This window comes from Osmerus mordax, chromosome 8 (genome assembly GCF_038355195.1).
Source record: "Osmerus mordax isolate fOsmMor3 chromosome 8, fOsmMor3.pri, whole genome shotgun sequence".
Classification (NCBI taxonomy): domain Eukaryota; kingdom Metazoa; phylum Chordata; class Actinopteri; order Osmeriformes; family Osmeridae; genus Osmerus; species Osmerus mordax.
Genome location: NC_090057.1, coordinates 20,095,293 through 20,236,247, shown reverse-complemented (window position 1 = coordinate 20,236,247; position 140,955 = coordinate 20,095,293). Strand labels below are relative to the sequence as shown.

At 41.7% G+C, this 140,955-nt stretch overlaps 7 protein-coding genes and 1 pseudogene across 9 annotated transcripts; 4 read left to right on the top strand and 4 right to left on the bottom strand.

The window, feature by feature from the left end:
• The first annotated feature begins 18,811 nt into the window (after positions 1–18,811).
• Positions 18,812–19,829, top strand: LOC136947806 (NADH dehydrogenase [ubiquinone] 1 beta subcomplex subunit 1-like). The gene is made up of 3 exons (XM_067242005.1): positions 18,812–18,903; positions 19,418–19,562; positions 19,657–19,829. Exons 2-3 carry the CDS (start codon positions 19,423–19,425, stop codon positions 19,691–19,693), a joined length of 177 nt encoding a protein of 58 aa, XP_067098106.1. The 5' UTR covers positions 18,812–18,903; positions 19,418–19,422; the 3' UTR covers positions 19,694–19,829.
• Positions 19,830–32,043: 12,214 nt separating this feature from the next.
• Positions 32,044–70,648, bottom strand: riox1 (ribosomal oxygenase 1). The gene is made up of 15 exons (XM_067241348.1): positions 70,500–70,648; positions 69,938–70,063; positions 69,693–69,832; positions 47,516–47,615; positions 47,319–47,432; positions 47,121–47,227; positions 46,895–47,002; positions 40,522–40,556; positions 33,420–33,598; positions 33,218–33,322; positions 32,966–33,107; positions 32,753–32,873; positions 32,544–32,643; positions 32,359–32,445; positions 32,044–32,231 (listed from the first exon to the last, which is right to left on the bottom strand). The coding sequence occupies exons 1-15, from the start codon at positions 70,599–70,601 to the stop codon at positions 32,172–32,174; spliced, it is 1,626 nt and encodes a 541-aa protein (XP_067097449.1). The 5' UTR covers positions 70,602–70,648; the 3' UTR covers positions 32,044–32,171.
• On the top strand, positions 34,047–34,784 carry LOC136947501 (uncharacterized; the record flags this gene model as incomplete). Its single annotated transcript, XM_067241599.1, has 1 exon — positions 34,047–34,784. A coding segment is annotated over exon 1 (738 nt), but the record flags the coding sequence as incomplete, so codon positions are not given.
• On the top strand, positions 48,286–56,217 carry LOC136947499 (uncharacterized; annotated as a pseudogene).
• Positions 70,649–71,190: 542 nt separating the features above from the next.
• extl3 (exostosin-like glycosyltransferase 3) lies at positions 71,191–129,507 on the top strand. Of its 2 annotated transcripts, none has more exons than XM_067241346.1 (6): positions 71,191–71,366; positions 99,547–102,149; positions 102,751–102,878; positions 117,331–117,475; positions 117,627–117,755; positions 127,756–129,507. In XM_067241346.1, the coding sequence occupies exons 2-6, from the start codon at positions 100,011–100,013 to the stop codon at positions 127,963–127,965; spliced, it is 2,751 nt and encodes a 916-aa protein (XP_067097447.1). In that variant the 5' UTR covers positions 71,191–71,366; positions 99,547–100,010; the 3' UTR covers positions 127,966–129,507. The 2 variants fall into 2 exon arrangements, with proteins under 2 accessions (XP_067097447.1, XP_067097448.1); XM_067241347.1 differs by lacking the exon at positions 71,191–71,366 and adding an exon at positions 89,967–90,102.
• LOC136948162 (E3 SUMO-protein ligase ZBED1-like) lies at positions 75,265–76,866 on the bottom strand. The gene is made up of 2 exons (XM_067242477.1): positions 75,608–76,866; positions 75,265–75,499 (listed from the first exon to the last, which is right to left on the bottom strand). Exons 1-2 carry the CDS (start codon positions 76,864–76,866, stop codon positions 75,265–75,267), a joined length of 1,494 nt encoding a protein of 497 aa, XP_067098578.1.
• Positions 104,608–105,696, bottom strand: LOC136947334 (uncharacterized; the record flags this gene model as incomplete). Its single annotated transcript, XM_067241351.1, has 2 exons — positions 104,608–105,377; positions 105,573–105,696. Coding segments are annotated over 2 exons (894 nt in total), but the record flags the coding sequence as incomplete, so codon positions are not given.
• A 3,072-nt stretch (positions 129,508–132,579) lies between the features above and the next one.
• LOC136948014 (synaptotagmin-14-like) lies at positions 132,580–138,677 on the bottom strand. 2 transcript variants are annotated; one of them, XM_067242271.1, is made up of 8 exons: positions 138,599–138,677; positions 137,490–138,378; positions 137,058–137,210; positions 136,362–136,600; positions 135,740–136,177; positions 135,367–135,547; positions 134,953–135,009; positions 132,580–134,798 (listed from the first exon to the last, which is right to left on the bottom strand). In XM_067242271.1, exons 2-8 carry the CDS (start codon positions 138,322–138,324, stop codon positions 134,482–134,484), a joined length of 2,220 nt encoding a protein of 739 aa, XP_067098372.1. In that variant the 5' UTR covers positions 138,325–138,378; positions 138,599–138,677; the 3' UTR covers positions 132,580–134,481. The 2 variants fall into 2 exon arrangements, with proteins under 2 accessions (XP_067098372.1, XP_067098373.1); XM_067242272.1 differs by lacking the exon at positions 134,953–135,009.
• Between the last annotated feature and the right edge of the window lie 2,278 nt (positions 138,678–140,955).

Sequence of the window (140,955 nt, the reverse complement as noted above, 5' to 3'; positions counted from 1 at the left end):
TAATTAGTATGTGGATACAAGAAAGTATGTATGTGGTACGTAATAAGATGGCTCAACAAAATAAGTCAAGTTGTGACCATCCTTGTCTGGCTCATAGAAACGACAAGAAGACAGCGGACAGTTTCATGGTTTGCAGATGAGCAGTACTAAGTCTACAAATGTTGTTCAGATGTATGAGGATGTAGTTGATCGGTTTGCCTCGAAGAACGACAACTCAACAGTGACTGTGACTAGTTTTCTTTTTAAAAGGCTTCTCAGAACAATGGCAACAAAAATAGAGACTGGAAGGTTGGATGCTTTTCAAGCAGGACCAGTCTTGGTATGGCCATCAGAACTAGACACTGACTGGAAAGCACAAGTATGCTACTATAACTAGAGCTTGTTTTTGGGAGCAGAGATCATTTTGTCATTCTCCTTTTTTAATTCAACCTAATCAACACAATAAAGTAGGCTTGTTTTGTCCTTGGCATGGACCAGGGGGCGTTGTTAGACCCTTTTTACTGGGGCACAGCGCACCGCACTTCAGGAGTAGCTGTGTACAGGATCGTGAAAGCGACATTATCAGCGGTGGAGCCTACATGTGAAGATGTGTTATGCCAAAGCAGTATCCCAATTAAAGCAGTTAAACCGAAAACTCAAACCGATGCCCGCAGAACTCCATGTCAGTGTGCTCTTCTGAGCTTGCCAAATAGCCACTGCAGCACGCACACAGAAGTCCAGGTGTCGGACTCGGCACACAAGGCAGAATTGAGGTAGGCTAAGAAAACATTACAAAACTAAAGAAAGTTTCTAAATGATAGGCCTACCCATCATCTTATTTTGACTAAACCATAAAAACAATATTACATGAAGCTCCAAAAAAAGTATTTGCGCTCAAATGAATGCGAAAAAATGTATGCGCTCGCATTAACTATTGATGTCCCTGCTAAAGCTGATGTCAAACTTGCGTATCTGAACTGTTGTATAGTGGGTTAAGCAAGGGGAGTTTCTATAGCCGAGTAGTGTATTGTGCGCAGCAAGCTTGGAAGAAAAAAAGGGATATGAATAGGGGCCTGTGCCCCAGTAGAGTTTTATGTCTAACAACACCCCTGGCAGGTACCATCACTACAGTTACACTGGTGTCTGTCTAGTGTGTGATTTAAAGTGTAAATGAGAGTCATTTCCTAAGCAAACTAATACACAGATGTACTGTGTCAGTATTTAAGCAAATCCACCAAAAAACTCAAACGTAGAATTCCATGGTTGTTTAGGAAGCTATAGCACGGACAAGCTAGCACCCCCACTACTTGAGTCAAAAGTCCCAGATCAATTTTTCAATTGATGTAACTTATTAGAGCCAATGCCCGTGTGAATACCGTCCCGTATGTGGTACTGGGGTTTTAACAGTTTAAGACGTCTGTAATTAGCCAAGTGGTCTTTACACCCTTGGCTACTAACCTGAACTTCAATGCCACATCCTTAACATGATTTCAATCTGTTCAGGAAAATGTCCTCTACAGGACTGTAAAACCGCTAACATTTTCCAGTTGGGACTTCTGAGATATTTGAGTTTATGCCCGATGAGTGCCCGCACCCATTCACTGCAATGAAAAGCTTAATGGAACTCCGACTCGGAATTTGAGCTTCAGGGACGCTTGACAAAAAATGACAACATTTGGCGTGTCGGACGTTTTAGAATTGTTTAAGTGATGTGTTCCCATCGTATTTAAGACTACGTATTTTACAAACAAGAGGTTTGTTAATGTAACTGTATACATATGTCACTCGTAACGGCTAATCAGCTAACATGTTAAAGTAGGCTACATCCAAAGTCAGTGTCGTAAAACTAGCCTTTTTTTTCACAAACAGCTGATTAACGGAAGTAGCTTCGAGGTAAAATTAAAAACCTTTAAAAACGTCTAAATTGAGCAAATATTGTTGATATTATTGTGCACACGTATTTCAGTATAGTTAATATGTAATGTAGCGACCCACGGATTGGTCGCTGTTAACTCGCGCTGTTGGCGCAAAGGATTGTGGGTGGCGCAATTCACATACTTGTTTCATGTTTAATTAATGTTGCATGCATGTTTGAATTGAGTGTTGTTGTTCTGTCGATTAGGTTTGTCAGTGGATGATGTATCGATGTTAGTAACTATAAGTTGTCGTTGTTGCCATAACTGGGAATTGTATGTGAGTTAATGACTTGTTGTTGGCATCCACATGCAATTGGAGGTGTAGTAATAAAACCTGTAGTCGTGCGGTGTATGGGACACAGGATAAAAAGGTCTTCTTCTCGGTGTCACATCATTGAGCATCCACTCCATTATAGCCCTCTAGCGCCATCGTTACATTGGTGTCAGAAGTGGGATGGCGCGACCACGCAGGATGGAGGAAGAACTCGCAGATCTGGAAGAGACCATTGAGAAGACTCGGCTACACCTGGAAAAACGGAGGCTGAAGATGGAGCGTTCCAGTGCAAGAACGTCATCCCACGCTGATGGGTCCAGTGTGCCACGGCCTCGTCGCCCCCTAGAGGCCGGGAGTGGAATCACAGAACACACAGCCACAGCTGTGAACATCCAACCTGACCTACCTGGGGCGTCTCCACAGGTGGATGTTGGAGCCAACCTGCCCCGTTCCACTGCCATTCCCAGAACACCAGCGAAGGTGCCCAAGTTCAATGGAGAGACTCTCCTGGAGCCATATCTTGCCCAGTTTCAGTTGGCAGTGTGGCACGGTGGTTGGAGCAGCGAAGAAGCCGCCACTCATCTGGCCCTGGCGCTGGAGGGAAATGCGCTGCAGGTGCTCCTGGATCTGACCCCTGGGGAACAGCGGAATCTGGAGACCTTGACCAGGGCCTTGGAGAGGCGGTTTGGGCAGCAACCATTCCCTGACCAGAGTAGGGACAGGCTAGCCAGCTGTCGCCGCCAGGAGGGAGGGAGTTTGGGCGCTTTCGCCGCGGATATCCTGCTCTACGCCCGCCATGGCTATCCAACGTTCGACGCCGCTGCACGAGGGGAGCTGGCTCTCCATGCATTCCTCAAGGGGCTTACGCCAGAGCAGCTACGCCAGCATGTGCGTCTCACCATGCCCAGAACCCTGGAGGGGGCTCTTCAAGAAGCGGTACGGGCGGAGGCGGTGCTCTGCACTCAGGCTGCCCCACGGCTGACCCTTCCACACGTCCGGGCCATCGACTGTGAGGGTGAGGAGGCCGAGCCAGTTTGTCAGGTGCAGTTTCAGCGGCGGCCAACCTCAGCTGGGAACCGTCGACCTCGATCCACTCTTCGGTGCTATCGTTGTGACGAACCTGGTCACATTGCGCGTGACTGCCCAGCACCAGTCGCCAGAGCACCACAGCAGACGGGAAACGACGGGGGGGTGGCGCAGTGAGGGGCCCGCCACTCCAGTTGTTGACCCCTCCCTTGAGCCAAGAACTGTTGATTGGTCGTGTAGGCCACACTAGGGGACTGTATTTGGACTGCTGGCTTGATGGCCAACCCTGCAAAGCTCTAGTAGACACGGGGTCTACCGTCTCACTGGTGCGTCCTGGCGTCCTTCCAGGAACGTTGGGGACGCTCTCCGGAGCATGGGCAAAGTCGGACACGAACCTGGTGACGGTGACAGGGGAGAAGGCTGCTACAAAGGGGAAGAAGCATCTGCGGATCCAGGCTGGGAACCAGGAGGCGGAGCACGAGTTTTGGCTCGCCAATATCCAGGACTCATGCATTATCGGCCTGGACCTGCTGTCCCATTGGGGTGCCTGTGTTTATGTCCCGGGGGCAGCCATCACCCTTGGTGGGGAGACGGTGGCGCTCCAGGCCGGCCAGGACAAGAACACGAAGGCCAGAGACCGGCAAGCCAGCCGCCAAACAGCCGCCACCAGCGACTCCATGCCGGGTCAGCCCACCAACCATACATCGGCGGAGACGTCTGAGGCGGTGAGGGAACTCTGCCGACGCAGCAGTGATGGACTTGACCAACAGCAGTGCGGCCAGTTGAGGCACCTCTTAGAGGACTATGCAGATGTCTTTGCAGCAAACGATGAGGACTGTAGGCGGACGGGTTTGGTTCAGCATGCCATCGACACCGGTACCGCTCAACCCATCCGCCTGCGGCCTCACCGCCTGGCCCTCGGCAAGCGACAGGTGGCAGAAGAGATGGCTGCTGCTGGGGTAATTGAGCCCTCTGACAGTCCATGGGCCGCACCAGCTGTCCTGGTCCGAAAAAAAACGACAGCTGGCGGTTCTGCGTAGACTATCGACGTCTCAACGCGGTGACCAAGAAGGACTCTTACCCACTCCCTCGCATAGATGACGCCCTCGACCATATCACAGGCTCCAGCTGGTTCAGTTCCCTTGATCTGCGTAGTGGCTACTGGCAGGTGGAGTTGGCCCCCGACGCACGACCAAAGACCGCCTTTACCATTGGACAGGGACTGTGGCAGTTTCGGGTTATGCCGTTTGGACTTTGTAACGCACCAGCGACGTTCGAACGTCTGATGGAGAGGGTGCTGGCTGAAATACCACGGAGTCGTTGTGTGGTGTACCTGGATGACCTGCTGGTGCATGCCAGCGACTTTGACCGAGCCCTGGGTAACCTGCAGGAGGTCTTTGGAGCCATTCGTCAGGCTGGGTTGCGGTTGAACCCTGCCAAGTGTCGCCTGCTGGCAAGAGAAACACAGTTCTTGGGCCATGTGGTCAGTGCGCACGGGGTAGCTACCGACCCCGCCAAGGTGGCCGCCGTCCAGAACTGGCCCCCCCCGCCAACGTCAACGAACTGCGGAGCTTCTTGGGCCTGGCGTCCTATTACCGGCGTTTCGTCCGGGGCTTCGCCACAATCGCCAAACCCCTCCATCGGTTGACTGACAAGGGACAGCCTTTTGACTGGGACGACGTGTGTGCCGGAGCCTTCACCCAGCTCAAAACTGACCTTACCGAGGCTCCCACTTTGGCCTACCCGGATGCGGAACAGCCCTTCATCGTGGACACTGATGCCAGCAACGTAGGGGTTGGCGCCGTACTGTCCCAGAGTGTGTGGAGCGCGCAGTAGCCTTCTTTAGCCGCACTCTGAACCGAGCTGAAAGGAACTACTGTGTGACCCGGCGTGAGCTGTTGGCAGTGGTCCTGGCACTGCGACAGTTCCGGCCGTACCTGCATGGCAGCCATTTTCTTGTGCGCACCGATCATGCTTCCCTTACCTGGCTGTTGAACTTTAAGAACCCTGAGGGCCAGGTGGCTCGCTGGCTGGAGGCCCTACAGGAGTATGACTTCGAGATCCAGCATCGAGCAGGGCGGTTGCATGCAAATGCTGACGCCCTCTCCCGCCGGCCGTGTGCAGTATTGGAATGTCGATATTGCCAACGACAGGAGGAGCGGGACCAACCATGAGTTCCCCATGGACCTCCGCTCAGCTGCAACAATGCCAGGAGGCCGACGCAACCTTGGCGGTGGTAATCAACTGGCTAGCAAGGGGGCGGCGTCCCGAATGGACAGAAGTATCTGCCCACGGACCGGAGGTTAAGGCTTACCAATCACAGTGGGGCAACTTGGAGCTCCACGACGGGCTGGTGCACCGGAGGTGGCAAGCTCCTGGCCGGGGAAGCGACCTCCTACAGCTGCTGGTACCCCGTGAACTCCGCCAACAGGTCCTTCAGACCGTCCATGGCTCGGTGGGGGCGGGGCACTACGGCATCGCCAAGACCCTCCGCCGCCTCAGGGGCCGATTCTATTGGCCAGGGTGTCGACGGGACGTGGAGCTGTACGTGCACTGCTGTGACCTTTGCACTGCTAAAAAAGGGCCAACGCAGCGCTCCCATGCCCCATTGCAGCAGTACCTGGTGGGGGCTCCGATGGAGCGAGTAGCGGTGGACATACTTGGGCCCTTTCCAGTGACTGATTCCGGCAACCGCTACGTCCTTGTGGCCATGGATTATTTCACCAAATGGCCGGAGGCATACGCGGTGCCGGATCAGAGTGCCATCACAACTGAGGAAAGGCTGGTGGAGGAAATGTTTGCCCGCTTCGGGGTCCCTGCGGAACTCCTTAGTGACCAGGGGCGGAACTTCGAGTCCCAGGTCTTTAGCGAGGTCTGCCGACGGCTAGGAGTATCCAAGACGAGGACGACGCCTCTCCACACCCAGAGCGACGGGCTGGTGGAGCGGTTCAACCGCACCTTGGCTACCCAGCTCGCCATCCTGACCAGCCAACATCAGCGGGACTGGGATCGCCACCTGCCCCTGGTCCTGTGGTCGTACCGGACGGCCGTCCAAGAGTCCAGCCAGTGCACACCAGCTGCCCTCATGTTTGGGCGGGAATTACGGACACCGGTGGACTTGGTTTTCGGGACCCCGCCCGAGCCGGAGATAGCTGGAGGAAAGGAGATGGATTACTACCGGAGGTTGATAGATCACCTCCAAGTAGTCCATGAGTACGCTCGTCAGGCCCAGGTTAACTCTGGGGTGCGGCAGAAAAGAGCCTACGACACCCGGTGTCGGAAGCTGACCTTCAAGCCTAGGGACAAGGTCTGGGTGTATTGCCCTACCCGTAAGAAGGGGGTGTCACCCAAGCTATGCAGTCACTGGCAGCGGCCCGGTGAGGTTATGGAGCGGGTTTCTGAGGTGGTGTATCGGGTGCGCATGCCTGGTCGGGGGCGTGTGGTGGTGCTGCACCAGGACAGACTATCACCATATCGCCCACTTGCTCCAGAGACGGGTGGAGCAGAGAACGACACCAGCGGCACCACTCACACTGGACAATGTGACCCCCCCCCTATCGCGCCTTCTACCAGTCCCAGGAGGCCAACTCAGCGGCGGCTACGGCCAGGACACTTGAGAGACTTACCTGTTGGGTGATGGGGTTGTCGGGGACGACTGACCCCTCAGGTGGGGGCTATGTAGCGACCCACGGATTGGTCGCTGTTAACTCGCGCTGTTGGCGCAAAGGATCGTGGGTGGCGCAATTCACATACTTGTTTCATGTTTAATTAATGTTGCATGCATGTTTGAATTGAGTGTTGTTGTTATGTCGATTAGGTTTGTCAGTGGATGATGTATCGATGTTAGTAACTATAAGTTGTCGTTGTTGCCATAACTGGGAATTGTATGTGAGTTAATGACTTGTTGTTGGCATTCACATGCGATTGGAGGTGTAGTAATAAAACCTGTAGTTGTGCGGTGTATGGGACACAGGATAAAAAGGTCTTCTTCTCTGTGTCACATCATTGAGCATCCACTCCATTATAGCCCTCTAGCGCCATCGTTACAGTAATTTAATTCCATAATTTCCCCAGGAATAACTATTAAAACGTATTTCAGGAAAAACGCTCAAACGGGTTTGTCCTCCCTAGTAAGACTGTTGAGCACAGTAGGCTAATGGCAGCATCATATATTTAAGTAATTCAAGACTTGCATGTACAGTAAGTAATTTCACATTAAATAATGTATTTAAACTCAAGCTTGTGAGGTGTGTCGCTGTTAAAGAATATATTGTGCTTATTAAAGTTATGCATTGTGCTTATTAAAGTTATGAACTTAGAAGTGTGCTCAGGCTTAAACATTGGGTCTCACACTGGGTGTGGGAAGCAGGCTGTTCTTTGTGTCTCTATCTTTTCATTTTCAGAAACAACCTTGAATCTGGGTGGAGATGGCACCCGAGCAGGTGGGACGCGGAGGCAAGAACAACTCCCTGATGCACGAGAGAACAAGCTCAACCCTCTTTTCATCTTTCTGTTTTAATTGCACTGTATATTATATGCTGGGGCAGGGAAAGATAGCCAGTTGGACTTCGTGAACCAGCCCAAACTCTGTTGCGGGTAGGGAAACGTAGACAGCCCCAGAGCTCTGTACTTGTTGATTTCCAACTGCTGCATTAAAGCTGATATTGTCGGACCTCTGCGACTCCAGACCACTCTTTCTAGAACACAGATTTGTGTCATAGAATACCATCATTACATATTGGAATAGACACATAGATTTTGAATCCTTCACTGTCTTCAATGCCACAGCCTAAACTTGATGTCAAAAGAAACGTTTTTTATTTCCGGCGCATTCAAACAATCCCCTTAAGTTTGGCTAGCAACAGCAACTAGGCTAGCTTAGCACAATTTACCGACGTCAGCTTCTCCACCGTGCAGGGCTCTAGTCTAAGATTAAATGGTCGTATTTGGCATTGTTACTGACAATGATCGCTTACAGCAAATCTCTTTTGAATTAGCCATTTCCCCCTAAATAAATGTCAAGCTTATTAAGTTTTTTGGGGGCATATTTTCAGTTAGCAGATGGTACTGTACTGTTTCAATCGCTATTCTATCTCATCTTGCCGGTGACAACGTTGTTACTTACAATAGCTTGTTTCAAGGGGGGTTCAGCTTGTTTCAAAGGTGGTTCTTAATGAATGAATGCAATATGAGTGGGCTAAATGCCTGAAAATATCACTACTGTAGAAGGGAAAAACTTAAGGTGACGTTTAAGTCATATAGGTTAGGTTCATTCTACATAACATTTAGTCATTTAGCAGACGCCCGTATCCAGAGCGACTTACAGTGAGTACAGGGACATGCTACACTTCACTTTTTGTATTTTGAATTGTACATGAGCAGCAACAAATGTAGGCTATGCTTTTAAATCTATGCAATCTTCATAAATAATAAGTAGGCATTTCTATATAAAATATACAGAAATATCAGTTGTAAAAATTACAGTTAATAAACGGACCCATCTGCAACCATTGCAAGCAAGCACACCCTACAATTTCCCCAGACATTGTACCCTCTCTAGTTGTGACTGTAATCCGTTACGTTACAGAAGAAAAAAAAAAACGATCAGATTACAGATAGTTTTGAAAAATATTGAGGATTACTTTGTGCTACTTTTACATTTGGGGAATAGTCGATTTTCTTTTGAAAAATGTATCCTTTTAAATTGCAAATTTGGCTGTTTTATCATTGGCCATTTTGTCCGTGACGTTTCTTGTTAAAACTTTTATTTAAAAAAACGCAATCGCAATGTCGCAGCAACAAACTGCATTTTTCACCTGGCGTTTCAACAACCAATTTGTTTTCAAGGAAGAAAAAGGCACAAATATATTGGTACAATGCAAGTTATGTTTGCTAGGGTGACCAGACGTCCTCTTTTGCCCGGACATGTCCTATTTTTGAGACCTAAAAAATGCATCTGGCAGGGTATCCAAAATTGTCCGGGATTTTGCCTCGTCAGATATATTTGTGTTTCTCTGGGTCTTTCACAAATTATTAGGCCCTTACAAGTTTTGGAAAGGGAATTTTCCTTACGTTCCACCTTCTTGTGCGAGCTCTGACTGTAGACAGAACTGTCAATTTGATCAGATAGTGCGGCATGCATTACACGACCACCCCGATTTATTGACATAAATTGGGGTGACCTTTCTATTTATTTTGGAGTGCTACAGTATGTCCTGCTGCAACAGTTTCTGGGGTGCAACATCATTTGTTCTTTGATTTAGGCATATTCCAGGTTATGTAAACAAACTTCAACTGGTTATAAACTAGGTTTTGAAAGTAATCCAAAAGTAATGGAAAGTAATCAGATTACGTGACTGAGTCTGGGTAATCCAAAAGTTACGTTACTGATTACAATTGTGGATGGGTAACTAGTAACTGTAACGGATTACATTTAAAAAGTAACCCACCCAACCCTGTTCAACATAAGTCTATGGCTCATTCAGCTCCAAGTAAATCAGCAATCGGCCAATGTGCCCTTTTGTGGGGTGCTAGTTTACCCATTTCGGATTGGTTTCAAATTTAGCAAAAATCTGGAAAAATTATTCTATGAAAAAGCTAGTAGTATGAGCCAGGTTCGAGAATCGAACACAAATTATTGGGGGAGATAGATTTGTAAATGTTGACTGGATTTAATAGAATAAAAACGACCGGATGAGCCGGGTGCCTGACCGGAAATGCAATACCACCTACATCCACCGGGGCCATTGCTTCAAGCCGAGGGGTGGGGGTCTGCCTTGAGGGTAGTGTTGGGAAGTTCGGATCATTTTACTGATTCGGTTCTTTGAATCTCGTTCAGTAAAATGAACAAATCTTTTTTCGAGTCATTCGTTCATTTCAACAGGGGGGGGGGGGGGGGGGGGGGGTGTTATCCGTCCACTGCAAACACGTATCATATTCTCATGTAGGTTAGTGCATGACATGTGCACCAGCAGATACTATTTTGAAAGAAATTCCTGCATTAAAATAATGTATCATGACAGTTTGCATGATTTGGTCATTTATTATCACACTAGCATTTAATTATCACGGAAAACAATTACACTGCACTAAACTGTAAGTGTAAATGTAAAGTGAAAATAACAAAACCAGTCAGCATGATGACTTGAGCGAATATCATTCACGTCTTACTAAAACAGCGGCCACGCGAAAGGGAATGAAGTAACTGTTTCCTCTACAAAAAAATACAATGCAGGTCACGTGAAAAATGATCCAAAGACTCGTAGAAAGACCGAGTCGGGAAATGAACGAATCGTTTGTTTCCTCCAGTACAGAGCCTTTGCAGGTCACGTGAAAAATGATCCAAAGACTCGTAGAATGACCGAGTCGGGAAATGAACGAATCGTTCGTTTCCTCTAGCTACCACTACAGAGCCTATGCAGGTCACGTGAAAAATGATCCAAAGACTCGTACCCGAAGCCCGAGTCGGGAAATGAACGAATCATTTCTGTTTACTTGGAAGAGCCTATGCAACAGTCCCGATGCGCGGCCACGAGAAAATGAACGAATCACTCTTTGAGAGGACTCGTTACTCCCGAGTCCTTGTAAGGATTCGTTCAAAATGAACGAATCGTTCACGAACGACACATCACTACTTGAGGGCAGAAAGCTGCTGGCGATGGCGTCTCACACCGTTGAGACGCAGCAAAAGCCGGCAAATTTACCTTCCCATGTTTCTTTGGATCACCTCTTAGCTAAAGAAAAGGAAAGGTATGGACACAAACTGCAATTGTTTGGCACTTGCGAACCATATACAGCACCCGCAGCCCAGGCTGTGATGACTATGTGATATCATTAGGTGAGTTCGACTTCATGCCAATGGGATTCTCAGCTTCAAGTCAGCCGGCTGTCGGCGCCACCGCTGCATGAAGTCGAATGCACCTAATAGCTACTGTAAACTATCTAACCCCTCTCTCTCTTAAACAACTGCTCACTATTCAAACGGAAAGTCCTTTAATTTTTACTTATTACAACCTCGATTCCAAAAAAGTTGGGATGCTGTGAAAAACGTAAATAAAAACAAAGGACCAAATGAGTATGAAAAAGCTTAACACAAGCTTGTCTTAACACAAGCCTCACACATTGTCTTTGTTTTACATTCAGTTGAATATCGGTGTAAAGGAATTTCCAAATAATTGAATTCCAAATGCATTGAGTTTAGTTGTGTCTAACACAACAACCCAACTATTTAGCTAACTAGCTAACTTTAACTCACTACGACAACTGCAGTTGGTCGCCTCGATACACAACAAACAATGTCAAACCGATTAGATAAAGATGTGTTTTATGGCAAAAAATTCCATAATTAATATACCTGTATATTCTTGTGTTTAACTTTACTTGAGCTTGATGAAGTGTTAGCTGCCAATACGTGTATATTTGGACGGCTGGCATTGTTTGCCCTCCCCGGAGACAGAGGTAACGTTAGGTTTAATAGCACAAATCCACAATCTCCTCTTCTCTGGGTTTTCTTTAACGGACGAAATTCTAAAGAAACACTGGCCAGGGGTGCATTTCCCGAAAGCATCGTAAGCCTAATTATACTACTCCGACTCCGTTTGTCTGTCTGTCCATAACGGAGTCGGAGTAGTATAATTAGGCTTACGATGCTTTCGGGAAACGCACCATGGAGCATCACGATGTCATCTGACATATCTTACACTCATAATGAGTATAATTGATCAACCATCAATTAAAGTACAGTTGATTATTCATGTCAGAAACAATGATTCCATGTTGAAGACATGGGGTATTCATTACTTACGTATGTGTTTGTCATTTGTCACAATGTCACTTGTAGCCAATATGTGAGAATCATGAGATTGCAAACATGGTCTTGGAAAGCTGTTGGCCTATTATTGCAAGATTGTAGATATAGTCAACACTAGAAAATAAGACAGTAAATATGTTGGATTGAGATGCTTGTATTTGTACATTGAATTATTTAGGCTGCAAGCTGGGACATGCCATGTGTGATACAATTTTTTAACCTTGTAGTTCAATCAAGTAGTAAATATAGGACTCGTATATATATTTGCCTATGGAAAGTGGAGTACCAAGAAGAGTTAAAAACCAAGGCACAAGTAATTTGAGAAATAGTTGTTTTATTGGAGTTTGTTCTCCCTGCTCCTGCTCCTCACATGGATCCAAGGTGAAAAAACAAAAACATGTAAGGATGGGCGACACAAGCAACACTGAATATATGATACAATACACAATTCAGCCTTTACTTAATTAAAATAAACATTATATGCTTAGGCTATAAGGTAACCTGAATTTGACACTACCTTGTTGGTTCAATTTGGAGACGAGCCCACTTAATTTCCAAGACCTCCTCTTGGTATTTAGCATCCTGTGTCGCTGATTGCAGGGTCCTGACACCGGTGTGAAACTCAGATGCAGCACAGTTTGCACGTTCACCTTATTGTCTTTTCCTTCATGTAGGATCATACAATGTACATTGAAAAGTACTCAAATAAGTAGCCTATAATAAATGTAAACGTTTTCTGTAGCGACAGAAAATATTTTTTGTATACCGTAATTCGTCAATTATTTTGGTTAACGTTTTAATTTAAAAGTCTTAAAGGGGTGATTGACTGTTTTTTTGGGGGTATTTCACACTGTTCCTTAAGGTCTCCGAATAGGGTATGTAACATTGGTTGGGCTGAAAATGGCCTGGGTGCTGTTCTATGCCCCCTGATACATCCTCTGAAATTTTCCCGGGAAAAAAACGCTAGGTTTTCTCCTTTTATGGTATGCTCATGAATATATAGATGAGCTGCGCGCTGATTGGTTGGTTTACAACAAGTGAAGCTGTGGAGCAAAGACGCAACACGGCCAACACTCACTGAAAAAATGAAGGTGGAGACTTGAAATAAAAACATACAAATACATCTATTGTGTCTACACAACACTGTTTTCAACAGATTGACTAGATATCATTTGAAACTAGAGGATACAATTTCTGGGGAAATTGTAGGGTGTGCTTGCTTGCGTCGGTTGCACAGGGGTCTGTATATTTTATATAAAAATGCATGGGGCCTACTTATTATTTATAAAGATTACATAGATTTGAAAGCATCTTTTTTTTGCTGCTCATTTACAACTCAAAATACGAGTGAAGTGTAGAATGAAATATGATGTCTTCTCATTTCCCCTGCAAGAGGCAGCTGACAGGCTGAATCAAAACGAATACATTTGGCAGACCGGTGTAAAAATGGACCTAATCTCTATGACTTAAACGTCCTTTTAAGTTTTCCCTTCTCGTGATATTTTCAGGAATTTTGCCTACTCATATTGCATTCATTCATTAATAAAGAACCCCCTTTGAAGATCATTCTACGACGTTACCGGCAGAAGATAGAATCGCGATTCAAACAGTACCATCTGCTAACTGAAAATATGCCCCCCAAAACGTAAATAAGCTTGACATTTATTTAGTGGAAAATCGCTCATTCATAAAAAGCTCACTGGTAGCGATCATTGTCAGTAACAACGCAAAATGCGATATAGCCCTGTGTGGAGAAGCTGCCCCGGTAAATTGTACTACTACGGTACAGTACTAGTAGACTACTGCTGTGTTCGTCTTGGTAGCGATTGCGTTGGTTGAATTGGATTTAACGTTCCGTTGTACGGTTTAGGCTGAAATTAATTATTTTCATGAACAGATTGACAACGTTTAGGCTGTGGCAATGAAGTTCAGGTTAGTAGTTAGATAGACTTTTGATTTAAGTAAGGGGAGTGCCGAACATGTTCTGTTGCCGTTTGACTTCGTAAACAGCTGTGTACTGTAGCTAGATGTTTTTGTAGTGTGTCTCGCGTAAGCTACAGCGTTGCAGTGAGCTACACTGGTTTGAAACCACAGGTAATGGTAATTTCACCAACAAATCGTTTACTAATGTCAGAATAAATCCTACAACGAAAATGTATGTGAGGAATGTTTATTTTAACGATTGAAAACAGATACATCATAGACCACTGTAGTATGTCTTCCCCGGGCAACACAGGCTAATGTCATGATGCTAATACTTCAGTGAAATAGTAGACTACTGTTTCCGAAAGTAGATGTACTTCCTTAATAATATCAGCTTATATTGTACATTACACATCACAATTGTGTGTCATATCACAAAGTAAAATGAGTAAATATTTATCACCCTGGCCTCTTTGCTTGCATTTTTTTTTTGCTGCTCATTTACAACTGAAAATACGAGTGAAGTGTAGAATGAAATAGATGTCTTCTAATTTCACCTGCAAGAGGCAGCCTCATCGTTGAATCAAAACGAATAAATTTGGCAGACCGGTGTAAAAATTGACCTAATCTCTATGACTTAAACGTCCTTTTAAGTTTTTCCCTTCTCGTGATATTTTAAGGAATTTAGCCTACTCATATTGCATTCATTCATGAATAAAGAACCCCCTTTGAAGATTATTGTACGACGTTACCGGCAGTAGAAGATGGAATCGCGATTCAAACAGTACCATCTGCTAACTGAAAATATGCCCCCAAAAACGTAAATAAGCTTGACATTTATTTAGTGGAAAATCGCTTTCATAAAAAGCTCACTGGTAGCGATCATTGTCAGTAACAACGCAAAATGCGATATAAGGGGAGTGCCGAACATGTTCTGTCGCCGTTTGACTTCCTACAGCTGTGTAGATGTTTTTGTAGTGTCTCGCGTAGGCTACAGCGTTGCAGTGTGCTACACTGGTTTGAAACCACAGGTAATGATAATTTCACCCACAAATCGTTTACTTGTAATGTAACGTCATAATAAATCCTACAACGAAAGTGTATTTGTGAGGAATGTTTATTTTAACGATTGAAAACAGATGCATCATAGACCACTGTAGTATGTGTTGCCCGGGCAACAGAAGCTAATGTCATGATGCTAATACTTCAGTGAAATAGTAGACTACTGTTTCCGAAAGTAGATGTACTTCCTTAATAATATCAGCTTATACTGTACATTACACACGACAATTGTGTGTCATATCACAAAGTAAAATTAGTAAATAGTTATCACCCTGGCCTCTTTGCTTGTGGCGTTTCTGCAGCTGCCTTGCAGTAAAGCTATAGTTAGCCTAGCTATCCCCCAAGTTAACAGATGCGAAACGAATGTTCTGCCAAAGGTAGTCACGCGTGTTTTCGTGACGTTAGTGACGTAGTGACGTTAGTAACGTCAGTGACTGTGGCTAGCAAATTAGCCACCGTTAGCTTCACTTTTCGCCACAAAAACTTAACTTCAGCCTAAACCATGCAACGGAACGTAAATTCCAATAGAAGCAACTCAATCTCTACCAAGACGAAACTTTTGACACCTACTTTGTCTATGTAGGCCAAATATTGACTGAGTTTTAGGGGGGCAAAAAGAATAATAATAATATATATGTGAGAGAACAAAGGTTGCGCCCTTGCCGAAGGCAAAGCACACCCAATTATTTTGTTAGTTGTTTCCACTTCTGTTGTCGAAGCAAACTGGATCGACTTAGGTGGGTAGAACGTTACAGCTTCGCAACCAAACTACAGTATATCGTGACACTGTAGGTGTTTTCGCTATCTAGCTGTTCTTGCATTCCTTGCAAATCAGCGTTAATAAAAAGCAGATGAGCTAGGGCATGGCAGATGTTTGTCTATAACGTAGCTCTAGCGTAGAAGATCCCTGTGCAAGCAAACAGGATCGACTTAGGTGGGTAACGTTAGCACTAGCTACAGCTTACCAAACAAACTATCGTGATTCAACTCAGCTTGTTAGCTCTAGCTATCTTGTTGAAAAATTGATCTGGACAAACATGCATCTTGAATTGTGATTTACATGACAACACTGGTTATTTATTTGAATGAAACACAGTCAGGAACAAGAAATAACGTTAACCCCATTGCCAATAAACTAAATAATCACACATTCTACCGATGCTAGCTAGATACAGGCAGGATACGTTAGCATTGCTAATAACTGTTAGCGACAACATCATACAGCTTGCGGTTGTGATGAACCTTAGGTCGGAACAGCACCTATTTTCAGCAACAGCTTCATAGCAAATCCTGCTTTACATTGTCCCAGGTTTTCAAAACTCTCCTCTGTGACATGGTCTGAGCAAATTAATACTTTAGCGTCGTACCTAATAGGGATATTCCCATAGATAAACATCAGCCATGCCTGTCTAGTGTCTTGTTCTTTGGGAAGATGGTGAAATGTGTCAGGATTCCCGGTACAGCCTGGAACACTGCATTTACGGCTCTCCATTTTCAATATCTTGAAAACGTATGAACTTTCTTATTTGTAATTCCTGTGGAAAAACCAAGCAGCGCGCAGTTATTTAAAAAAAGTGTCGGAGATCTACGCGACCTCCGTTTATGTTCCTGGACCAGAAAACCAGAGGGCGGGTAAATGTAAATTTTGGGGCGTGACAAAGTTGATGCTGCAAGTTGTGACGTCACAACTTGCACTGTTTCAAAAGCTAGCGTTTGCAAGTTGCAGTTTCAAAAAGTGAAATTTTGATAGGAAAGAGGTTTCAATGGACTTTGAAGTTCACTGTATGTCTATTTTACACACCAAACTGTCATTTTTCAACTATGACAAGGTAAAACCGGTTTTGCAATCCATCGCCCCTTTAAAGTTTTGTCAGAAGAATCACATTTCAGTACAATGGACAGGGTCTTGTTAAGTGGAACTTAAGAAACATGTACGATGGTTCTCCTTACGAGCATGTTCGGGAAACGCACATAAGAAGTAACGATGGATCGTTATTTTGATCGTAGAGAACCCTCGTAACAGCTACGATCCATCGTTATCGGGAACAGCAGCCCTGGCTTGTCTCCTCTTCGATTACTGCATCCAATAGAACAACAACTATCCAGCATTTTGGCAACACAAAAGCAACAGACTCAAAAAAGATGTATGACTTTATAATGCGTGGCGGGCAGCGGAAAGTCTTTTTTGCCCTCCAAGGGGGCGTGCCACTTGGAAAGTGACGTCACATGAATACTATGCATTGAAACACCATGCCACCCACACCAGCAACAAACCCAAAACACAACAGTTGCTCTGATGACTATCAGATTCTCTGATGATCGCAGGGCTGCCAACTCTCACCCATTGGCCGTGAGACACACGCATTTCAACCATTTCACACGCTCTCACGCCACACCTTGTATATCTCACGCTGAAAAGGCAACGCCAACCAACTAGCCCTGTTAACGTTGTAAACAGGGCCGGGGTGGGTAATCGGGAGAATCGGGAGAGTTCCCGGTGGGCCGCTTCACTTTTGGGCCGGTCGAGGATTTTTTGTTGTTGACATTTGTTACGTTAGTATTATCTTCTCTTGAAGTAGGCTACACACGTTCCGCATTCTGACACCTCAGCCTCTGCATGGGTTGTACCATGTGAGGGAGTTCTCCCCTCCCAAATAGAGTTGGTTGGGTCCATAGCCCGTCTTTTCCAAAAAGGTTTCTTAGATAGGCTACGGATAGTTGGGCCGGGGGGCCCTACCGTAACGATACGCGTCAGCAAGGATGGATGGGAGCAGGGCTGGAGTGATGGCATCACTAGACAAGGTTTTTTGATAAACGTCTATGTTTATTTTACATAAAGCTCAATTAAACTATTTTGCGCTCAAATAATGGCAATTTTTTTTTGCTTGTGCGGTATGCGCGCTCGCATTACGTGTGGAAGTCCCTATCTTGCATCACATCAGACCCATACGTCCTAGGTTTGGGCTAAGCCCATAATGTTTACAAAGTCTGGCTCCGTGCCTGATTAACACTCGGATCGTTAGCAGTCTCAAAAAATGTATCAATATAAAAAATAATACGATCCCTTTCTGTAATCATGATACCCCCCAGAAAAGTTTACTGGAGAGGCGTGGGGGACCAAATACCAAATCTCACTCCAAGGTTTTTGCAAAAGTTGGCAGCCCTGTAATCGCAGCAGCATAATGTAACAACTATGCTTGTTCAAGTGGAATGTTGCAATGCGTCTTTATAGAATACCTGAATTACCCATTTGTTTTACTTTTTTCCATGCATTTGACGCCCAGTCACCCACTGACAGTATACAGGCTCAGCAAAATGCACGTGAATGTTTACTTCCTACTTGACTCGCCTTGAATATCGGGGTACACGATTGGGCGATTTTATGAAGGTGTCATATAAGATCTGATTGGATGCGGACCACAGTTGTCCGGAAAACATGCCTGTGTCGATAAAGAAACAAAATGTTTGTTGTTTGAAAAATGTGCAAGAACTGGACATGCCAACTCATTTTAAAAGGGTTATAGAAAAGTTTTAAAGCGATACAGAAAAATCCAGCTCCTCTATCGCCAGGGATCGTTCAAATGCACGATTTTGAGCTTCGGCCCACCACGGTGCGTGCTCTGTTTGCCGCTGAATGTAAAAGGTCAATGGGTGATACCATGGTGATGTAGTGCCAATTTTGTGGACAACATGCACTCAAAATGTCCCCCACGTCTTTCACACCGCACTGTGTAATTATATTGTAAAATGTCTGTCTAGGTCACATCACGAAAATATTATTTACATTACGCTATTAATCCTTATTGATGTTGTTTAAATACACACGCACTGCATTTCAGAAGAGTTGGTAGAGTCCAATGCCCTCTGATGCCCAGTGATACCCAGCGATACAGGGGAAGAAAGGCCTTGACTTGGTAAAAGACAATAACTATTTCTCTAATGAATTTAGCGTGTTTGAAAAATGTTGATTGTTGAAATACTGTATTTTGTGTAATCAGTCAATGTATTGTTTAAACATTATAGGAATGGTATTACTCTGCAAGGTAGCCTACCGGGGTAAATATGTGCTAGCAATTACAGCTAGTAAGATAGCTACCTAGTCCAAGCTCGAAAAGCTTAACATTAAGCTTAAATAACTTGCTGATGTGAGTCGATGTGGTGTCACTATTGGAGCACTACGGTAACTTCAGCTAAAGCTTGTTAACCACAAGTACAGCTAGCTAGTTAACCACAAAGTTAGCATCGTGCTAACATCACTAAGTCGGTGACCAATATTTATATTAACCTCATTGATTCTGACCGATTATCTAAAAATGTCAAAAACGGCAGCGAAAAGGGCATCATATTGTACTACGACATTACGGTGTCGTTAGCGCAATCAAAACGATTGGCAAAGTTGCTTTGTTCAAAGCATGTCTTTTATTACAGGAAACATGATGAACTTTGCAGCCCTTGTTCGTGAGCATTGGGCTAACATACTTGTACCCATTGGCTTTGTGATCGGAATTTACATGGACCGAGCACAAGACATGAAGTTGACGGCATTCAGGAATAAAAGTGCCCTATACAGCAGGTATGATCTTACAAATCAATAGCGTTCACTTAACATGACATGTATCGTCTGTGCCTTACCCTTCAACCTTTAAGTATGTCTATCTTCTTCACAGGGAACTAAAGCCAGGCGAGGAGGTGACCTGGAAATAGACCCGTCTGTCTTGGAATATTTAGTGTCCCTATGTCTTGGTGTGCAATAATATGGTCGTCTCATCTGCTATCTAGAATTCTTTATCATTTATGGGATGTATCAACCAATTATAAACTTACCTTTTGTCATCAAAAACTGTTAGAAGTACTTTTCATTTTATTCGTATTGCTATGTAATAACTGAATTGGACTATTAGGATTCATGACCAAGGGTCCCATATCCTAGTCTCACAACTCAAGACCACTACTCCGGGGTGGCACCAGATAATTTTTAATGCAGGTGCTGAGGGGGTGCTAGATCAATGACAGGGCGAGCAGCACAATTATATATATATATTGAGGAGTTAAACAAAGTTTCCCCTGTTTGCTGAGTGCTCATCCTCTCTGTGGCCACACAGAGCAATGCCTTGACATGCCGTATAGCGCAAACTCTCCACCACAACCATCAAATAGTGCCGATTTTCTTCGACCACTTTAAAATGTCCCTTATCAATAATGTTCAGTATTTTTGAACCATCTTGTATCCTCTGTTTAAATTCACAGCATGCCTCCATAGAGAACTTGTGGCACTAACATTATGTGCTTTAAAACTCTGCTGTGCTTAACGCCAGTTCTGGAATCCAGAAATTGTGAACTATAGCTCTAGATCTGTAGTTCTTAACCCTGTCCTCAGGGAACCCCTGTCCTGCATGTTTTAGATGTTTCCCTGCTCCAACACACCTGATTCAAACAAATGGGTCGTTATCTAGCTCTGTAAAGCCTGGTAACAAGCATGCATTTGAATCAGGTGTGTTGGAGCTAAGAAATATCTAATACATGCAGGACAGGGGTTCCCTGAGGACAGGTCGAAGAACCACTGCTCTAGATGGAAACCATGGACAACCGCAGATGCAAAATGCTGTATTCTTATCAACAGAATACTCCAGCCAGTCAAATTGGTCAAACCATCCAGACTGGAAGCTTCTTTGCTGGTTTCCAAACATCTGGGCTGGGTATTTACGTATTTATAGGGCGTCTTGGTCCTTCATCTGGTTTCTGTCTTAAATCCATAGGCCTGTTAACACTTGTCCTTGTGATGCTAATTTCAATGGAACTTGCAGTTGTGCTAGCTGCCGTCTGCATCCGCGGCAAACGCATCAGCGGACTGCTCTGTGTCAGACTTCGTACAATTAACATCCAATTCTGAAACGTTGTCAACCTCAGGTTGAGGTAAATTTATGTTTTCATTTTCACGAACTAAATTAGAATTACGAGATCGCTTACTTGGCAGAAGGAACCGCTCCATCTTTTCTTAATAAAATTATATTACATTATGAATTGTAACTACGCTACGTGGCAGCGTAGTTACAATTCACGTGACATGCCATGTCAGATGTCGCATATAAGTTGATGACAATCAAAATCGAAATAACTTAATATCTAGACTCGAAATAACATGTTTTGTTTTTACAGCCTGAATATAATTTCTTCCAGAAATTATTTTTGGTGGTGCTATCGGGGTGCTTTGGCCTTTCTCGGGGGTGCTGAAGAATCAGAAATTGTTTTAATCGCCATGAAAGTTTGCACAGACAAGGAATTTAATTTGGCAGGAAGGTGCATACATTCAACATATGAGTAAATCTTAGATAAGTGGTCTAAGTTAGCACCTGCTAGCCCTTCCCTAGCGCCGCCCATGCCACTACTCATCATTCACATAGGCCTCCTCAAATAAATTATCCACCAACTCTGCTCACCCTGTGGGGTTCAGACAGGTAATAAACAAGCAAAGTGTCCAGTAAGATACTGATGACTCATCAGATGCTCTCTTGAAGTAATTTGGCGTTTGATGTTGTTGGTGGAGAGCACTGTCTAACAAGCTGGTAAAAAATCTCCCATCTGTGTTCAATTGGGTTAAGATCCAGTGACTGCAAATACCATAGCACATTAATTACATCATTTTTATACTCAAAATTTAGAGACCACTTGTGCCCTATGAATAGGGTCATTGTATTCCTGGAAGAAACCCTCCCATCAGAATATACATAGGAAAATAGAGGCAATCACTAGAATAACTATTTATTCCTATAGATCAGGAGTGTCAAACACATATTCACCGAGGGCCACATCAGCATGGTTGTCCTTCAAGGGCCAGGGTTGTAACTACGACGTAAAAGCAGTGTTAGCTTTTGTTAGGGCCTATTCTGCTGCAATTGCAGTCCGCCTTTTAATTCTTGGACAATCTGCTGTTTTCTTGGACGATAAATTTTGCATATTTATCTCCCTGTTAGATGTCAAAAATGCCGACGGAGATTGTACTCTTAAACGACCGACACCGCCTTATAACACAAAATACATTCCGTTTTTTTATCCTTGAAGCACAAACATTCGCTTTCCCATCTTTATTGAAACTGCCTTCCATCCAGGCAGGGATGCAGCTTACTTTGTCTGGGGTGCAGTGAACATTTTTGGGGGGTATGATTACGGAAGGGGATCGTCTTATTTTTTATATTGATAGGCCTACCATTTTGGAGACTGTTTATTCATCCGAGTGTTTATCAGGTGCGGAGCCAGGCGTTGTAAACATTCGGGGATTAGCCCAAACCTAGGATGTATTCTGGGTTTGTTGTGATGCTAGATAGAGACTTAATGCGAGCGCGCACAGCGCGAGAGCAAAATTTTTTTTTTATCCTTTATTTGAGCGCAGAATAGCTTTTTGAGCTTTACGTAAAATAAACATTGCCGTTTTCCAATTGGTAAAACCTTGTCTAGTGAAGATGATCTATCATTTCTGGCTCCAAATTGTCGACAGGGGAAGCAGAAAAACATGCTAGCTTGGCTGAGTACTCTAACCAAGTTCGAGAGCGATACCAACTTGGGTTGAATGCCCGAGGACATTAATTGGCTGAAAATGCGCATGAGGTACGTTTGCAGAACCGGCTGCATTGGAGTGCTGTAATTCAAACCATGCTCGCCTCACCCAGTTACACTTTGCGTTAAAGATCCTGTAAAGCAAATTCCATGATTTGCTTCTCAGTACATTATATACGTGTGAAATGAGTTCCTGAAAGCATGTGCAAAGCGCAAAAACTTTGTCGCACTGAAATGTGGAGTTAGGACATAGAAGAGTTTCTCTTCAGTTTTCAGATCAGGTTTTAATGGGCGGAGCCGAAAAATTACCTATCTAGTCATTTTGACCCATTTACGTCAGATCACTGAATGGCTCCTCCTGTACTGTTATTGGGTGTGCTTTGCCTTCGGCAAGGGCACAACCTTTGTTCTCTCACATATATATTATTGGGTGTGCTCAAGCCTTCGGCGAGAGCACAACCTTTGTTCTCTCACATATATATTTATTTATTATTATTATTTATTTTCGCCCCCCTAAGGATCAGTCAATATTTGGACTACATACACAACGGCGGTGTCAAAAGGTTCGTCTTGGTAGCGATTGCGTTGGTTGTATTTTTATTTACGTTCCGTTGCATGGTTTAAGTAGAAATTGCGTTTTTGTGGTGAAAAGTGAAGCTAACGGTGGCTAATTTGCTAGCCACAGTCACTGACGTTACTAACGTCACGAAAACACGCGTGACTACCTGTAGCAGAACATTCGTTTCGCATCTGTTAACTTGGGGGATAGCTAGGCTAACTATAGCTTTACTGCAAGGCAGCTGCAGGAACGCCACAAGCAAAGAGGCCAGGGTGATAACTATTTACTCATTTTACTTTGTGATGTGAAACACAATTATGAAATGTAATGTACAATATTAGCTGATATTATTAAGGAAGTAGGCCCACATCTACTTTCGGAAACGGTAGTCTACTATTTCACTGAAGCATTAGCATCATGACATTAGCCTCTGTTGCCCGGGCAACACATACTACAGTGGTCTTTGATGCATCTGTTTTCAATCTTTAAAATAAACATTCCTCACAAATACATTTTCGTTGTAGGATTTATTATAACATTACATTACAAGTAAACGATTTGTTGGTGAAATTATCATTACCTGTGGTTTCAAACCAGTGTTGCTCACTGCAACGCTGTAGCCTACGCGAGACACTACAAAAACATCTACACAGCTGTAGGAAGTCAAACGGCGACAGAACATGTTCGGCACTCCCCTTACTTAAATCAAAAGTCTATCTAACTACTAACCTGAACTTCATTGCCACAGCCTAAACGTTGTCAATCTGTTCATGAAAATAATTAATTTCAGCCTAAACCGTACAACGGAACGTTAAATCCAATTCAACCAACGCAATCGCTACCAAGACGAACACAGCAGTAGTCTACTAGTACTGTACCGTAGTAGTACAATTTACCGGGGCAGCTTCTCCACACAGGGCTATATCGCATTTTGCGTTGTTACTGACAATGATCGCTACCAGTGAGCTTTTTATGAATGAGCGATTTTCCACTAAATAAATGTCAAGCTTATTTACGTTTTGGGGGGCATATTTTCAGTTAGCAGATGGTACTGTTTGAATCGCGATTCCATCTTCTACTGCCGGGTAACGTCATAGAATAATCTTCAAAGGGGGTTCTTTATTAATGAATGAATGCAATGAGTAGGCTAAATGCCAGAAAATATCATGAGAAGGGAAAAACTTAAAATGACGTTTAAGTCATAGAGATTAGGTAAATTTTTACACCGGTCTGCCAAATTTATTCGTTTTGATTCAACGATGAGGCTGCCTCTTGCAGGGGAAATGAGAAGACATCTATTTCATTCTACACTTCACTCGTATTTTCAGTTGTAAATGAGCAGCAAAAAAAATGCTTTTAAATCTATGTAATCTTTATAAATAATAAGTATGCATTTTTATATAAAATATACAGAAATATCAGTTGTAAAAATGTCATTCAAAAACGGACCCCTGTGCAACCGACGCAAGCAAGCACACCCTACAATTTCCCCAGAAATTGTACCCTCTCTAGTTGGGTGTGCTTTGCCTTCGGCAAGGGCACAACCTTTGTTCTCTCACATATATATTATTATTATTATTCTTTTTGCCCCCCTAAACTCAGTCAATATTTGGCCTACATAGACAACGTAGGTGTCAAAAGTTTCGTCTTGGTAGCGATTGAGTTGCTTCTATTGGAATTTACGTTCCGTTGCATGGTTTGGGCTTAAGTTAAGTTTTTGTGGCGAAAAGTGAAGCTAACGGTGGCTAATTTGCTAGCCACAGTCACTGTCGTTACTAACGTCACTACGTCACTAACGTCACGAAAACACGCGTGACTACCTTTGGCAGAACATTCGTTTCGCATCTGTTAACTTGGGGGATAGCTAGGCTAACTATAGCTTTACTGCAAGGCAGCTGCAGAAACGCCACAAGCAAAGAGTCCAGGGTGATAAATATTTACTCATTTTACTTTGTGATATGACACACAATTGTGATGTGTAATGTACAATATAAGCTGATATTATTAAGGAAGTACATCTACTTTCGGAAACAGTAGTCTACTATTTCACTGAAATATTAGCATCATGACATTAGCCTGTGTTGCCCGGGCAACACATACTACAGTGGTCTATGATGTATCTGTTTTCAATCGTTAAAATAAACATTCCTCACAAATACACTTTCGTTGTAGGATTTATTATGACGTTACATTACAAGTAAACGATTTGTGGGTGAAATTATCATTACCTGTGGTTTCAAACCAGTGTAGCACACTGCAACGCTGTAGCTTACGCGAGATACACTACAAAAACATCTAGCTACAGTACACATCTGTTTAGGAAGTCAAACGGCGAAAGAAAATGTTCGGCACTCCCCTTACTTAAATCAAAAGTCTATCTAACTACTAACCTGAACTTCATTGCCACAGCCTAAACGTTGTCAATCTGTTCATGAAAATAATTAATTTCAGCCTAAACCGTACAACGGAACGTTAAATCCAATTCAACCAACGCAATCGCTACCAAGAGGAACACAGCAGTAGTCTACTACTGTACCGTAGTAGTACAATTTACCGGGGCAGCTTCTCCACACAGGGCTATATCGCATTTTGCGTTGTTACTGACAATGATCGCTACCAGTGAGCTTTTTATGAATGAGCGATTTTCCACTAAATAAATGTCAAGCTTATTTACGTTTTGGGGGGCATATTTTCAGTTAGCAGATGGTACTGTTTGAATCGCGATTCCATCTTCTGCTGCCGGGTAACGTCGTAGAATAATCTTCAAAGGGGTTGTTTATTCATGAATGAATGCAATATGAGTAGGCTAAATGCCAGAAAATATGAGAAGGGAAAAACTTAAAATGACGTTTAAGTCATAGAGATTAGGTCAATCTTTACACCGGTCTGCCAAATGTATTCGTTTTGATTCAACGATGAGGCTGCCTCTTGCAGGGGAAATGAGAAGACATCTATTTCATTCTACACTTCACTCGTATTTTCAGTTGTAAATGAGCAGCAAAAAAAAAATGCTTTTAAATCTATGTAATCTTTATAAATAATAAGTATGCATTTTTATATAACATATACAGAAATATCAGTTGTAAAAATGTCATTCAAAAACGGACCCCTGTGCAACCGACGCAAGCAAGCACACCCTACAATTTCCCCGGAAATGGTACCCTCTCTAGTTGTAGCTTACATCAGCTAGCTAGCTAGCTTCTGGATTTCTCCCTCCACCCGCAACTGAATCTTCCCTGGATGCAAGAACTTCAGCAGCGCTGCAACGCTATTTAATTTCCCTATTGATGAGGAAAAGAAAAATAGGTGGATTGATTTTGTGAAGAGCCACGCTGATGGAAAGCTTCGGATAAACTCCAACAGCCGCCTCTGCAGTGACCATTTCACGGCGGATAATTTTAACATGGACCAGAGACAGACGGGGTTCAGGGACACACGGCTTCTCTTGCAGCGCGGAGCCGTACCGAGCATCGCCCTTCCGGCCGTTCCTCCTCCGGTCACACCTGGACCATCCACCGCCGCCAGCAGTTCATCACTCAGTTCTGTGTGCTTGTTATAATTATACTAGATAACTTTTCCAGAGGTATCTCTGCTATGAGTTAGTGCAAACCGCTAACTTGATATTAGGCTACTCGGTGTAGAATGATATTAGCTATGTGCTAGAAGTAGTTGGAGAGCTCACTGCTGTCTCTGGTGTCTACTTTTACTCCTTTGTTACAGCTCAGGGGAACATTTCATTTATATGCATCTGTATTAGGGATGTGCATCTCCATCACTGAGGACGATGCGATACACACCTCGATGCACTGCCAACAATCCGATACATTAAAGATACATAAAAAGCAACTACTAATGCGATACTATTGCGATGCAGTGCGATATACACATATTAAACAGTCTCTGACAAAAGATAAAATAACATCAGGCCTGGATCTTGCCTTAAACCAGTCCTTCTTTCCTGTTGTGTTCTCTGAATGTAAAAAAGGGTAAACTATTACTGGCAGTCACAAGCTGCTGTAAACAGTCATAACACCACACACTAAATTGAACTCATACGTCCTACTTTAAGGTTTTTCGCAATGACTCAGCTATTTCTCGTCTTACTTTGTTGTTCACAACAGGGATCTGTTTCTCGGAGAATAGCTTCCTATTCTTGCTAGGGGTACCGGACGGTGGAGCTAGCCACTGACTGTAGCCATAGCTGAATCCGAAGGGGAGGCAGACGTCTCCACACAAATACCATGTAGCCTCTTCAAGTGACTACCTAAATTAGCCGTGCTCCCTGTGTACTTTATAGCAGCATGACATTTTGTCAATTGCATGGGTCTTGTCAAATTGCCCATCTTTCTTGTAAAATCCGAAGTGTTGCCAAACCTTGGATTTATTGCAATTCGTAGGAACGTGTAATTCGCCATGATAACACTCGCCCGAACGCGCCTCCAACTCGCACAAAACTTGGCCGAGAGACTTGACGAGAATCGGCCACTGACAGCAGTGGAGATGAGAGCGCGAGAGGAGGAATCTATCTAAATATAAAATTATTGGTCACAAATCATTGGTCACATTTCTAAATACTAAATGGTGTTCGCTTACACACGATTCTATAAAAATACATCGGATTATACCGATGCAAAAATGTTAGAAACGATGCATCGCGATTCATCCCACATTGTATCCGGTGAACACTTTTTTGATTCGGGCCACCGCATCGTGAGCTTTTATGCCGATGCATCAATGCGAACCGGTAAATCTTCCCATCCCTAATCTGTATGTTTCACTCATTGAACAAATAGCAACTACTAATGCGATACTATTGCGATGCAGTGCGATATACACATATTAAACAGTCTCTGACAAAAGATAAAATAACATCAGGCCTGGATCTTGCCTTAAACCAGTCCTTCTTTCCTGTTGTGTTCTCTGAATGTAAAAAAGGGTAAACTATTACTGGCAGTCACAAGCTGCTGTAAACAGTCATAACACCACACACTAAATTGAACTCATACGTCCTACTTTAAGGTTTTTCGCAATGACTCAGCTATTTCTCGTCTTACTTTGTTGTTCACAACAGGGATCTGTTTCTCGGAGAATAGCTTCCTATTCTTGCTAGGGGTACCGGACGGTGGAGCTAGCCACTGACTGTAGCCATAGCTGAATCCGAAGGGGAGGCAGACGTCTCCACACAAATACCATGTAGCCTCTTCAAGTGACTACCTAAATTAGCCGTGCTCCCTGTGTACTTTATAGCAGCATGACATTTTGTCAATTGCATGGGTCTTGTCAAATTGCCCATCTTTCTTGTAAAATCCGAAGTGTTGCCAAACCTTGGATTTATTGCAATTCGTAGGAACGTGTAATTCGCCATGATAACACTCGCCCGAACGCGCCTCCAACTCGCACAAAACTTGGCCGAGAGACTTGACGAGAATCGGCCACTGACAGCAGTGGAGATGAGAGCGCGAGAGGAGGAATCTATCTAAATATAAAATTATTGGTCACAAATCATTGGTCACATTTCTAAATACTAAATGGTGTTCGCTTACACACGATTCTATAAAAATATATCGGATTATACCGATGCAAAAATGTTAGAAACGATGCATCGCGATTCATCCCACATTGTATCCGGTGAACACTTTTTTGATTCGGGCCACCGCATCGTGAGCTTTTATGCCGATGCATCAATGCGAACCGGTAAATCTTCCCATCCCTAATCTGTATGTTTCACTCATTGAACAAATAGCAACTACTAATGCGATACTAATGCGATGCAGTGCGATATACACATATTAAACAGTCTCTGACAAAAGATAAAATAACATCAGGCCTGGATCTTGCCTTAAACCAGTCCTTCTTTCCTGTTGTGTTCTCTGAATGTAAAAAAGGGTAAACTATTACTGGCAGTCACAAGCTGCTGTAAACAGTCATAACACCACACACTAAATTGAACTCATACGTCCTACTTTAAGGTTTTTCGCAATGACTCAGCTATTTCTCGTCTTACTTTGTTGTTCACAACAGGGATCTGTTTCTCGGAGAATAGCTTCCTATTCTTGCTAGGGGTACCGGACGGTGGAGCTAGCCACTGACTGTAGCCATAGCTGAATCCGAAGGGGAGGCAGACGTCTCCACACAAATACCATGTAGTCTCTTCAAGTGACTACCTAAATTAGCCGTGCTCCCTGTGTACTTTATAGCAGCATGACATTTTGTCAATTGCATGGGTCTTGTCAAATTGCCCATCTTTCTTGTAAAATCCGAAGTGTTGCCAAACCTTGGATTTATTGCAATTCGTAGGAACGTGTAATTCGCCATGATAACACTCGCCCGAACGCGCCTCCAACTCGCACAAAACTTGGCCGAGAGACTTGACGAGAATCGGCCACTGACAGCAGTGGAGATGAGAGCGCGAGAGGAGGAATCTATCTAAATATAAAATTATTGGTCACAAATCATTGGTCACATTTCTAAATACTAAATGGTGTTCGCTTACACACGATTCTATAAAAATACATCGGATTATACCGATGCAAAAATGTTAGAAACGATGCATCGCGATTCATCCCACATTGTATCCGGTGAACACTTTTTTGATTCGGGCCACCGCATCGTGAGCTTTTATGCCGATGCATCAATGCGAACCGGTAAATCTTCCCATCCCTAATCTGTATGTTTCACTCATTGAACAAATAAATTCTAATTTTATACTGTTTTGTTCGGGCTTGACGTAGCGTCCATTATCTGGGTCGTAGGTAGGTAGCGAGGGGCAGAGCTTCAGGTCTTTCAGGCGACACGCCCCCCCAGTCTCAAGCAGAGAAGAGTGCTGATCACAATTTCAAAGCCTAATTTAACATACTTGTCGGTGTTTTTTTTTCATGCGAATTAGGATGGGTAATTAATAACACATTCTTCTGTGGTGTGGTGAATTCAAAACTAGTTTTCAATTCCATTTTACAGGATCTTTAAACACTGATTTGTATACAATTCTGTCTAGAAGCGGGATGTCGTCACTTGGCGTAACATAATCGGAATGCATTGTGAGAGATGTAGTTTATGGTCAATGCACGCTGTAAAGCAGCAGACTTATTTCTATACACCATTTAAGCTTCCGCGGGCCACATAAAATGATTTAGGACCGCCGGCCTTGAGTTTCACACGTGCTATAGATCTAAATGCAGATGACACTTCGGTCACTGTGTTAAGCAGTCTTCTTGATTTAAGGTCAAGCTGTCACTGTTTAAATTTGTCATGTAGCCTACATTAACAGAAGTTATTGGCAATATTTATTCTCATACTCTCTTAATGCAATGTAAACAAGAATGTACAGTATTTACTAATATAAACCTAACAAGGTAACAGTGTAAACCTAATGTAATGAACACAATATAAATCTAATAATAATGTAAAAACAGTATGTGCATTGACATGGTAAATTATGCTGCACACCTAATCTGCTCTAGAGTAGGTTATGTTATAGTGCAAACACTGCCCCTGTGAGCATGCTCATAACTAAATTTGGGGAATTACTTAAATTGATGACCACCGTCATGACACCACTTATGCATAATTGTGGTTGTGAAGACAGCTAACAAAAACATATCCAGGGAATGTTGAACTTGGTTTGTAGAATAGGCCCTTCTTTCTTATGTTGACCCACAGGAACCTAAAGTCACTGTCAATGTTGAGGGGGATGTGATCTGCCCAGTCTTTGTGTTCAACAATCCCCTATACTTGCAATATGATTTATTGCTGAACACAACATGATGATGGAAAACAGATATGCATGTCTCGAATGTTGTAAGTGTGGCGCTCCTACATTTGGTTTGGTCATAACTCAAAAGGTAATTAAAACAGGGGTTATGTCATCTAAATCCCTGCTTTGACAGTCTGTAAGAGAAAATGGTATGTATATAGGGTACGATGGGCTACTTAGCCCCCCCTTAGAACAATGTCTCACTGGTACTGACACAAAAAAGCAACGTTTGGGGAAACAAGGGTATGTACATGAAGAAAATGTTGAGTTGATGGTGATGTTGTTTTGAGTAAATGTTTTATTTATTTATTGTACTGGGATAACATGGCCCTCCAAAGAGGTAACTGGGTACAACTCACACGCATGTTCTCTTGAGTTCGTGTAGGCAGAAATGTCCCAATTTTTTGGTAGACAAAGAATAATTCAACTATTGTTTTTGGCAGTCTAAGTAAAACTTAGTTTTACTTTGAACGTGAGCCCAGGGGTGTTCCGTCTCCTCTGAATCACCCGTTGAGTAAAAGTATGTTGCATTAAAAGTACTTGTACAATTTATTCAAAAAGTTACTGAAATAAATGTAACAGATGAAATATACCCACCTCTATGCAAGGGTGATAACTGTCATTAGGCCATCTTATAGTTGTCAGCAATTCAGCCAATAACGTGGTCAGCTAACAACACTGGTGTCTACTGGGGCACAGGCCCCTCATTACTCAATTTCTTTTTCTTCCTAGTTTGCTGCGTACAAGAAGTGTGCTACGCAATGCACTATTGAAACTTACCTTGATTAACCCACTATACAGACAGTTCAGGGACGTAAGTTTAATATCAGCTTTGGCAGGGACATCAATTGTTAATGTGAGCGCACTGGACTGCATAATCTAAATTAATGCACTGACCAAAAGTAAATTGTAAAACTCAAACTTGAGATTTTACAGTGGCATAGCAGATTTATAAATGGGCACGTGCCACAGTAAAAAGGGTCTAGCCATGCCCCTGATATCGGAACTGTGTGTGCCTCAATAAATCACTTCAATGTTCTCTTCAATATCTTAATCCAACTCAGCATGCTCAGCATATTTTATACATGCCACAAACCATTTTAAGACTTGAATGCAGTAAAATTGTATGAAAACATCTGTATTACTCTGTACATACCCCAAATCCAAAATGTTGAAACAACTTTGACACAGTAACATATAAGGTTTATTTCAGAACATAATGAACAAGATAAAGTATATCATATTCTGAAAGTGACATGGCATTGGCAACTGTAGCAGCACAGATTCTGAAGACTAACCTTGAACACATTTGTCAATGGTTACAGAGGAGCTGCTGTGTGAATAATTGCTCTCTCAAACAGAACCTCAGCCAAGGAAATCTAGAAGATAAAATAAAGTTCATGTTATTTTCTAAAAAAGAAAATACATATAGGCTTACCCCTTAAAACTGTATGGCGCAAAATATTAGTGTTTCGCACTTAACTACACCACTTGCCAATAACACACCTTGACCTCAGATGATTCACATGGTAGGCTGCCCACTGTCACATATTCTGGATAAGAATTGATCAGATACTCCATGGCATCGGTATGCTATTAAGGGAAGATGTTTGAATACAATGCATCAGTCACACATACTATAGACAATGATAGTGTAAATAAAAAAAGTTATAAGATGTCCTCAATCATACCTCTGGTTTTATTTCAAAGCTCTTAGGCTCTTCTTTGTGATAAACCCTGGAGTTATCAGCAGTGTAGTAAAGATGGACTGCCTCACCATCACTACACAATCTGTGAATGTATAAAGATGTATTTCAATGTGTTGTCACAAACGGAACCGTTTGATTGATTGTTCAAATAGATGTCATCAATGGGATTCAATAGTCATGAGAAGTAATACCTGGCACACCCAGCACGAATTAGACGAACTCTGGTCTGGCTCCTGATGTGTCTGCCCACATCCTTGGCCTCCCCATCCTGCCACCTGGTAGGAGCACCATGCACACTGGTCTCATGTTCCTCTGTAAGACATAATTATACTGTTAAAGCTCTGGGGTGAAAATTATTCACAGAAGAACATGTTTGAAGAACAACATGATACTGTGTGAATTACCTGGAGTAAGCATGGGGGGCAGGCAATCATGGAAGAAGTGTATTGCCTTTTGATCCACAGCAGCATCCACAGGGGCATAAGTGGACAACTTCTTTATCAGTCTGTCTATATGAGATAGAAACTGGGTCCTGCGTGGATCATCCTAGATTAACAATCACGTTACATGGTTTCATAGGTTGTTTCATGGGATTGATAACTGACAATCATAATCAATACATATACATACACACACCAACACATTCACTGGGGTACCTTGTCTGAGTTTTGGACTCCCATGAATGTCAGGTAATCCAGAGGTAGTCCTCGTCTAAACTCAACATCCTCCTCCATGGCCATCTCCAGTGCTGCTGGGACCACCTAATAATTAGAGCGAATGTAGCAATATCACTAACACAACTCGGTAATAACACAATTACACTGATAATTCACATGCTTTGTATAGTATATTGCAAACCTTCATCAACACGTCTCCCCAGCTGTTTTTCTGGTAAGAGGAGATGGTGATGTGAAGGGAGTGTGTATCTGGGAGGCAGTTTCCCTGGTGAATGAACCCCCTTGGAAAATAAAGGAGGTCTCCAGCCTCCAGCACCACCTCCAAGATGGGCTTCCCAATCTCTGATTGGCTAAAGTTGGCTGCAGAATGAGGAATTTGATTAGTATAACCAAATAACCAATGAAATATTGCCTATTCAACGGCATGTAAAAAAAAAAAAAAACATTAATTTATGGTAGAGATAATCTCGATATTTAATTACAGAACAAGTTTTTTCCATTCATTTACAACAATAGCAATAAAATCACAAGCTGCAACACAACCCCAGATGCATAAGACAAAAACACGCAAAACGAAGCAAATCAACGACACTCAATACTAAACTTGATACAGCAGTCTAACCCGAGTTCAGTCATAATTCCTGCTGCCACTGTCTTCTAATGCATTCTGTGGATTGATCAAGTTCTATACAGGACATCTGGTATACATATGGAGGTAATTATTCTGGAGAGGTTGTGTGAGTATTTCCTGGTTTGGGAACTGGTTCGCCCTGCTCATATTCAGTCTTTGCTATTTCCTTCCCCCAAAATGTATTTAACTGGACTCGGGCATCTATACCACGCAATTACAGCAGAACTTCTCATCATCCCGGCTAAACCCTCCATCTCCCACGATCTCTCAATCACCCTGGGATCTGCGACGGTGACCCCTTCATCCTCTGCCAGGAACCTTGGGGTTACCATGGACGACGAGCTCTCCCTCACGGCCCACATTGCTGCGGTCTCCCGGTCGTGTAGATTCACCCTCTACAACATCCGGAAGATCAGGAGATACCTGTCTGAGCACTCCACCCAGCTGCTAGTCCAAGCACTCGTCCTCTCCAAGTTGGACTATTGCAACTCTCTGCTCGCTGGTCTCCCAGCATGTGCAACCCGCCCTCTTCAGAGGATTCAGAGCGCGGCGGCCCGCCTGGTCTACAATCTACCCAGACGCTCCCATGTTACCCCGCTCCTCATCTCTCTCCACTGGCTACCTATCATGGCCCGTATCAGATTCAAGACCCTGGTATTGACCTTCCGAGCAGTGAACGGGACTGCACCCGTCTACATCAAGTCTCTCCTGCAGCCTTACACCCCCACCCGCCACCTACGGTCTTCTTCAGACAACCGCCTGGTGGTCCCACCGCTCAAGACCGCCCGGTCCCAACACAAGCTCTTCTCCTGTCTGGCCCCCCAGTGGTGGAATCAACTCCCCACCTCCATCAGAGACACTGACTGTCTCTCCACCTTCAAGAAAAGGCTCAAGACGCACTTGTTCCGGGAGTACAACGGTACTTAGGAACGGTTCGCTTGACCCGATGTTAGTTTCCTCAAGGATCACAATGACTCTTGCTTAGAGACTTGTTGCTCTTGTGGTTAGTGGTAACTGATTAAAATTTTTGGTTCTCGCTGTGATATATTGTTTTATTACTGTTGCTTGCTTTTTCCCACAGGTACACTTGCACTTATAGCTGTTCATGTTGTTTGGTTGTGACTTGTTTAACTACATGCTCTTATGGTTCTTCCCTTTGGCACTTACTTTGGTTGTTCACAATGTGTGCTTCATGTTTTGGCTACTCGCGATGTTTTTTGGCTATCTTGTTGTTATGATCAGTGACCTATGCACTTTGTAAAGCTCTCTCTTGGAAGTCGCTTTGGATAAAAGCGTCTGCTAAATGAATAAATGTAAATGTAAATGTAAATGTAAATTATATACCACTCAAACCCAGTAACAGTTTCTTTCCACAGGCAGGTTGCCGAACAGTTAACGCTCACAGTGTTCACAGTGGTGTCGTCATGTAATGTTTTTGTGTATGTAGTGTATACGTATAAATATATAATGTATGCATTTTCTTTAACAATATATTTGAAGAGCATGTCTGCCTTCATTATTTTCGATGGGGATGGTGTGTGTGTGCGTGTGTGTGTGTGGTGGGGGGCTGGGCCGGATTTGGCCCGCCACTGGGGTGCCCCATTTTGTTGTATTTTTTAAGCACGACAATAAACTTGACTTTGAACTTGTATATCTCTAAGGATAAAATATATTAAAAGCAGAGTAGGCGCGTTTTGCAAACTTAGCAATATTGGCTTGAGTTTGAATCTGAATCTCAGTATCCAGAGTGCTTGAGACAAGTTATTGAGTTTCCAATTTAGCATATTTGCTAACTAACAAAGTAACCCACAACCCATGGATTCTGTGGCCATCCAATATTTTCTGGATCATGGTGTACCCACTCACAACTACCGTGACTAAAACTGTATAAACAGATATTTGGGACTCCTAGGCTGTCCTGTTCCTTCAGGCGCTGTAACCAGTTTTTTGGATGGAACTCATTCACTAATACATGTGGAGAAATTATTTTCTTTGCTCACAAAATAAGGCAATATACCGGTATTTTGTTTTCATATCACGGCGTGTATGTTAATGAATCAGAATTATTCTAAACTGACAGGCGTGTGTCCGTCTTTCGCAATCAGGATCCTGCCATGCCTTAATTTCTCCATATACATCTTGCTAATAGGAAACGTCTGAAAAGCCATTCGTCACACACGTTGTGTCAATCTCTGAAGATCCTGCAAGGCTTGATTTTAACACTTGCTTGGAGGTAAATCAGATATTTTAAATACCCTGCATGCCTTTTGATGGGCTATCAATTAACCAGTTGGCTACCAATTCATATATGCGCAATTTTATGGAACTAGTAATTGGAGTAGTCAATCATTACAGGCCAATAAAAAGTAAAGAAAAACGAACTTTAAGGAATGCTGTCTTAAAATGCTATGATAGAATTATTTATGTGTACACATGTTCTAAATTCAGTGCACAAACAAATTCAGGTAAGTAAACATTCATAAATCTTGTATTCTTTATATATACACAGACACAGATCAGCCACAACATTACAACTACTGACAGGTGAAGTGAATAAGACTGATCTTGTTATGATGACACCTGTCAGTGGGTGGGATATATTAGGCATGAAAGTGAACATTTTGTCCTCAAAGTTGATGTGTTGAAGCAGGAAAAATAAGCGTCTGGATTTGAGCGACTGTGACAAGGGCCAAATTGTGATGGCTAGTCGACTGGGTCAGAGGATCTCCAAAACTGCAACTCTTGCAGGGTGTTCCTGGTCTGCAGTGATCAGAGCCTATCAAAAGTGGTTGAAGGAAGGAAAAGCGGTAAACCGGTGACAGGGTCATGGCTCAATGATGCACTTTGGAAGCGAAGGCTCCAACAGACAAGCTACTGTAATTCAAATTGCTGAAAAAGGTCATGCTGGTTCTGATAGAATGTTGTCAGAACACACAGTGCATCCCAATTGGTTGCGTATGGGTCTGCGTAGCCACAGTCCACTGCCATAAGTGCCGACAATGGGCATCAGAACTGGACCACAAAGCAATAGAAGAAGGTGGCCTGGTCTGATGAATCACGATTTCACGTGGATAGCTGGGTGCGTGTGCATTGCTTACCTGGGGAACACATGGCACCAGGATGCACTATGGAAAGAAAGCAAGTCGGTAGAAGCAGTGTGATGCTTTGGGCAAAGTTCTGCTTGGGTCCTGCCATTTATGTGGATGTTACTTTTACATGTACCACCTACCTAAGCATTGTTGCAGAACATGTACACCCTTTCATGGAAACAGTAATCCCTGATGGCAGTGTGTTGGAAAAATTGAAGATGTAACATTTATCCTGTATAAGAATGATTCTGTGTTCAGCATTCCTTGGGTGCAAAGAGGCCAACCCCTAAATCTGAACTCTGGGTAAACATAAAAGACCCTTATCTTGGGGCTGAGGACTAGGAAGAAGGGGGTTGGTTTGGTTGTTTTAAGGAGATACTTTGTGACAAGGACTATAGGTGGAGACGCAAGGTCTGGTGACCATTTGTTGACACCTATGTGAAGGAGTTTACGACCCCAGGACCGGAGATCCTGTTGTTGTGTTTCAATCAGGGTTGATGTCGTAAACACGCACACATGTAAACACGCACGCACACGCACGCCAGGTCTATGCAAGAGAATGAAGAAGAGCCATGGGACATTTGCATGCCTTTGTCTTAACCAATGACTGTAAAGAGCGGGGCTGCTTAAATAGGTAGCTAGCGCAACATGCTAGAAGACAAACTTTGTAGCACAATGGCGTGTGATGTTTTTGTCTCCTTGTGGGCCGGCCGCAAGCAATAAAGCTTTCTTAATTAAACTTGTTCACCGACTGACTGTGCAATGCTTGATAGATTAATATTTCTGACACAGTGACATCTTTCAGCAAGATAAAGCACTCAGGAATGGTTAGAGGAACACAAGTTCAAGGGGTTGACTTAGCCTCCAAATTCCCCAGATCTCAAACCAATCGAGCATCTGTGAGATGTGCTGGACAAACAAGTCCGATCCATGGAGTCCCCACCTCGCAACTTACAGAACTCTCTAAAGGACCTGCTGCTAACGTCTTGGTGCCAGATACCACAGCACACCTTCAGAGGTCTACTGGAGTCCATGCCTCAACAGGTCAGGGTTTTGGCAGCATAAGGGGGACCTACACAATATTAGGCAGGTGGTCATAATGTTAAGGCTGATCGCTACACACAAACACACTGCCTTTTTATTGCTTTATTGAACAGTTACAGAAAGACAGGAAATGTATGGGAGAGAGAGGGGAAGACATGCAGAAATGGCCCGAGCCGGAATTGAGCCTGGGCCGCTGCGTTAAGGCCTCAGCCTGTATGGCCATGGTAGTGGTAAGCCATTGGGGTGCAAATCCGGGATTTGTGAGTACACACTTGTGAATGAGGCCCACTGTATTTATTGCCCAGCCATAAAAACTTAACTAAGGGTGGGGATAAAAAATCGATCACATTTGAATCGCGATTCAGTCTTCTAGCGATTCACAAATTTAAAAAAATCGTTTTTTGGAATTTAAAAAAAATAAATGTAATATGTTTGTTGTAATGTTTTTTTTTCTTTTTAATTACAAATCATGAAAGAATCCTCCTTTTTAACCTTTAGATGCATGAGTTCTAAATATTTCCAACGATCCCCACAGCGCAAGTTATTTTTCTGAAAAGGTAGCTAGTTAGCTTTAGTTAGCTTCCGGGACAAGTTACTTAGCATAATACTCGTAGCAATGCTACTACCATGCTAGTGTTACTTCTTAGCCTTCTCATTAGTACATTTTGAAGCCATATTAAAAGGGTTTACATTTACATTTTACATTTAGTCATTTAGCAGACGCTCTTATCCAGAGCGACTTACAGTAAGTACAGGGACATTCCCCCGAGGCAAGTAGGGTGAAGTGCCTTGCCCAAGGACACAACGTCATTTGGCACAGCAAGAAATCGAACGGGAACCTTCTGATTACTAGCCAATTCCCTAACCGCTCAGCCACTTGACCTGTTTTGTCACATAGTTTTTGTCTATCGGAAAATATTCAATTGGAATGTTCGAATCACATATGCAACGTTACGCTGTGGGACTCACATTCGAACAATCACATGTGTGATGCTACTCTTTAACGGGTTAATAGGCAAAGCCGAGAGACAGGCATGTTTCACCTTTGGCGAACCTTTAATGTTCACAATAATTTAATCTAGATTCCATTTCAACGACTTCCTGAGAGATTAGTTTTTGTAAATTTAGTTATTCCCTTTGGCGACCATAGAAAGTCGGGCTGGGCGATAAATATTATCGAAGTAATGACTTCCCTCAATAAAGATAAAATAACATTCATTAATTTTCAATAATGTCGATAATGTCGATAGAAAATAATTAGAAACAGCAGTCCATTTAATTTCTGAGATGCAGCCGGAAGTTGCGGAGAAATGGTATACGCCCCTCCAGTGGAGTAGCTAATGTTAACCGCGGAAAATGAGTCTTGTTGCTGAAAACAAGACTCAGAGGGGGTCAGATGGCTGAGCGGTTAGGGAATCGGGCTACCAATCAGAAGGTTGCCGGTTCGATTCCAGGCCGTGAAAAATTATGTGTCCTTGGGCAAGGCACTTCACCCTACTTGCCTCTGGGGAATGTCCCTGTACTCACTGTAAGTCGCTCAGTGAGTGTCTGCTAAATGACTGAATGTAAATGTAATGTAAATGAAAACAGTGGCAGCGATAGCCATGGCGGGGGAGCAACTACCAATGAATAAATGATATAAAGGATTTGATTTCTTCAGTTATTTGGAAGTGGTTTGGCTTTATGAAATCTGACAAAGAGCAGAGCAATGTTCGGTGCAAATTGTGTCGTAAACAGGTGGCTGCCAAGTCTGGTAATACGACAAACCTTTTTACCACCTGAACAGACTTGGTCTTTGTTGCCTTCTTTGTTATAAGTTATAATGCAAATTGATATGCACTTCAGTTTTTTGTTTATCTTGTTCATAACGTCTAAGGGTTAGGGTTTATAGCTTTCACATTGTTTTGTGAATGATAACATTGTGATAAATATATTTAAACCTAGAGACCAGACAGACTTGGTCTTTGTTGCCTGTAGACAGTAACTACCTCAACTTAAGCTGGCATTAGCTAGAAGTTATAATGGAAATTGATATGCACTTCAGTTTTTTTATTTTGTATATCTTGCTCATAACTTGTAAGCGCTTATAGACCTCTAAAAAAGAAATGTTGTGAGTTGACAGTAAAAAAGAAACATTGAAGTCTTTGGTTGTACAGGCGGTCTTGTCTGAAACAAATTGTATTAATATTGTCTTAATTATCGTTATCGAATGGAAATATAAATATCTACTGTGATAATTTTTACCTATATCGCCCAGCCCTAATAGAAAGGGAACATTTCAGGGTGGAGCAGAGTTTACAAGGTCCCCTACTGGCATGCTTTCTCATTTCAATGTCTTTACCTTAAAACCTGAGGTTTGTGAAATTGTCATAAGCATGCAAGAAGCTGTGGTATATATGAGTGAGTCAATCTCACCTAAGTAAAGCAGAACATCATCTAAAGTAAAATGTTGTGCTCCTCATCTTTAAAGACAAAGCCTCTTCTAGTCATTTTTCAATAAAAAATTAATGACAACTTACAACTTGACAAAACAGGCAGTACCTCTTCTTCTGACCTGAAATGCAAAACAAATTCATGTTTAAATGTATTTCTGCAATTTACCAATTTGGATTTTTTAATTAATGGGTAGTGCTGATGTTTGCAGAATTTGAACTTTGTCAAGGAAACCATATGGTCGATAAATGAACTGTCACATCCACTCCCTCCTTCTAAGGCATTCACACAGTGATGCAGCGGCCAATCAAATCAAATATTATAGTAAATTTGACCTCTTCAAAGGGTATTGGCATGTCCCTTTAACATCTCGGGCACAGGAAGTAGCTGTTTTTATTACTCATTCAGGGCTTTACTCGTACACTGTTATGCAATTTGGTCTGTGGAATGCACCTGCAACATTCCAGCATCTAATGAATATGGTAGTTTCTGGGTTGGACGGATGTGTAATTGGATGTGGTAATCTATAGCAACACCTGGCCGGCCCTGTTTCAGCGTTTAGCTAACATTTATTATGGCGTGAATGGCTGTAATGTAGTGCTCACTACATTTGTTCAGAATATACAATTATGAAATGAATTGATTCCAAAAGATATAGCGAAGAAACACTCAGCCATAGGATACACAAAATCGCATAGGAATTGAATGTTTCCATGTTGTGTTACGCGTATTTTGATCGTATTGTCTGGGTTAGCAGCGACGTTCTTAGTATGAATTTTTAATATGTGGTGTCAGAAGGAGCTGTGATGTCGTGGAAAATACGGCTATTGCCTCGAAAACAACCCCAAATACGTGCATAGTAGCCTACATTCGGGTAGTGTCTATGGGAACCATTTGATTCAGAAGAAGCCAAATCAAAGTGTTACCTGAAGGCCAACGTAGTTAACAAATACGTAACGATTTAGCTAAAATTTGTGAGCTAGTATAGCTCGCGGTGTAAATCAACGGACTATGGTGCGCACGTATTTTTGCTCTAGTGCAATCGAATCCCACTTCATGCGAGCCTGCAAATGTTTTATTTTGTCTCCATTTATTTTGTCACGAATGGTAGCCTAAGGTAGTGCGCACGTAGCCTATATGCCTACTTTCATATTTGCCGCAGCAAATATGAGATCCGACTTGAAAAAATTGCCAGTAATATGTTTGTGAATTTGTGACGAATCTGGTGATAGAGGCAGACTGATAGGTGCACGCACAGCTGGGGAACCAGTTAAATTGGGAACCAGTTGGGACGTAACACCGGCAGTAGAAGATGGAATCGCGATTCAAACAGTACCATCTGCTAACTGAAAATATGCCCCCCAAAACGTAAATAAGCTTGACATTTACTTAGTGGAAACTGCTCATTCATAAAAAGCTCACTGGTAGCGATCATTGTCAGTAACAACGCAAAGTGCGATATAGCGCTGTGTGGAGAAGCTGCCCCGGTAAATTGTACTACTACAGTACAGTACAGTAGACTACTGCTGTGTTCGTCTTGGTAGCGATTGCGTTGGTTGAATTGGATTTAACGTTCCGTTGTACGGTTTAGGCTGAAATTAATTATTTTCATGAACAGATTGACAAAGTTTAGGCTGTGGCAATGAAGTTAAGGTTAGTAGTTAGATAGACTTTTGATTTAATTAAGGGGAGTGCCAAACAAACGCTGTTTGACTTCCTACAGCTGTGTAGATGTTTTTATAGTGTCTCGCGTAGGCTACAGCATTGCAGTGAGCAACACTGGTTTGAAACCACAGGTAATGATCATTTCACCCACAAATCGTTTACCTGTAATGTAATGTCATAATAAATATTACAACTGTGGAAGAAATTGGGATTTCCTGTGTGCTTACATTAATCACTAATCAATAGCACTAGTCATTGGATACTAGTTAGTACGTTTATCATGTAAGCTTGCTATTAATAACAGTATATTGTGTCTATGTGTCAGGTTAATAGATGTTCGGGGTCAGGAGAAAGTACTGGCTAAACGGTCCTTGTCATGACTACAAGGAGAGCTCCAACTATGAACTCTCTAGTGTGAGAGTTGTCATGTGTTGGGAGCAGTGAATCTTTTTCTCTGAGACTGTAACGTCATTCCTGCCTGACTGTCACAATCTATGTTTACATTCTTGTGCCCTATAAAAGATGGTCCTCCGGCTTTCGGAGCGGAGAGAGACCTGGTTGAGACCTAAGCTTGGTGTTGTGTTGTCATTTATGGTCAGAAGACTGCTTTTCTCTCCCAATCTGCAGATTGATAAATACGTATTAAAATCCAGAACTTAACTGAACTTAGTCACTCCGTTTATGAAGAGACGGACAAAACACTTTCTTCATCACAACGAAAATGTATTTGTGAGGAATGTTTATTTCAACGATTGAAAACAGATGCATCATAGACCACTGTAGTATGTGTTGCCCAGGCAACAGAGGCTAATGTCATGATGCTAATGCTTTAGTGAAATAGTAGACTACCGTTTCCGAAAGTAGATGTGGGCCTACTTCCTTAAAAATGTCAGCTAATATTGTACATTACATTTCACAATTGTTTTTCACATCCCAAAGTAAAATGAGTAAATAGCCATCACCCTGGCCTCTTTGCTTATGGCATTTTTGCAGCTGCCTTGCAGTGAAGCTATAGTTAGCCTAGCTATCCCCCAAGTTAACAGATGCGAAACGAATGTTCTGCTACAGGTAGTCACGCGTGTTTTCGTGACGTTAGTGACGTCAGTGACTGTGGCTAGCAAGTTAGCCACCGTTAGCTTCACTTTTCGCCACAAAAACGCAATTTCTACTTAAACCATGCAACGGAACGTAAATAAAAATACAACCAACGCAATCGCTACCGATACTAAACTTTTGACACCTAGGTTGTTTATATATGTCTGTATGTCCAAATATTGACTGATCCTTAGGGGGGCGAAAAAAAATAATAAAAATATATATATATATATATATATATATATGTGTGAGAGAACAAAGGTTGTGCCCTCGCCGAAGGCTTTTGAGCACACCCAATAAGTGACAGATCGACGAGAAGGCACATTCATTTTCCGACCCGGCCTTTGCTCTGCGCAACAAGCGCCATCTAGCGATCATTACATGTCAGAAACAACGCCGCTGTCCGGAGACTGTAAGTAGGGGAAAAACAGCTTGGCGCTTCTTGTTAATTAACTTTTTTGTGCGTACAGAGTACGTTACATTCTTTCGGTCAGTTACAGGCCCAATATAGGCTATTTAAAGAGAAGGGCTCAAATAAATATATATTGTGCTTTGATGGTATATTGCTGGAATGTTAATTATTTAAGTTGTGTGAGATTTCTTCTTTGAAAAGCAAAACAAACTAAAAAGCACATTTAGCCCATTTGATTTATCCAATGACAAAAAATACTGCACTTTCACTGAAAAACCGTGTTCGGCCTTCGGCCAAGTGTTTAATTTAGTTTGCTTTCGGTTTCGGACGATCATTTTCTTTTCAGGGCATCCCTACCATAGGCTGAATACAGTCATGCATCAACAGTAGAGATTAAACAACATAAAATTGGCTACTGTAATGTTGGATCAGGTTTCTCAGATGATCGAAAAGGACGCTCAGACGTGGTGGAATTAAATACAAGTAGCTTTATTTACTTCAATACAGGATATACACACACTGGGTATTTCGCGCATGAAAAGCCCAACTGTTGCACAAGCACAAGGTTGCTTTATACTCATAAAAAGTCTGCCCCTTTTAAACATAAATGTGTTTCAAGATAACCAGTTGTTAACTGTTAATTTCCCTCTCTGCTCAATATTTTATATGCCAAGTGGGCCAGTCTGACATTCAACTCAGAGTTGCAGTGTTCTAATGTCCTAATTTGGTTATGGGATAGAGCCCATGAGTTCTTCATTACTTGCTTATCAGTTATAACAGGCCTCCAACGCCTGGAGCAGAGTTCAGGGTATGGACATTTGTTCCCTAACTTTCCATTTGGATGGATACTAAGTTTCCCTCACGTCAATCCTCCTCTCAAGGATCCTTCCCAGATCAGCCTGTTTCACATGAGGACAGACATTAAATATTTAAAAGGCAGTCTAAATTCAATAGGGACCGTCCTCCAGTTTTCTGCTCCGACAGTAACAAGAGCTAGGGTTACCTGGGCCTACATCTTAAGCAACGTTGTGCAAATTTTTGCTAAATGTCTGAACCGGTTGTCTCATGAACTAGTCTTACAGTCCAAAACAAGTCCAAAAGAAAATTGCTGAGCAAATTGTTAAATTAAGTTTTTGGTTATCACAGCATTTGCCTTGCTAATATTATAAAAATTATTCATTTACAGGAAGTGGAACCATTAAGGGCGAACGCTAACATGTATTTTTGGTGTAGGATTGATGTAAAGTTCGGTAGGGACATCTCATTAATTCAAGTGCTTGGGGCGTGCAATCATTTACATTTTTTTAAGTAATCTATCAAAATAAGGTTATTTTTGAGGTTGGCTAAAGGTATACCAGTCTTAACTTGTGTTACAGTAATATGATTTAGCCTACTTAAATTATTTCCAACTAAAGAAAAAGTCCACTCTGTCCCAATCCATTGAATCCAGTTTATTACACCCTCAAATAAAAACTTATTGGTTAGCTAACAAAGCTTTGATTGTGTCCAACGTCTTTAGAAGATTCTCTGAAAAATCTTTTCTAAAAATTAATCTGACCTGTCAGAGCCTTTTCCTGTCCGTTAACTGTTAGCTAGTCTGGCAGTCACACAACACACAGGTAGCCTAGCTAGCGTTCGCCTTAGCCAACTCCTTCACCACGGAGCTAGCTGTTGTAGCTGGAAAATCAAACTTTTCCCGAACCCCATGGGGAGGAGGGCCACAACATCATGACCACCAACAAAACTCAGCAAGGATTGTTCTTGCTCCGGCTTTAACTTATGGATATTCGGCAGCGTTGCCACAACCACAGAATAGCTTCGCTCGCATCTTTCTCAGCCGCCATTACTGAACTACAACTCAAAATAGTGCACAACATCAACGTCATCGTCCTCAGCCACTCCCTCTGTTCGCTGATTGGACCTACAAAAAATTTGTTTTTGAAAACCGACTGATGCACTGAAATCCCAGACCTAGTACAGAAGCAAAATCCAAATTGAGAGGAAGTACGTAGGAGGGCAGAGCCAGGCTAGCCCACTCCCCCCATCAAAAGGATGGGGGGAGTGGGTCTACATGAATCCTATAAGTGACTAGGGTTGCCACCTTCAATACAGAAAAATAAGGGACGCCTGCCTCAGCGGGGGGGGGGGGGCAGTCTATCACAACAACTCACGTGGTCATATCGTAATAGCTGAATACACAGCTGACAATAATAAACACAGGCCAACACAGTTTGACAGTGAGACCACAAAAAAGGCTTGTGAGATGTGAACCATATTTGATTAAATTATTACATTAACAGATCCATAACTTTTTAACTTTAAATTAAACAAATGCTTTGATACTCAAAAAAGTATATTGGGAAAAAATATATATAGTGCAGGAGACTTGCAAAGGATCTTCCATGAACATCATGAACATGATAACATCAGTGGACCAGAAATAGTAGTGTGCAGTATTGGAGCATGTCAAGCCTACTTCCTTTTATAAGTGTACTTCTTATTACGCGGGGGGGAGCTGGCAAGCAGCTCCAGATACTCTCCGCCAAGAGACCCGCCCTCCTCTGACTGATTGGCCGTGACCCTGAAACAAACCGATCAAACCAACAATGGCATAGACTATTACCCAATCAGGGGTAGAATAGGACGAGTCTTCACAGAATGCGGGTGGGATGATTTGCATGGGATGCTGCATTGAAGACAACTCTGAAAATACGGGACAAAACCCGTTCCGTATTGATTCAAAACGGGACGCGCTATTTTATTCTCAAATACGAGATGATTCCGTATTTTAAGGGACGGGTGGCAACCCTATAAGTGACCTATATTGGATTTGAAACAGCGATTTTAGCCGACAAGTTTGCTTCCCTGCTTTTCCCACAGGAATAAAGAAAATTTTTAAGATATTACCTTAACACCTGTTTTTTTCTGTCTATAATCGATTCATATATGTGTTCCTACTGTAACCTACTGTTTTCTGATGACAGACAGTTCTATAATGTAGTATCCGCCTGCCGATCATAAAAACACCTATTGGCTGTATGTTTTTCTCTATTCACTATAAAAAACATCCTCTGACCTTCATATATCAGAGACACTTTGGTAGTACCACTGTGTCTGAACTGATCATTTTTATCTTGAGGTGTTTGTTAAACTCTTTCCAATTTGCTGATTGCTAATACTTCATATTGCTAAACCTGCATCTATTGTTATTTAATCTTTACTGCCAGAGTAGTACTTTTCATTTAAAAAAAATCATAAATGCTTATGTTGATTGTAATTAAAATTACCTGGGGTTGTATACTCTCCAATGCTTTTTCCCTTCCAGCTGAACTACAAATGCCTCAATGTCATCATAATGAGGAGCAAAGCCCTGTGTTCCAGGAGGTGTCAGATACCTGAGGATATAAAAATGATGAACTCTTACTCATCTTTCAGATCATTTTACTATAATGTTCTGACTGCAATGCCACTAATCTGCTTCTGTGGATGCAGTTTTCTCTATTGGCTACTCACACATTGGCTCCTGCCATACTGCCAAAGTGCTCTTGAAGGATGGACAGCACATTCCACACAGTGGAGGAAAAAGCCTGTGGATTCACCATGCGCAAGGAGCAACCATTCTGGGGATAGGAGGGAACAGGCTGGAGTTCAGTACCATCAGTCATATCAGCTTTTTGAATGTGGAATGAGAAATCTGGTAATGTGGTTTACCTCATAAAAATCCCATACAGTGAAGGGCAAAGCCCTTCCTGGAGGGTTGTGTGTCTCTCTCTTGCCATTGGTGTAGCTGGTGATGTCCAAGTTGACTCCATATTGAACATCATCCTTATAATATTATCAGTAACATTAATTTTGGGGGTCAGGAAGATACAGTATGATGACATAAAAAACATGAAGAAAATACTTGCATGTCTCAAGATGCGATCAAACTCTGCTGTGGAGAACAGTCCCTTATAGTAATCTTCATTCTTGCGTGAAATGTGAATGGGCTTCTTTTCCCAAGTATCCCTGAGAATAATGAAGAATGTAGTCAAGAGAAAATCAATAAAGATCTATCTCCACTGCAATCTGAAAAAAAGAAATGGGTATGTACACTATGGGAAGAAAAATGTGTCAGTAGACAGTGAATATGAATAATTTCTATATATAATAATAAAAATAATAATCTGAACTGCTCAACTTAAATAATTGAAGAAAAACAATGCATTTGCTTCAGTTGTTGCCATTTACTTTCAGTTTACTGAGACATCTGGTCGCCGAGGAACAGCCATTGCGTGCAGATTCACTCCTTTTCACATTTTAGAACTAGATTCCCAGGTTTGTATAAATGCATCAGAAGAAGCTTTATCTCTGTGTTTATGTAAATGATAGCATAACTGTAACGGTTAGAACTGGTGGTGAATATACGGCACCGTTTATGTGCCTAAATCTAAGTAATCGGGCACAGCCAAGTTTCTGTACATATGATAATGGATGTTAACTAGGATATGAATGCTTTGCTCCATTCCTGCTATGAATCGAGCCTTTGGTTTTTCATGGACATGCTTAAAACAGAACATTAAGCTCTGAGTATCATGTCCACAGAACAGAATTTGACAATTTCTGAAGGGAAATGCGAATTTCTAAAACATAAAAAGGAGTTATTTGAATCTGCACTCGACTTCTCTCTCTCGACAGGATGGGTGTCTCAGTAAGCAAATGTAATTGCAAGTACTACATTTCTATTATAAGAACTAAGTAGTGTTTAATTTTCAGTAAGGTTTTAATACAGTTTCTGAGCAAATAAACGTAATTTCGTTTTACATCCAATTTCAAGTTCCTGTGCCAGAAGGAAACATATTGGTTTTGTTGGTATTATTATAATTCTCTTTCTCCAAAAACCTCAATAACTCCTTTGACCCTGCGTAACTTTTTCTTCTAATTCTGTACGCTGAAACGAGACCGAGTATAAACTTTGCAGAACCCCTGGGCCAATTTCACCCTTTGGCGGCACTACAGGGACTGTTCCAAATCTGCCCCATAAGCAGGGCACTACACTGCGACCAAAATGGTTGCATTTGCAACCTTTTGAAATGCCATTGCGATTATTTTTGTGCTTACCTTTGGTTTTAGGCAATATGCTATGATTTGTTATGCGCATTTATTAAAACAGTAATGTTTATTTTAAGAATACATTTTATAACGTGCTCTGAGCATTCAACACAAAAAAAGTTAGCTTCAGCCCAGCGACCCCACCGCCCCCTCCCGGAATGGTGTAGCCTAACGGTAAAAAAATTAATAATAATAAATCAACCTCTCGTCAAGACGCACGTAGCAATCGCATATATATACATCAAATGTTCACTCCTCGACAGGTCTGCAAACGCCTTTGTAAACTGAGATTTGTTAAAACGTTTGTTAACCGAGACCATAGGTTGAGACGTGTTCGTCAGGTTGCAAAAAAATTTAATGGGGTCATTTATTTTTTAATCGCGTTACATTTATTTGTGAATCGCGTTACATTTATTTGTGAATCATGAAATACATTTGTGAATCGTGTTACGTTTGTTTGTTTGAATTATGAAACTAATGTAACTCCATAAGGGACTGTAAAGTGGGTTGATATGTATGACTAATGTGTGTACTGTGTGTGCGTGTATTTGTTTGTATGAGAGTGTAAAGTGGGTTCGTAGTTCCTACCTGACTGACTGCATGTGTACTAAGCATCCCTTGTTGGCCAAATACTGTAGCTAGTTTTTTTCACATAGCAATCACACTGAACTGAATTTGGCATCAACAACATGACTTTGAATACCTTATTCTAGACCAATACATACATTTAAACAAATGGTTTTGGCATTAACATGCCTCCCGGGTCCGTATACTTTGCGGCCAACGGATTTTCGTTTTGAAATTAGAAAACAAAAATCGTGAAACGATCCGTTTCCCGACTACCATTTGGAAATAGGAAAACAAAAAACGGGAAACAATCCATTTTCCGTTTCGATAATAGAAAACGGAAAACAAAAAAACAACCCGTTATCTGATTTTCTTTGATGTGCTTAAACATGGAAATCGGGAATTAAAATAGTGTGTGGAAATCTTCTTTCTCAATTTTGCGTAGATTTTTGTGTTGTGACCCGGAAGTTTCTCCAACGAGCTTGACAGTCACTCTGTCAGGATGTCAGCAGAGGGCGCGCTGGGGGGGTGTTTTTAAATCCACTATCACAGGCTGTAACCCTAGAACCTAGTCCATCCTCACAAAAAACACACCACACACACCCCAGGAATTCATATTTTCGTTTTGAATCACAGTGTATCACTGGTCACCATGCAGAGGAGCTATTATAAAGAGACTAAGATACAATTTTCATTTACTTAAACTAGACTAAATGTCTTCAGTTTTCGTCAACTAAAACTAGACGAAAATAGTCATGGATAAGTCTGACTAAAATAAGACTAAAATGCTCAGACTTTTAATCGACTGAAACTTGACTAGACTAAAAAGAGTATGAACGTGACTAAAACTAGAGAGGGTACAATTTCTGGGGAAATTGTAGGGTGTGCTTGCTTGCGTTGGTTGCACAGGGTCCGTTTATGAAATTTTTACAACTGATATTTCTGTATATTTATATAAAAATGCATACTTATTATTTATAAAGATTACATAGATTTAAAAGCATCTTTTGTTTGCTGCTCATTTACAACTCAAAATACGAGTGAAGTGTAGAATGAAATAGATGTCTTCTCATTTCCCCTGCAAGAGGCCGCCTGAATCAAAACGAATACATTTGGCAGACCGGTGTAAAAATTGACCTAATCTCTATGACTTAAACGTCCTTTTAACCTTTTGCTGCCTAAGCCAACATTCCAAACATTCCATATGCTGTTGAAATATGATATTCATATTAATATGCAAATTTTATGAATTTTCATATTAAATCATACACCTTAACTGTTGACACCATATTGAAGAACAGAACTAGGGGATTTTTATGATGTGAATAAATATATGATTACTTAAGGCAAATCATATTTTATCAAGGTGATTTCAGGCAGCCATTTTTTACAAAAACTTCTCCATCCACCATACCTCATCAGACAACTTCATTTTTAACCACTTTAATTACAAGATGGAGGAAAACTTTGAGCAGGTGGAATATCCACACATCTGTGGGCAATGTGGAACAGAAGACAGATTAGAAATATCATATTTTGATTAAAAGTTATGACCATTCTAGTGACTACATGGAAACACGTGGAAACATGGGGGAAACCTACATTTCTCTGCCCCAAAAGTAGCTAGCGCTATGGCTGGATACTCCTCTCGATAACTAAAAAACGTTGGAGTTTCTTCCACAATCGACCGAATTGGCCAAACAAGGCATGTACATTTATCTTACAGTGTATATAATCTAGCTAGTTAATGTTGTTTTTCTAAGTTTTTTAGAAATCTGCTCAAATCGAGGCTAAACAGTGCTACTAACGTCATTACTGCCTGTCCTGCCGGACACGGCAGAACGCGAGTTTTTTTCTGGAAAAAACTCGCATCACTCCCACAAACAAATTCTTCGTATGTAAAAAGTTTAGACTTTTAATTGACAATATTGACAACACATATTAATAAACTTGTCTTTACTCAGAATATCGTCTCAGATTTCAATTCGAAGCTGTAAATCTAACACTGTAGGCAATCTCCCATGGTCTCCGCTCTGGCTCCGCCTCGAAAAACAATGGCTGCCGTTGCAGACGATACATTTATTTCCCCCTCCCAGTAACCCCTTAACCAATGATATGTACTTTGAGCTTAACTTGTCATGAGTATCTGGCAGTTTTCAGAAATAAAATCGGTGATTGGACGGCAAAGATATTAAGGCGGGTCTTATGGGTCTTTTTTGACCCATATTTGAATGGGCCGGCTAGATAGGGTTAAGTTTTTCCCTTCTCGTGATATTTTCAGGCATTTAGCCTACTCATATTGCATTCATTAATAAAGAACCCCCTTTGAAAATTATTCTACGACGTTACCGGCAGTAGAAGATGGAATTGTGATTCAAACAGTACCATCTGCTAAATGAAAATATGCCCCCAAAAACCTAAGTAAGCTTTACATGTATTTAGTGAAAAATTGCTCATTCATAAAAAGCTCACTGGTAGCGATCATTGTCAGTAACAACGCAAAATGCGATATAGCCCTGTGTGGAGAAGCTGCCCCGGTAAATTGTACTACTATAGTACAGTACTAGACTACTGGCAATGTTCGTCTTGGTAGCGATTGCGTTGGTTGAATTGGATTTAACGTTCCGTTGTACGGTTTAGGCTGAAATTAATTATTTTCATGAACAGATTGACAAAGTTTAGGCTGTGGCAATGAAGTTTAGGTTAGTAGTTAGATAGACGTTTGACTTCCTAAACAGCTGTGTAGTGCTAGATGTTTTTGTAGTGTCTCGCGTAGGCTACAGCGTTGCAGTGAGCAACACTGGTTTGTAACCACAGGTAATGATAATTTCACCAACAAATCGTTTACTTGTAATGTAATGTCATAATAAATCCTACAACGAAAATTTATTTGTGAGGAATGTTTATTTTAACAATTGAAAACAGATGCATCATAGACCAATGTAGTATGTGTTGCCCGGGCAACAGAGGCTAATGTCATTATGCTAATGCTTCAGTGAAATAGTAGACTACCGTTTCCGAAAGTAGATGTGGGCCTACTTCCTTAAGATTATCAGCTAATATTGTACATTACATTTCACAATTGTGTTTCACATCACAAAGTAAAATGAGTAAATAGTTATCACCCTGGCCTCTTTGCTTGTGGCGTTTCTGCAGCTGCCTTGCAGTAAAGCTATAGTTAGCCTAGCTATCCCCCAAGTTAATAGATGCGAAACGAATGTTCTGCTACAGGTAGTCACGCGTGTTTTCGTGACGTTAGTGACGTAGTGACGTTAGTAACGTCAGTGACTGTGGCTAGCAAATTAGCCACCATTAGCTTCACTTTTCGCCACAAAAACTTAACTTGAGCCTAAACCATGCAACGGAACGTAAATCCCAATAGAAGCAACTCAATCGCTAAGAAGACGAAACTTTTGACACCTAGGTTGTCTATGTAGGCCAAATATTGACTGAGTTTTAGGGGGGCAAAAAGAATAATATATATGTGAGAGAACAAAGGTTGTGCCCTTGCCGAAGGCAAAGCACACCCAATGACAGCTTGACACAAAGACTAGACTAAAACTAAAATTAAAACAGTCCGCCAAAAACAACACTAGTTACAAGAAACCAATCCAATTGGCCAACGCTAGCGTTTAACGCTCCTGATTTACATTTATTCATTTAGCAGATTCTCAACTTCATGTAAATGAATTTGAGAATATTTCAGCTCACGCTGCCTGCGCCGCTGTAGTGGACACGCACCATTAGGCTCCGACTAACTGAAAGGTTGTTGGTTTGAATCCCAATTCTTCCATGATTTGAAATGTTGTTTAAAAAAAAAAAAGCTACAGGACCACGAGTAACTCCCACACAAAGGTCTCGACCATGTCAGGTTTACAAGTTTGCAATTTTGAGAAGGAATCCACCATTGCTGCTTGCAGCTATATTTGGAATCCTAACTAATACAACATTTAAAACTAGAGAGGGTACAATTTCTGGGGAAATTGTAGGGTGTGCTTGCTTGCGTCGGTTGCACAGGGGTCCGTTTTTGAATGACATTTTTACAACAGATTTCTGTATATTTTATATGAAAATGCATACTTATTATTTATAAAGATTAAATAGATTTAAAAGCATTTTTTTTTGCTGCTCATTTACAACTGAAAATACGAGTGAAGTGTAGAATGAAATAGATGTCTTCTCATTTCCCCTGCAAGAGGCAGCCTCATCGTTGAATCAAAACGAATACATTTGGCAGACCGGTGTAAAAATTTACCTAATCTCTATGACTTAAACGTCCTTTTAAGTTTTTCCCTTCTCGTGATATTTTCAGGCATGTAGCCTACTCATTGCATTCATTCATTAATAAAGAACCCCCTTTGAAGATTATTCTACGACGTTACCCGGCAGTAGAAGATGGAATCGCGATTCAGACAGTCCCATCTGCTAACTGAAAATATGCCCCCCAAAACGTAAATAAGCTTGACATTTATTTAGTGGAAAATCGCTCATTCATAAAAAGCTCACTGGTAGCGATCATTGTCAGTAACAACGCAAAATGCGATATAGCCCTGTGTGGAGAAGCTGCCCCGGTAAATTGTACTACTACGGTACAGTACTAGACTACTGCTGTGTTCGTCTTGGTAGCGATTGCGTTGGTTGAATTGGATTTAACGTTCCGTTGTACGGTTTAAGCTGAAATTAATTATTTTCATGAACAGATTGACAACGTTTAGGCTGTGGCAATGAAGTTCAGGTTAGTAGTTAGATAGACTTTTGATTTAAGTAAGGGGAGTGCCGAACATGTTCTGTCGCCGTTTGACTTCCTAAACAGCTGTGTAGTGTAGATGTTTTTGTAGTGTGTCTCGCGTAGGCTACAGCGTTGCAGTGAGCAACACTGGTTTGAAACCACAGGTAATGATAATTTCACCCACAAATCGTTTACTTGTAATGTAATGTCATAATAAATCCTACAACGAAAATGTATTTGTGAGGAATGTTTATTTTAAAGATTGAAAACAGATGCATCAAAGACCACTGTAGTATGTGTTTCCCGGGCAACAGAGGCTAATGTCATGATGCTTATGCTTCAGTGATATAGTAGACTACCGTTTCCGAAAGTAGATGTGGGCCTACTTCCTTAATAATATCAGCTAATATTGTACATTACATTTCATAATTGTGTTTCACATCACAAAGTAAAATGAGTAAACAGTTATCACCCTGGCCTCTTTGCTTGTGGCGTTCCTGCAGCTGCCTTGCAGTAAAGCTATAGTTAGCCTAGCTATCCCCCAAGTTAACAGATGCGAAACGAATGTTCTGCTACAGGTAGTCACGCGTGTTTTCGTGACGTTAGTAACGTCAGTGACTGTGGCTAGCAAATTAGCCACCGTTAGCTTCACTTTTCAACACAAAAACGCAATTTCTACTTAAACCATGCAACGGAACGTAAATAAAAATACAACCAACGCAATCGCTACCAAGACGAACCTTTTGACACCGCCGTTGTGTATGTAGTCCAAATATTGACTGATCCTTAGGGGGGCGAAAATAAATAATAATAATAAATATATATGTGAGAGAACAAAGGTTGTGCTCTCGCCGAAGGCTTGAGCACACCCAATTATGCTATTCAGATTCACTTGTTCTATGCAATTATTCAAGAGAAACAACACAAATTCAAATTGTGTGATTCAAAATAAGTTTATGCAATTATGCAAGTTCCATCCACCTTCTGCTTATCTGGGATTGGGTCGTGAAGTAGGGTATTACCAGAGGCAGAAATCCCAGGGGGGATGGGGGACACCCCAACCCACCCCCCCAATCACAGGGAAATTACAATTTGTCCCCTCCAATATATCATTATAAATATAACTGTAATTTGAAATGAAAAAGCACTTTTCAGACTACTTATTATAGACACGTAAGTGCTCGTTTTTAAATTTCAAAAGATAACAAACCCCTGCCCTTTGTCATATTGTACCATCAGATCCTGCTCGCCAGACTTTCTGAGATGGGCATCACTGGCACTGCACTTCAGTGGATCACATCCTACCAGGTCTCCTGGGGAGGCAAAGTGTCAGGCCCCCGCTAGCTCTCCACTGGTGTCCCACAGGGCTCCTTCCTTGGACCCCTCCTCTTCTCCCTGTACACCACCTCACTTGGACCAATCATCACCTCCCATGGCTTCTACTACCACTGCTACGCTGACGACACGCAGCTGTACCTGTCGTTCCCGCCGTCTGATCCGGGGAGCTCAGCTAGGATCGAGGCCTGCCTCACAGACATCTCCGCCTGGATGACCAAGCACCACCTCCAGCTGAACCTCGCCTAAACAGAACTTATCATACCTGCCAAACCCTCCATCTCCCACGATCTCTCAATCACCCTGGGATCTGCGACGGTGACCCCTTCATACTCTGCCAGGAACCTCGGGGTTACCATGGATGATGAGCTCTCCCTCACAGCCCACATTGCTGCAGTCTCCCGGTCGTGTAGATTCACCCTCTACAACATCCGGAAGATCAGGAGATACCTGTCTGAGCATTCCACCCAGCTGCTAGTCCAAGCACTTGTCCTCTCGAAGTTGTACTACTGCAACTCCCTGCTCGCCGGTCTCCCAGCATGCGCAACCCTCCCTCTCCAGAGGATTCAGAATGCAGCAGCCCGTCTGGTCTTTAATCTACCCAGACGCTCCCATGTTACCCCGCTCCTCATCTCCCTCCACTGGCTTCCCATCACGGCCCATATCAGATTCAAGACCCTGGTACTGACCTTCAGACCGGTGAACGGGACTGCACCCGACTACATCAAGTCTCTCCTCCAGCCTTACACCCCCACCCGCCACCTACGGTCTTCTTCTGACAACCGTCTGGTGGTCCCACCGCTCAAGAGCGCCCGGTCCCAACACAAGCTCAAGTGCGTCTTGCTCAAGACGCACTTGTTCCGGGAGTACAACGGTACTTTGGAATGATTTGCTGGACCAAAGGCCTGGTCCAGCAAATGGTTCCTGGTTCCATAAAGGCCCCTCAAAAAAGTTGGACTTAAAGTCCCAAACCTGACTTGAATTAGTTTAATTAGTCAAGCGGGGCTAAAGCGGTTCCATAAAGGCCAATTTCAGCTCACGCACTCCTACTAATTCAAGTCAGATTTAAGTAGTCAAGCTAATCGCGCGTGCACCCTATTCTTATTCTTAAACAGCCCGAGAGGTAAAACATGGATCATACAATCCACCACGGCAAAAGCAATGCACACGGCCACGTGACTTCTTCCAGAAAGAACGTTCCCTTTAAGCCGTGTACTATGACAGCTCTCATCCACCGCTTCATCAAAATAAAATGACACGCCATGATTGACGTGAACTATAGGCTACGTAGGTGAAGGTCCTTTTTTAGACCTTTACTTCGTTGATTAAAAAACAGACACCCTTTTAACACATCGAAATTGACTTTTTTGACATTGTTTAATATAAATAGACTACTATTAGTCAATAGCCTACATTATCCAGTCGCCTAACTTTTTAACATGGTTTTTGTGTCGGGAAAATGGAGGATAGATGTCCTATAGAGTCCTTTAGATTGAGATATAGGCCTATGCCTGATGCCTAAACATTTGAAATCACAAACTACCATAGCCATACATTTAACGGCTATGGTGTGTATCAAATCATTGTTTAATGCATTAGGCTAAATGTTGTAGCCTATGTAGGCTATTTAAATAGATTTTCTATAAATGTAGCCTACATATTGAGCTGATGAGAATAAGAGAATGTCCGTGGTAAATCATCGTTTTCCCATTGGGTCAGTGTTACAGGAACGTCTGGTTAAGAAAGAACACGGTCTAAGCCTGACCCGGACCAGGCTAGTTTCGAAGCATAAGTTACCATAGTAACTGAGTTCGAACTACGTTGAGCTAGCTTTATGGAACCAAATGAACTAAAAATTAGTCCGACTAACTGTTATAAGTCTGGCTTATTCGGTAAACTCGCTTTATGGAACAGGCCTTTGATGTTAGTTTCCTCCAGGATCACAATGACTCTTGAGAGACTTGTTGCTCAGTTGTAATTGATTGAAAATGATAGTACTCTGTGAAAAATATTACTGTTATTTGCTTTCTACAGGTACACTCTTGCACTTTTGAGGTTCATGTTGTTTAGTTGTAACTTGTTTAACTACATGCTCTTATGGTTCTTCCCTTTGGCACTTAGTTTTTTCACAATGCATGCTTCGTGTTTTGGCTATCGCAATGTTTATTTTTATTTATTTATTCACAATACCACTTCAAATAATATAGCTGCAAGCAGCAATGGGGTGGCCAAGCAGGTCAGATGACCCAGAAGAAACTTTCGACATCCTCAGAAGAGTGTTCCAAGTACACGCAGCAAGTTTGGCGTGACATTTACATTTACATTTAGTCATTTAGCAGACGCTCTTATCCAGAGCGACTTACAGTAAGTACAGGGACATTCCCCCCGAGGCAAGTAGGGTGAAGTGCCTTGCCCAAGGACACAACGTCATTCGGCACAGCCAGGAATCGAACCGGTAACCTTCAGATTACTAGCCCGACTCCCTTACCGCTCAGCCACCTGACTCCAGTGAATCCATCAAAGATTTGCTGAGATACGACACAACTTTCTGTTTGTCGGCTCTGCTGCCGATTTCGATTGGCTGTACCGGACAAACAGTTTCGAAAATCTAAAATCATTTTGATAGTTTGTGTGAGGATTGCATTGACTATAGCTTGTAGCTTGACTACAGGTAACTAGCGACTGCGGTGTACCTGGCTTCCTTTGAAGTGGCTTACAGTCTCGCTAAACAGAGAATCAGAGACATGACAAGCTTGTCGGCTTTGGCTGGATTCGAACCTCTGACGTTGCCAGGACAACAACTTATCCTAGTGAGCGATTCTCAGTGCTGCAAAACACAGTTCAGTTACTGGGTAAAAATATAAGCAGTTTTTCCTGTGGCAAGCGGTTGTCCGATTTGGCCCAAGTTTAAACAGCTGTACTTCAGTCCTATTTTGACATATCAAGGTGATTGTGGTCTGAAGATAATCTGTCCCAAATTTGGTGAATATTTGATACATTTAGTAGTACAAAAACGTTTTATTAATTCATTCAAAATGGCGGCATCAATTTGGCTGGTATCACAAGTTAACATGTGTCAGACACGGGATCGCCCCCCTAGAGGTTAGAGGACAAATATCTACAAAGCACAATCAATCTGACTCTTCTTGAGTATAGATCTCCTGAGAATGAAACATTATCATTAACATTATACTGTTAGACAGCTACTGTGGCATACCTGGCTTCACTAAACAGATAAACCAGTATCATGACATGCTTGATGACTGTGGCTGGGTTCGAACCTATGACCTTGCACTTCAGAGGAACCCGTCTTATCCCAGTGAGCTATTCTCACTGCAGGGAAATGCTGTGTTCAGTTACTGTATAAAAAAAGTAAGCAGTTTCTCCTGTGGGAAGTGTCGTCAGATTTGACCCAAGTATAAAAAGCTGTAATTCAGTCCTATTTTGACATGTCAAGGTGATTGTGGTTTGAAAATGATTTGAGTACATGTCCATGAAAATAGGAGCAACGGCGAACAAGGAGTTTGTTTTTATGAAAATTCCAAATGGCCGACTCCTAAAATGGCAGATCCGGGACAGTGTGATATATTTGACTTACTATGCCACATAGAATCAAAAGAGACCAATCTTGTGATTTATGACAAATCTGTTCAGAAGTTATGATGCAAGAAATCCGAAACACTGGCTAGATGTAGCATCACTATATCTACAAAGCACAATAAATCTGACTTCATTAGTATAAATCCCCTGAGAATGAAACATTATCGTGACCATTATGATTATACTGCTCGACAGCTACTGTCGCATACCTGGCTTCACTAAACAGATAAACCAGTATCATGACATGCTTGAGACTTGGGCTGGATTCGAACCTACGACCTTGCACTTCAAAAGAGCCCGTCTTATCCCAGTGAGCCACTTTCAGCGCTGGGATTTTCTGTGTACAGTTACTGTACACAAAAAGTACGCCGTTTCTCCTGTGGCACGCGTGGTCAGATTTGGCCCAAGTTGTTGCCCCAACAGCTGTAATTCAGTCCTATTTTGACATGTCAAGATGACTGTGGTCTGAATATAATCTGTGCCAAATCTGGTGAATATTGGATATATTGTGTAGGAGTAGGGAATAAAGTTTAATTCATTCATTCAAAATGGCGGCCTCATCAATTTGTCTGCTATCATGCGTTAACATGCGTCAGACACAGGATCTCCTAAGATATCACGAGACATACGAATCACTTAAATACAACAAACAAATCAACAATTATTGGTCATAACACAGTTTTGCCTATTGTAGCACCCCCTACAGCTCAAATGACTACCTTTTTCGGACCTCTTAATAACAGGGTCATGAATCCATACACCAAGTTTGGAGTCAATGCATCAAAGATTCACTAAGACATGACCTCACTTCCCTTTTTCCGGATCAGTTGCTGAAGTTGATTGGCTGTAACTAACAAACGGTTGCGAAAATCAAAGCTCTAGGGGATAACTTTTGTGAGGCTTGGTCTGAAGATCATCTGTGGCAATTTTGAAGAAGATTCGACAAGAATTGTAGGAGGAGTAGCGAAAAAACGTTTCTCCTTAACATTCAAATTGGCGGAGAATCTATATGACTGGGTATGGCGTCAGAGTGCGTTGAACTTGTCTTGATCCAGGGAATCCAATGATACCTCATTTTGGAAAATGCGGCATATGGTTCAAAAGTAACGTATGTAAACACACCTTCAACTTTGACCCATTGGTGGTGCTAGAGGGTTTGAAATGGAGACATGAAACTTGGTGAAATTGATGAGGGGACTGGTCCCACAGAGTGTGCCAAATTTCACAACTTCTGACCATGTGGTTGGGGCTGCCATAGACTCCCATGACAGATGTGTAATAATAAATATAGCTGCAAGCAGCAATGGCGGATTCCTCCTAACATTGCGAACCATTGAAAAATGTATATTCTTCACAAATTGTCACTGTATAGAAAAATGCCTGCTGTAGACTTACCAATGGGATACCAAATCTGAAATGCAATACCATCAAGTTCCACAAGGGCTTTTATTTCAAGCCAAGGAGTGAAGGGAGGGGGCTTGGTGAGCCTACCCATTCCAGAAAGCCTTGTATCTTTGTGTATCAGGGCGTGGCCTGTAGCGTCACCTATGGGTGATATTGGGCCATTTGTGGTGTGGTTGTTACTCTTGGCCTATACTATCAATGTTTCAGGATTTTGAGAACTTTTTACCATTGCACACAAAATCGGAAATGCAATACCATCAAGATCCACATGGGCCTTTGCTTAAGACCAAGCAATGAGTGGGGGCTTGGTCAGCCCACACTCTCCTGAAATGTTGTGTGTGTGTCTCGCCAAGCTTGCGCGTGTGTCAAGGGAAAGGCTGAGTGTGTGAGAATGTGGAGCGCGCGCGCGCTGAAGAGCAGGTGAGACATTTCATTGGAAATTTCCCTAGCAATTAGCCAAGCATTCATGTTTCCAATATTCACCAACAATCTACTTTTCATCTTACAGTCAACTTTTTGTGTACTAAACATTCTCAAGAGTCTTCATATGAACTTGTGATTGAATCAGAGTGACAGTTTTTGACTGGCAGATGTGTAAAGCATTATTTTAGCGTTAGCGATTGCTTTTATATCAATCATTTTTGGAGATATGAAGTTGCCTTTGCACATGGTAACATGCTGTAGTGTCTTCCACCGATCTACCAAGTTTGGTGTTGATATCTCAAAGATTTGCTGAGATTTGACCCAACTTCCTGTTTGGTTGCTTTGTTGCCTATTTTGGCTGTACCGGACAAACGGTTTAGAAAGTCAAAACACCATGGCATAATTTTTGTGAGGCTTGGTCTTAAGATCATCTCTGGCAATTTTGAAGAAGATATGACAAATTGTAGGAGTAGTAGAGAAAAAACGTTTTTCAAGGAATTCAAAATGGCGGCCGCATCAATTCGGATATTATCACAAGTTATCATGTGTCACACACGGGATGTCCCAAGATATTATGAGACAAAGGAATCACTTAATAAAGGCAAACAAATCAATAGTTATTGGCCAAAACACATTTTTGCTTCCCGCGGCCACGGCCAGTGATCACATGACACCAAATTGTGCAGACATCCTCAGAAGAGGGTTCCGAGTCATCATACCAAGTTTGGTGTTGACATCTCAAAGATTTGCTGAGATATGACTTCACTTCCTGTTTGGCGGCTTTTCTGCTGAATTTCATTACCAAACAAACGGTTGTGAGGATAAAAATTATTTTCGATAACTTTTGTGAGTCTTGGTCTGAAATTCATCTTTGGTAATTTTAAAGAAGATTTGACAAAAATTGTAGGAGGAGTAGGCTTTCAAAAGTTTGATAAAACCGGAAATTGCGTAAAATCTATATAACCGGAAATCGACGCCATAGAACTAGTCTTGATCCAGGGAATCCAATGGTATCTAATTTCTCATTATCTCAGCCATACGGTTAAAAAATTCCGTGTGTAAACACAAGTCCAACTTTGACCCGTTGGTGGCGCTAAAGTGGTCTAATGAGAGACATGAAACTTGGTGTGAATAAAGAAAGGACTGTCCTTAATGATTGTGCCAAATTTCACAAAAAGTTACCACATGGTTCTAGGGGCTGCCATTGACTCCAATGGTAAAATAATTAAAACTAGAAAGGGTACAATTTGATATTTCTGTATATTTTATATAAAAATGCATAGGGCCTACTTATTATTTATAAAGATTACATAGATTTAAAAGCATCTTTTTTTGCTGCTCATTTACAACTCAAAATACGAGTGAAGTGTAGAATGAAATATGATGTCTTCTCATTTCCCCTGCAAGAGGCAGCCTCATAGTTGAATCAAAATGAATAAATTTGGCAGACCGGTGTAAAAATTGACCTAATCTCTATGACTTAAACGTCCTTTTAAGTTTTTCCCTTCTCGTGATATTTTAAGGCATTTAGCCTACTCATATTGCATTCATTCATTAATAAACAACCCCCTTTGAAGTTTATTCTACAACGTTACCGGCAGTAGAAGATGGAATCGCGATTCAAAAAGTACCATCTGCTAACTGAAAATATGCCCCCAAAAACGTAGTTTTTGTCAAGTAAGCTTGACATTTATTTAGTGGAAAATCGCTTTCATAAAGAGATCACTGGTAGCGATCATTGTCAGTAACAACGCAAAGTGCGATATAGCCCAGTGTGGAGAAGCTGCCCCGGTAAATTGTACTACTACAGTACAGTAGACTACTGCTGTGTTCGTCTTGGTAGCGATTGCGTTGGTTAAATTGGATTTAACGTTCCGTTGTACGGTTTAGGCTGAAGTTAATTATTTTCATGAACAGATTGACAAAGTTTAGGCTGTGGCAATGAAGTTAAGGTTAGTAGTTAGATATACTTTTGATTTAAGTAAGGGGAGTGCCGAACATGTTCTGTCGCCGTTTGACTTCCTACAGCTGTGTAGATGTTTTTGTAGTGTCTCGCGTAGGCTACAGCGTTGCAGTGAGCAACACTGGTTTGAAACCACAGGTAAATGATCATTTCACCCACAAATCGTTTACTTGTAATGTCATAATAAATCCTACAACGAAAATGTATGTGAGGAATGTTTATTTTAAAGATTGAAAACAGATGCATCATAGACCACTGTAGTATGTGTTGCCCGGGCAACAGAGGCTAATAATATCATGATGCTAATGCTTCAGTGAAATAGTAGACTACCGTTTCCGAAAGTAGATGTGGGCCTACTTCCTTAAGAATATCAGCTAATATTGTACATTACATTTCACAATTGTGTTTCACATCACAAAGTAAAATGAGTAAATAGTTATCACCCTGGCCTCTTTGCTTGTGGCGTTTCTGCAGCTGCCTTGCAGTAAAGCTATAGTTAGCCTAGGTATCCCCCAAGTTAACAGATGCGAAACGAATGTTCTGCTACAGGTAGTCACGCGTGTTTTCGTGACGTTAGTAACGTCAGTGACTGTGGCTAGCAAATTAGCCACCGTTAGTGTCACTTTTCAACACAAACGCAAGTTCTACTTAAACCATGCAAAGAAACGTAAATAAAAATACAACCAACGCAATCGCTACCAATACGAAACTTTTGACACCTAGGACACCTTGTCTATGTAGTCCAAATATTGACTGATCCTTAGGGGGGTGAAAATAAACAATAACTAGAAACGGCTGTTCCTGCGAAACAGCAGTGAGAATGCTGAAAACCTGAATGGGGATAGCTGACCATGCTAAATAAAGCGGAAAATAGTGAAAAATTTGCAGAAAGTTATAAGCTGAAGCGCCTGAAATGTATGTTAGAAAGGACCTGCAGCAAGATGAAGGCAGAAAAGTACAGAAAAGAGAAGAAAAATGAAAAAGTACTGGCAGTTGGAAGGTACTGCTGTGAAAGGTATTTTTGAAAGGACCTGGAGCAAGATGAAGGCAGAAAACAGAAGAAAAGAGAAGAAAAGAAAAATGCAAAACAATAAGGGCAAAAATTCAGAAAGATGAGCTGCAGGAAAATGTGACAATTTATCAGAAAACCAGTTGCTGAAGTCTGGGTTGAACGAATTTGAAGGTAAAAGGACAACACTGGAATGACTTGAACTTGCTGGAAAAACGTAGCAACCGTTGGTCATTGGCAACAGACTGGCAACATTTCTAACCTAGAATCTAGGTTTCAGGTTCAAGACGGAGGAGAAACTAATCATGTGTCCTGTTCAGACACTTAATTTAAGATTACATCAAAATAATAATTCATAGTGCTGGGTTGCCAATGTTGTCGTTGTCCCTGGTGAGTTTTTTATACTTAAATAATAAGATCATGCTACATCTAACCAGCGGATCATTTCTTGCAAGTGTGTCACAGTGGTATTTTTACAGACTGTATTAACACCGTAGGCTTGAATAATAACCGAAGGCGTGAAGCTAGAGAGACGATGCAATGGAAAATTTCCTACATAAGCTAGATCTACTGCTTCAAATTGAATACGGAGACCATCTTTTGATTAAAGACAAGTTCCTTAACCTCTGTTATCAATATCGCCAATAAAAAGTAAATACTCTTCAGTTACGAAGCATTTGTTTGTAGCTAGGTAATGAATGATAGTTATTAGACCGTATGTGACCTGGTTTCGCCATTCTATTAGCAGCCATGATGACAGTAGCATCACTAGAATGGCCATAACTAACAAAAGATCAAATATCGAATCTGTCCACTGTTCTACATTGCCCACATAATTACGTATATTTCATTCCAAGACTCTGCCGAAACCATAGATATCCTTTATGTGTCTGTGCGGTCAGAAATACAACTCCTTTGGCAGTTTCGAAATCGTCTTCCTTCTTGCTTTCTCTGACGGATTTTACCCACCTCTCCATTGAAGTTAGTGAGAGAATTTCAAAGGCTGCTCTCGCTTCAAGGCTCATAGCTGAAAATCTGTAAATGTGAGCTCTTTAGTAGTTACATTGGCTGAAAGAGGACAATTCCTCCTACATTTTAAGGTATAACTTGTTTCTGTAAGTTAAACTATATGAACGTTAGAGGACTTTGTTTGACAATTTAGTTGAATATCAGAAAAAGAGCAGGCAGCAGTGTGCCACTCAGCTTGCTGCTCATTCATAGAAATCAAGAAGGAGCAAACATTTTAATGTATTTCAAACTGTCATAATTCAAAATTGGCTGAATATTTGAAAAAGCTGAATCATTTGGGAATAGCTGAATGTCTTGTGAACATTTTAAAGTTGAATGGTGTCTCTAGCTGAAAGTATGCTGAAGTAGTTACGTTTACATTTAGTCATTTAGCAGACGCTCTTATCCAGAGCGACTTACAGTAAGTACAGGGACATTCTCCCCGAGGCAAGTAGGGTGAAGGGCCTTGCCCAAGGACACAACATCATTGGCACAGCCGGGAATTGAACCAACAACCTTCTGATTAATAGCCCGACTCCCTAACCACTCAGCCATCTGACCCCCCATCTGACCCCCCGCGATGGGACTGCGCTCGAATAGCTTTGGGGACTTTTTATAGTAAAAAAATCGCTGTCAATCAAAAGGAGATGCAGTCTTTCGACGGACCCTCCAATCATCACGCAGAAGCCCGGAGTCCAGGCCAGCCCACTCCTCCATTCACCCCCAGAGACGCTGAGTGTCCGTGGGCGGGACATAATCGCAGCCTTTATCCAATGACCGTATAGTTTTGAAGCACTGAAAAAACTGTTCAAAGCAGCCCCATTGAAGTCAATGGACGCCAGGCTTCAACAGGGAAATGCACTGTGACGCTACGGGAAAGTATAAGAAGGAAATTGAGTCAGTCGACCTGCTACATGTAGCTGATTCTGAACGAACTTGTCTTTGAGATGAACGTGTTATAACACATTTAAAATGTTAACACAATAGTAAATATTTGACCATTAATTTGACATTTTGGGGGAAGCCAAGCTTCCCTTGCAGTCTTATATAAATCGCCACTGCCCAACTCTCAACTTAAACTTGTGACTGAAATATACATTACAATGTAGGTAATGTGTTACAGCCCCAAAGTTATGAGATTTTTGCCCTTGGGTATTCCAGACGTCCTTCTCCCCAGCCACTTTCTAGCTCCTCTTAGGGGATCCTGAGGCGTTTCCAGACCAGATTAATACCTCCAGCGAGTTCTGGGTCTACCCCGGGGTCTCCTCACAGACACCCCCTGAAAACCTCCAAAAGGAAGGCACACAGGAGGCATCCTAGTCAGATACCTGAACCACTTCAACTGGCTCCTTTTGACGCGACGGAACAGCGGCTCTCACTCCTTTCTCCCTTCACTCGTGAACAAGATTCAGAGATACTTAAACTCCTTCACACGGAGCATGAACTCAATACCAAATAAGAGGGAGAAGTCCACCATTTTCCAGTAGAAAACCATGGCCTCAGACTAAAAGGTGATGACCCTCATCCAAGCCATTTCACACACGGCTGCAAACCACCCCAGTGCGTGCTGAAGATCATGGATGAAGCCAAAAGAACCACGTCATCTGTGAAAAGCTGAGAATTCTGAGGTTCCCAAACCAGACACCCTCCTCAGGATGGTGCGCCTCAAGATCCCGTCCATGAATATCACAAATATGATGGAGACAAGGGGCAATCCTGGCAGAGTCCAACAGTCTAGGGATGCACCAATAAAAAAATGTAAGGACCGAGTACGAGTACCGATATTTATTTTCTGGTACTCGCCGATACCTATACATTTAGATTTTTTGGGGGGGTGATGTGGCAGTTTTCCAACCACAAAACAGTGAGACAGCTTATTAATTATTACTCGAATGAAAATTCTTATTTTTATGTGCTTATCACAAACTTAAAGCACAAATTTCAGTGTGTCCAATAACCTTCAAAGCGCATAATTACCTGTAAGAAAGGCTGGGGGGGTCAGCCAATAGGAGACCGAATACGCTTGTCAGACTTTTATCAGAGTTATTAAATGACGGTTCGCCTTCTGCAGTAATACCGCACAAAGTTTTCTTTTATGCTCGAAGTGAGCAATCTTTAATTTAGTGAAATGCGGTGCGTTCATGATAAAAGTTGGTTGTTCTTAGCCCCCCTATTGTTTAACCTTATTTAAGTCTGTAAAGTTTATAAATAGTCTATGTAGCGGTCGGAGAATTGCGTAGGCCTTATACTCCGCTGTGGAATGTTTAGTTTTTGACACTGGTCGGATCTTACTAATATAATGGCATTGGTAATATATTACTTGTGGTACCTATATTCTGTAATATGCTGTGTCGGGAGTGTGATAATTGTCACCGTTCTGTGTTGTTTTAGCAACACCACACTTACTCATTTAAGAAACTGAAAATTCCGCTAATTTCCTAGCAATAAATCTACAAAAGAAAGCCGTGTCCAAGAGTTGTGTTCTAACAGACACCCCGGGAGCGAACACAACGCACCAACCAGCTATATATATTTAGTTATTTAATTTCTCACCTACATTACCATTGTTATATGTTTATATATTTTTTAAGCGAGGTATCGGTCTCTGGTATCGGGCCCGATACCAATACTGGTATCGGTGCATCCCTACAACACCCACAAGAAATATGCTTGACTTTGTACCAAGAATGTGAACACAGCTCTCACTTTAGTTATACAGGGACCGGATGGCTCGTAGTAACGGCCCAAGTGCCCCATACGCCCACAGTGCCCCCCTGAGGGTCCACAAAACACACGTAGACTAGATGGGCAAACTCCCATGACCCCCCAAACAACTCTGTGAGGATAAAGAGCTGATTCACTGTTCCACAGACAGGAATATCTATCATGGGGACTTTCTGGGGCCTTGAGGCTTTTTTTTTTCCCTATGAGAAATAAGGAATGTCAATTTTCAGACATTTTGGACTTATAGGTGGAGGAGGAAACCACAAACTCTGGGCGTGGCATGTAGTGCCACCTATGGCCGAATGTGGCCCATTTGCAGAGTGGGAGTTACTCGTGGCCTGTAGTATCATGTACACAAATATACAATAATTTTTTTCTTACCCAAGAGATCTTGACTTATTGGGCACTTTAGGGACATAAAAATAATAAGAATAGTAACAATAACAATTGTTAACATGAGCAAAAGTTGGAACAGGGTTTCAAGCTTAACCCTTGTGCTGCCTTCGGGTCACATGACCCAAAGGTTCATAACGAATCATCGTTGTGTTTACCCATTACAAACAAAAACTAGAGAGGGTACAATTTCTGTGGAAATTGTAGGGTGTGCTTGCTTGCGTCGGTTGCACAGGGGTCCGTTTTTGAATGACATTTTTACAACTGATTTCTGTATATTTTATATGAAAATGCATACTTATTATTTATAAAGATTAAATAGATTTAAAAGCATTTTTTTTTGCTGCTCATTTACAACTGAAAATACGAGTGAAGTGTAGAATGAAATAGATGTCTTCTCATTTCCCCTGCAAGAGGCAGCTTCATCGTTGAATCAAAACAAATAAATTTGGCAGACCGGTGTAAAAATGGACCCAATCTCTATGACTTAAACGTCATTTTAAGTTTTTCCCTTCTCGTGATATTTTCAGGCATGTAGCCTACTCATTGCATTCATAAAGAACCCCCTTTGAAGATTATTCTACGACGTTACCCGGCAGTAGAAGATGGAATCGCGATTCAGACAGTCCCATCTGCTAACTGAAAATATGCCCCCCAAAACGTAAATAAGCTTGACATTTATTTAGTGGAAAATCGCTCATTCATAAAAAGCTCACTGGTAGCGATCATTGTCAGTAACAACGCAAAATGCGATATAGCCCTGTGTGGAGAAGCTGCCCCGGTAAATTGTACTACTGCGGTACAGTACTACTAGACTACTGCTGTGTTCGTCTTGGTAGCGATTGCGTTGGTTGAATTGGATTTAACGTTCCGTTGTACGGTTTAGGCTGAAATTAATTATTTTCATGAACAGATTGACAAAGTTTAGGCTGTGGCAATGAAGTTCAGGTTAGTAGTTAGATAGACTTTTGATTTAAGTAAGGGGAGTGCCGAACATGTTCTGTCGCCGTTTGACTTCCTAAACAGCTGTGTAGATGTTTTTGTAGTGTCTCGCGTAGACTTCCTTAATAATATCAGCTAATATTGTACACTACATTTCATAATTGTGTTTCACATCACAAAGTAAAATGAGTAAATAGTTATCACCCTGGCCTCTTTGCTTGTGGCGTTCCTGCAGCTGCCTTGCAGTAAAGCTATAGTTAGCCTAGCTATCCCCCAGGTTAACAGATGTGAAACGAATGTTCTGCTACAGGTAGTCACGCGTGTTTTCGTGACGTTAGTGACGTTAGTAACGTCAGTGACTGTGGCTAGCAAATTAGCCACCGTTAGCTTCACTTTTCACCACAAAAACGCAATTTCTACTTAAACCATGCAACGGAACGTAAATAAAAATACAACCAACGCAATCGCTACCAAGACGAACCTTTTGACACCGCCGTTGTGTATGTAGTCCAAATATTGACTGATCCTTAGGGGGGCGAAAATAAATAATAAAAATAATAAATATATATGTGAGAGAACAAAGGTTGTGCTCTCGCCGAAGGCTTGAGCACACCCAATAAAAATAATTTTATTTTAACCTTCGCAATGTGGGGGGTCTGAGACAGCCCAACGGTTAAAAGAAAAGGCTTCACTTTGTTTTTGTATGCGGTAAAGTTGACGCAATACGACAGTGGGTAACAATGACTGATGTGTCAGAATGACCCGAAGATAACACAAGGGTTAAACAGTATAAGTAGATAAGTCGCAAAAAAAAGTGGTTACAAAAACACACTAATGAGTATGCTGAATTCAAATTCAGTTTCTAATGACATTTCAGCCCACAGTACACATTATTACCTGAGAAAACTCTTGGAGGGAATGGGGAAGATCAGCCACTGGAATAGTTTGCTGGCTCTTTCTCTGCTGTTGGTCACTTTGGATAGGTCTATCAGCAGAGCGTCTAGAGCCTCACCATTTCGTTCTAGACATGTTATTTCCTGCATTCAGAACAAGATCAAATTTAAAATACTCAAACTCTGAATGTGTTCACAAAACAAAGACAAACCCATGGTGGTCCAAAGAATAATATGAACCACACTAACCTCTGTAAGTCTCTCTTTTTGAGCCAATCTCTTCATCTTCATGCCCACATGACTTCTTTTGGCCTTTTTAATGGCTTTTGTGTGCTGGATACCATTTTCCTTCCTCTTTTTTTTCTTTAAAGTTAACTGGAAGAAGAGTTATAATTTATAGAAATAAACACGTGCATTGACATTTCCAATAATCAGAATCAGAATTCGGTTTATTCATATATAAGATGTCTCATTGCTAGCTCTCCTGGCCAGTGTCATTTCTGTCTAGCTTTCATACCATTAGCCCGTATACACCAGACCAGAAATTTCCAGACCATTCTAATTCCATGTAGTATTTATCTCTCCTCATCTCTGCACTAGCCAACGTTAGATAATTGAGCTATAGATTATATTGTTGATTAATAGATGTAATATGATTGATGACTAGCAGTGTCACTGTCGAAACTATAAATTAGTATGACAAAACTTCAGTGTAAGACGATCCATTCTCCTATAAGCATTGTTGTAGTGCCTGCAAAGACAAAGACAAAAATGCAATGAACAAAACACACTACTAATATTATCTACTAACCTGCAAGGATGATGGCTCAGCTGCAGGAGTCAATTCTTTAGGCACGTTTTGATACAACGCAAAGGCGGACACATGCTTACACTCCATTTTTCGCGTTTGCATCTGTGGGATAGACGCCTTCTTCGTTTGTAAAATGTACTCAGGGCCTCGCTGGTATCTCTGTCGCCATCTAAAGTGTCGGCTGCCCTAGGAAATTCACCAAACCCATAGTCAAATATAAGAGAATGTGTATATGCTACAAGAGGTCGAAATAAAATACATGTTACTTTTATTTATTTTTAAATAATTTTTGGATATATAGGCCTAGGTAAGCACACCACTAGATGGGGAGCTTCTCCAAAAATGTTAGCCAGAATTCTTCGGTGTATTTTGCTTATCATGTACCCTCGTTTTGACGACTGTGGTTTACGATGTGTCATATGGCCGTGCGGCCACTCTTTAGCGGATCGACCCATCTCAAATCAAAACGTTCAAATCGTCCTTTCCTCTCTGATAAATTGTTAAATGTATTAAGAAAATTTATAAGGTAACTGAAAAATGCAAACCTCTTTGAATTTGGAAGTGGCGTGAAGCAGTCAGCCGGCTTATTTGCACCGCCGGACGCTGAAAAATACAAAACGGTGACACTTTAGGGTTAGCTTCACCACCAGCAGCATTGGTCACAACGCAGCACAGTGCACACATTGGAGACTAAGCTCGCAATCTAGTCACTATAGGCAGTACTAATAGTTGCCCGCAGCGTGGTGCCTTTTAATTGGTACGTAGGTAGCTAACTAAAACAATACAGTGCTTGAGATTTAGCACGCTGGGATGCATGACTCTTCCTACTGGAATTTCGTTTTTAAATGATTTGGAGTTTCATACCTGGTGAGTAGGAAGCTATGTAGCATTAGCTAACTAGATAACCAACACCAGTCGTTTGCAAGGAGGCAAAAGCCTGCTCAAAAAGCTAACGTTAGCTGGGATATGTAGCTAATTGTCCGAATGACACACAGCTAGCTAGCTGGGATAGGTAGCTAATTGTCCGAATGAGACACAGCTAGCTAGCTATAGCGCACGTTTTCTTAGCCACCTCTATTTTTTCACGTAAAGCGTAAATGTAGGGGGTGTTCCTCAGCAGTATGGCTAACTGATTCGTTCGCTCTCTATAACGTGTAGTGGTTTGGCATTGGCAAGCATTGTAGCTAGCCTATGATGTTGTGTTCTTGCATTAACTGCCTCGAGCATTTTTGCTTTGATCTCCTATACTGCCACGCCACACACACGCGCGCGCGCTATCCCGTTCAGTCAATAATGTATTTCCTCAAGTAGTAAAATAAGAATAAAATGTTTGAGGGGTGCCAAGCTAGCTGTCCACTCATTTATGTGTAGGAATGATCCGCAGTTGACAGGGAATTTAGTGTTATGTAGAGGGTAGACTGCACATAGCTCGGTGTAGGCTTGACTACATTTGTAAAAATCTGGGACAGTAGCCTAGCATGGCTCTGCCCTCCTACGTACTTCCGCTCAATTTAGATTTTGCTTCTGTACTAGGTCTGGGAATTCGGCACATAAGTCGGTTTTCTGAAATAATTTTTTTGTAGGGCCAATCAGCGAACAGAGGGAGTGGCTGAGAACGATGACGTTGATGTTGTGTGCTAGTTTGAGTTGTAGTTCAGTAATGGCAGCGGAGAAAGATGCGAGCGAAGCCATTCATTTGGCCCGTTGTGGCAACGCTGCCAAATATCCAAAAGTTAAAGCCGGAGCAAGAACAATCTTTGCTAAGTTTTGCTACGGCAGCTAGCTCCATTACGGTAGTGGTGAAGGAGTTGGCTAAGGCGAACTCTAGCGATTGGTTATGGCAGATCCAATAGTTAACTTCAACAGAGTACCCGCCTTCAAGGAAGTTAATGCTTGTCAATGGAGCGAGCCCAGACTCTGTACATTTCATTTGTACAGAGAGTCTGGTTAGGACCAGGCTACATGTGACTTATGTCATGAACTAAATGTCTAGATGTTTGTGGTGGTAAGACAATTATATAACAGAGAACCAATATAATACATTTTGATCAACATAACACAAGCAATTGATAATGTAGGAAACAGCAGACAAATGATGGCTACGTAATCATTTGCATGAACGTAGGCTACCACAGCATTGGCAATTTGACTAGAATAGATTATGTGGATGAACAAGTACTTCAGAGATGAAAGAGAATTTAATTTGTGATCGGATAAATATAGGTACCAAAACCACTGAGAAGAACTTTAACCACCATCTGCATCACAGGCATGGCAATATCTACAGTTAGGTCCATAAGTATTTGGACATTGACACAATTTTCATCATTTTGGCTCTTTATACCACCACAATGGATTTGAAATGAAACAATCAAGATGTGCTTTAAGTGCAGACTTTCAGCTTTAATTTCAGGGTATTTACATCCAAATCAGGTGAACGGTGTAGGAATTACAACACATTTTATATGTGGCCCCCCCCTTTTTAAGGGACCAAAAATGATTGGACAATTGGCTGCCCAGCTGTTCCATGGCCAGGTGTATGTTATTCCCTCATAAAGGGAGTTCGTTATTTCATTGACAAGGAGCAGATAAAAGGTCTAGAGTTCATTTCAAGTATGGTATTTGTGTTTGGAATCTGTTGCTGTCAACTCTCAATATGAAGTCCAAAGAGCTGTCACTTGTTTCATTTCAAATCCATTGTGGTGGTATACAGAGCAAAAATGATGAAAATTGTGTCAATGTCCAAATACTTATGGACCTAACTGTATCTATAAATCTATAGGAATCTGTGTGTGATACCAATTGTATCACGGGCACCATGCACATAGTTCAAGGAATCTGTAGTTGTGTGTTTTACTGACATCTTAATCGCCGACTGCATCACGGCCACTGTTTAAGTTCAAGTCTTTTATTGTCAGATGCACAGATCAACACAGGGTCAGACTGGGCACTGAAATTCTTGGGACAACGCAAAGCAACCTGGCATAACATAACATATAAGTACACAGAACATAGATTACATCTATGATAAGCTAAAATAATATACAATATTCAATACAGTATACTAGGGGTGGGCGATATGGCCAAAATCTTAAATCACGGTATGAGTAATTTTATATCACGGTTACGGTATATATCACGGTATATTAATTGTTCTGTCAATTCAATTAAGGAATTGTACAAAATAACTACTATATAATACATCATCACACTCGATTATTTATTACAAACAAAAACAACTGCCTCACATGAGACAACACTTGAGTTAAAAACAAAAGACCCATGCCATCCGCGTGGTGACCTACTCACAGCTCAATACTGATCCGTAATGCCCTCCGACAAAAATGTCTAAATGAGCGAAAGCGATCAGTCAGAGTTTTACTAACCATATCTAACTTCGGTTTCAGCGTATCAACCTCGTTAAAGCTTGGTCGATATGTTAAAGCCTCAGTTTGATATTTCCCGGCATGACCTCACTCTCAGTTAGTAAGTAGTTAGCCTTCACTAGTCATCCTAGATCAAGAATGCTAGCAACGTCACCAGTGTAATTTTACAACAATAATTTTACAGCACGAGACATAAAACTTGAACAACAAATCGAATTGGTTACCTGCAGAATGGGTCATTAAATATATACTTAATTAGCATCGGCATGAATGTAGTCCGCTTAGACAAAATACACTCCACATCGAAAATTCTGTCAGACCAATGCAAATGTCAAACGAAAATAGCAAATCAAATAATAGTTAAACTACAATTCTATATATCGCAAGAATGCTATTTATATGATGGCTTATATACAATATAACAAACAGAAATTTAATTGACACGTGTATAGTATAAAAGTATACCGCGGTTGAAACGGCATAGCCAAATCTCTCCCGGTAGAAAACATTTCTACCGTCGCACGGTATATACCGTCATACCGCCCAGCCCTACAGTATACTAAAGCTGTAAATACACATAATACACATGTTAACCTATACTAACCTTATAAACCTATACTAACCTAAGACAAGTGAAGTACAATAGTGCGATATTGCTTATAGTGCAAACAGTAGCTGAACGTGACAGTGTGTAAGTGACTAGTGAGAAGTAGGGCTGAACGATTTTGGAAAAAATGATAATTGCGATTATTCTTTACCAATATTGCATTTGCGATTATTTCTAGGGATGGGAAAACGATGCCTTGTGAAGCTTTGGTGGTTTCTTCCGGATTGTGCCGAACAAAAGAGCCGAACAATTGGCGCATTGAAATTGGAGAGCACAGTGACATCTAGTGGTCAGCTAAAATCATAGCAGACATCTCAACTGAATGAGATGTACCAGTAGTTTCTGACGGTACTTCGCCTGTTAATTATTCAATGTCTTCATTTTCGTAAGGCTACGTGGTGGTCTAATATTCGTGTTCATTCATTAAAACCATACATGTGTATTTGAGAACTGTGTAATTTTCATATAATAAATATGTTTTACTGTGATGTTCAACTAGTCTACACCACACTTTGTAATGTTCAGCAAACAGTATAAGGGCGGTAGAATGCTTAAGTGTATGGAAGTATTAAATGACCGCTGATACAGAGTAGTAGCCTACACGACCACTCTGCTTATATAGCTGTCTCTTTCCTTACATTTGGGATATGTATTGTGAATCAGGGGAATACTTGTGGGGACAGTGGGGATGTGCTTGTGCAATATGAAAAGGCAGTGTACCATAACGGGGTTCGGGGGAATGTGTTTGTGCCACAGTCTGATTTGAGAACATTTATAAGTTCTTATTCAGGAACAGGATTTGTTCGACTGTACTGGGTTTCAGGCGGCTTCTCCTCTGGCTCACAATTTCTCCAGCCTTGGAGAAGATCCTCTCACAAGGCACTGAGGATGCTGGTGTGCACAGAAACTGCATGGCCACTTTAAATAACTGAGGGTAAAGGGCCTTGTGTGTGACCCAGTAGTCCAGAGGGTCCTCCGTCCTGGCCACATTTGGTTCTTTCAAATAACTGTATAGAAAGAAATGTACTTGTATTAATTCTACAGAGAAAAAACATTGTCATTTAATTCAACCAATTGTAATTCAGCAGAAAACAATAAAATGGGAAATACTATACCCTTGAACCTCCACAGTGGCACTGGCAGTTGGGTTGGTCACCTGCTGTGATCCTACTTCGCAGTCCAGCAGGGCCCAAAGGTTGTCCTCAGCTTCTTGAACCGAGGTACCCGGTGTCACTGCTGACTCCTGTGGAGCAGAACCGTCTGAGACATCGGCCTCAAAGAAGTGGGCACATTCCCTGGTCAGCCTCACAGTGGCACCCTGTGCACAAGTGGCACTGCAGAACCCCGCTGCTTTGAATCTGGGATCCAGCAGTGTTGCCACAGACAGTGTCGATATCTTCTCCAGGAGAGCGAACTTGTCCAGCAAATTGTTTTTCAAATTCGTAGCAAGTTTGGCACCAACGTTGTGCCTTATCTGGGCACACTGTCCCACTACAGTGTGCTTCAGCATTTTGATTAGTGGGATCACTTTGGATCCAGACACCCTTCTCTCTTCTGACAACTCCACAGTGGCTTGATGGAATGGTTTTAAAACGGCAAGGCACTGTCGGATTGTCTCATAGTCCTCAGCAGTGATGGGACTCAAGTCTGTGCTCAAAGTGGTGAGAGCTGCACCAAGTGGTTCTCTGATATTGTAGAGTCTGTCCAGCATGGCAAAAACACTGTTCCACCTGGTGTCCACCTCCTGGATCATTTTCAGTTCTTTTCTTCCCATATTGACCTGCATTTCCGACAGCTTCTCCTTGGCTTTGGTGCTGGATTTAAAGTGACCCACAATTCGGCGTGCCCGAGTGCGGATCTCTTCCAGTTCTGGGGTTTGAGAAAGGGATTTTTTCACCACAAGATTTAGGACATGGGGAAAACAAGTCACATGCCGCACACTGAGCAGGTTTGCACGGGCAACCATGTTGGCTGCACAATCTGTGACCAGGCTTCTCACCTTTCCTCTGATTCCCCACTCCACCATCAGGGTGTGTTTTACCTCAGCAAGGTGAGCTGCTGTGTGGCTTTGGGTAAACTTTCCTACCCCTAAAAGAACTGTGGACATCTTTGCCTGGTCTGTTATATAGTGACATGTCACAGCCAGGTAAGCGTCCATGTTCATGGAGGTCCACATGTCAGCCGTCAGGCTAACGGCAGAGGCCTTCCTCACCTCAGCCATGGCCTCCTCTTTAGTGGCCTTGTAGTTGGCCTCCACCATTTTCTTTAAGGCCTTTCTCCCAGGGATGTTGTAGGTGGGGTCCAAAAGGTGGACAAAGGCCTTGAACCCGTCGTCCTCTACCAGTGTAAAAGGCTGGGCATCCTTTACGATCATTTGGACCAATGCATCATCCAGCATTAGTTTTCTGGACACTGTAACAAAGATTATATTTATGATCATCATTTTCATGTTTATCAATAGAATGGACAGATAATAATTAGATTACATTAATTATACAATTACAATACTGATTTAATAATAGTCTAATTACCGTTGGAAGAAACTCCAGCGCAGCCTGGATTGGTCAGCGGTGTAGCTACAGTCTCATGTTTGGCTCGAAAGTGCCTCAACATGGAAGAGGTGTTATTGTTGTATGCCAACTCTTGAGGACACAGCAAACACCGAACCTTAAAATAATGAGAGTTGTTAAAGCATGACATTATATTGATTTGTTATGATTGGTATATGCAGTCACAGCCTATTTACCTTATTGGGGGATAACATATCAAAATGTTCCCATACTCTTGATCGCTTTCTTCCTCCGGTAGCATCCATATCGTCTTCTACTTTCTGCTCTTCTGCTAATATAACCTACTTCTCTTCTGCTGATGAACTATACTATTCTGCTAATGTAACTTACTTCTCGTCTGCTAATGATAATTCTCTAATCCTCTTCTAATAATAACTATGTACTCTACTAATGACTGTTTGCGCTTCTGCCAATGTAGTGTTCGCCTCCTATTAAGACGACAAGCACTGGTTTCTTTCCCTCTTTTAAGGTTTAGAAGTGCGCCACAACTTTGAACCAGTTCGTGACGTCTGAAGCATTGAACGTCATCAATCACGTGGCATCGTCATTTGACACAAGCTCCAAACCACTTTTTCGAAACTGTGCGTATTGGTTTTGCGACACAAGCATCGATGCGTCAGTGTCATATGTCCCATCCCTAATTATTTCTGCTATTATTTTATTTTTTTTATGTTCTGTAATATTCAACAGAGACGGGCAATTAACTGTATAGTATGACCTTTCACAATATTAGATTGATTCAAAATAAACTTATGATGAAATTAGGTGATGCGTGACTTAATATGAATACACATTTTATTTACCTACTTGAATCACAGTAGTATATTGACAGATTTTTCCAGCCTTGTAAACATGTAATAATAACATAAAGCATTGTCAAATAAGCCTTTGGCTTACGACACTCAGTATTTAAAGTCACTGTCATTAACATATGACATATAAACATGTGACATGTGGATTGCACTTTTTAAATATGCGATTATTATCTGATTTAATATGAATAAATATCGATATATACTACTAATCTCCAGTCAGCAACATAACACACAAAGTTCAGAAAAATTAAGGAAAACATACCCGCCTACCTCGAAAATATTTTGGTGAATCAAATGTGCGTTGCACTTTCTTAACTAAAGCTAGCTAGCTACCGTTTTGGGAAAAAACTTGCGCTGTGGGAGCCGTCGGAAATATTTAGAACTCACACATCTAAAGGTTAAATCTTAAAAGAAAGAAACACTGTTTGAACATTTCTGATCCAGTCAGTAGCCTAACAGAAACATAATGGCACTGACAGCCATAGCAATCGTACTGTAAGTGCATCACCGAGGGGCATCATATCGTTCGAGATGAACGCTGTTACTGTTTGAGTCATTTTGTGCATGAATAGGGAGTTAGGCTTTGAAACATTTCGATCAGTGATCCTGTCGGGTGTTATTTGACACACTGGTGTTCAGCATTTTAGCTATGCATCGTACATGGCTTTGTGGTGTTTTTTAAGGTCCGAATTAGGTTGGTGGTGTTGCCCCGTGAGGTAGCAACGTTAGCCAGGAAGGTTTTGCACCATACTTGACACTGCGCAGCATCTTTTTTAAAGGCAAAATTGGCAGTGACTGTAGTGTAAGGTTATGTTGAGCCTGAGGCCATCATTACATTTACATTTACATTTTAGTCATTTAGCAGACGCTCTTATCCAGAGCGACTTACAGTAAGTACAGGGACATTCCCCCGAGGCAAGTAGGGTGAAGTGCCTTGCCCAAGGACACAACGTCAGTTTGCATGACCGGGAATCGAACTGGCAACCTTCGGATTACTAGCCCGACTCCCTCACCGCTCAGCCACCTGACTCCCTTTACCTTGACCTCATACAGGTCAAGGTAAAGTTTAACGTGTACCAAAGTAAAATCGCAGCCTTTGCGATTACAAAATCTCGTTTTGTCACATCGCAATATAACCTCATAGCATTTAAAGCTACAGACACAGAAATGGCACGTCCTAAGGAAAGTTCATTGTGGGACTGCTCGTAGTGGCTGTAATTCTGCACCAAGGCTGAATTTCGGGAAAGAGACTTCAGATACAGTCTTAGGGGACCACTAAGGCCTATATAAAAGCATCCAAAAACAGCATGCCATGGGACCTTTAAATATAATTTAATCTTTGTTGCATTTTGCTGAGATTCTGCTAAATTTGGCAGGGGGTAGGCAGTGCAGGTATTGGAGGAGCTGACGGTAGGAAGAGCGGCACTGCTGCCTTTTCATTAGCTGTAGCAGTCAGTGTTTCCCCTACCATTATATTAGGGGGGCGACCCGCCCCCCCAACGGCACCCCCCGCGCCCCCTGGAAGGCCAAGTTACTCTTTTTTTTTTTAATATTAAAGATTACAAAATAAGTCATTTAAGGTTACCTTTCCTAGAAAACAGGTCTATAGCTTGCTCTTTTATTAAACAAACTAAATGGCCTTATGTTATTTATCTTATTTACACGATGGCATGTCATTTCTGTCTCTACATCAGTGGTTCCCAAAGTGGGGGTCGCGACCAACGAGGGGGGGGTCGCAAGATGATTTCCAGAAATCAAAGAACATTTTAAAACAATTAGAAATAGCATATTTTAGCCAAAATTTTAAGAAGTTAAAAATAGTAGTTAAATTAATGCATGCAAATACAAAAGCCATCAGCCTTTTGATTTTCCATTCACTGTAAGTACGGCAAACCATCTTACATCCAACCAGGAGGATTCATTAGTTGAATTGTCAAGCAACCGAACGTTAAAGGCAGCGTTCTCAGCCAAGACACTGGCTGAGTTTTGGATTTCAGTAGAGAGGGAATACCCATGGCCACGGGAACTAAGGGTGCTGAGGGTGCTGCAGCACCCCCTGACAGCGCGAGAATTTAAAATAATGAAATACTGAAAATTATTTTACACAAAGCTCAAAAACTATTTTGCGCTCAAATAAAGGCCAAAATATTTGACTTGCGCACTACACACGCTCGCATTAACTATCAAACTCCCGAATTAGCATCACATCAAACACAGAATGTGCATGCATTAGCAGGTTAGCTGTGGTGGCGTATACGGGCGCCGGTTCTGGTGGGCCGGGAGAGGCGGTTAGAACCGAAACTGTACTGTAGTGTAGCGAGTGGTACGTGCCAGTGGAGCGAGTGGTACGTGACAGTGCCTCCACTGGCACGTGACAGTGGCTAGCACTGGCACGTGACAGTGGCTAGTGGTACGTGCCATTGCCTCCACTGGTACTTGACAGTGGCTTGTGGTACGTGCCAGTGCCTCTACTGGCACATGACAGTTACTGTTCTGTTGATAGTGGTACGCAAGTGTCTCGTGGCAGTTGCATTTGGTGTCGTGCAGCTTTTGTTTACTGCCATGTAACTGCCCCGTGGCCATTTTAGAATAGGAGAACAGGCTATAAACTTTTATTTTTTAAATATATGTGGTGGCCTGCGAAAACCCGTTGATGTCGCGGCCGCTCATTGTTGGCTATAAGCCATAAAAGATTGAAAATCGTTTTCTGTCAAAATTCAGATTTTTGATGTTTTGTATAGTTAACACCCTAAATTTCATTGTAATGTACAAAAAGTATATGATTACTTATGAAAAACTGTCAATTTCAACGGTTTTTGGACATGTCAGCTAGCAAGATTTTGAAGCCATGTCAAATCAAATCAGTTTGCCTGCTCTTTTGAGTGCTGCAGCAGCCCCTAACAACTGATCAATGAAGTCAGGCTGTTAAACTTAAAAATAACTTGCTGAGAAGTTATTAATGTAGCCTATACTTAAACTGACATTTACATTCACAACGTCATTACAAACAGAAGGATTTTCTACCCTTTTCTCACTTTTTGACACAAATCAAATGTATTTGTATAGCCCTTTTTACACGCAAGCATGTCACAGAGGGCTTCACATACGCCCATAGAACTGCCCCTCAACCAACCTAAACCCTGAAGGACGACTTTAAAATGATGTAATTTCAGTTGTGATAAAGATTTCTGAGTGATTTAAACAGATTTGTATCCAGGAGAGTTTGTAGTTTCCAATATGTATAATACCCAGAAAGTACATTTGCAATCATAGGGTGTAATTTATTTACATGGTTCTTCATATGAAAATAATGAACTATTCTTCATAACTATATTTACTCAGAGTATCGAAATGCAAATGTAGGCTACCTATATGTTGATTTCAGTTATTACTATAAATGATGGGCCTATACGACACTAGGAGGCGCTGATAACAAGTCACCTATTAGAATACTACTTGAGTAAAAGTCTTAAAGTATCTGATATCTACTGTACTTAAGTATCAAAAGTAATTTTCTGATATTAAATGTACTTTAGTATTGAAAGTATAAGTACAAGTAAATGCTGTTAATAAAAAAGCAGTGTCAGAATTTTGAGAATTATGAAGTTTATTATTTTAAAGTGGTCATTCACTGCAAAACCGAGTTTACCTTGTCATAGTTGAATAACGACAGTTCGGTGGGTAAAAGGGACATACAGTGAACCTCAACGTCCATTAACACCTCTTTGGTATGCAAATCTCACAGTTTGAAATTGCTGCTGTAAAACGGTTGGTTCCAAAAAATCCACCTCTTTTGGCTCTGGTCTGTACCTTTTGTCACGCCCCAAAATTTGCTGCAAGCTGCTCTGTGTACTTCCACGGAATTACAAAGAAGAACGTTTTTCAAGGATATTGAAAACAGACTACGGTCATAAATGCAGTGTTCCAGGCTGCAGCAGGACCTGCAGGACCTGCTGCAGGACCTGCTGACCCAGAGCATGTAGCATAAGCTACGACAGTGACACCCAAAGTGCGTTTCTTATATCCAGTTTAGGCCTATTCCATAATTTTGTTTGATTGCTGTCACGGCAGAAAATCCCGCTTGATGTTGGAAATGGAAGCAGGGTTTTCAGTGCTTTAGTGGCAATCTCAGGATAGCCTTCATCCAAAACACCGATAGAGTTGTTGTCTCAAACAGGCTTCATTGAGTGGTAACTATCACTTGTCATGTGTCAAGAGGAAGAGACGCACATGATACCGCTCAATAAAGCCCACAAACTTGCTAAAAAATGAGTAAACACACGTCTTTGCAGAGCTTTTTTGCTCAGGGGAAAAGGCCCGTGGAGGAGAGAATCAGGTCATTTTTCTGAATAAAACGTCTTTCAGACTCTGATAATCAATTAAAAGGAAATAATGTTATTAATTATTTTTTGTGCGGCCCGGTACGAAATGACCCACGGACCGGTCCGCGGACCGGTGGGCACCGGTTGGGGAACGCTGCTCTTAAGACCCGGCAATTCAATCAATTTCCCGGCACATTTGCAATGTAATGCAATGCAGATGTGCACACCGCCCCCTACCGAACAAGATGGGTGGCTCGGTCAGCAGGGAGCTGAAGAAGAGCGGCTACTGACGTCACTCTGCTGCGCCGCTCAGAATGCTTTTTCGTTCATTTTGCATTTCTGCAAATGCATTTGAATTTGAATTGTCACGATTTTGCAGCCACGTTCTTAAAATGAAAATGCATTTCTGGAAATTAATTTTCAAATTTTACATTTCAAATTGAATTTTGGTATCTATTTGCTGGGGCATGTTTTGAAAATTAAATCTCAAATGTCTATTTCTTTTTCATTTTAATTAAGTGAAAGATTGAGCACTCTTGTGCAAATAGGATGATTGATTAATAATTTCATTTATGAGTCAAATAATGCAGCCACATTCATAAAATGCAAATGCATTTCTGGAAATGCATTTGCATTTGAATTTTGGTAACGATTTGCTTCCATAATTCGTTGCCAACGCTTTTAATAATCGATTTTAATCGATTTCATCGATTCGTTGTTGCAGCCCTATATATGTATTTTACATAAAATGTATTGGTATTTAATGAATTCATGATACATTTAAGAATACATTTATGTATTTAATTCCTATTTTAATTAATTAATGACACATTTAAGTAATTATTTAATGGTGTATTTATTTAATTCATTTTGGCACTTTTAGTCCTCCATAATTGCTAACGCCTGTCTAGATTATCTATTTGAAATAACTGAAGAAAGGCAGGTGCTAGATACAGGATACGTTAGCATTGCTAATAACTGTAACTGACAAAATCATACTACAGCTTGCGGTTGTGATGAACATAAGCTCGGAACCTACCTCCTTTCAGCAACAGCTTCATAGCAAATCCTGCTTTACATTGTCCCAGGTTTTCAAAACTGTCCTTGGTGAAATGGTTCACGCAAATGTGTCGAGGGGTTGAACTGCACATGGATCTTCTACTCTACGGTATAGACAAACATGCCCGTCTAGTCAATGTTAGCTAGACTCTAGCTCATCTGCTTTTTATTAACGCTGATTTGCGAAGAATGCAAGAACAGCTAGATAGAGGAAGCATTTAGGAGTGGGGATAGAGACCGATTCAAGGAGTTGAAGAACAGGTTTAGCAAGGCGGTGAGAAAGGCTAAACGACTGTACTCAGAGAGACTGAAGCGCCAGTTCTCTGCTAACAACTCTGCTTCTGTCTGGAGAAGGCTCAGGCAGATTACCAACTACAAGCACAGAGCCCCCCACTCCACTAACGACTCCCATCTGGCCAACGACCTGAACGAGTTCTACTGTAGATTTGAAAGACAATTGGACTGTCCTGATCTACCCCCTCCCACCCATGTGGCCTCCCCCCTCCCCCCCTCTACAGTAACGACTCTCTCCATTCAGGAGGGTGAAGTTAACAGACTTTTCAAGAGGCAGAACCCCCGCAAAGCAGCTGGGCCGGACTCTGTCTCTCCTGCCACCCTCAAGCACTGCGCTGACCAGCTGTCTCCAGTGTTTACCAACATCTTTAACACCTCCCTAGAGACATACCATGTGCCAGCCTGTCTGAAGTCCTCCACCATCATCCCTGTGCCCAAAAAGCCAAAGCCAATAGGACTAAATGACTACAGACCCTTCGCCCTGACCTCTGTGGTAATGAAGTCTTTTGAGCGCCTTGTGCTGGCACACCTCAAATCCATCACCGACCCTTTCCTGGACCCACTGCAGTTTGCCTACAGAGCCAACAGATCTGTGGATGACATGGCCCTCCACTTCACCCTACAGCACCTGGACTCCCCAGCATCCTACGCCAGGATCCTGTTTTTGGATTTCAGCTCTGCCTTCAACACCATCATCCCCGCCCTGCTTCAGGACAAGCTCTCCCAGCTGAACGTGCCAGACTCCACCTGCAGGTGGATCACAGACTTCCTGTCTGACAGGAAGCAGTGCGTTAACCTGGGAACACATGTCTCTGACTCCCGGTCCATCAGCAACGGATCTCTTCAGGGCTGCGTCCTTTCCCCTCTGCTCTTCTCCCTGTACACCAACAGCTGTCCAGTCACCGTCTGTCAAACTTCTGAAGTTTGTGGACGACACCACCCTCATTGGGCTCATCTCTGACGGGGACGAGTCTGATTATAGGTGGGAAGCTGACAACCTGGTGACCTGGTGCAGCCAGAACAACTTAGAGCTCAATGCTCTTAAGACAGTGGAGATGGTTGTGGACTTCAGGAAGAATACAGCCCCACTCACCCCCATCACCCTGTGCGACTCCCCAGTCAACACTGTGGAGTCCTGCCGCTTCCTGGGCACCATCCTCTCCCAGGACCTCAAGTGGGAACTGAACATCAGCTCCCTCACCAAGAAAGCACAACAGATGATGTACTTCCTACGGCAGCTGAAGAAATTCAACCTGCCAAAGACAATGATGGTGCACTTCTACACAGCCATCATTGAGTCCATCCTCACCTCTTCCATCACCATCTGGTACGCTGCTGCCACTGCCAAGGACAAGAGCAGACTGCAGCGTATCATCCGCACTGCTGAGAAGGTGATCGGCTGCAATCTGCCTACCCTCGAGGACCTGCACACCTCGAGGACCCTGAGGCGAGCTAGGAAGATTGTGGCCGACCCCTCCCTTCCTGGCCACTCCCTGTTCCAGCCACTCCCCTCCGGCAGAAGGCTGCGGTCCATCAGGACCAAAACCTCATGCCATAAGAACAGTTTCTTTCCATCTGCTACTGGCCTCTTCAACAAGGCCAAGGACTCCATTGACATTCATTCATTATTTAACCCAGTATCTGATGGCACTATTGCACTATGTTGACCACTCATGCTGCTCATTCTTATTCTTATTTTTATATATATATATATATGAGGGAGTCAGGTGGCTGAGCGGTGAGGGAATCGGGCTAGTAATCCGAAGGTTGCCAGTTCGATTCCCGGTCATGCCAACTGATGTTGTGTCCTTGGGCAAGGCACTTCACCCTACTTGCCTCGGGGGAATGTCCCTGTACTTACTGTAAGTCGCTCTGGATAAGAGCGTCTGCTAAATGACTAAATGTAAATGTATATATTTTATTTTATATTTAAATTGTTTTATTCTTGGATTGTTTAGTTCTTCGGAATAGTTAAACTTCTGTACCTTTTACTTAATTGGGTGTGCGTTGCCTTCGGCAAGGGCACAACCTTTGTTCTCTCACATATATATTTATTATTATTATTGTTTATTTTTGCGCCCCTAAAACTCAGTCAATATTTGGCCTACATAGACAAACTAGGTGTCTAGTAGAGACTAGTTTCGTCTTGGTAGCGATTGAGTTGCTTCTATTGGGATTTACGTTCCGTTGCACGGTTTAAGTAGAAATTAAGTTTTTGTGGCGAAAGGGGAAGCTAACGGTGGCTAACTTGCTAGCCACAGTCAATGACGCTACTTACGTCACTAACGTCACGAAAACTCGCGTGACTACCTCTAGCAGAACATTAGTTTAGCAGCTCGTTAACTTCTGGGAGATAGCTAAGCTAACTGCTTTACTGCAAGGCAGCTGCAGAAACGCCCCAAGCAAAGAGGCCTATTTACAAATTTTACTTTGTGATATGACACACAATTTTGATGTGTAATGTACAATATAAGCTGATATTATTAAGGAAGTACATCTACTTTCGGAAACAGTAGTCTTCTATTTCACGGAAGTATTAGCATCATGACTTTAGCCTCTGTTGCCCGGGCAACACATACTACAGTGGTCTATGATGCATCTGTTTTCAATCGTTAAAATAAACATTCCTCACAAATACATTTTCGTTGTAGGATTTATTATGACATTAGATTACAAGTAAACGATTTGTGGGTGAAATTATCATTACCTGTGGTTTCAAACCAGTGTAGCTCACTGCAACGCTGTAGCCTAGGCGAGACACTACAAAAACATCTACACAGCTGTTTAGGAAGTCAAACGGCGACAGAACATGTTCGGCACTCCCCTTACTTAAATCAAAAGTCTATCTAACTACTAACCTGAACTTCATTGCCACAGCCTAAACTTTGTCAATCTGTTCATGAAAATAATTAATTTCAGCCTAAACCGTACAACGGAACGTTAAATCCAATTCAACCAACGCAATCGCTACCAAGACGAACACAGCAGTAGTCTAGTACTGTACCGTAGTAGTACAATTTACCGGGGCAGCTTCTCCACACAGGGCTATATCGCATTTTGCATTGTTACTGACAATGATCGCTACCAGTGAGCTTTTTACGAATGAGTGATTTTCCACTAAATAAATGTCAAGCTTATTTACGTTTTGGGGGGCATATTTTCAGTTAGCAGATGGTACTGTTTGAATCGCGATTCCACCTTCTACTGCCGGTAACGTTGTAGAATAATCTTCAAAGGGGGTTCTTTATTAATGAATGAATGCAATGAGTAGGCTCAATGCCTGAAAATATCACGATAAGGGAAAAACTTAAAAGGACGTTTAAGTCATAGAGATTAGGTCAATTTTTACAACGGTCTGCCAAATGTATTCGTTTTGATTCAACGATGAGGCTCGTATTTTCAGTTGTAAATGAGCAGCAAAAAAAAAATGCTTTTAAATCTATGTAATCTTTATAAATAATAAGTATGCATTTTTATATAAATTATACAGAAATATCAGTTGTAAAAATTTAATTCAAAAACAGACCCCTGTGCAACCGACGCAAGCAAGCACACCCTACAATATCCCCAGAAATTGTACCCTCTCTAGTTTAAGATTCATATATGTTTACTGATTGCACCTCCCTGCCACTTTAAATTCCGTGTTTTTATAAGATACATGGCGAATAAACCGAATTCTGATTCTGATAGCGAAAACACCTAGACTGTAGGCATGTGAAGTAGTTTAGCTTGCTAACGCAAGAGCATAGGTAGAATGTGTGATGATTTAGCCTAGTTTATTGGCAATGGGGATAATGTTATTTCATGTTCCTGACTGTTTCATTCAAATAAATAACCCATGTTGTGATCTATTTTTCAGCAAGATAGCTAGAGCTAACTGAAGCTGAGTTGAATCACGATAGTTTGCTGTAGTGCTAACGTTACCCACCTAAGTCGATCCTGTTTGCTTCGACAACAGAAGTGGAAACAACTAACGTAATAATTTCAAATGATATCTAGTCAATATGTTGAAAACAGTGTTGTGTAGACACAATAGATTTATTTGTACGTTTTTATTTCAAGTCTCCACCTTCCTTGTTTCAGTGAGTGCTGTTGGCCGTGTTGCGTCTTTGCTCCACAGCTTCACTCGTTGTAAACCAACCAATCAGCGCGCAGCTCATCTACCGTAATTTTCGGACTATAAGCCGTGCCTTTTTTCCCATTTTTCGACCCTGCGGCTTGTATAACGGTGTGGCTAATCTATGGATTTTTACAGCTAACAGCCACTAAGATATCAGTACATTTTCGCTTTAAAAAAATATAAATATTTAAAGATGTGCACACTTTTTCAAGATAAAAAAAAAATAGCCAAAGTTTAGTGGTTAAATGATTGTGACGCTATTAACTATTTTTGCTGGGGAACCCTTAGCATTCCCTCAAGGACCACTGGTTGAAAACCACTGCTGTAGATCACTGCCGGTATGTGCGCTGGGAGCGCACCGTTTAAGTTTGAAAGTTGAAAAGTTTGTGTGTCTGAAACGCTATGTGATACAGTACAGTTTACACAGCACAGTATATGTTCTGTAGCTACTATTGCACTAAATGGTAACACTCAGTGTGCGAAATACCCGTCAATATTCGGGGGGGTCCCCATCTCTCGATTGTTGCGCAATACCGATCTAAATTGGCTCAATATGCAGTAGGCAGGGACGGACTGGGAGTAAAAATAGGCCTTGGACTTTGATCCAGACCGGCCCACCAGAACTGGCCCCGTATACGCCACCAAAGTGCCCTGCTAATGCATGCACATTCTGGGTTTGATGTGATGCTAGTAGGGAGTTCTACAGTTAATGCGAGCGCGCATGGCGCTCAGGCAAAACATTTTGGCTGATTTGAGTTTTTTTTTTTGCTTTATGTAAAATAAACATGCCGCTACCAATGGTCCGCTACTGGCAGTAGGTATAACATTACAGTAACTATTTTATGGATGCAAGCCAAGACAATCAGTCTATAGCCTATATGACAACACACACACGACGCACACACTTAACCATTTTTGATAATCCGATATGCTATTATTTTAGTATTCTACTATTATTCTATACGGTAGGCTAGTATTCGTAAAGCAACACTGACATAAGAGGTTGCATTGGCAATTTTTTTGGGATGCACGTTGTTTTATAACAAGGAGGCGAAGTTGTGCATTACAATGCAGACATGATAATGATTGGCACCAATCTGGCGCACTTACAAGAGCAATTAACTGAATAAATGCCAGGTATAGCCTATCGGAGACAGTTGCAGTCTTTCCCTGCTTCGTTGACCAACCAGCCGGCAAGTCACTTGTGCTAGCAGCAGTAACAGCTAACGTTACCTCAGCACCTGCTGCGTCTTCGGAGCACTCGGCCTTGTTTCTTCTGGGGAATCACTGGGTGGGAGATGATCCTCTGTTCTGGTAGTGAGTGGGCCCACTGTGCTAGCTGCAACAGCATTGTCATTCGGTGCCTCTTCATCTCTGAGTGCCACCTTTTTGGATGTGAACCCAAAGTGTGTGAATGATACACTCTGGTTAGCTTTCGCTTGCTAGCCATTAGGGCTGGGCGGTATGACGGTATATACCATGCGACGGTAGAAATGTGTAGACCGGGAGAGATTTGGCTATACCGTTTCAACCGCGGTATACTTTTATACTATATTTTTGTATTACACATGTCAATTAAATGTCTGGTTGTTGTATTGTGTATATAAGCCATCGTATATATCGCATTCTTGCGATATTTAGAATTGTAGTTTAACTTCTATTTGATTTGCTATTTTCGTTTGACCTTGAAGCACACTTGCGTTGGTCTGACGGAACGGAGTGTATTTTGTCTAAGCGGACCACATTCATGCCGATGCTAATTAATTATATATTTAATGACCCATTCTGCAGGTAACCAATTCGATTTGTTGTTCAAGTTTTATGTCTCGTGCTGTAAAATTATTGTTGTAAAATTACACTGGCGTTGCTAGCATTCTTGATCTAGGATGACTAGTGAAGGCTAACTACTTACTAACTGAGAGTGAGGTCATGCCGGGAAATATCAAACTGAGGCTTTAACATATCTACCGAGCTTTAACGAGGTTGATACTCTGAAACCGAAGTTAGATATGGATAGTAAAACTCAGACTTAATAGCTTTCACTCATTTTGAAATTTTCGTCGGAGGGCATTACGGATCCGTATTGAGCTGATGGCATGACTGCACATCAGCCAATCGGAATGCTCATACTCGTAACTTTTTGGAGTCTTTTGTTTTTAACTCAAGTGTTGTCTCATGTGAGGCGGTTGTTTTTGTTTGTAATAAATAATCGAGTGTGATGATGAAGTATTGTATGGTTATTTTGTACCATTTCTTAATTGAATTGACAGAACAATTACTATACCGTGATATATACCGTAACCGTGATATAAAATGACTCGTACCGTGATAGAAGATTTTGGCCATATCGCCCACCCCTACTAGCCATTGACTTCTCAACGTTTCTGTTTGGCGCACAGGACTGGCTGGCTCCGCTTGGCCAAAAAAATGGTGAATATATATATATTTTTTTTTTCTGAATACTGAACATGGTGAGCTTTATTATTTATTTATAAAAAATAAAAAAATTGAGACCGCCTTCAAATTTAGCTTTTGAGGCTTTCAGGGGGGCTCATGGGTTAATCGGGGGGTCGAGCCCCCCCGGCCCCCCCGTATTTCGCACACTGGTAACACTTGAATACGTTATGCAAATATGCAACTTGTTTGTTGAAATGTTAATAAATGGGAGCTTCCTCAAGCAGCCATATCTTTCCCAACAATCCCCTCTGTGCACGAATCCTTACATATGGTAATTAAACATTAAAACACCTGCGGCTTATAGTCCAGTGCGGCTTATATATGTACACATCATTCAATTTAGCTGCTGCGCCTTATATTCAGGTGCGCCATATAGTCCGAAAATTACGGTATATATTCATGAGCATACCTTAAAAGGAGAAAACCTAGCGTATTTCACTGGATGTATCAGGGGGCATAGAACAGCACCCGGGCCATTTTGAGCCCAACCAATGTTACATACCCTATTCGGAGACCTTAAGGAACAGTGTGAAATACTTCAAAAACCTAGTCAATCACCCCTTTAAAGACATTTTCTACAGAAATTGTAGATTTTATTTAAGACAAATAAAGTAACTCAAAAAATATAATATAGCTGCAAGCAGCAATGAGGTGGCCAAACCGGTAAAGCAGGTAAAATGAACAAAAAAACATTTTAGACATTCTCAGAACAGGGTTCTGAGTAAATGCAGCTTTTAATCCATCAAAGATTTGCTGAGATACGACCCAACTTTTCCTGTTTGCCAGCTTTGCTGCAGATTTTGATTGGCTGTACCGATCAAACCGTTTCGAAAATCTAAAATAATTTTGATAGTTTGTGTGAGGATTGCCATGACTATATACAGCTAGACTACAGGTAGCTAGCGACTGCGTTGTACCTAAGGATGAGTATTGATAAGATTTTAACAATTCTGATTCCATCAATTCCTGCTTATCGATTCAATTCTCTTATTGATTCTCTTATTGATTCTTATTGGGCAAGGGGGGGGAAAAAGAGCACAAACGGGTAAATTTACATAAATTTTCTTTAATATAATTTTCTATAATGCTACACACCATATACAGTATGTATACATACACATTTACATTTTGTTGTTGCTCTTCTTCTACACTTCTATTTGACCTTGGCTGAAAATGGAAGATTCTATAGCTAAGCGATGTCAGTTATAGCTACGCTAGCTTAGCTATAGAATCTTCAATTTTCAGCCAAGTCAAATCATATAATATGACAGTGTCGCTCAGTTTAGCTAATATTGGGTTAACACGACAACGCGAACGTTTGCTGATAACACACGCCCTCCGATAATTAACGTGAAGTGATCAATAATGGGAGACGAATGTCGGAGCAAAAATGTATGCTTCAAACGACGGGACAGAAAATAACTTGATCGATTACACACAATAAAGGCAAATTGCTTCACACAGTGACAAGTGGTTGTGATCACTTTTGAGGACTTAAGCTCACCTTTATGAAGCGCAAAAGTTAGCTGCGCTGCTGCGTGCATTGAACACATGACATTCCAGTGACTTCATTCCATGCTGTGTGTTCAAATGCTTTTTCATATTTGTGGCATTTCCTCCGTTCAACGAAATAGACTTTTTACACGTGTTACAAGTGGCGTTGTTGTCATTTTGTTGTGTGAAATACAACCAAACTTTAGAACGCTTCTGCCTATTTGCCATGTTTGCTGCAGTCTGAATAAACTATAAAAGTTTGCGCATGCGCAACGGCACAGAGAACCGTTAGCAGAATCGTTAGAATTTGGCTGATGATTCCAAAGAATCGGTTCACTGGGAACCGGTTCTAAACAAGAACCGGTTCTAAACAAGAACCGGTTCTCGATACCCATCCATAGTTGTACCTGGCTTCCTTTGGAGTGGCTTACAGTCTCGCTAAACAAAAAACCAGTGACATGGCAGGCTCGTTGGCTTTGGCTGGATTTGAACTTCTTACGTTGCCCTTGCCAGGACACCAATTTTTCCTAGTGAGCTATTCTCAGTGCTGCAAATTACTGTGTTCAGTTACTGTGTAAAAATATAAGCAGTTTTTCAACTAGCAAGTGGTTGTCAGATTTGGCCCAAGTTTAACCCGTTAAGGAGTAGCGTCACACGTGATCGTTCGAAAGCGGGCCCCACAGAGTACCGTCACACGTGTGATTCTGAACATTCCAACCGACTATTTTCCGATAGACAAAAACTATATGACAAACGCTATAGTATGGCTTCAAAATGTACAATTAGGAGGCTAACAAGTAACACTAGCAGGTAGTAGCATTGCTACAAGTATTATGCTAGGTTGCTAGGTAACGGAAGCTAACTAAAACTAGCTAGCTTCCGTTTTGGAAAAGTAACTCACTCTGGTGGAAGCGTCGGTAATATTTAGAACTCACTCCTTAAAAGGTTAAACAGCTGTAATTCAGTCCTATTTTGACATGTCAATGTGATTGTGGTCTGAAGATAATCTGTGCCAAATTTGGTGAATATTGGAACATTTTGTTGGAGGAATAGGGATAAAACTTTTTATAAAACGTAAAATGGCGGCCGCATCAATTCATCTGGTATCACAAGTTAACATGTGTCAGACAAGGGATCGCCCCCTAGCGGTTAGATGACACAACCGTTTGTGGTCCTCTTTGGAACAGGGTCCCGAGCACCTGTACCAAGTTTGATGTCAATTCAGCAAATATTTCCTGAGATATGATCTCACTTCCTGTTTTGGCGGCTTCATCGCCGACTTCGATCAGCTTTACCGGAAAAACAGTTTTGAAAATCAAAAACCATGTGAAAACGTTTGTGAGGCTTGATCTGAAGATAATTGGTGCCAGATTTTTGCTTATTGCAGCGCCACCTAGAGTTGAAATGGCATGACCTATTGGACCTCTTTAGAACAGGGTCCCTAGTCCTTATACCAAATTTGGTGTCAATGCAGTAAAGAGGTGCTGAGATATGACCTCACTTCTTTTATGGTGGCTTGGTTGACGAATATGATTGGCTGTTCCAGTCAAAAGGTTTAGAAAATCAAAAAAACGTGATGTCTTTTGTGAGGCTCGGTCTGAAGAGGATCTGTGCCAAATTCGGTGAAGATTGGACAACTTTATAGGAGGGGTAGCGAAAAAACTTTATATTCATTCGAAATGGCGGCCACATCAATTTGGTTGGTATCACAAGTTAACGTGTCAGACACGGGATCTACTAAGATATCACGAGACAAAGGAATCACTTAAATAAGACAAACAAATCAACAGTTATTGTTCAACACACAATCCTGCCTATTGTAGTGCCCCCTAGAGGTCAAATGTCACTACCTGTCTCAGACCTCTTCATAAGAGGGTCCTGAGTCCATACACCAAGTTTGGAGTCAATGCATCAAAGATTGACTAAGATATGACCTCACTTCCCTTTTTCCAGATCAGTTGCTCAATTTGATTGGCTGCAAACTAACAAACGATTTCCAAAATCAAAAATCCATACAATAACTTTTGTGGGGCTTGGTCTGAAGTTGATCTGTGCCAAATTTGGTGAAGATTGGACAAACTTTATAGGAGACTTAGCAAAAAAACGTTATATTCAAAATGGCGGCCACATCAATTTGATTGGCTGTAACTAACAAACGATTTCGAAAATCAAAAATCCATACGATAACTTTTGTGAGGCTTGGTCTGAAGATCATCTGTGGCAATTTTGAAGAAGATTCGAAAAAAATTGTAGGAGGAGATATGAAAAAAGGCTTTTCCTTAACATTCAACATCCAACGCACGTTGGACTCGTCTTGATCCAGGGAATACAACGATACCTCATTTTCGAAAATGAGACGTGGTTCAAAAGTAAAGTGTGTAAACACACCTTCAACTTTGACCCATTGGTGGCGCTAGAGGGTTTGAAATGGAGACATGAAACTTGGTGAAATTGATGAGGGGACTGGCCCCAAAGAGTGTGCCAAATTTCACAACTTCTGACAATACGGTTCTAGGGGCTGCCATAGACTCCCATGGCAGAAGAAGATGTATAACTAGAGAGGGTACAATTTCTGGGGAAATTGTAGGGTGTGCTTGCTTGCGTCGGTTGCACAGGGGTCCGTTTTTTAATGACATTTTTACAGCTGATATTTCTGTATTTTATATAAAAATGCATACTTATTATTTATAAAGATTACATAGATTTAAAAGCATCTTTTTTTTGCTGCTCATTTACAACTCAAAATACGAGTTAAGTGTAGAATGAAATATGATGTCTTCTCATTTCCCCTGCAAGAGGCAGCCTCATAGCTGAATCAAAACGAATAAATTTGGCAGACCGGTGTAAAAATTGACCTAATCTCTATGATTTAAACGTCCTTTTAAGTTTTCCCTTCTCGTGATATTTTCAGGCATTTAGCCTACTCATTGCATTCATTCATTAATAAAGAACCCCCTTTTGAAGATTATTCTACGACGTTACCGGCAGTAGAAGATGGAATTGCGATTCAAACAGTACCATCTGCTAACTGAAAATATGCCCCCAAAAACGTAAATAAGCTTGACATTTATTCAGTGGAAAATCGCTCATTCATAAAAAGCTCACTGGTAGCGACCATTGTCAGTAACAACGCAAAATGCGATATAGCCCTGTGTGGAGAAGCTGCCCCGGTAAATTCTACTACAGTACAGTACTAGACTACTGCTGTGTTCGTCTTGGTAGCGATTGCGTTGGTTGAATTCGATTGAACGTTCCGTTGTACGGTTTAGGCTGAAATTAATTATTTTCATGAACAGATTGACAACGTTTAGGCTGTGGCAATGAAGTTCAGGTTAGTAGTCAGATAGTTTCACCTATTGAAAGACTTTTGATTTCAGTAAGGGGAGTGCCGAACATTTTCTGTCGCCGTTTGACTTCCTAAACAGCTGTGTAGATGTTTTTGTACTGTAGTGTGCCTCGCCTAGGCTACAGCGTTGCTGTGAGCAACACTGGTTTGAAACCACAGTTAATGATAATTTCACCAACAAATCGTTTACTTGTAATGTAATGTCATAATAAATCCTACAACGAAAATGTATTTGTGAGGAATGTTTATTTTATTGAAAACAGATGCATCATAGACCACTGTAGTATGTGTTGCCCGGGCAACAGAGGCTAATGTCATGCTAATGCTTCAGTGAAATAGTAGACTACCGTTTCCGAAAGTAGATGTGGGCCTACTTCCTTAATAATATCATCTAATATTGTACATTACATTTCATAATTGTCACATCACAAAGTAAAATGAGTAAATAGTTATCACCCTGGCCTCTTTGCTTGTGGCGTTTCTGCAGCTGCCTTGCAGTAAAGTAGTGATGGGTCGTTCGCGAACGATCCGGCTCTAAGAGCCGGCTCTTGAAGGTGAACGTCGGGAGCTGGCTCGCATATCTGAAGAGCCGACTCTATTTTCAATAGATTCATAAAGCCTATAAAAACGAAATGATTATGAAATAATGAATTTTAATTGTATTTAAAATAATTGACTAATTCAAAGAACAACAAAAAAATACTTGTAGGCTTAAAGGCGCACACGATCATCCTCACATTCTGCTCCTGTCAATCCTGCATGAGGGAGGGCCGAGCCAACTCACACAGTCAGAGAGTAGTCAAAACTCGGAGGAGAGCCATGACAAATCAATGCATTTTTAAGATATGTGGTTACGGTTGAGTATGTTTTAATTTCATAATTTAATTCAAATTGTTTTCACACCCTTCATAGTCAAATTCATAGTTAAAACATGTATTTTTTAAAGAGCCGTTCGGGAGCCAAAAGAGCCGGCTCTTTTTGGTGAGCTGAGCCATACGAGCCGGCTCACGAAAAAGAGCCGGAATGCCCATCACTACAGTAAAGCTATAGCCTAGCTATCCCCCAAGTTAACAGATGCGAAACGAATGTTCTGCACGCGTGTTTTTGTGACGTTAGTGACGTTGGTAACGTCAGTGACTGTGGATAGCAAATTAGCCACCGTTAGCTTCACTTTTCGCCACAAAACTTAACTTGAGCCTAAACCATGCAACGGAACGTAAATCAAAATACAAGCAACTCAATCGCTACCAAGACGAATCTTTTGACACCTAGGTTGTCTATGTAGGCCAAATATTGACGAAGATTTAGGGGGGCAAAAAGAAATTAAAATAAGAATAATAATATATATGTGAGAGAACAAAGGTTGGGCCCTTGCCGAAGGCAAAGCACACCCAATTAATGGGCATTAGAGCAAAACAAACATTTAGTTTCCTTAAAATGTACATGATATGAAAGTATATTTACTAGGGGTGGGGGGAAAAATCGATGCACATTTGAATCACGATTCAGTCTCCTAGCAATTCATAAATGTAAAATTTCGTCTTTTTTTTGTATGTATTTTTTTAATTAAACCGCAAAAAATCATGAACCCATTTTTAATTGATTCATGACCCCAAGAATCGATTTGAACCGAATCGTGAGGTACCAAAAGATTCCCACCCCTAATATTTACTAGTCTTGCTTTTTAAATGTTTTATGCCAAATATTCATCATACAGTATTTTCATTCCTTCTAGCCTGTGTTTAAAAACACAAAAAAATCAAAATTTTAAGATTTTTTTAATCAAAACCTACAGTGGGTCTCTGGTAAGTCAATCACAATAAAAAGCAACATCAAAAGCTTGACTTTATTTCACTGAGAAGCAAAGTATGAAGTGCTCTTCTGTATTTTCACAAACAACATAGCAGTATATCAATTGCACCATATGCCCCTTGCAAGGGCTCTTTAATACAGTATGTTTTACTCAGTAATAAAAATTAAAACAAAGTGCCTAAATGCATTTACAGTTTGATGTTATTAAGTTTTTGTAAAATAAACTGCACTGAAAGTTCTAAACATTTACATATTTGATACAAATATGAAATAGAAAACGCAAATATAAAGTGTATTATTGGATATACACAAAAAACATAACTATTTACTATAATTAAAACATGAAAATATGGCTGAAGTGTAACAGTTCTGGGCGCAGCTCCCTTCAACCTCTACAAAATCTATTAGTTTTAACAATCCAAAGCTTGTTCCTCCAGATCAGTGTTCTACACATTTCCCAACAAAACCAGACGCTACAGGGGCAAGACTTCTGTTACTAAACAGCCTAATGAACTTGTCCATATCTAAGGGATTGGCTCTTTTTGACTCCACACTAAGCACCCCAAGACCACTGAGCCGTTCATTGTTGTAGGTGCAAGACTTATTCAAAAGTGCTGTATACGGTAGGGGTGGAACGGTACACTGAAGTCACGGTTCGGTTCATACTCGGTAAGAGTTCGGTACAACGGAAGGAAAAGCTAAACAAAACAGGTTCCTCTACGAGTGAATACGGCGCATTGAAGATGACATGTAAATTCCGATTGCGTCAGTAATGTTTTTGGCCCTATTTGTATGTGGATCTAATAGCTGGTTAAGCACTGTAGGGAGGAGAAGTTGAACAGTTTTTTTTTTTGTCTCGTTCCAGTGATTGGCACACCTGGGTGATGGCGTCGGACATTTGTAGTCATTTAGCACGCCAGATGCGTTATATGCGTTAGCATGTTAGATGTATTTCCACTCAAATGCCCCACAACCAGTGACGTGCGGTGATGTCATTAAGAGGCTAGGCACTTGAATGTGCGGGTCCTCTATCTCTCGTGGGTCGCCACCACTCGCCATGCTCGTCCTTAGTGTTGCTAGCTAGCCTATCTCTGACTCACGGCGACACCAATCAGAGCTTTAGAGCTACAGATTGGATGTTCCTAAAGAACACGAGTATCGAACAGTAGTTCCACATTGCATAAATTAATTTGCACGCAAGTTTTATTTATTTTTATACCGTGTATTCTCCGTATAATTTCATGCACGTACGGTTCGGTACGAATACATTTACATTTAGTCATTTAGCAGACGCTCTTATCCAGAGCGACTTACAGTAAGTACAGGGACATTCCCCCTGAGGCAAGTAGGGTGAAGTGCCTTGCCCAAGGACACAATGTCATTTGGCACAGCCGGGAATCGAACTGGCAACCTTATGATTACTGGCCCGATTCCCTCACCACTCAGCCACCTGACTCCACTACATGTACTGTTCCACCCCTAATAGGCAAGGGCGGAGCCAGACGTTGTGAAAATTAGGGGCTCAGCTCAAACCTATGTCCTAGTATCGGTTAGATGCGAGTGTAGATAGGTACCTCAACAAGTAATGCTTTGAGCACAAAAGGTTTTTTGTAGCTTTACGTAATATAAACATTACGTTAGAATCATTGTTATATTTGCGAAATGTATTTTACTATGAATATTATAATATTTAACTTGAATGTGTCTGTTTTGGAAACATGTGTGCCAAGAATTATGATACTAACTAGGGGTGGGAATCTGTTGGTACCTCACGATTCGAATCGATTCTTGGGGTCACGATTATTTTTTGTTTTTTGATTCAATATATGCTTACATTTGATTAAAGTTTGCTGTTTAGTGTTACTTGTTTCTATTTGACTGTGATAGGCAGTTAAGTTGAAGAAAAAAATCCCATGGCATCAAAACCTTGAAATGTATTGTTTTTCTTGCAGTTTAGTAAACTCATTGTTATAAAACAAATGCAATTGAATTTAGACTGACTGCAACCATTCAACATATGACAGTCTTCTGTTATTATAAGCAAAGCAGTCCTGAGACAAATAGAATAACTAGTTCATACAAAAATAACAATTAAACTTACAAGAATAAAAAAACATTTACAGAGATTTTTTTTTGAAAATCGATTTTTGAAATTTGTGAATCGATGTGAATCGCGAATCATATGTGAAATTAATTTTTTACCCCACCCCTAATACTAACCGTTCTCGGAAAAACCTGTTCGTCCTGTGCATTGATTCAGAGCGTGCACGGAGAGAGGGGGCAATACACAGACGGGTCCGTTGTAGTGAGAGAGAACGCGAGTGGGGCAAGAAGGGGCTGAGCGCATGAATACGCTGCACGCATGAAATGTTAATGTTAATCAGTTTTAAAAAATACGTTCATACATGTGTGTCGATTACATTTTTCATTGTGTCAGCCTGCCACAAATACATCAATGTATGGGAAACACTGAACTTTTGAGTACGAAATGTCTGCTGAGGGAACTCCCCAGTGGCACGCCGGGTAAAGCGCATACCATATGGGCTGAGGTCTTACCGTAAATATAATTCTTATAATTCTTGAAAAAAAGAACTGTCTGCTGATTTAAATAAAAGCCAGCGAGGAGGATGAAGCTGTTGTCGTTAATGAGGATATAAGATAGGGGGTAGAGATGCGGTTAATAGCATTCCTACCTTAAAATGTGAGATAACTTTGTTCTATGGTATGGTTTTGACTAATCCCGTTTTCTGTCTCTTCTGTTCCAGGTTTTGTCATTTAACATTTGATGAGGCTATATTGCTCTTTGATTAGTCCACCTTAGTGCCCTCATCATGGCCATGCGGAGAATTGTAGCTGCTGACCTCAAATTCCCACTGACTGTAGTGTGAACAGCCATGCCCTCCCTGTACCTCCTAATGAGGGACTCCCCTGTCCTTTTTTTCTGGACTCTGTGCTTACAAAGGTCTGCTGACTAGATACATATACCAGTTGTAAGATGACATGGACTTATCTACACTATGCCACTTTGGCAGGACAAAGGTGAAGACCATATTTTATTGAATAGGCAAAATAATTCCCAACGTGAATAAACTGAAACAGATGACCTAGTTCAAGGACAGAACATTTGATTGTGTAGTGCCCATTCCTCATTTTGAGGAGATTGCACCATGGCTGCTTATGCCCATATGTTTGTTTCGCCGGCGGGGCCAGGCGTGGAATAGCCGTGCCCATGATGCAGCGTAACGGTGGGTTGGGAGCCGGTGGTCAGCCGTGGGTTCTGCGCCGTGTGCGCCTCACCTGGCTTAGCTTTATGCTCTTCTTCATCCTGGTGTTCTTTCCACTCATCGCCCACTACTACCTAACCACCATTGATGAGGCGGGGGGCCCAGACAAGCGAATCTTTGGCCCGCGGCCTGGAGGTGAGCTGTGCGAGGCAAAGCATGTCCAAGACTTGTGCCGCATCCGTGAGTCAGTCAGTGAGGAGCTCTTGCAGCTGGAGGCCAAGCGCCAAGAGCTGAATGGTGAGATAGCTCGACTTAACTTGCGCATCGAAGCTTGTAAACGAAGTATCGACAGTGCTAAGCAGGACCTACTTCAGCTCAAGAATGTAATCAGCCAGACGGAGCACTCCTACAAGGAACTGATGGCTCAGAACCAACCTAAGCTCTCACTGCCTGTCAGACTGCTGCCTGACAAGGAGGACCCAGGGCTACCCCCTCCCAAGTCTGCCCGTGCATGCCGCCTGCGCTCCTGCTTTGACTATGCCCGCTGCCCTTTGACCTCAGGCTTCCCTGTGTATGTTTATAACACAGGGTCCTACCCCTGGGGTGAGCACCTGGACCCTTTGGTCAATCAGGCCTTTACAGCCTCAGTGAAAAGCAACATTTATGTGACTGATAACCCCAGCATCGCCTGCCTGTATGTGGTACTAGTGGGAGAGCTGCTAGAGTCCCCGTCTTCCCCCTTACCACCTCCCTCTGAGCTGGAGAAACAGCTTAAAGGTCTCCCATTCTGGCGGTCAGATGGGCACAACCACCTGCTAGTCCACTTGTCCAGGAAGTCCATGACTCAGAATTTCCTTTACAATGTGAGCACAGGGCGTGCAGCAGTGGCACAGTCCACCTTTCTGGAGCAGCAGTACCGTGAGGGCTTTGACCTAGTGGTCTCGCCATTAGTTCATGCCCTCTCCGAGCCCAACTTCCTCGAGGTGCCCCCACAAGTTCCCGTCAAGAGGAAGTATCTATTTTCCTTCCAGGGTGAGAGGGTGGAGTCTCTGCGCAGCAGCTTACAGGAGGGCCCACCCCAGACCTTTGAAGAGGAGATGGAGGGAGATCCGCCTGCAGACTACGACGATCGCATCATCGGAACCCTGAAAGCAGTACAAGACAGCAACTTAGACCAGGTTCTGGTGGAGTTCACCTGTAAGAGTCCTCAGGGTAGCCTGCCCACAGAATGGGCTTTGTGTGGCGAGAGGGAAGAGCGACTGGAGGTCCTCAAGCACTCTACCTTTGCACTGGTCATCTCCCCAGGTGAAGGTCAGTTGTTGGCCTCAGCAGGTTGTGGCATGAGGCTGTTTGAGGCCCTTGAGGTGGGTGCCATCCCTGTAGTGCTGGGGGACCACTCTAGACTGCCATACCATCAGCTTATCCGCTGGAGTGAGGCCACTGTAATGGTTCCCAAGCCCCGAATCACTGAGTTGCACTTTCTGCTACGTAGCCTATCAGACAACGATCTACTGGCCATGCGGCGGCAGGGACGCTTCTTGTGGGAGACCTACTTCTCCACCTCAGAAAATGTCCTCAGTACCATCCTGGCCAGCGTTAGGACCAGCATTCAAGTGCCCGCATCCCCCATTCGGGAAGAGCCTGCCCAGGAGATTCCCCACAAGGCTGGGAAGATGGCGGGCACCGACGCCAATCTGGCTGACAATGGAGACCTAGACCTGGGACCTGTAGAGACAGAGCCACCCTATTCTTCACCACGTTTTCTCCGCAATTTCACCTATACTGCTGCAGACACCTACCGGGCCTGGAACCGGGCTCCGGGCCCCTTTCACCTATTCCCCCATACCCCTCTTGACCCAGTACTGCCCTCTGAGGCCAAGTTCCTGGGTTCAGGCACAGGCTTTAGGCCCATTGGAGGGGGCACGGGCGGGTCAGGAAAGGAGTTTCAAGCTGCCCTGGGAGGGAATGTGCCGAGGGAGCAGTTTACAGTGGTCATGCTGACGTATGAGAGAGAGGAGGTCCTTATGAACTCTCTGGAGAGGCTCAATGGGCTGCCTTACCTTAACAAGGTGGTGGTGGTGTGGAACTCTCCTAAGCCCCCTTCGGAGGATCTGTTGTGGCCAGACATTGGCCTGCCCATTGTGGTGAGTACTGCTGCTGAGTACCTAAGACACCAGGTTATAGTTTATTACTGAATGGGAGAGAATGATATGTGAACCTGATTTAACGTCCCCACTCAATTCAGATGCTGTGACTTGTTATTTTCTGGCATTTCTGAGGCTGTTTGAATATGCACATTACATTAAACATATTGGATCTGCTTCTCTTGTTCTCTTTAAAGCTTACTTTGCAACTCTACTGAGCATTCACATCATCAGTTGTTATAAAATGAAATGGGAAAGATGTAGTTTGCAGGAAAGGTGTGCTTTTTATTTAGAACAAAAGTAGAATATCCAAGAATACAAAATCTCAATCCCCTATGAAAAGCTCAGTTTATGGGATTGTTGCAATAATGAATCAGGTCATTGCCTCACAGTTTAAAATCCAAAACACACATTTGTACAAGTAGGCATTATAAGTAATTTTTCATCTTGCCGAAACTTGCCATGTTTGATTTTTGGATAGCCTTTGATAATGGAGCAGTATTCAATTTGTCTGTGGTCCACTTATATTGGTGCCTCAAGTGCCCAAGTACTGCTTGTATAAATGTAAGAGCAGTTCACTAATTCTCATCTCCTCTCCCAGGTCGTCCACACAGAGAAGAACAGCCTTAACAACCGCTTCCTTCCCTGGGATGCTGTGGAAACGGAAGCTATCCTTTCTATCGATGATGATGCCCACCTCCGCCATGATGAGATCATGTTTGGCTTTAGGTCAGTATAAATATACTGGTAGCTCAGTGTTTCCCACAGAATATGATTATATTTGTGGCGGTAGGCAGGGGCGGAGCCAGACATTGTAAAAATTAGGGGCTCAGCCCAAAGCTATGTCCTAGTATCAGTTAGATGTGAGTGTAGATAGGGAATATACAAAACATTTTGCATTAATTTGAGCGCAAACGTTTTTTGAGCTTAACATAATATGAACATTACGTTGGACTCGTATTGTTATATTTGCCAAATGTATTTAACTATGAATATTATTATATTTAACTTGAATGTATCAGTTTTGGACACATTTGTGCAGAGAATTCTGATAGCCTACTAACGGTTCGTAAACTCCGGATTGATTCTCCGGCCGAGGGCAAAAGCTGTTCATTCCACGCATTGATTCAGAGCGTGCACGGGGCTGAGTGCATCAATGCGCTGCGCGCAGCTCTACAATTAAGTTAAATCAAGCCAAGTTAAACAGTAAAAAAAAAAAGTGGCAGTTAATTTTTTGGGGTGGCGGGTTGCCACAAAAAGATTTATGTATGGGAAATACTGTAGCTGTGTCAGGCTTGATCAGAATTTGTGTTTTAATAGTATCACTTGGCATGTTCACCCGTCCTGACAGAACCATATACATTATGCTATGTAGAAGTGATGTGAAACTGTCCAGTAACTTTTTGTGCTATGAAATTGGGACACTATGTATGAATAGTGCTGTCATTTCTGAACAACTAATTTCTTACAACCCATTCACACACTCAAGATTTGGGTGAATGGGGTAATTTGTTGTGAATTATCCTCAAACTCTCCCAGGATTATCTTGACAATGTTTCCACACCTTCAATATCTCCTTCCGAAAATGTATGTAGCTGTTTTGAGCATTTAGGCTCTTAAAGCCTCTGTAGGATCCATAGAGTTATATTACTAGAGGCAGCTACTTTTGTCTTCTAAGATGGCGTCCCCATTCATTTCTATGAAAAGTGCTCAGTCAGAGCCTGTTTAAGGAGAGCCTTGCCACTCCCTATTAAGCCCCATTGTACTGAATTTGGCTGCAATTCCACAAGAGTTCCACTGGGGATGATCGCGAGCGAGTGCATGTTGAATGGGAGTCTATGGAGCTAAACGGCTAAATTTGTCTCTTTCGCCTGATTGTCGTTGAGAAATCTCCAATTTGATTGTAGTTTTTGAATGTTCAACATGGATTATAGGTCGAAAGTTGAATGAACGAGTACTTATGTCCTTTTGATTTCTTACAGGGTGAGTCGTTGTTGCCCATAACACGCTAGCATTCTGCTAATGAATGCTGATTGGTTACATTTACATTTACATTTACATTTATTCATTTAGCAGACGCTTTTATCCAAAGCGACTTCCAAGAGAGAGCTTTACAAAGTGCATAGGTCACTGATCATAACAACAAGATAGCCAAAAAAACATCGCGAGTAGCCAAAACATGAAGCACACATTGTGAACAACCAAAGTAAGTGCCAAAGGGAAGAACCATAAGAGCATGTAGTTAAACAAGTTACAATTAAACAACATGAACCGCTATAAGTGCAAGTGTACCTGTGGAAAAAAGCAAGCAACAGTAATAAAAACAATATATCACAGCGAGAATTTTTTTTAAAAACAGTTACCACTAACCACAAGAGCAACAAGTCTCTGAGCAAGAGTCATTGTGATCCTTGAGGAAACTAACATCGGGTCAAGCGAACCATTCCTAAGTACCGTTGTACTCCCGGAACAAGTGCGTCTTGAGCCTTTTCTTGAAGGTGGAGAGACAGTCGGTATCTCTGATGGAGGTGGGGAGCTGATTCCACCACTGGGGGACCAGACAGGAGAAGAGCTTGTGTTGGGACCGGGCGGTCTTGAGCGGTGGGACCACCAGGCGGTTGTCTGAAGAAGACCGTAGGTGACTGGTGGGGGTGTAAGGCTGCAGGAGAGACTTGATGTAGACGGTTGCAGTCCCGTTCACTGCTCGGAGGGTCAATACCAGGGTCTTGAATCTGATACGGGCCATGATAGGTAGCCAGTGGAGAGAGATGAGGAGCGGGGTAACATGGGAGCGTCTGGGTAGATTGTAGACCAGGCGGGCCGCTGCGTTCTGAATCCTCTGAAGAGGGCGGGTTGCACATGCTGGGAGACCAGCGAGCAGCGAGTTGCAATAGTCCAACTTGGAGAGGACAAGTGCTTGGACTAGCAGCTGGGTGGAGTGCTCAGACAAGTATCTCCTGATCTTCCGGATGTTGTAGAGGGTGAATCTACACGACCGGGAGACCGCAGCAATGTGGGCCGTGAGGGAGAGCTCGTCATCCATGGTAACCCCAAGGTTCCTGGCAGAGGATGAAGGGGTCACCGTCGCAGATCCCAGGGTGATTGAGAGATCGTGGAAGATGGAGGGTTTAGCCGGGATGATGAGAAGTTCTGTTTTGGCGAGGTTCAGCTGGAGGTGGTGCTCGGTCATCCAGGCGGAGATATCTGTGAGGCAGGCCTCAATCCTAGCTGAGATCCCCGGATCGGTCGGGGGGAACGACAGGTACAGCTGCGTGTCGTCAGCGTAGCAGTGGTAGGAGAAGCCATGGGAGGTGATGATTGGTCCAAGTGAGGTGGTGTACAGAGAGAAGAGGAGGGGTCCAAGGACGGAGCCCTGTGGGACACCAGTGGAGAGCTGGCGAGGTCCTGACAGTTTGCCTCCCCAGGAAACCTGGTAGGATCTTCCCGACAGGTAGGATGAGATCCACTGGAGTGCAGTGCCAGTGATGCCCATCTCAGAAAGTCTGGCGAGCAGGATCTGGTGGTTAACCGTATCAAACGCTGCAGAAAGGTCCAGTAGAATGATGACGGATGACCTGGAAGCCGCTCTGGCAGACTGGAGGGCAGTGGTGACTGAAAGGAGGGCAGTCTCTGTGGAGTGGCCAGTCTTGAAGAGAACCGACTGCTAATGTCGGCGACTTTTTTCTCAAAGAAGGAGGAGAAGTCGTCTGCTGTCAGGGTGGAGGGAGGGGGTGGGTGGGGGAGGTGGGTTAAGAAGGGTGGAGAAGGTAGAAAAAAGTTTGTGGGGGTTTGAAGCAGAGTTAATTTTGTTCAGAAAGTAGAGGGTTTTAGCACCAGTTATGTGAGAAAAGAAGGATTTGAGGAGGGAGTGATACTTATCAAGGTCCAGACCGCCTTTGGACTTGCGCCATCTCCTCTCAGCTGCCCGAAGGGTGGACCGTTCTTCACGAATAACATCCGTAATCCACGGGCAGGAGGGAGAAGATCGTGCAGGCCTGGTTGACAGGGGACAGAGAGAGTCAAGTGATGCAGTTAAAGTGGTTAACAAGGTGTCTGTGGCAGTGTTAGTGGGGTGGGACGAGAACTCGTCAATGGGGGGGAGGGAGGATGTTACAATAGAGGAGAAATGGGAGGGGGATAGGGAGCGGAGGTTGCGCCAGAAAGTTATAAGGGGAGGGGAGGTAGAAGGAGTTGGAGGGAGAGAGATAGAGAATTGGATAAAGTAGTGATCAGAAATATGCAGTGGGGTTACAGAGGTTAAGTCAGTGATAGTTACGTGTCAGGATGAGGTCTAGCTGTTTGCCTGCCTTGTGGGTCGCCGGTGTGCTCAGCAGCGTCAGGTCGAAGGAGGTCAGGAGAGACAAGAAGTCGACGGCCTGCGTTCCTTGGAGGTGGATGTTGAAGTCCCCAAGGACTATCAGGGGGGTTCCATCATCCGGAAAGACGCTGAGGAGCATGTCCATCTCCTCCACAAAGTCAGCTAGCGGGCCTGGTGGGCGATAAAGAACAATTAAGCATGCTTTGATAGGATCAGTTAGCATCGCATAATGGTGTTCAAATGATTTGGCAGTAACAGGGAGTGGTGTGGATGTGTATTTAATATGTGGGGAAAGAAGCAACCCTGTCCCACCACCCCGCCCGGTTGAGCGGGGTGAGTGAGTGAAGGAGTGGTTCACGGAGAGAGCAGCTGGAGTTGCAGTGTTCTCAGGGCAGATCCATGTCTCTGTCAGCGCCAGGGCATGAAGAGAAGCATGAGATGCAAACGCTGGGATGAAGTCTGCCTTGTTCACAGCAGACTGGCAGTTCCAGAGCCCTATAGAAAGAGAGAGGGCAGGTGGAGAAGATCTGGATAGGTAGTGAAGGTTAGAAGTTGACCGTAAATACTTTGTGATATATCTACGTCTACGAGGAGTAGTGTAATGAACAGGAATGCTGGAGAAACACATGCTAGCTATGAATATGTTCTAGGTAGAATAGAGTACAAATAGGGTGATGCTTATCAGAAGAGGTGATCCGCCTCAGAAGAGGTGGTTAGTGAAGGACTGATACGACCAGAGCTCCCGCTTGATGGCATCCGAAGCGGAATCAGAATGTCAGAGCATTAGCAACATTAGCAACAACATTAGCAAGCCAAAACTCTCTCTAGCATGTGTATTGACAGGGAGAGCCTAACCTGTCAGCTGTGTTGTCGATGCCTTGAGAGAAAAAAGGAAGTGACCAGAGCTTGCCGTAAAGCAGTAGCTCTGGTCGTACGATGTGTATGACGTCAATGACATTTTCAAAGGCTTTTTAGAACAGAAAGGCGACTTAAAAAAAATCTAACAGCCAGCAGTGTGTATTTTTTTTGCCTCCCCTTTCTAATTCAGAATTCAAATGACTAGACAAAAGATTATATCCTGAGAAAAGTGGATTTTGAGGGGTATAGCTCCATAGACCTCCATCCTCGCTCGTTAGCGCCCTCACATGGAACTGCAACCAGTTCAGAACCCTGAAGTTTCCCAAAAGTGGCAGTTCTCCCTATATTAGACTCTGGCTCAGTGGCGCAGGGAGGCATACGAGAGCGCGAAACCGGACCGCGCCATCTTTACAGTTCCGGCTCTTCCGGTCTAGCGTTAAACAGTGGCTCGCTTTTTTCCTAGCTCCGAGACTCATGCACGCTTGCAACTAGCTGTACACGTCATACTTTGCGACAACCAGTCGAGAGCTTGTGAGCTGGAGCTAAGGCATTGCAGAGTACTGTCAGAATGTGGTACAAGTCCGATCAAGACGCACATGTGAACTTTACGAAAGTCAATACTATTGGTACTGTAGTATTATATGTGCAGGGCCTATACGTTGTTCTTTTTGCTTTGTGTTTTTAGTTTGACTGCTTAAGTATTGTGTGGGATTAAAGAAACTGTAAACTTGAATATCTGGCTCCATCGTTGTTCTAGCTCGGCAAAGCAAGCTTAATTAAGCCTATAGGCTACCTATGTTACTATTATAATGATGATGAGTGTTGCTTACTATTACTAGCTTATTGTTAATGCCATCGTTGTGGTGTTAACTGACAAAGTTCCAACAATATAACGACCACAACAATATTGTGGTTATCAGACATGATTTATTAATATTTGTCTTTGCTCCATAATAACATGTCAACAATCTATAATGACGCCGTAACATGCCACGATATTATAACTAATTATATTAGGCTATAATTACGTTTGTCATGCCATGAGTGATGCGTTCATTACAAAATGGTTAAATCTGCTTTAAAATAACGGAAATAAACTCTACAAACAACCGTCATGTATGTGTGCAACCATTTGTAAAACTTGCTACAATAAAGGCAGGCAACTGTACATTATCAAGTCCTTTCTCCTTGTTCTCATTCAGCTCAGGTAAATCAGCGATTTGCTTATGTTCCCTTTTGTGCTAGTCCCCTGTTCGTATCCGTGAGCACGTTTCCAGGAAACTTTTCTTGACATAAGCAAATAAATGGGGTGCTAGTTTACCCATTTGAGATTGGTTTCAAACTTAGCAAAAATCAGGAAAAATTATTCTATGAAAAAGCTAGTAGTATGAGCCAGGTTCGAGAATCAAACAAAAATTATTGGGGAGATAGTTTTGTAAATGTTGACTGGAGTTAATAGAATAAAAACGACCGGAAGAGCCGGGTGCCTAACCGTAAATGCAATACGAGGGGTGGGGGTCTGGTAGAATCTGACTAGGGCTGCAACTCACGATTATTTTAATAATTGATTAATCTGTCGATTCTTTTTTCGATTTATCGATGAATCGGATAAAAATTGGGCTCAAGCCTTCGACGAGCACAAACATTGTTCTCTCATATATATTTATTATAATTATTTTCCCCCCTAAGGATACCTCAATATTTGGACTACATAGACAACGTTGGTGTCAAAATGTTCGTCTTGGTCCCGATTGCGTTGCTTGTATAGGGATTTACGTTCCGTTGCACGGTTTAGGCTAAAATAAATTTTTTGGGGCTAAAAGTGGCTTGTAGAAGGGACATCAGTGCTAACCTAATGTCAAAACGTCAGCACACGTATAGCATAGATATATGGAGGACTAAAAGTGCCAAAATGAATTAAATAAATACACCATTAAATAATTACTTAAATGTGTCATTAATTAATTCAAATAGGAATTAAATACATAAATGTGTTCTTATGTGTCATGAATTCATTAAAATAATTAATTTAAGAAGAATCAGAATCAGAATTCGGTTTATTCGCCATGTATGTTATACAAACACGGAATTTACTGTGGCAGGGAGGTGCAAAACACTAAACATATACAGATCTTAATTAAGTAAAAGTACAAATATAAAATAAAATATATATAAAAATAAGAATAGAATGAGCAGCGTGAATGGTCAACATAGTGCAATCGGATACTGAGATAAAGTGGCTTATGCATACTGAATTGCCATTAGATGGACTTATAATAGTTAAATAAGTGAATGAATGTCAATGGGAGTCCTTGGCCTTGTTGAAGAGGCCAGTAGCAGATGGAAAGAAACTGTTCTTATGGCTTGAGGTTTTGGTCCTGATGGACCGCAGCCTTCTGCCAGAGGGGAGTAGCTGGAACAGGGAGTGACCAGGGTGGGAGGGGTCGGCCACAATCTTCCTTGCACTCCTCAGGGTCCTCGAGGCGTGCAGGTCCTCGAGGGTAGGCAGATTGCAGCCGATCACCTTCTCAGCAGTGCGGATGATACGCTGCAGTCTGCTCTTGTCCTTGGCAGTGGCAGCAGCGTACCAGATGGTGATGGAAGAGGTGAGGATGGACTCAATGATGGCTGTGTAGAAGTGCACCATCATTGTCTTAGGCAGGTTGAACTTCTTCAGCTGCTGTAGGAAGTACATCCTCTGTTGTGCTTTTTTGGTGAGGGAGCTGATGTTCAGTTCCCACTTGAGGTCCTGGGAGAGGATGGTGCCCAGGAAGCGGAAGGACTCCACAGTGTTGACTGGGGAGTCGCACAGGATGATGGGGGTGAGTGGGGCTGTATTCTTCCTGAAGTACACAACCATCTCCACTGTCTTAATAGCATTGAGCTCCAAGTTGTTCTGGCTACACCAGGTCACTAGGTTGTCAGCTTCCCACCTATAGTCAGACTCATCCCCGTCAGAGATGAGCCCAATGAGGGTGGTGTCGTCCGCAAACTTCAGAAGTTTGACAGACGGATGACTGGAGGTGCAGCTGTTGGTGTACAGGGAGAAGAGCAGAGGGGAAAGGACGCAGTCCTGAGGAGATCCGATGCTGATGGACCGGGAGTCAGAGACTTGTGTTCCCAGCTTAACGCACTGCTTCCTGTCAGACAGGTAGTCTGTGATCCACCTGCAGGTGGAGTCGGGCACGTTCAGCTGGGAAAGCTTGTCCTGAAGCAGGGCAGGGATGATGGTGTTGAAGGCAGAGCTGAAGTCCACAAACAGGATCCTGGCATAGGATGCTGGGGAGTCCAGGTGCTGTAGGGTGAAGTGGAGGGCCATGTTAACGGCGTCATCCACAGATCTGTTGGCTCTGTAGGCAAACTGCAGTGGGTCCAGGAAAGGGTCTGTGATGGCTTTGAGGTGTGCCAGCACAAGTCGCTCAAAAGACTTCATTACCACAGAGGTCAGGGTGACGGGTCTGTAGTCATTGAGTCCTATTGGCCTTGGCTATTTGGGCACAGGGATGATGGTGGAGGACTTGAGACAGGCTGGCACATGGCATGTCTCCAGGGAGGTGTTAAAGATGTAGGTGAACACCGGCGACAGCTGGTCAGCGCAGTGCTTGAGGGTGGCAGGAGAGACAGAGTCCGGCCCAGCTGCTTTGCGGGGGTTCTGCCTCTTGAAAAGTCTGTTAACTTCACCCTCCTGAATGGAGAGAGTTGTCACTGTAGAGGGGGTGAGGGAGGAGGCCCCGTGGGTGGGAAGGGGTAGTTCAGGACAGTCCAATTGTCTTTCAAATCTACAGTAGAACTCATTCAGGTCGTTGGCCAGGCGGGAGTTGTTAGTGGAGTGGGGGTCTCTGGGCTTGTAGTTGGTGATCTGCCTGAGCCCTCTCCAGACAGAAGCAGAGTTGTTAGCAGAGAACTGACGCTTCAGTCTCTCTGAGTACAGTCGTTTAGCCTCTCTCACCGCCTTGCTAAACCTGTTCTTCGACTCCTTGAATCTGTCTCTATCCCCACTCCGAAATGCTTCCTCCTTCTCTGACCTCAACCTTCTGAGCTCTGCTGAGAACCAGGGCTTGTCGTTGTTGAAGTTCACCCTGGTGCGTGTTGGAATACAGCAGTCCTCACAGAAGCTGATGTATGATGTCACAGCCTCTGTGAGTTCATCCAGACTATTGGTAGCAGTCGTGAACATATCCCAGTCAGTACAGTCCAAGCACGCCCGCAGATCCTCCATAGCCTCACTGGTCCACTGTTTTGATATCCTCACAACAGGTTTACAGAGCTTTAATTTCTGCCTGTATGCAGGAATCAGATGGACCATGGTATGGTCAGAGTGACCCAGTGCTGCACGAGGGACGGCATGGTAGGCTCTACTGACTGTAGTGTAGCAGTGATCCAGAGTGTTCTCTTCTCTGGTTGGGCATTTGATGAATTCTGGTTGGGCATTTGATGAATATAAGTATTTCATGGTCCATTTACACACCGCCCCCAGTCGATTGCGTTTACATTTCACATTTACATTTCACAACGTGTCGTGTTGCAGTGCTTCATTAATTGTATTCTGTCAAACTCGGCCATAAAAGTCAGTGGGTTGGGCTAGCGCGAATCTAGTCTGATCCATTGCGTTGGTCTGAAGTAGAGTGCCTGGATAGAGACGATGGAGGATCTTCATGAACTTTCTAGGGAGTTGGTGAGAGACGTTTTAGACTTAGCTGAGGATGTGGAGGACCCTCTGACTCAGAGCATGTAGCGAGTAAAGCAGAGGAACCTATTGAAGTTCTTGGAGTTATTTCCGCACTTTGCAATGCTACGGCTAATAATCAAGGGGAAGACTCGGTCCTGCTATCCCCCAAGTTGAGACAGTGTCCGAGGTGCCGGACCAAATGTCTAAAAACTTGCCCGGAGCTGCTGAGAGAAGCAGCGAATTTGATTGAGGGAGATGCTGATGCACCCTGGTACCAGAGTATAAATTTGCAGTCACTGTGATCACTATCTTGGTCGGAAAGTGTGGAAATAACTTCAAGAACTTCAGTAAGTTCCTCTGCTTTACTCGCTACATGCTTAATGAATAACACAATTAATGAAGCACTGCAACACCACACGTTGTGAAATGTAAATGTGAAATGTAAATGCAACACGTTGTGAAATGTAAATGCAATCGACTGGGGGCGCTGTTTAGCGTTTGTAAATGGACCGTGAAATACTTAAATAGTGAAATAATTGTATATGTATTTTACATTAAATGAATTGGTATTTTAAGGAATTCATGACACATTTAAGAACACATTTATGCATTTAATTCCTATTTGAATTAATTAATGACACATTTAAGTAATTATTTAATGGTGTATTTATTTAATTAATTGTGGCACTTTTAGTCCTCCATACAAATACGCCATTTAGTAAGACAGACATATCAGCGAACCCTCAGCATTAGTACTGTACTTAAAAGTGTAGGAAAGATTGGCGTCATGGAGCCGACCAGCTAAATACTTTTTTTTTGCATTAACGTTGCTACCTGCATATACCTACAGCTGGCAGCTGTGCTCCATTTTGCTAAAGCACCTAACCAGTCGAAGGGCGTACAAAAATACAGGAGTACACCCAAGAATTTCCCCAAAAATTGTACCCTCTCTAGTTGGGTGTGCTTTGCCTTCGGCAAGGGCACAACCTTTGTTCTCTCACATATATATTATTTTTTTTCTTTTTTCTTTTTGCCCCCCTAAAACTCAGTCAATATTTGGCCTACATAGACAACGTAGGTGTCAAAAGTTTCGTCTTGGTAGCGATTGAGTTGCTTCTATTGGAATTTACGTTCCGTTGCATGGTTTAGGCTTAAGTTAAGTTTTTGTGGCGAAAAGTGAAGCTAACGGTGGCTAATTTGCTAGCCACAGTCACTGACGTTACTAACGTCACTGCGTCACTGCGTCACTAACGTCACGAAAACACGCGTGACTACCTTTGGCAGAACATTCGTTTCGCATCTGTTAACTTGGGGGATAGCTAGGCTAACTATAGCTTTACTGCAAGGCAGCTGCAGAAACGCCACAAGAAAAGAGGCCAGGGTGATAACTATTTACTCATTTTACTTTGTGATATGACACACAATTGTGATGTGTAATGTACAGTATAAGCTGATATTATTAAGGAAGTACATCTACTTTCGGAAACAGTCTACTATTTCACTGAAGTATTAGCATCATGACATTAGCCTGTGTTGCCCGGGCAACACATACTACAGTGGTCTATGATGTAGCGTTATCTGTTTTCAATCGTTAAAATAAACATTCCTCACATATACATTTTCGTTGTAGGATTTATTCTGACATTAGTAAACGATTTGTTGGTGAAATTACCATTACCTGTGGTTTCAAACCAGTGTAGCTCACTGCAACGCTGTAGCTTACGCGAGACACTACAAAAACATCTACACTACACAGCTGTTTAGGAAGTCAAACGGCGACAGAACATGTTCGGCACTCCCCTTACTTAAATCAAAAGTCTATCTAACTACTAACCTGAACTTCATTGCCACAGCCTAAACGTTGTCAATCTGTTCATGAAAATAATTAATTTCAGCTTAAACCGTACAACGGAAAGTTAAATCCAATTCAACCAACGCAATCGCTACCAAGACGAACACAGCAGTAGTCTAGTACCATCTGCTAACTGAAAATATGCCCCCCAAAACGTAAATAAGCTTGACATTTATTTAGTGGAAAATCGCTCATTCATAAAAAGCTCACTGGTAGCGATCATTGTCAGTAACAACGCAAAATGCGATATAGCCCTGTGTGGAGAAGCTGCCCTGGTAAATTGTACAATTTACGATTTTGCGATTTTCCACTAAATAAATGTCAAGCTTATTTACGTTTTGGGGGGCATATTTTCAGTTAGCAGACGGTACTGTTTGAATCGCGATTCCATCTTCTACTACCGGGTAACGTCGTAGAATAATCTTCAAAAGGGGTTCTTTATTAATGAATGAATGCAATGAGTAGGCTAAATGCCTGAAAATATCATGAGAAGGGAAAAACTTAAAATGACGTTTAAGTCATAGAGATTAGGTCAATTTTTACACCGGTCTGCCAAATTTATTCGTTGATTCAGCTATGAGGCTGCCTCTTGCAGGGGAAATGAGAAGACGTCATATTTCATTCTACACTTAACTCGTATTTTGAGTTGTAAATGAGCAGCAAAAAAAAGATGCTTTTAAATCTATGTAATCTTTATAAATAATAAGTAGGCCCTATGCATTTTTATATAAAATATACAGAAATATCAGTTGTAAAAATGTCATTCAAAAACGGACCCCTGTGCAACCGACGCAAGCAAGCACACCCTACAATTTCCCCAGAAATTGTACCCTCTCTAGTTTCTCTTGCTACTACTTTCAAAAACACAATGTTGGCAGCTCTGATCTGATGAATCATAACAGAAAATGTAATTGTTACCCATACCCTGTATCTGTATATTGCCTGATATAATGAGGGAAATGTTATTAGTAAACATCAAGCCATAAGAAGTTCTTATAACAGGAATGTATGACTGCCCTTAGTTTTATTAACTAGATATTGAATGTGCTGTCATATGGGATTTGTGAATTAGTATTTGGGAATTACCTCAAATACCTCAATTGATAAATTAAAAAAACTTTATTACGGAAAAAGTTATTTCTCATTGAGAAGTCAATCCTCACTCCTTAAGGAGTGAATTTGATTTGTCAGTGCTGTGTGTCATTTACCCAATCACACATTTTAAACTGACAAATGAATTCCCATTACCTGATGGATTCGTTTTGATTCAACGATGAGGCTGCCTCTTGCAGGGGAAATGAGAAGACATCTATTTCATTCTACACTTCACTCGTATTTTCAGTTGTAAATGAGCAGCAACCATTGTTCTCTCACATATCGAGCCCTGTAATATATAAGTCTTTGGTTTTGTTGTAACAATGATAAATTACAACTTTTGGAGGGGGGGCCAGTAAAAATTGTCTTGGGGCCAGTAAGTTTCAAACCCACTGGGGCCAGTGCCAAAAAATGTTAATGTTGAGCCCTGTATTATTATTATTCTTTTTATTCTTTTCCCACCCCTAAGGATCCCTCAATATTTGCGCTACATAGACAACGCCAGTGTCAAAAGGTTTGTGTTGTTTATGATTGCGTTGCTTGTATTTTTATTTAAGTTCCATTGCACGGTTTAAGTTGAAATTAAGTTTTTGTGGCGAAAAGCTCCTTTTGTCGTCAAAGGGAATCAGTGCAAGCCCAACGTCACAACGTCAGCACACGTTAGCAATGACACATAACTACGACGTGCATAGATGTAGTAAGACTGTTGCGCACAGTACTGGCAGGATCATACATTTAGGTAATTCAAGACTTGCATGTACAGTAAGTAATTTCACATTAAATAATGTATTTAAACTCAAGCTTGTGTGGTGTGTCGCTGTCTTCAATGGCCACAGCCTAAACTTGATGTAAAAAGAAAATTCAAACGCATTCAAACAATCCCCTTAAGTTTGGCTAGCAACAGCAGCTAGGCTACCTTGCTCGTAACACAATTTACCGAGGTCAGCTTCTCCACCGTGCAGGGCTCTAGTCTAAGATCAAATGGTCGTATTTGGCATTGTTATTTGACAATGATCGCTTCCATCAAACTTCTTTTGAGTTAGCCATTTCCCCCTAAATAAATGTCAAGCTTATTTACATTTTTGGGGGGCATATTTTCAGTTATCAGATGTTACTATTTCAATCGCGATTCTATCTAATACTGCCGGTGACAACGTTGTTACTTAGAATAGATTGTTTCAAGGGGGTTCAGCTTGTTTCAAAGGTGGTTCTTAATGAATTAATGCAATATGAGTGGGCTAAAAGCTTGAAAATATCCCTACTGTAGAAGGGAAAAACTTAAGGTGACGTTTAAGTCATATTGGTTCATTCTACATTTACATTTAGTCATTTGACATTGGCTCAAGACGCACTTGTTCCGGGAGTACAACGGTACTTAGGAATGGTTCGCTTGACCCGATGTTTGTTTCCTCAAGGATCACAATGACTCTTGCTTAGAGACTTGTTGCTCTTGTGGTTAGTGGTAACGGATTTTAAAAAAAATTCTCGCTGTGATATATTGTTTTTATTACTGTTGCTTGCTTTTTTCCACAGGTACACTTGCACTTATAGCGGTTCATGTTGTTTAATTGTAACTTGTTTAACTACATGCTCTTATGGTTCTTCCCTTTGGCACTTACTTTGGTTGTTCACAATGTGTGCTTCATGTTTTGGCTACTCGCGATGTTTTTTGGCTATCTTGTTGTTATGATCAGTGACCTATGCACTTTGTAAAGCTCTCTCTTGGAAGTCGCTTTGGATAAAAGCGTCTGCTAAATGAATAAATGTAAATTTTACGCCCGTATCCAGAGCGACTTACAGTAAGTACAGGGACATGCTACACTTAACTTTCTGTATTTTGAGTTGTACATGAGCAGCAACAAATGTAGGCTATGCTTTTAAATCTATGCAATCTTCATAAATAATAAGTAGGCATTTTTATATAAAATACACAGAAATATCAGTTGTAAAAATTACAGTTAATAAACGGACCCATCTGCAACCGACGCAAGCAAGCACACCTTACAATTTCCCCAGAAATTGTACTCACTCTCTTTTTTTTGCTCTGCTCCTCGTTCAACTCAATTTTTTTTTTTTTATACTCAAACATCTCCGCGACTTATTGAGTGGCGTAATAGTCGCGCGACACAACAAATTGATAATGAAATTCGTTGCCAACTCTTTTAATAATCGATTTTTTTTTATTCGTTGTTGCAGCCCTAGATATGACCCAAAATATTTCAAAGATTTAATTGGAGGAATCTAGTCAAATGAAGATATTCTTCTCACACAGTCATCCTCTCTCAACATTTCACCAAGAGTGGTTGTGAAAACTCTGCACCTGCCTTTCTGTCTGTCTTGCTTTGCTACTTTTTCAATCTTCTTTTCCCCGCCCTGATTGTGTCCTCAGGGTGTGGAGAGAGGCTAGGGATCGGATTGTGGGTTTTCCAGGTCGCTTCCATGCCTGGGACGTCAATCACCAGTCATGGCTCTACAACTCAAATTACTCCTGTGAGCTATCGATGGTCCTGACAGGCGCTGCGTTCTTTCACAAGGTCAGAACCCCATAGCTTCCTTTGCCCATTTTCTATTCTCTCAAATACTTCTTTGTCTACAGCATCAACATTCACCCTTCCTGTTCTGCTCTCAGTATTGTTTACCTATATATTGATGTCTAAATTCGTTTTTCATGTGGATGCTTTGTAGTACTACGCTTACCTGTACTCCTACGTGATGCCCCAGGCCATCAGGGACATGGTGGATGAGTACATCAACTGTGAGGATATTGCCATGAACTTCCTAGTTTCCCACATAACACGCAAACCGCCCATCAAGGTCAGTGGAATAGTGTGGAATGTTCTTGTAGTTTGAGTCTGCTAGTAGCAAAGATTGAATTAGCATCAAACTTTATGTCCTCAGCAGTGTTGGGGGAAGTTACTCAAAAAAGTAATACTTTAGTTATTACTCTTCAGTAAAAGTAGTGTGATTAAGTTACATTATTACTTTCTGTACAAAGTAATATTATTACTTATTATATTACTTTTACTCAGTGTGCGAATTACGGAGGGGGTTTGATCGCCCTAATTAAGAATTGGACCCCTCCAAAAGAGGTAAACACAACAGGTCGAGGGGTTCGATACATTTATATATCGCGCTTACCTGTAATCGTAAATATTACTTTACACCCTGGAGAAGAAGTTGATCCCCCGATTGTCATTGTATAATTCGCACTCTGCTTTTACTATTACTTTTAGTAGCCAGTTGTGTAAACGGGTCGCCATCTCTTTTATGGTTTAAAGTGGATTTTTCGCTAGCTTTCAGCTTCGTTTCTCTGTGGAAACTGTTGAGAAGTTTGAAGTGCTGTTGGCAGTGGATAATACTTTGTTGGGGCACAGTAACTTGATTTAACATTTAACTTTATTGTTTTTTTTTCCTATATCTTCAATGAAAGCGAAATAGTGTGAATATTTCCACCCCGAAAACGTAACACGTTCCGCGGCCATGATTGCTGTTGTGTTTTTTACCTGCAGCGTGATCCAAATGCAAACTGTCAAGCTACTGCACCCAAAAAGTGTCGTTAGGCAACAATCTGTATTTATAAGCCTATTTAAGTCATTTGCTGAATTAATGCTGTAACTTGGACAAGTTACTTAAATAAATAACTGTAATAATATTACTCAATGTCAAAAAATAACGTGTTATATTATTTCGTTACTCACTTAAGTAATAATACTAGGTAAAGTGTTACCCCCAACACTGTTCCTCAGTGACTTGTATATGTATCTTTTAACTTATTATCAATTATCCTAGTGCCTGATATCTCCAATAGTTAATGCATCTGACAGAGCTGCCAACATACACGATTTTGGCATAGCAGATACGATTTCCAGGCCCCAATAGGGGTTATGCGGAGTGCCCAGGAAACTAACCTGAAAACAGATGTAATCATTTCCGCTGCTGTGCTAACCAAACGGCAAACCCAGCTAGTTCACACAATCAATAACATTATTATCATTATGAGCATTTTGGGCGTTTAAATTATTTCACTTTGAAGACCATGTATTTATCCAAACCGTTTAACCCTTGTGTTATCTTCGGGTCATTCTGACCCATCAGTCATTGCGACCCACCATCGTATTGCGACAACTTTACCGCATACAAAAACAAAGTGAAGTATTTTCTTTTAACTGATGGGCTGTCTCAGACCCCCTACATTGCGAAGGTTAAAATACAATTATTTTTATTTGTTTTTGTATTGGGTAAAATTGGGCAAACACAACGGTGGTTCGTTATGAACCTTTGGGTCTTGTGACCCGAAGGCAGCACAAGGGTTAAGTACCAGATGCGGGAAAATCCGAACAGGGATTTTTACTGCGTATCTCAGTGTGAAATGTCCTGATGACCTGATGTCGTACCACCTGGCTAAATGCAGAATTCCCATATATCTTGAAAGCTGCCCTCCTCTACCTTTTTGGTGTCAAATTTACCGACATGTAAAATTATTTACTTTGTGACATGACGCGAACGAGACGTGGCTGCCGCCTACAGTAGCCTAAGACTATGCAGTCTAACGGGCGAGCCATTCTCACTAAAAAAAAGACTATCACGACCCAAATCAAAATTCAGAGTCGACAGATCAATGGGGAATCGCTTTTTCTTCTATAGGCTGCCATCCTCGACCTTTTTGCATCTTGTGTAAAACAGCACCATTTCAGCATAGAGCGTACAGATCCGGAAGTGTTGATGTCTGTTTTTACCGAATACGGAATTGTTTTCCGCATAACCCCTATTACACTGCTACGCTTGACTTGAATATCCTACACATCCTACGCATTACCCAACAAATCGATGTCATTCTTTTAGCAGGCAGCCACGTGCATGTGTTGACATCCAAACAGCCGTAAAGCTTACATAAGCCGTCTTATGATTCGTCCCTTGCGTCGGCAAAGAGCCAATACGATCGGCCGTACTTTATTTTTTTTTATGCCGTCACTACTTTTAACAGGATGCTATGCTGTTTTCTAGTTTAAGGATTCCCGCTGTTGATGAGGAATTCTATAATACAATTGGCAGTTTGAACATTGACTACTGGTTGTTTTTCATATTTCATATCAGCATTCTTTACACACACATAGGTAAGGTACATACAGTTGGCAGCTGCTAGCTTGTGATGAACTCGTGTTAATATCTGTGAATATGAACACTTTTATACAAAGTTGCACAGGCACCGTGATTGTTTCTACCTTTTCCCATTATAATTGTATAAGTTAAATCTAAGAGACTATAACATCAGCTAGATAACTAGGTATAATTTCATGCAGATCGAACTCTTCCATTTAAATCGTTTAAGGTTATTTAAAGTTTTCTTATCTAGCTAGTTAGCTAGCATAGCAACTAGATTACCATAGCAACCAGAAACATTTACATTTAGTCATTTAGCAGACGCTCTTATCCAGAGCGACTTACAGTAAGTACAGGGACATTCCCCCGAGGCAAGTAGGGTGAAGTGCCTTGCCCAAGGACACAACGTCATTTTTACACGGCCTGGAATCGAACCGGCGACCTTCTGATTACTAGCCCGACTCCCTCACCACTCAGCAACCTGACTCCCTGTGAAAGAAACACAACTTGAGCTGCAAAGTTTAATTTCTCAAAATCAGCTCAGCAATGAAAATAAGTCTTGGGTTCAAAGTGATTACAACCACTTGTATGATGTTAAATGGATCCACATAGACATTAAACAATCCTCAGAGAAATAATGTGAAATCAACGGAGCAAGGACTTACTACTCTGACATGAATGTAATGTTAGTGAATGAGGGGGGTGAGAAGCCCCCTTCCTTGTTAATATTTAGTCTCCGCTGTTCGTCCAAACCCAAATCTATTCTTGAGGTTCAAAAAAACTATTTGGCTTTGAATGTGAGTAGTCGATCGCATTATCTTCTGTCCCGTCGTTTCAAATAAACCTTTTAGCTCCGGCATTGGTCTCCCATTATTTATCACGTCAAGTTTCGATTGAAAGTCCAGTTTCCAGGCTTTCGCACGCGCCTTCATTGAGGCAGAGGCACTGTTTGCCTCCCCTCTGCTTTTTCACTGCGGTTTTATGTCGGATCAGACTAGTTATACACATACGTAAAATACATTTCCTATTCTATGGATAGAAAGGACATATAATAAAAGTGTCTAGAAATATTACAGTGGTGACAGACAACGAGAAAACAAAAGGCATGTGCTCAATCCAGTTTGTGAGGGATTGAACATTCTGAGATGAGGCGCAGCTCGTTGCTGCCTCACATCGCATGTCTGTTTGAACAGGACATGCGCAAATTCAGCGATTTTGATTATAAAAATGCGTAAAATGATTGGAATCATCCAGAAATTACATTTATATCACAGATCAGTAGAGAAATATTAATATATATGTATATAAATTGGGTGTGCTTTGCCTTCAGCAAGAGCACAACCTTTGTTCTCTCACATATATATTATTGGGTGCATGTGCTCACGCCTTGGGCGAGCACAACCATTGTTCTCTCACATATATATTATTATTGTGAGAATGCTGTTAAGCATTCTCACAATAATAATATTGAACTGTTTTCCTGTTTCTCTTTCTTATTGCTGAAGCAGCATTCCAAGTATTGTTCTTTGAATCTTCAATCAACTTATTGTTGGAATGCTATGGAAACAAATCGTGACCAAAATTAAAATGCATTTGCAGAAATTATTTTTCATTTTAAGAATGTGTATGCATTATTTGACTCAAATGAAATTAGTAATCAATCATCCTATTTGCATTTTAATTTTCTTCAAGAGTGCTGAATCTTTCACTTAATTAAAATGAAAAAGAAATAGACATTTGAGATTTCATTTTCAAAACATGCCCAGCAAATAGATACCAAAATTCATTTTGAAATGTAAAATTTGAAAATGAAAATGCATTTGTAGAAATGCTAATTGAACGTACCAAAATTCAATTTGAAATGTAAAATTTGAAAATTCAAATGCATTTGCAAAAATGCAAAATGGAACGAAAAAGCATTCTGAGCGGCGCAGCAGAGTGACGTCAGTAGCCGCTCTTCTTCAGCTCCCTGCTGACCGAGCTACCCATCTTGTTCGGTAGGGGCCGGTGTGCACATCTGCATTACATTGCAAATGTGCCGGGAAATTGATTGAATTGCCGGGTCTTTAGAGGACGCATCACAGACTGAGCAACTTGATGTCAAACAATGACTAAAACAGTGGCAGAGCTACTATTAATGTGTGACTGTGATTTACTATGTAAATCTGTGACGGCAGAGTATGCAGCCAAGCTCTCTATGACTTGTTCTACTCGGTCACGGGCATCAGACTCAGATATATTTTTTGATTCTACCTGCTCATCTAATTCTAACAGTGTTTGCACAATTTGAGGGAGCGCCATGATCTGCGATGCGTCCTCTAAAGCAGCGGTCCCCAACCTTTTTTGCACCACAGACCGCTTTCATGTAAGACATATTTTCACGGACCGGCAGGGACGGACTGGGAGGAAAGATAGGCCCTGGACAGCTGCGCTGCTAATGCATGCACATTCTGGGTTTGATGTGATCATAGTTAGTGACTTCCACACCTAATGCGGGCATGCAGAGCGCGTTTTTGGAGTTTTATGTAAAATAAACAGCCGTTTTTTCAATTTACAAAACCATGTCTAGTGAATGTGATGTATTTTTGTCTCTTAATTTTTCAGCCCCATCTTAAGTTTCTTAGCCTGGTTTTCCATTGTTATATTGTTACTAGCTAGCTTTCGATGTGTCAGTCCCACTGTTGTGTGTAAACGAGACTGTAAGCTACGACAGTGACACCCAAAGTGCGTTCCTTATATCCAGTTTAGGCCTATTCCATAATTTAGTTTGATTGCTGTCACGGCAGAAAATCCCGCTTGATGTTGGAAATGGAAGCAGGGATTTCAGTGCTTTAGTGACGATCTCAGGATAGCCTTCATCCAAAACACCGAGTTGTTGTCTCAAACAGGCTTCATTGAGTGGTAACTATCACTTGTCATGTGTCAAGAGGAAGAGACGCGCATGATACCGCTCAATAAAGCCCACAAACTTGCTAAAAATTGAGTAAACAAACGTCTTTGCAGAGCTTTTATGCTCAGGGGAAAAGGCCCACGGAGAAGGAGAGAATCCGGTACTTTTTCAGAATAAAACGTCTTTCAGACTCTGATAATCAATTAAAAGGAAATAATGTTATAAATTATTTTTTGTGCGGCCCGGTACGAAATGACCTACGGACCGGTACCGGTCCGCGGACCGGTGGGCACCGGTTGGGGAACGCTGCTCTAAAGACCCGGCAATTCAATAAATTTCCTGGCACATTTGCAATGTAATGCAATGCAGATGTGCACACCGCCCCCTACCGAAAAAGATGGGTAGCTCGGTCAGCAGGGAGCTGAAGAAGAGCGGCTTCTGACGTCACTCTGCTGCTCCGCTCAGAATGCTTTTTCGTTCATTTTGCATTTCTGCAAATGCATTTTAATTTTCAAATTTTACACTTCAAATTGAATTTTGGTATGTTCATATTGCATTTCTGCAAATGCATTTTAATTTTCAAATTTTACATTTCAAATTGAATTTTGGTATGTTCATTTTGTATTTCTGCAAATGCATTTTAATTTTCAAATTTTACATTTCAAATTGAATTTTTGTATCTATTTGCTGGGGCATGTTTTGAAAATTAAATCTCAAATGTCTATTTCTTTTTCATTTTAATTTAGTGAAAGATTGATTACTCTTGAAGAAGAAAATGTAAATGCAAATAGGATGATTGATTACTAATTTCATTTATGAGTCAAATAATGCATACACATTCTTAAAATGAAAAAGCATTTCTGCAAATGCATTTTAATTTTAATTTTGGTCACAATTTGCTTCCATAGAATGCTGCTTCAGCATTCCAAGTATTGTTCTTTGAATCTTTATTGTTGGAATGCTGCCTGTTTCAGGCTATGACTGCTATGACTTTTCAGCTTTCTACGTCTTATGTTTGAATTAATATAAATAAATATTCATAATATTTTTAACATGGTTTTCCAATGGAGTTTTTTTTCAAACGTCTTAAAACTTCTTCAATTTCCAAATCCTTCTTTCAATCTTTCAGCTAGAGCCACCATTTAAACTTTAAAATGTTGACAAAACCCTAAACTATTTTTTTTTAAATCAGCTTTTTGATATCTATTCAACTTTTTTCAATATCACTGATTATTTTTCATGACTTTTTCAAGCCGTTTCTGAGATTTACATGGGTGTGTACGTGAAAGCCTAGAGTGCAGACTGAAACGCTTAGAGTGGAGGGGAGCTTCGAAATCTCCTTCAAAAAATATTTCTAGTTTGCCAGCATTGCCACAATTTTCGCTCTTCATGCTTCATTTTTGGATCAATAGTTAGCTAATTTTGTGCTGGTCGTAGACAGTTGTCTGTGGAATCCAACAGACGTACACATTTGTTCAGAGCCCCACGAAAGCGAGACTCTCGCCCCATAGAGTCCAATGCAAATCTGTTGACAAATTCGTCAGAGAAAGCAGAAGGAACAAGATTTTGAAACTGCCGGTAGAGTCGTATTTCTGACCGCACAGACATATAAATGACATCTCTGGTTTCGGCAGAGTCTTGGGTCTCGGAAAATATCCTTATTTTTGGGATTGGACGTATAGTTTTGCGTCTAGGTTAACTTGTTTGAGGTGTGGATTCTAGCTACATTTCTGTTATTCTCTGCCATCAATCATAGCTGCACCATCACCGTGGCAACGACAGACACGCAACACTCAGTCTCTCACACAGGTGATTGGTATTAGCTGATTAGTGGAGTCACAAGACAGAGTAATATTTCAACCTAATACAATTTATAAGAGGTGTGTTAGGATAATTTCTTTATCAAGTAATGCACAGAGTCGTTGGATTCAAAGAAAGTACAATAGTTTAATGCTTGCCAGCAAGGAGACAAAGTCTGATCGCAATACAAGGTCTGGTTTACAAGTCTTCAGGTAAGACCATTTATTGGTGAGAAGCCTCCTCCCCTGCATATCAGCTGTCAATATGATCGATCCCAGAGACAGAGTGCGCGTGCACGTGGAAACTTACAGAGTTCTCCGACCCTAGGCTTGACCATATGATTCACTCAACACATATAAGGTTTATTGCACTTCTAGTATGATAATGGTCAACCTAGGTCAGTTTGTTTACGTAAGCCTAGTGTCATCTATAGGTCATGTGGGGAGAGGGTTCTCTGCTGGCAAGGAATGCTAGCACCAGTATTTTCTGAATATAATGTTCCATTCTAAATTTCTCCGACAAGGTGACGCTGCAGGTGCTGATAATATCTGTTTTACTACTATTGCTAATGGAACTTTGTTCTACTACGTGATTGAATGCGTTCACTTGACCATGAGAAACCCGATTACTAGCAATTGTCGGTTTATGCCAATAATACGATTAATCCGTTTACATGTGTAATTAGTTATGCGATTACTCAATAAACGCGTCTACATGATTCTTTTTATTAATCGTTGTATGCTCCACGGACAAAACTTGCACCATCATCCTTCTGCAACAAAGTGTCGCTGTGTCTTCCTGTATCGGCCCTACTGCTGTATGTTTCATTATGTTTCATGTTTCATTAGCATCATGACATTAGCCTTTGTTGCCCGGGCAACACATACTACAGCGGTCTATGATGCATCTGTTTTCAATAAACATTCCTAACTAATACATTTTCGTTGTAGGATTTATTATGACAATAGATTACAAGTAAACTATTTGTTGGTGAAATTATCATTACCTGTGGTTTCAAACCAGTGTAGCTCACTGCAACGCTGTACTGTAGCCTACGTATAGCACTAATTAGTAGCTAACAAAAACATCTCCACACAGCTGTTTAGGAAGTCAAACGGCGACAGAACATTCGGCGCTCTACTTAAATCAAAAGTCTTTCAATAGGTGAAACTATCTGACTACTAACCTGAACTCCATTGCTACAGCCTAAACTTTGTAGCCTGGCTCTGCCCTCCTACGTACTTCCGCGCAATTTTATTTTTGCTTCTGTACATGGGTCTGGCCATGAGGTACGTAAGTCAGATTTTTCAGGTTGATTTTCTACCGGCGAATCAGCGAACAGAGGGAGTGGCTGAGAACGATTACGTTGATGTCGTGCGCTAGTTTGTGTTGTAGTTCCGTAATGGCGGCGGAGAAAGATGCGAGCAAAGCCATTCGGTCCGTTGTGGCAACGCTGCCAAATATCCAACAACTAAAGCTGGAGCAAGAACAAGTTTTGCTGAGTTTTGTTGTTGGCCATGATGTTGTGGCCCTCCTCCCCACGGGGTTCGGTAACAGTTTGATTTTCCTGCTACGGCAGCTAGCTCTGTTACAGTAGTGGTGAAGGAATTGGCTAAGGCGAGCGCTAGCGATTGGTTATGGCAGATCAGATTGGCTCTGGGCAGATCCAATAGTTTTAAACTTCAACAGAGTACCCGCCTACAAGGAAGTCAACGCTTGTCAATGGAGCGAGGCCAGACTCTCTGTACAAATGCAATGTACGAGAGTCTGGTTAGAACCAGGATATAAACTTTGTCCATCTGTTCATGAAAATAATTAATTTCAGCCTAAACCGTACAACGGAACATTAAATCCAATTCAACCAACGCAATCGCTACCAAGACGAACACAGCAGTAGTCTAGTACTGTACCGAAGTAGTACAATTTACCGGGGCAGTTTCTCCACACAGGGCTATATCGCATTTTGCATTGTTACTGACAATGATCGCTACCAGTGAGCATTTTATGAATGAGCGATTTTGCACTAAATAAATGTCAAGCTTATTTACGTTTTGGGGGGCATATTTTCAGTTAGCAGATGGTACTGTTTGAATCGCGATTCCATCTTCTACTGCCGGGTAACGTCGTAGAATAATCTTCAAAGGGGGTTCTTTATTAATGAATGAATGCAATGAGTAGGCTAAATGCCTGAAAATATCATGAGAAGGGAAAAACTTAAAATGACGTTTAAGTCATAGAGATTAGGTCAATTTTTACACCGGTCTGCCAAATGTATTCGTTGATTCAGCTATGAGGCTGCCTCTTGCAGGGGAAATGAGAAGACGTCATATTTCATTCTACACTTAACTCGTATTTTGAGTTGTAAATGAGCAGCAAAAAAAAGATGCTTTTAAATCTACGTAATCTTTATAAATAATAAGTAGGCCCTATGCATTTTTATATAAAATATACAGAAATATCAGTTGTAAAAATGTCATTCAAAAACGGACCCCTGTGCAACCGACGCAAGCAAGCACACCCTACAATTTCCCCAGAAATTGTACCCTCTCTAGTTTCTCTTGCTACTACATTCAAAAACACAATGTTGGCAGCTCTGATCTGATGAATCATAACAGAAAATGTAATTGTTACCCATACCCTGTATCTGTATATTGCCTGATATAATGAGGGAAATGTTATTAGTAAACATCAAGCCATAAGAAGTTCTTATAACAGGAATGTATGACTGCCCTTAGTTTTATTAACTAGATATTGAATGTGCTGTCATATGGGATTTGTGAATTAGTATTTGGGAATTACCTCAAATACCTCAATTGATAAATTAAAAAAACATTATTACGGAAAAAGTTATTTCTCATTGAGAAGTCAATCCTCACTCCTTAAGGAGTGAATTTGATTTGTCAGTGCTGTGTGTCATTTACCCAATCACACATTTTAAACTGACAAATGAATTCCCATTACCTGATGGAAAATGGATGCATGCTGTACACACACATCCTTTCTCACTCTTGTTCCCTTTCTCAGGTGACGTCTCGGTGGACATTCCGTTGCCCTGGCTGTCCTCAGGCCCTGTCTCATGATGACTCCCACTTTCATGAGCGTCACAAGTGCATCAATTTCTTTGTAAAGGTGTATGGCTATATGCCGCTCCTCTACACTCAGTTCCGTGTGGATTCTGTGCTCTTTAAGACACGCCTGCCCCACGACAAGACCAAGTGTTTCAAGTTCATATAGTACAGGTTTCACAAGCCAGGACAACGGGAAGAGATTAATGGTACAAAATGCTGGCAAGATTGAAAAGAAAACACTTTACAAATAATGATTGGAGCTCAGACCCACTTTGACTGGAAGCTGGCAGGAACTATTGCCAATAAAAAACAAAACAAGCCTTTGTTGTTTTTAATGTATTTTTTTTTTCCTCATAGTGTTCCATCAAGCTACCACTACAGATCTTATTTGAACCACTCTATGGACCTACATAAGAGAGGCAAGACTATCCTACAGTTGTTGAACTGACAGTGACATTGTAATGAGAAGTTTTGAAAGTAACTGGAATAGTGGCTGGACGGTCATATTAAACCAGGCCTGGGCGTTGTCTGAGCAGTCACTTTTCAATTTTGGGATGAAAGGAGGGTTAAAGGCATGTGGTTGTCATTGCACACGTTTTGTTTAGTTTATTTGTTCTTTTGAAATTTGAACTTTTATGCTGTATTCTGTACTGCATAAGAGAAGCACTGATGGTCACAGAAATATTTCATTCAATTGTTTTGGGATATTTTTAAGTGATTTGATCATGTAAATCTTATGTAGGATGAGCAGTCACCAAAATCTTTGTCCTAGACAGATCCTACCAGCCTGCCTCTGCAGAAGGGGTACAAACCCATTAAATGGCCAAATTCTCAGTAATTATGACACACATGGAACAATGAAACTGACACTCATTACTCACAACAAATCCAGGAAACTAGCCATTATATTTAAGCTGGCAGGGGTAATTAGTAATTCCTCACATCAGGTTTATTAACCTTTAGCTTAACCTTATTTAACACTTGACTTTATTAAGTCAGTCAAGTGTTATGGGTTTTACTAAGTGTGTCCATGATGGTTGAATTTGAATGGTCATGGTATTTCTGCCTATGATTGTTAACTAATGAGAAGTACGTTTGAGGGCTAAATTGTACTGATTTGGCACTTCTGTCAAAAGTTTTTTTTACATCCGACTTGAGAAGTAAATTATTTAAATAACAACATTGTGCTAATCTAGTGACGTCGGTCCAGTTTCAAACCTCCATAAGGATCTTCTCTCTACAGCAACTGTGTTGACCCTCTTGGTTTCATTTGAACTGATCTTAAACGTTTGACATTTATTTGACAAAGAGGTATAATATCAGCTGATAAATGGCACACAACACTATTGGCAGTGCACAATGGAAATGTGTTCCAAGGGATGCAGTCTGTTACGGCCCCTTCCATAGACACACACACTGTACTCCCAACAGACCCCATACTGCAAAATCCCAAACTGTATTATTGTGTAGAGTAGTTCAGCAGTACAACCCTGTCCCATATTTGATCTTGTTTGGATTAACCCTGTTAACATGACTTGAAGATCAAGATTCCTTTATTGGAAATGTTTCAATAAAGTAAGAGAGAATATGACCCTTAATTTCAGAAAATATATATTTTCTCTAAGGTTCAAACTGTGAGGTTTTCTTTATTAAACAGGACTTGTGGGCCAATGGATTTCTGTATATTTATTGCATATATATTAAAGATGTTCTGACTGATGCTTTCTCTTTGATGAGGAATAACGTGAACTGCAATCAGAGAAACCAGATGCTCGGTAGTTGCTTTTTCAAGCATCACTATTATTACTCAAGAGAACCTGCATGTAAGTGACTGTTATCCCTGAGTATATTTGAATAATGTAAACATGAACTAGTCAGGTTAGGAATGGAAATCAAATCAAGCACTGATATAACTTTTGAGTACAGAGTTTGTAACAATCGGAGTCTTATTGCTTCTATTTGATTTGAAGGTTTATCTTATAATATATCCAGGCTGACACTGCATGGCCTGGTGTTTTGAGTAGGCTGATGTCACAGAAAAGGCTTTTAAAGTCAACCCACCCCATTCCACTTCTCTATTACACCTTACCCTCATGCCCCCCAGGTACAGTAGCACAGCTGGTTTTCCCATTGCCCCTTGCAAGGAACGGCGGTCAGGAAGGCAATCATTCCGATAGGTGTTGAGTGTCGTGAAACAGTGGTCCCCGTTCCTGTTTTTTTCCCTTTCCCAGGGCTAGACTCCCAGCCACCTGCAACACTAACTGGATTTTACAAGATTGATTAGAGGGTAAAACAAACAACTAAAGGTTAGAACATGAAATTACAACTCCCCAGTGTTGTTTAAACATGTGACTTCAACTCTTGTAGTTATTTTGTTTTCCAACCCTGCATATGTTTCAGGCATGAATATACTTAATTAATGGAAATACTTTATCGATTTAGCTGGTATGCATTTAACCTCAGAGTTTTTGTGGTACTACCATACCCAAAAGGAGTGGGACTGCTGGGAAAAGGCTAACATGTCTCACTCAGTACTGATATACAGTATAAAGTACACTATATGGACAAAAGTATGTGGACACCAGACCATCATACCTAGTATATTAGCTTGTTGGAAATCCAATTCCAAAATCATCTGCATTAATATGGAGTTTACCCCCTCTTTGCAGCTATAACAGCTGCCACTATTCTAGGAAAGATGTCAAGATTTTGGCGTCTGCGGGAATCTGTTCCCATTCAGCCAAAAGAATGTGATGTTGAATGGGAAGGCTTGGCTCACATACGCCGCTCCTATTAAATCCAAAGGTGTTCAATGGAGTTGAGGTTAGGGCTCTGTGCAGGCCACTCAAGTTCCTTCACACCAACCAAGCTGACCCTGGACCCTGCTTCGTACACGAAGGGACAGATTGACATCCACCACACCCAGATATGTCCATCAGACTGCCAGATCGGGAACCATGATTTATCACACCAGACAACACGTTTCCACTGCTCTAGAGTCCAGTGGCAGTGAGCTATCCACTCCAGACAACACTTGGCAGCACGCATGTTGACATGAGGCTTGTGTATTTGTGCTCGGCCATTGAAGACCCATTATGTGAAGCTCCAGACGTATAGTTTTTATGCTTCCAGAGGCAGTTTGGAACTGTGGTGAGTGAAGCAACTCTCGGCGGTCCCACTTTGTGAGTTTGTGGGGTGTACTGCTTCCTGGCTAGGCTGTTATTTCTCGGTGGTCCTTCTTTTAGTGTATACAATTTTATGCAAATGTTTTAGTATCCCTGGTCAAAATGTATGTTAGTGTGAATAGCTAAGCAAGTAAAAGATTACCTGATTTCCAAAAGGCATAAAGTTAAAGATGACACATTTGTTAAATATTTCATGCAAGATACATTTTTATTTCCATGTTTTACAGTTTAAAAAAAATAAAAAGTGCCCAAAGCAAAGGTTTGGGCACCCTGCATGGTCAGTACTTAGTAACACCCTCTTTGGCAAGTATCACAGCTTGTAAACACTTTTTGTAGCCAGCTAAGAGTCTTTCAATTCTTGTTTGGGGGATTTTCACCCATTCTTCCTTGCAAAAGTTCTGTGTAATTCTTGGTCCGTATTGCATGCACTGCTCTTTTGAGATCTATCCACAGATTTTTTATGTTTAGGTCGGAGGACTGCAAGGGCCATGGCAAAACCTTCAAAATCCTTGCGCCTCTTGAGGCCATTGTGGATTTTCAGGTGTGTTTAGGATCATTATCCTGTTGCAAAAGCCATCCTCTTTTAATATTCAGCTTTTTTACAGAAGGTGTGATGTTTGTTTCCAGAATTTGCTGGAATTTAATTAAAGCCATTCTTTCCTCTACCTGTGAAATATTCCCCTTGCCTCTGGCTGCAACACAAGCCCAAAGCATGATTGATCCCCCCCGTGCTTTTTGGATAGTTGTTCTTTTCAATTCTGCACCCTTTTTTCTCTAAACATACCTTTGCTCATTGCAGCCAGAACTTTCAATTTATCTTCATCAGTGTCCACAGGACTTCCAAAATGCATCAGGTTTGTTTAGGTGTTCCTTTGCAAACTTCTGATGCTGAATTTTGTGGTGAAGACACAGGAAAGGTTTTCTTCGCATGACTCGTCCATGAAGGTCATATTTGTGCAGGTGTCACTGTCCAGTAGAACAGTGCACCACCATTTCAGAGTGCGAAATGTACCTGAAGGTGAAACTGAGGTTTTGATCAGCTTTTCTAGCAATCCTACGAGCAGTTCTCTCTATACATTTTCTTGGTCTTCCAGACCTCAACTTGACCTCCATCATTCCTGTTAACTGCCATTTCTTAATTACATTACAAACTGAGGAAATGGCTACCTGAATACGCTTTGCTAACTTACAGCCTTCTTCTGCTTTGTGGGTATGAATTATTTTAATTTTCAGAGTGCTAGGCATCCCATGACTGCTGATTTTTCGGACAAGGTTTAAGGAGTCAGTATTTGTAAAGCTGGGCTTTCCTTTCGATGTTTGAGAACAAGTCATAGCACTAACAAGCTAATTAAGGTCTAAGACCTTGGTAAAAGTTATCTGAGAGCTCAAATCTCTTGGGGTGCCCCAACCTTTCATGGTGCTCCTTTCTTTTTTTCCACTCTTTTTCCACATTTTACAAAACTAAAATAATACAATAATTCTGCTTAAAATGTTGAAAAGAATGTATCTTTAACGTTATGCCTTTTGGAGATCAGGTCATCTTCCCCTCACTTAACTATTCACAGTAACAATTTTTTTTTTACCAGGGATGCCCAAACTTTTGCATAAAACTGTATATAAGATGGGGTCTACTGTTAGTGGAGCATGGGTGTTGTTCTTTTCTCACCCGCTTAGCTCTTCAATTTATCCACACAAACACACTATAGTGAAAAAGAGCTGAACAGTATCTATAGATAAGAATGTTAGCGCTGGTCCCTTGCCTGTCATAAAAGTTCCACTCATCAGGGGAGCATCACATCTACATGAAACAGTAGTCAGCAGGCTATGGTGAAACAGGCTCTCTCCGTAATTCACTGAAAGTAGTATAGTGTTTGATTCAGCATAAACCTAATGTTTTAAATATTGAGAAACCTAGCAACCTTAACTTCTGCAATGCCTATTTCCAACTATGGTAAAGACAGTTGACCTTTTTGTATAATCTGAGACCATATTTTTGCACTTCAATAGTGAACACATGCATGGAAGACACATGTCCATACACTCATAGATTAAACAGTTGTAACAGCCAAAAATATATTAAAATGAATGAAGAATGTTGCATTAATGTCACATGTTAGCAAATGGTATTGTCAAAGTAAATACTTTGGGGATATTTGCAGCATGCCAGGCCCTGACTGAGCAATCATTGTAACCCATACAAAATGTTATTTTCCAGGTACTGGTAAGGAAATGTGGCAGAAAAATATGCTGGTGTCCATCAAAGTTGGAAGAAACAAGGATTTTCTTGTGGACAATACCAATCTTTGGTAAAAATTCAAGATACAAATAGTTCATTGTTCAAGTAATGGAAGCCTCCTGATCATTCTCTGTAAACAATGACATGCAAAACATATATATATTGAAACACTATTGAGTCCATTAACAGTTGTTCTCAGTCACGTTGGTACATTTTTCAGATCACAATGGAAATTCTCAAAACTATTTGTTCAACCTCCACATCATCTCTCTACACATCATAAAATCAATGTCTCCTTTTAAACTATGCTTAGGTACATTCATGCAAATGAATACGTACAATTGTTTGCTGTTTCCTACATTATCAATCGCTTATGTCATGTTGATCAAAATTTACTGGTTCACTATTAAATAGTCTTACCCCCCAAAACATAATTGTTCATCCCCATACAGAGCTGCATGTACAGTTCTGCCCAAGGGGTGTTTTCTATGCTTACATTACTACCAAAAATAATTGTGCTATGCAATGCTGTATAACAGTCTTGTCTTTTTTTCTGTATCGCAATTACATGGTCTGTCAACAAGTTACAGTACAAAAAGTAAAAGTGTAAATGTGAATCCTGTCTTTTCCAATCAATCTCCCACATACGGTAAGTAATGTGAAACTTTATGTTTAAATTGTTATGTGCCATACAAAAAGACTGCAGCTTTGGGCATTTTCAATAATTGTCATCAAAACCTCAGCCATAGTTTACATCAGAGACAACTTAAAGAATACACTGTTTTATTGTCAACATGGCTAAGCATTTTGACTGTCTTGTTTGTGAACAATGAAACAAGGACTTCTCATTCGGATGGCACTGAACTAAGAATTTTGAGAACGTTACAGGCTTTTGCTACCAATCCATTGTGTTGCAGCTTGTACGAATTGATTTGAGAAATGCACTTTGTTTTGTAAATGTTAAGATTGATTCGAGCAATTTACCAAAGCAACTGAGAAAAATTAAGATCCCCATTAGTTAGTGATTTATCTGGCCTAGGAGCTTAAATCTACACCAGTATGTCTCAAGTGAAGTGTCTGGTTTATGGATTAAAGGGTATTAATGCAATCTATCAATAAAGAAAGTTAATATCTGTGCTTCAACCTTGAGTTGCATTCTCTTACACGTATAAGGGAGTGGTTACGTCGTCTTTTGTCTACAACTTGAGCGTGTCAACTCAAGATCCAGGGTCACCAGAAACTTCCTCCCCAAAACATCCTCCTATGTGTCCATGAGTGTGTGCCACTGGCACACCTGCTGTCCCTCTGCCTCTTTCATCTGAGTCCAGTGGGCCTCTTGCTCCTCCCCAGTGCTGTTGAGGCCAAGGGAGACCCATCCTAGCTTCTCCCTCGGCTTCATGCTGCTCCGTCTCCAAAAAACAGTCACAACCAGGGAGACCTCGGACAGTTGGAACAGTGCCACCTGGAACACAAAGGTCTCCTTGTAGGTGGGGTTAGGCTGGCCACGGCACACCGCTGTTTTACACTTGGACATCTCCTTGCCTTTGGAGTCCACCATGGTCAGCTTCACATAGGTATCTGAGAGGACAAAAAGAGGTGAGGACAGGAAGTAAGAAGCTGCCATCTAGTGGATAACCATGCTTAATAAAGCAGTGCAATCATGTTGAGCTCTGGATGGTGTAATATACCATAATACTGATAAAATAAACTAATTGCATTTAACAGTCCTCACCTCTCATGATATAGAGCTGCCCCCCAATGAACTCTTTTATACAACATAACAGACCATCTGGCACAATATTGCAGAACACACAAGGGACAGGAAAAAGAACAGGAGGGAAGAGAAGTGGACAAGAGAGAGAGGGTATGAGTAAGTGAACAGAAATTGTACAAGATAGACTATTGGACTGATTTGCAGAGGCAGTATTTGGCAGATCTAGCAAAAACAAGAGCAAGAAAAAGATCAATCATTCAAGTGTAGAGGGGAAACATCCTCTCAAAGGTTGAAAAATCAGTGATGTCAGTAAATCAATTCTTACATAACAGTGATTAGTAATACTTGGAGTCATGCATCTTGAAGTATAATATCCCTAAAACTATCATTGCCGTCGGCAATATTGAATAAACATGGCAGAGTAAAACCTACTGGTAGGCTTCTCTGAAGCTGTGTTTTTGAAGTGACTGCCCTGTATGACTTCAGCAGAGAGTCGTCCTGTGGTGGAGTTGTAGATGAGTCCCAGTAAAATCTCTGGACAGGACGAGTCTCCTGTGGATCGGTAGGACAAGGCCCCCGCACTGCGAGATATGCTCACCAGAGAGCCACAACCCTGACACATTGCACAACCAAACACCGACACGGTTACCCAAAGACAACTGACAAATGATATATTATAGAACTACTGGAAAGGAAGCGTGGTCTTGTTTTTGCAGGCATTGTGACTAAGTGTACATCAAGCAGACATACAGAAAAATAAACACAAACACACAAATATAAACTGGCAAGCCCAGTGGGTCCTTACTGTTAGTGTCGAGCCAGGGTCCAAGGTGACAGGCAACACCATCTTGCCCTGCAAGTTGAGCTTGGTCAGGTAGAAGACCTTTTCTCCCAGCACCTTCTCTTTTTTCATACGCCGGACACTGTAGAGGCGGAACCGTACCGCATAGTGTCCAAGAGCCTCTTGTTCCACACGGGAGAAACGGAAGGTCTCGGTGAACACAGGGCATGGGCCCTTCTGCACCCCTGTCTTGGCCCGCTGCTTCTTGGTGGGCAGCAGAACCAGGTGTACCTGCCAGGAGATGTTGCCCATCTGTTTGAGGGCTGGGATATCGGTGGCTGCGGTGACGGTGACTGCCAGCCACTGCTCACCAGAGTCGTACTCAAAGGCTACATCCAGAGTGCCATACTTGGCCAGAGGCTCTGGCTCATATGCCATGGGTAGCTGAGGGGCTGAGCCATCCTGACAGAATAAAAGGTGTGAAGGAACGGATAAGAGAGTGGTAAAAGATTTAAGAGATATCTTGTGAGCTCTTGAAAATTGGTAAATTGAATTCCTCATCTCTTTAGTATTCAGTCTCAAATAATATAATGTCCTTAGTGGAAGAAGAAGAGACTGAGCCAGGTTATGTGTACTATAAACTCACTTCTGGGCCTAGTACAGCAGTACTGTCACTTGGAACATCCTCCTCGTAGCCCTTGTTGAGATAACTATCGGTGTCCTGGTCCAAGCTTGCCTCACTGGAGTGGCAGGTCCTGACACTGCCCTCCTCTGCAGATGACCCCCTCTGACGGGACTTGTGAGCCGGCACATCCATGTCCTGGTAGGGAGGAGGGTGTAACTCATTCAGGGTAAAGTCCCTCTGGATCCGTTGGATACTGTTGGCTGTGTTTATGACAGAAAGATTTAAGTGAAAAACACTGAAGAGCGTGCAACAAGGGATGTTCATGTGGCACAATCTGTGGTTATAAGCTTCTCAGGCCCAACGAGCCTGTGGGCAAATTGAGCGCAATGGCAACTGAAATTTGCCAACTTAGCTTTGTTTCATATTCTAGTAAGTTTTTAAGTTTCATAATGTTTTGTCCAGTAATAACTGGCCAAAAAATTATGAAACTTCACAATTGCATTTTCAGAGACTACAATTCTATTCGGGCTTGAGGACAATTGCAGCACTTTGCTTTTATTTTGATAAGCACATTCTTTGTTTAAACAGGCCACATCAAAGACATGCACGTGTGCATGCCTGTATGTGTGTATACAGTACTGTACATTTGGCTACATACGCCTATGTGAGAACTGCAGGTTGTAACTAACTCACTGTGAGTCAATCATTACAACTCACCATGTCCAGGAGAGGCTACACTGCTGTAGCCCTCATGCTCTGTGACGTTTTTGGGTCTGTTAGTCGAGGTGTGATGTTGCGCCGGCACCTCAGGCCCTCTCACTGGCCACTCTTCCTCGCTGTCAGACAAACCCCCCTCTGGATGGGACTTGTCTGGCGGTTGTAGAAATACTTAGCAGCTAAAACTCACCACTCTTTCATTAATACTAAGCTTACAAACATATGGTGTGTAGACTTTCACACTTTAAAAAACACAAATGGCTGTTTATGTAGGATGAGGCTCGATAGAACAGGGACAGGCAGAGAGAGAAGAAAACTCAGGGCTGATTGAAGTTCACGGCTATAACGAATGCATGAGAGAACCAAAGAAGAGTTCGTACAGGATAATAGAATAAGAGATTCAGCCAATAGCAAAGCAAGATATCCTCAAACCTGTATCGAGTTTCTTCTTACTTGTATTCATGTTTTTCTTTTTATACTTAGATTTTTCTGCTTTCTCCGAGTCCTCGTTTGAGCCTTTGCTTTTTTTGGTGTCTGTCTTCTTTTTGTCTTGAGTAGGGGAGTTGCCCTCATTTTCCTCAAACTCCCCTTTTGTGTTCATCTTTTTTTGAAATCTTGGCTCTTCAACTTTAGCTCCACACTTATTCTGTTTCAAAGTCTTTCTTTCCTCCTCAGAGCTAAGAGATATACTATTCTCACAGTTTTTGGCAGATTCGTTCAATATATCTTTCTTGTTGCCCTCTTTAGAAAAGCTGGCCTCTTCATTCACATGATCTTTCTCTATGGTCTCCTGATGGCTATTTTGTGTTTTTTCTACAGTCATTTTATACATGCTGCTGGAGTTTGAGTACATATATTCCTCCTCCTCCTTTTTTATCTTCTCCTCTTTTTCCTCTTTTGCATTACTCAATCCAGGTTTTTTTACTCTCCAGCATCCATCTCTCCACTCCCATTCTAACTGACTTGGAGTATACTCTCCTTCTGTAGAGTCTGAATTGTTCACGTCTGTACTGGCCTCAGTGTCTTTGGAGGCCTGCTTTTTGCTTTTGCGGGTCACTTTTTCCTCCTGAGTTGCTCCCCCGACCTCTTCCTCCTCCTGGACCTTGTTGATGATAGTGGTGACCTGCTCAGTAAGCTGGTCACTGACTGTGTAGGTAGCATCACTAACGGCACTAGCAAGGTCGTCCACACGGCTGCTGACAGAGTCCAAGATGGAAGAAATGTTCACTGATGGCAGGCTCTGCTGGAAGCTCTTGAAGAAGGCCATCTTTGCTGGAGCTACTATTGACACTGCCCACTAGATTATCTCATCTCTCTGGCTCTGGTGGAGATATTGGTCCATCAGTGTATAAGAGAAGCAGTGCACAGATGTGCATGTACTAAAACCATACTAGTAATTTCTGGGACAAGTCTTAATCATTCAAACATGTTTTTGATATAAGGATGGGAATGGGACTTTATCAATAGTCATACTTACATGCAAATAAATTCAACTATTTTTTATTCTATAAGCACATGTTAGGTAACATTGTAAATGTTACCTTGCTGGTCCTTTTTAAAGTCATTGAGGCATGACAGATTGCTGTTGTTCTCCATTGACAGCTTGTTGCTGAGGTAAAGAAAAAAAAGAGCCATCAGGGCCATGAATGCTCCAATGGAGGACAGGAGGCCGAGCAGCTCAGGAGACACTGAGGAAAGAGACAGAGAGAAAGAATGAGAGATAGATAGAAAGTGAATGAGAAAGAAAGAAAGAAAACAGATAAAAATGTCAACAAAGTTAATAATTAATTCCCACCTGGTAAGAAAAATTCACACACAACAAAAATGAGAGTGACATTTTGCTTCAAAGGTTCAGCAGACACAGGTATGTAGGCCAACAATTGTTCTTGTACACTGTAAAGTTAAACCCAATGTTACTCATGAGATATTTTTACTGATGCCTCAGAGGAGCATAGATGCTCTGAAATTCAGATGTAGAGTGACAGTTAGTAGTAAGCTGTGCAGGTGAGAGCATTAATATGAGTCTGTTACCATATCAACCCAAACTAAATATCAGTAGTAAAATACTGTATGGGTTCCATATATTTGTGAATGGGATGGTATTTCAAATTGTGTTTTTTCCCACTTAATGAAGACTAGACAATAGAATATAGTCCATATTTAGAACTAATAAACATATGCACCGTGAAAACATTTACCAGCTGTCAAGGGTCATTATTTGTGGGTAATCAACTCAATGAAAATCTGTTTTACGGGCAATCAAAAAAGAGTCTCCTGGGTATGTGAACCACAGTTACGTCTGCTCCGATAAAGAGTTTAAAGTTGCAGACCAACATCAAACAGATACAGATAACATGTATAAAGATAGATGAGCAGAGAATATCTCAAATAATCACACCTCACCTCATCACTGGCTTCATTTCAAGTTGTCTTAACCCTCGTGCTGCCTTCGGGTCACATGACCCAAAGGTTCATAACGAACCATCGTTGTGTTTACCCAATTTTACCCAATACAAAAACAAATAAAAATAATTTTCTTTTAACCATTCCAATGTGGGGGGTCTGAGACAGCCCGACAGTTAAAAGAAAATGCTTCACTTTGTTTTTGTATGAGGTAAATTTGTCGCAAGACGACGGTGGGTCACAATGACTGATGGGTCAGAATGACCCGAAGATAACACAAGGGTTAAAACATATTCCAATAATCAATCATTCTATACCCTTGAAATACATCAAAGGTAAGAAGAAGTCCTTGTTTTCACAAGGAAAAATACTGTGACAAAGCTGTCCATTAGCAATCCAATATAAAATAACTGTAATTGACTCTAAATGGTAGCCAGTGTATACTACAACCAGCTGTCCGTCACTGACAATTTGGTTGATTGAGTCAAATTAGCTTACATATTGTAAAATGTACAGTGTTCACATACCTGAACAGCTTATATCCCTCTTCCACATCAGTGTGGTGCCACTTCATGTGATAGTGCTCTGTATAAGCAACTGCACCTCAATTATTCAAATGCTTGCAGTTACTTGATGCCTTTCTCTACACACCAGCTTGCAAAGTGTAAGCTTGGCTGAGTCCCCAGAGGAGACAACGTCCCAGTTTGCTCTCACTGACGAGAGGATCTGTGAACCCATACTGTCAATATGTGTGTTGTTTGTGTTTTTCTCTAAGATAATATTCGATATCTGCATCAAAGAAAAAAACATGGACTACAAATGTTTTAGGTAACATTCACTTTACAATAAACTTCACTGTAACTAAACAAATATCTCAAACAGCAGGTATTTAATATACATTGATGAGTAAACAAATAAAAACATTTTATTCCAACGTTCTTCATGCCATACAAGAATATGAATCTAGAGTTATTATCAAGAGACTTATTTAAGAGTGATAAGGTCATCTGGAAATGTTGCTTACATATACGTTTCTGCTAAATACGAAACCTAATCCCTACCGGTAAATAACTAATGGCCTACTTTGGAAAAAAGTGTGCTAAAACTTGATATGCCATTCATAATTCACACACAGATATAGCATTTTCTAATTACTATAACTACAGTAAACAATTTGCAATTATAAAATAGAGGTAAGTGCTTTTAAATTGCTAGCTTTCCACAAAATTCTAAGATGAACGAATGCATAGTCAAAAATACAGAGTGACTGTGTACATAAAACCTATGACCTTACCTCGTCTGGCACAGATAAACTCATGCGCCCCACAGCTCCTCCCCCCGCCTAAGGAGTAAAGGGAAAATGTTAGGGATTAGCCTAATACAAATTAATCAAGTTGTTTTACAGTTATCAAGTGTTTTATTATAAGCATAATAGCATTACGTACATAGAAGTACATATATTAAATATGGTAAATACAGAAGTACCGAGGGAGTT

Bases quoted from the DNA above. Each gene is read 5' to 3' on its own strand.
- LOC136948162 (XM_067242477.1), bottom strand. From the start codon at position 76,866: ATGATCGTAAAGGATGCCCAGCCTTTTACACTGGTAGAGGACGACGGG. The intron at 75,500-75,607 runs GTATAGTATTTC...CTTTCTATACAG, and splicing joins GCCACTGTGGAGGTTCAAGG to TTATTTGAAAGAACCAAATG.
- LOC136947806 (XM_067242005.1), top strand. From the start codon at position 19,423: ATGATGAACTTTGCAGCCCTTGTTCGTGAGCATTGGGCTAACATACTT. The intron at 19,563-19,656 runs GTATGATCTTAC...TCTTCTTCACAG, and splicing joins AAAAGTGCCCTATACAGCAG to GGAACTAAAGCCAGGCGAGG.
- extl3 (XM_067241346.1), top strand. From the start codon at position 100,011: ATGATGCAGCGTAACGGTGGGTTGGGAGCCGGTGGTCAGCCGTGGGTT. The intron at 102,879-117,330 runs GTCAGTATAAAT...TTGTGTCCTCAG, and splicing joins GAGATCATGTTTGGCTTTAG to GGTGTGGAGAGAGGCTAGGG. The intron at 117,756-127,755 runs GTCAGTGGAATA...TCCCTTTCTCAG, and splicing joins CACGCAAACCGCCCATCAAG to GTGACGTCTCGGTGGACATT.
- riox1 (XM_067241348.1), bottom strand. From the start codon at position 70,601: ATGCAAACGCGAAAAATGGAGTGTAAGCATGTGTCCGCCTTTGCGTTG. The intron at 47,616-69,692 runs GTAATAATGTGT...CATTATTCTCAG, and splicing joins CCCTCCAAGAGTTTTCTCAG to GGATACTTGGGAAAAGAAGC. The intron at 40,557-46,894 runs GTAATTTTAATT...TTTGCATTTCAG, and splicing joins TGGAGAGTATACAACCCCAG to GTCAGAAGAAGAGGTACTGC.
- LOC136948014 (XM_067242271.1), bottom strand. From the start codon at position 138,324: ATGGCCTTCTTCAAGAGCTTCCAGCAGAGCCTGCCATCAGTGAACATT. The intron at 137,211-137,489 runs GTTTGAGGATAT...TACAACCGCCAG, and splicing joins TAAGAAGAAACTCGATACAG to ACAAGTCCCATCCAGAGGGG. The intron at 136,601-137,057 runs GTGAGTTGTAAT...TCATAAACACAG, and splicing joins TGTAGCCTCTCCTGGACATG to CCAACAGTATCCAACGGATC.